Source organism: Lynx rufus, unplaced genomic scaffold (assembly GCF_022079265.1).
Source record: "Lynx rufus isolate CCGP_SWC_20201006 ecotype Redwood Valley unplaced genomic scaffold, mLynRuf1.p SCAF_3, whole genome shotgun sequence".
NCBI lineage: Eukaryota > Metazoa > Chordata > Mammalia > Carnivora > Felidae > Lynx > Lynx rufus.
This window is the reverse complement of record NW_025814845.1, coordinates 38,994,726-39,138,580: the sequence shown is the minus strand read 5'-3', so window position 1 is coordinate 39,138,580 and position 143,855 is coordinate 38,994,726. Positions and strand designations below refer to the sequence as shown.

The window sequence follows — 143,855 nt, the reverse complement described above, 5'->3', positions numbered from 1 at the left end:
TATCTTCCCTTGAAGCCTCTCTCCCGGACTTGGGAAGTTCTCTGACCTAGAAATTAAAAACAAAAACAAACCTCTTTTATTTATAAAAAGATTGGGTGGAGCTTGCTTGTCTTAATCTTGTCTCCCTCTGTCCCTCCACTAGGGGCTCCCTTTCAAACTGTGTCTTGCTTCAGCTAACCGTTATTGCTTTTTCAACAATTCTAGCACAATCCCAGTACCCACTCCCACCCCTCTTCCAAACCCTGGCCACCTTAGCTAATTTATCTGACTGCTGGTTATGTCAACACCTAGATAACGCACAAGAACCTGAATTAGTTTTTGTTCCTGCCCATGCAAGCACCTGGTGGACCCATTCTGGACAGTTGGATGCATAAAAGGGAATGGTATCCACAAACAAGAGGACACAATCACTTTACTTCCTCCGATGGTAGAGTACTTTGGCATTGGGAAACTTCTGCGGAAGCTCAAGGTCTGTCATTAACTCAGGTGAGACTTTTGGAGGGAAGTTTTTCTGTTTGCATTGAAAACAAAAATGGCACTGGACCCTTCCTAGGTGACGTACCAAAACAATACTGTAATTAAACAGTATGGTTTCATTCCACAGATGGCACCTTCAGACCTTCTGTAGATGTTGCAAATGAGTCCAAGACTGATTATGATGATGCAAATGTTTGCCTAGTCACTGGACAATATTCCTGGTTTGCAGGCCACACGACTGGGACCTGGAACAGCTCACCTTTTCCCCTAGTCGGTCTGCCCAATACCCAAGACTACATATGGGTGGACCAAAATTCTGGAATGACCTGGTTAGGTAATGACACCTATCTCTATAGCTGCCAGAATCAAACCAAAGGTCTTCTATACCAGATATTTCGCAACTTGTTTTGTTCTTATAGGCTGACAGAGGCACATGGTAAATGGAGATGTGCAGATGCCAACATAACTAATGACAAAGGTCATGGTGGACACCCGATGCCAGCCTGGTGGGTCACACGTTCCACTCTGACCTTGTCCGTGAACAACTCTGGTCTTTTTATCTTATGTGGTAATAAAGTATATAAGGAGTTCCCACCTAACTGGTCAGGGTGATGTGGACTCGGCTACCTGGCACCTTCCGTCAGCCAGTATCCCGCTTTCAATGGTAGCCAAATTACAGGTGTGGGCTCCTTAATACATAAAGTAGCACCACACAGACGTACCCAACGAGACGTCATATCACAACCCCAATTCGTTAAGGGCCCTTTTTTCAAGATTGGGAACTTCTGATCTAGAAGAAGCAATTCTAAACATTTCCAAAGCCACCGAACAAGGATTGGCTGCCACGGTGCAGACCTCGGAGGCGCGCCAGTCAAGAGTTAGCAGCTTACTCTCTGCACTCCAAAATCACCATCTGGATCTATCGGCTGCTCAACAAGGAAGAACGTGTACGATCGTTGGCAACCAGTGCTGCCCCTATGTAAACAAGTCAAAAGAAGTGAGGTTTCTTTTGAACAGTGTGAAGGAACGGATCGACAGTCGACGTCGAATGAGGGAATTAGCCTTTAATTGGACTGACCTCGTCTCAGGAGTGAGAGACTGGTTCAATGGACATTGGGGCCACATGTTTGGATTTGTTCTGCTCGGCTTCATCATTGTTCTCATCTGTGTTGCCGTTCGCAGATCTCTCACCTCCCGAGTTCCTGCCCAAGTGTCCTCTTCACAGCACTACACGGGGCTCCTTGCCTGTGGAACTTCATGTGAGGTTTCAAACAAGGAAACCAGGGGACCAGCCCCACCAGACGGGCACAAAGACTCCTTTGCACTGACAGCATCTGAACAAACAGCAGCTGCAGAAGGAGGCCTACTTCAGACTTCTCTTTGATGAGTAAAGCAGGCCTTTCTGAGAATTCAGCTGTCCTAACCCTCTCTCCAGGGAGCCTTTTGTAAGGGAGGAGCCTGACTTGGTATCTGGGCATCCGAAGAATTGTGTAAATAAGTCCTAACTGCACCTTCCATACTTTCCACTGAAGCCTTAATACCCACTCCCCATCCCATTAAGCTGGTATATAAAACCTTATCCCTGGCTGTTCAGTGGCTGCCCTTTACATGCTTCCACATACATATATGATAAATGTTGCTCCTATCAATCTGTTAATTCGTAGGCCCTCAACCATTGGAACCTGTATGTTTAATAACTGAAGACTTTCCCTTCAGGAGGAAGCTGTAAACCATTTAATAGCTGGGAGGATTTGATGTGCTCTCCTGATTGCCCGTGTACGTTTAATCTCCAGTCTAAAGGGGAGGTTTGTCTGGGGTGAATGGTAGCCGTCTGATTTCCCATGGGCAGAGGCAGGGGATAGGATTGTAGAGACGGGGCAGCATTTACTGTATTGAACGCGTCATCTGCCCAGTCCTGTGGTGAGGTCCTTACATTTTTCTGTAGAATCCTCTCCAGTTTGTAGGTGAATAAACTCCAAGGGTAGATGACATGTTAAAGATTACATTATTCCTAAAAACAAGAGCAAGGTGCACAACAGGGTATCTGGTGCACTGCCGTTCATAAAGCAGAGGAAATAAAGTATACGTGTGTATATATGTAGATTTACTCAGTTTTGCAAATAGACCACTCAGAACGGATAAGTCAGAAGCTAATGAAGGTGATTACATATAAGAGGCATGGGCAGTGAGAGTCTCACCCCCTTCTTTAAAAGTTGAATATATATGGGGCGCCTGGGTGGCGCAGTCGGTTGAGCGTCCGACTTCAGCCAGGTCACGATCTCGCGGTCCGGGAGTTCAAGCCCCGCGTCGGGCTCTGGGCTGATGGCTCAGAGCCTGGAGCCTGTTTCCGATTCTGTGTCTCCCTCTCTCTCTGCCCCTCGCCCGTTCATGCTCTGTCTCTCTCTGTCCCAAAAATAAATAAACGTTGAAAAAAAAAATTTAAAAAAAAAAATAAATAAAAAAAAATAAAAGTTGAATATATATGGGGCGCCTGGGTGGCGCAGTCGGTTAAGCGTCCGACTTCAGCCAGGTCACGATCTCGCGGTCCGTGAGTTCGAGCCCCACGTCAGGCTCTGGGCTGATGGCTCGGAGCCTGGAGCCTGTTTCCGATTCTGTGTCTCCCTCTTTCTCTGCCCCTCCCCCGTTCATGCTCTGTCTCTCTCTGTCCCAAAAATAAATAAACGTTGAAAAAAAATTTTTTTTTAAGTTGAATATAAACAAACTGATGAACATTTTAGCAAATTGACAACTTTTTCATAGAAAATAATTCTTACAAGTTATGCAACATAAACCCAGTAATTCTGGGTACATCTTAGAAGTGGGTTTATTGTTCATAGTAGTGTTGTCAAAAGATTGAAGAAACAGCCTAGTCCAGTGAGACAGAGCGTAATAACAGTTCCTTCCCTGTGTGTGTTAAGCAAAATGTGGCTGAACTCTTGGCATTGAAATGAGAGAAGCCACTGGAAGATGAGCATGCAGGGCTCAGCATCCGGTGTGGTGTGTGGATCATAAGGCAGATGACGGATGCAGGGTGCTGTGTTAGAGTGGCACAAGTGTTAAGCCGTCAAGGGGAAATATGAGGAAAAGAAATCTAGATTCATAGTAACCTCAATTTTCTTCTGTAAAATGGAATTAAACAGTAAGGGTGGGTAGGGCCAGTACTGCTTACTTACCTTTTTTGGCCGTAAAAATGAGTCTGTTACTAATTTCATAATAGAAGGTTGATAGCCACTGGCCCTTGGATTCAGTGTTCATAGTCAGTGTTAAAGAGGTTTAAGACAAAGCTAGAGTATTTGTTTGCTTGTGTGCCTGCTGTCTGCTCCCTGCCAGAATGTCAGCTTCACAAAGACAGGTGTATTTGTGGAATCACATGAAAGAATGCGTGCAAAGCCCTCACAGTTGACCATGGGCATTGCTTAACTAAATGTAAGATTGAGTTCACCTGTAGCCAATATGAGTCTCTGGCAGATTTGAACTTTTGCATTGACTTTTGTCAGGTGTAAATTTGAAAACTTTTGAATAAAGTTGATTATAAAAGTTGGAGTTCTTGTTCTGGCTTGCTTTGTTCCCTTCAAGTAGTCAGGTACATCCGAAACCTCATACGTACATACAAACGTATTTATTAAACGCGTATTCCACAATGCCAATGACTAAGTGAAAGGAGAGTGCGGTCATTGGCATGATAGAAAATGTCTGTTGGAAAGATAGTCTTATCAAATAGCATGAATGGTTCTGAAATATGTTAAGCCCCACATTATTGGGTTAGAAGATAGGCTTTCCTGCTTCCATATTTAAAGTTTGTAGGGGATGGACAGTCCTAGAAAATAGTTTCAAGTTTACTAATGATGGACCCAAAGACATTTTTGATATGTGAAACTGACAGGGAAAATATCCATTATTCAGCCGAACACAATACATTGGTTGGGAAAAGAGTTCATTATTTATTAGCCAACTCAGAAGGCTCACCAGATGTTTTAGCAATTCACTGAATTATTTATCAACATTTACTGAGACTCAAAGATGCCACAAATCAAGAGCCATTGTAATCAATTCTTTTAGTATTAACACTAATCCTCCAAATGATTGTTACAGTGGTGAATGATTTCAATGTCTTAAATCTACAAATAGGACTAAGGTGGCTCTCCAAAAGACCTTGTTCTTAAGTGTTTTGTTTGCAAATTGATAGCATTTTAGAAGTTTTGGTAGCCTGAATTGAAAACATCAAAATCGAAGTATTGTGCAAATGCCCTGTTTCTTTTTAAAGTTGAACTGTCAAAATTGTAGCATTAACAGTAGATCATGCCACTGCAATTATCATTGTGGCCTTTACGTGGTGGTTTTCTACTTCTCTGTTTACTAATTGAAATTCTACTGCCAGTAAGATTCATTTCAGTCATTTTTATCACTAGGGACTCTTGGATATATACATTGTTCTTTGGTTGTAATGCAGCACTGTCATTTTTACTATTGCTCAAATTGCCCCAGCTATGTCCTCTGAGAGCTCTTTCAAGTTGGCTCCCACATCCTTTTGACATACTCCCGTCCTTTGTTTTGTTTTATGTTCCGCACGTCCTTCCTGGAGCATCAAGATGCTCCAGCCTCACCTTATGGTTTTCCTGCCCAGCCTCAGGACCCATCATATTCCAAGGAACCATGGTTCCTTTTCCTGATAATGTTATTGAGAAACCAAAAGCAGGGTACAAGGTATGCTCATTGCCACTGCTCTTAGGGTGCCCACCCTTGATGGACAAAGCTAGAAAATCTGTGTCCATGAATCCATGTATATGCGTTGGTACCTATATTTCTATGTCTAGACATAGTAAAATAAATTAGTTCATACTGATTTCTTCAGCTCCTCTGTGATGTGGAGAACAAAGGCAAAGGAAATACAGAAAAAATTAAACTTCCTTATAACTTGCAGCCCATTGACAAGTACTTGGGACAGGCAGAGTGACCTTCCTCAAGGGGCTAAACTGCCTCGATGTTAATACTTTGCTAGAGGAAAAAGGCAACTTTAGCTTGACATTAGCCCAACCTCCAGGATCATGTAAAAAAAAATCCCTTTAGAAACTTCCTTTAACTCTACCCACCCCACCAAGATATATGTTAGCAATCATCCTCCATGTACATGTATATGTATATGGCCCACTGATACACATCTGAAGGGTCTCATGACTGAGGTTTTGCTACAGTAATAAATTACCTTTTCCCAACCACACCCAGCCCCTCAAGGTCCTGGAAACCTTGCTTCCAAATTCCTTAGAGACTTATGCGATCCCTAACCCCCTCCTGACTTAAAAGTGTGTAATCAGCCACTCCTCACATCCCCAGTGCAGCTCTTTCTGCCCACAGGTCCTGTCCCCTTTAGGAAGACCAACTTTTTGCACCAAAGATGTCTCAAGAATTCTTTCTTGACCACTCACTCCTGAACCCCAGCTTTTCACGTCAGTCTATTTCTTTTTTCCGGTAACAATGAACTATTTTATCATATATGAACAGGTATACACACACACATACATATATATATCATAAATGAATAGGTATATAGATAACCTCTTTAAAAGTTGATCCATCATTGGGATCTAGATAATCTAAGTACAAAATGAAAGTGATCAAGAAAACCACTTAAATTACTTAAAGGAAATGAAGTCAGTTCCTCACTCAATTCTGTGTTATACAGATGGAAGACTGGGGAACAAATACTTTTTATTGTGATGATTACATTGTGACTTTATAGAAGATAGAGTATTTAAATGTAGCAGTCTTAACCAGCACTCCTGCAGAGGAATATTTCAGGAGGAACAGTTGCATTATTACCTTGCAACAATTTTGTAGAATGTAACTTTCAAACCAAGAGATCTGCAAAAATCAAAGATTAAGAGGATGTCCATTGAGCATTAAAAAAAATTATAGCACAAAGTAATAACAACTGTGGGAAAACATGTATAATAAAAATAATTGTTGGGGCGCCTGGGTGGCTCAGTCAGTTGGGCGGCCGACCACAGCTCAGGTAATGATCTTGCAGTCTGAGTTTGAGCCCCGCGTCAGGCTCTGTCCTGAGTGCTCAGAGCCTGGAGCCTGCTCCGGATTCTGTGTCTCCCTCTCTCTCTGCCCCTTCCCTGCTTGCTCTCTGTCTCTCTCTCCCTCAAAAATAATAAACAATGAAAAAATTTAAAAAAATTTGTTAAGGAAAATGTGGATTTTCTCAATTTTCCAAAATTTCCAAATTTTTCCAAATATTATTATATTTTCAAAATAATCTATGTTTGAAGAAGATCCTTGTGGTGACATAATTCCGTGTCTTGCTTGTGACGGTGGTTACATGAATCTACACATGACAAAACACACAAAACCATGGAACACTGTCATGCATATACCAATGTTAATTTTCTTTTTTCTAAATTTTTTTTAATATTTATTTTTAAGAGAGTGAGCATGCAAGCCACAAGGCAGAGAGAGGCATGCAAGGCATGCAAGCGGAGAGGCAGAGAGAAAGGGAGACACAGAACCTGAGGCAGGCTCCAGGCTCTGAGCTGTCAGCACAGAGTCTGACTTGGGGCTCCAACACACGAGCTGTGAGATCATGACCTGAGCAGAAGTCAGACACTCAACAGACTGAGCCACCCAGGCGCCCCCCAATGTTAATTTCCTGGTTTTGATATTCTAGTTTTGCTACTGAGGGAATGTGGGGGAATATTTTTGCAACTTTCTGTGAATCTATAATTCAGAGTAAAAAGGTGGGCTTTTTTTTTTTTCAGAGTAAACGTTTGAACGAGAATTTTAAAACGATCCTTTTGTCCTTTCGTAATCCTGTATGTTTTCTTCATCAAGTTCAGCAATTTCCTAATTATCTGCTTATTTACTCATCCATTCATTCAACAAACGGTAGTTGAGTATGTGCTAGCCATTGTTTTAGGTCCAGAACACACGGCAGTGAACAAAACAGAATTAAGGCTCACATTCGATCAAGAGAAGAAAAACAAACAAACAAATCACACTTCAAAAAAGTAAAAATAAAAACAGAGTGATGTGATTATAAGTAGTTGGCAGGCCACCTTATACCCAGCAGAGCAATTAAGTGAAATCTGCGACAAGCTAGTCTTTCAGTTATATCGGGATCTTTGCATACCTTTGCTGGGGATTCAGTTTCCTTACTATAAGATGGGAATGATAATAAAAATAAAATCCAGCTTCTCGCCGAATGCCGCCAGCACAGCGTTTCATGGAGATTGGCCAGGGTGGCCCACGTCTCCCTCGGGCCTCACGCTGGGAAGCTGTTCATGATCGTAGATGGTATTGACCAGAACAGGGCTTTGGCTGATGGACCTTTGTGTCAGGTGAGGAGACAGGCTGTGCCTTTCAAGTGCATGCCGCTCACTGACTGTGTCGTCAAGTTCCCTCACAGTGCCTGCCAGAAGTATGTCTGACAAGCCTGGCAGAAGGCAGATACCAAACAGGGGCAGCCACGAGATGGGCCAAGAAAATTGAAACCAGAGAAAGGAAAGCCAAGATGACAGATTCTGATCATTACAAAGTCATGAAGGCAAAGAAAATGAGGAACAGAATAACCAAGCTGGAAGTTAGGAAGCTACAAAAAGCAACTCTCCTGAAAGCTTCTCCCCAAAAAAGCAGTTGCTGCTAAGGGTGCGGCTTCAGCAGCTGCTGCAAGGGTGCCAGCAAAAAAGATGGCTGCTGTGGGCAAGAAGCTTCCAGCCTAGAATGTTCCTGTCCTGAACACTGCAGGCCAGAAGGCAGTGCCTCCAAAGGCTCTGAAGGGTCAGAAAGCACCTGTTCCGAAGGCATCTGGCAAGAAAGCATAAAAGCATAAGAGGCTATTATAAATAAGTAATAATAAACGCTCTTTTTGACAAATAATAAACTATCTCACTGGGTTTTTGTGAGATAGTATGAGCTTTGCACACAAAGTGTCAGAAAATGCCTGACATATAGAAGAATAATTTATAAATGTTAGTTTCATTATTACTTTAAGCTGGGGTCTCAGATAAGGTTTTGTGGAGAAAGAAAAATTTAAGCTGAGGTCCAAAGGACAAAAAGGATCCAGCCTTATGGAGATGGGGGCCAGGAAGAGTATTCCAGGCAGAGGAAACAGCTGGTATAAAGATTCAAGTGGGACAGTTCAGCCACTGAAACTAGGTAGGAGAAGGTAGAGTGGTCATGTGCCGTGTCTGACTAGGGGTTGTGACTTTCATTTAAGTGCTTCAGAAAAGCAATGATCCTTTAAAAAGCATCGCTCAGGGGGCACCTGGGTGGCCCAGTCAGTTGAGCACCCGACTTCAGCTCAGGTCATGATCTCAGGGTTTGTGAGTTCGAGCCCCGCATCAGGCTCTCTGCTGTCGGCGCAGAGCCGGCTTCGGATCCTCTGTCTCCCTCTCTCTCTCCGCCTCTCCCCCACTGGTGCATGCACTCTGTCTCAAAAATAAATAGACATTTAAAAAGTAACAAAATAGGGGCGCCTGGGTGGCGCAGTCGGTTAAGCGTCCGACTTCAGCCAGGTCACGATCTCGCGGTCCGTGAGTTCGAGCCCCGCGTCGGGCTCTGGGCTGATGGCTCGGAGCCTGGAGCCTGTTTCCGATTCTGTGTCTCCGTCTCTCTCTGCCCCTCCCCCGTTCATGCTCTGTCTCGCTCTGTCCCAAAAATAAATAAAAAACGTTTAAAAAAAAAAAAGTAACAAAATAAAAAAAAAAATTATAAGCATCACCCAGCCTGTCTTGCCAAGAAAGGAGGCAGCAGAGACACCAGCTGGAGGAAGGGTTATTTCAGAGGCCGAGGTAAGAGATTCTATAGCCAGGATTGTAGAAGTGGAGATAAAGAGAAGTGAGGGATTAACTTTGTGACAAACTTGATTTTCAAACCTCCCGTTCTGCTATTGTGCTTTTCTTTTTCCATTTTATAGACATTTAAAGTTGTAATAGATATTCAGATATCCCAGCCCTTTCTGTTGAGTTCTTCAAAGCAGAGAGAAATGGACTTTTCTTCCACAGATGTGTTTCAAAAATTGCCTACTAAGAAGTCTCCATAAATTTAAGCTTTTATATTTAATTTCTTACCTATAGGCTATTTGTTTTCAAATTTTGAATCAGTTATCAAAATATATTCATTAGTTTTCCTTACCTTTGTGATTTTGAAAAATCTTATACACCCAGGTTTTCTGTTTCTCTCTTAAATTGGAGCTGTGAAGGGGCACCTGGGTGGCTCAGTCCATTAAGCGTCCGACTTCAGCTCAGGTCATGATCTCGTGGTCCATGGGTTTGAGCCCAGCGTCGGGCTCTGTGCTGAGCGCTCAGAGCCTTGAACCTGCTTCGGATTCTGGGTCTCCTTCTCTCTCTGCCCCTCCTCCATTTGCTCTCTCTCTCTCTCTCAAAAGTAAATAAACATTAAAAATAATGTTACAAAAATAAATAAGTAAATAAATAAATAAATAAATAAACTTTAAAAAAGTTTAAATTGGAGTTGCATCTCTTTCTGGATTCTTTTTCACTGAAGCAGACTTCTGCTATACCACTGCTATTCTGAAATGGCTCCATAATAGGTTGTAAAAGCTGATAATAGCCCTCCGCTCCTCTGGGCATTCTTTTATATTCTAATCCATGTGAATTAAAAAATAAATTTTCAGGGCACCTGGGTGGCTCAGTCGGTTGGGCGGCCGACTTCGGCTCAGGTCATGATCTCGCAGTCCGTGAGTTCGAGCCCCACATCAGGCTCTGTGCTGACAGCTCACAGCCTGGAACCTGTTTCAGATTCTGTGTCTCCCTCTCTCTCTGACCCTCCCCCATTCATGCTCTGTCTCTCTCTGTCTCAAAAATAAATAAACGTTAAAAAAAATTAATAAAAAAATAAATAAATTTTTAAAAAAATAAAAAAATAAACAAAATAAATTTTCTCTTTATATTTAGCATTCTCTATATATTCAATTGGGCTTGCAGGAAAATAAAAATTGCATAATTTTTTTTCAACTTTTTTTTTTATTTATTTTTTTTTTTTTTATTTTTGGGACAGAGAGAGACAGAGCATGAACGGGGAGGGGCAGAGAGAGAGGGAGACACAGAATCGGAAACAGGCTCCAGGCTCCGAGCCATCAGCCCAGAGCCCGACGCGGGGCTCGAACTCACAGACCGCGAGATCGTGACCTGGCTGAAGTGGGACGCTTAACCGACTGCGCCACCCAGGCGCCCCAAAAATTGCATAATTTATACACATTATGCAGTGATAAATTCAAGAGGGAAAACAGACAAAAATATTTAGCATCAAGTTTCAGAACCTATTTCTTACATACCTGGTCATCCGATGTTTATTTATTTTCTGTCTCCCTCCATCCTTTATTCTGTAAACTCACTCTAAGAATATGCTGTGCGGAGCACCTGGCGGCTCAGCTGGTTAAGCATCGGACTTGATCTCCACTCAGGTCATGATCTCATGGCTCATGGGAACAATTCTGCCTCCCTCAAGCTCTGTGCTGACAGCACGCTGCCTGCTTGGGATTCTCCCTCTCCCTTTCTCTCTGCCCCTCCCCTGCTTGTGCTCCTGTTCAGGCTCTCGCTCTCTCTCAAAAAAAAAAAAAAAAAAAAAAAAAAAAAAAAAGTTACAGGTCTCCATCTATTTAATTCCTTTTTCAAAAGACTCCCAGTAATAAAGTTAAAAGCTAACATTGAAAGGATACTTAGTATGTAGCAGGGACTGTTTTAAGCACTCTACATTTTCAACTTGTAATTTTCCCAGCTCTGTGAGGGAGGCACTATTGTTATCTCAATGTTACAGATAGATAAACTAAATCACAGAGAGGTTAAATAAATTCCCAGTTTCTACAGCCACTAAGGGTGGCAGCCTGGTTTACAGGCCAATCTCTGAGGCACTCCCCAATATGGTTTATAACTACACGAATATATACTACATCTTTTGTTGTTTGAAGTATTTTATATTTTTGTGACTGTTATAGATTAGATCTCTTATTGGTCTCTTACTGGTCATACAAGGATCCTATTGACTTTTATCTTTTTTTTATTGCCATTTACCTATTTTTATATCTCCAGGATATTTTCCAGCTGATTCCTTTGGATTTTCTAGGAATATCACCTACATCACATATGAATAATGGTGCTTTTCTCTTTTCATGTTTCATTATATTAACACGGAATTTCCAAAGCAATATTGACTCATTGCGTCAGTGGGAATACACCTTGAGTCCTGAAGTTAAAGAGGATGTGTCTAGGGTTTCATTATTGGATCAAATTGCGTAAGTGTTTTTAAAACATATTTGAATATATTCATTTTGTCTCCGATAGGAGCAAACATTCCTTTAATAATGATAGGTAGATCTGAGATTTCCCTCCCATTCAGACTTAAATTATATTGTTAATTAATGAATTAATTAATTATTAATTGAAAGTAGGCTCCACGCCCAACGTGGGGGTTGAACTCATAACCCTGAGATCAAGAGTTGCGTGCTCTACTGACTGAGCCAGCCAGGCGCCCTTCACACTTAAATTACAAAGTGAAATGCTTTGGCTTAGCAGATCTTGAAAATACAAAAATGAAGTTAATTCAGCTAAATTGGATTTGAAGGTCTAGGAAAGCCTAAGTATGATTTAGAGATTATAGGGAAGGGAAACGAGCTTGAGGTGAAGCTATGTTTACCAATATACTGTTCAGGGCACTGGTTCTCAAGCTTGGCTGCACATTAGAATCAACTGGTAAGATTTACACAAGATACTGATTCCTGGGTCCCATTTCCAGGCAATCTGATATCAGTCTGGAGTGCAGTATGGGCATTGGGAATTTTGTTTTTTAATTTTTTTTTTTTTACATTTATTCATTTTTGAGAGACAGAGAGAGACAGAGCACAAGCAGGGGAGGGGCAGAGAGAGAGGGAGACACAGAATCCGAAGCGGGCTCCAGGCTCCGAGCTGTCCGCACAGAGCCCGACGCGGGGCTCAAACTCACAAACTGCGAGATCATGACCTGAGCCGAAGTCGGATGCACAACCGACTGAGAATGGGGAATTTTTTAAAACATCCCAGGTGCTTCTAATGGGTGGCCAAGTTTATAACCACGAATTTAGGGGAGACTTTAAACCTGTTTCTCCCACTGTGCAATTTCTGGTTATTGGGGTTTTGTAGGCTCCTACTAAAACACACCAGTGTGTACAGCAATTTTCATAGCAGTGTTATTCACAATAGTGAGAAGATGGAAACAACCCAGTGTCCACTGATGGATGTGAATGGATGAAGAAAATGTGGTGTGTACATCCTGCGGGAGATCATTCAACATTAAAAAGGAATAAAAGTCTGCTAGATACTACCGCATGTATGGACCCGCAAGACATCATGCTGAGTGAAATAAGTCAGAGGACGAGTACCGTAGGATTCCACTTGTATGAAGTTCCTAGAATAGATTCATAGAGATGGAAAGTAGAACAGAGATTACCAGGGGCTGGGAGGAGAGTGGATGGGGAGTTATTCTTTAACGGGTTCAGCTGGGGAAGATGAAAAATTTCTGGGAGCAGATAGTAATGATGGTTGGACAACATTGTGAAAGTTCCTAATGCCACTGAATGATACGCTGAAAATGGTAAAAAGTGGTAAACTTTTGTGTTATGTATATTTTCCAACAATGAAATAATTCAAGCAAAAAGAGTTGCCAGTGGTGGGATATAAGCCACCTTTTCCAGCTAGGTTTAGACTGTTAATGTTAAGGAGTATAACTCAAGGTGGTTTAGTAATTGGCTTAATAGAGTTTGTCTGGTGGTACTTCCCCACCCCACCCCCACCCTCCACGCACACCATTTTCAAAGAAGTTTGCCCCTTACTTTCTTAACAGTTGGCTGTCATAAAACCTTCCCACGCGTGCAGACAGGTGGAGGCATGATGCTGAAACCGGCAGCACAGCACTGGGTGGCCTATCGTGTGGGACCTTTTGAAGCAAAGATCAGAGGCTCCCGCCTGGACTGCACATGGACCAAACAAAACCGAGACATCAAAATCACCATTTTTATTAAGTGAGACGTTTATCAAGAGGGGTATCATTTGTATCTGACTCGATAATGCTTTTAGTGTTCCAAAGAGAAAGATGAATTGAATGGAAGCATCTCTGATTGCGGTCAATTTTCATGAGGTAAACGAGGCCATTTAGAAATGGCCTCGACTGAAGGAAACGGATCACAATATCAGAGACAGGCTTTGATTGACAGTAGTTGTGATGATGTGCTTCAACAGAAGATACGTGAGCTTTCTTGGCTTGGTTTTCCTATGCAAAAGAATCGCATCCCAAACCCATGTTGGATACAAGTAGCAAATCACTAATATTTAGAATTTCTAAATTTTGAAAGATGCAGTGTCTAGATCTATCATAGATACTTCCTCACCAAGCAGAGGATTCTAGAACTGCACTGTCCAGCAGCGTGCGCCTGAAATGTGGCTAGTGCCACTGTGTGTATGAATTTCCTACAACTGCTGTAAGAAAATATCACGCACGCAAGGGCTTAAAACAATGCATGTTTATTGTCTTACAGTTTGAAATCAGTTTCACGGGCTAACACTAAGCTGTCTGCAGGGCACACGTCTTTTTTTTTTTTTTTTTTTTCAACGTTTATTTTTGGGACAGAGAGAGACAGAGCATGAACGGGGGAGGGGCAGAGAGAGAGGGAGACACAGAATCGGAAACAGGCTCCAGGCTCTGAGCCGTCAGCCCAGAGCCCGACGCGGGGCTCGAACTCACGGACCGCGAGATCGTTGACCTGGCTGAAGTCGGACGCTTAACCGACTGCGCCACCCAGGCGCCCCAGGGCACACGTCTTTTGTTGGCTCTAGGGAAAAACCCATTTCTTGGCCTTTTCCAGCTTCCAAAGCTTCCTTCCCTGCAGTGCTTCCTCCATCTTCAAAGCCAGCAGCATAGCCTCAGCTGGAGCGCTATTTTCTTCTGTTCGGCTGTCCAGTCGCTCTGTGTCTCCTTCTTATAAAGACACCTGTAATTACATTTAGGGTCCACTCAGATCAGCCAGGATCATTTCTCCATCTCAAGATTTTTAGTTTAGCCACATCTGCAAAGTCCCTTTTACCACACAAAGTTCACAGGTTCTGGAGATTAGGAGGTGGATATGTTTGGAAGCCATTATCCAACCTACCATATTGAGAAACTGCACTTTGAATGGAATGAAATTTGATTTTATTGGCCACGTGGATAGTGGCTACCATATTGGACAGTACATTTCCAAACTCACAATAAGTTCTATAGACCCCACTGCTTTACAAGTCATCTGAAAGCCAATATCAGTTATAAAATAAATAAGTCACAGAGATGAAAAGTACAGCATAGGGAATATAGTCAATAATATTGTGATCGGGGCGCCTGGGTGGCGCAGTCGGTTAAGCGTCCGACTTCAGCCAGGTCACGATCTCGCGGTCCGTGAGTTCGAGCCCCGCGTCGGGCTCTGGGCTGACGGCTCAGAGCCTGGAGCCTGTTTCCGATTCTGTGTCTCCCTCTCTCTCTGCCCCTCCCCCGTTCATGCTCTGTCTCTCTCTGTCCCAAAAATAAATAAACGTTGAAAAAAAATTAAAAAAAAAATAATATTGTGATAATGTGTGGTGACAGATGGTACATACACTTGCCACGGTGAGCACCGTAGAATGTATAGAATTGTTGAACCACTATGTTGTGCACCCCAAACTAATACAACATTGCATGTCAACTATACTTAAATATTTAAAAAAAAAATGTTTCAAGCTACTCATGACTAAAATGGAAAAAAAAAAAAAAAAAAGGGCCAATCCCAGATGCTTCATTTCATAGCCATCTTGAGTTTATTGTTGGTCTGCTCTTCAAAAAAAAAAAAAAATCTACATAAGTTTGTTTTTTAGAGATTTGGAACACATCATCCCATCGATAGAATGAGGAAAACTCTTAGTGATCCTTCACCATTGAACAAAATTTAATGAGTATTTATGATGGGCCAGGCACCGAACTCCAAAAGTAGTTCACAGTCTACAGCATAACGGATCCACATTGTGATAACAGGAAGCACTGGGAGCATGAGATCAGAAACTGACCCCAGGGAGGTCCAGGAAGGAATTCCGGAGGCTGTGAAACCTAAGTAAAGAGATGGCCAAGCCAAGAAGGATAAGAAAGAACACAGGCAGAGAGAAAGGGGTGAGAAAGCTACTACGAGGAGAGGAGGAAGCACGCACAGAGGAAAGAGGTTAAGAGGGGGATCTGGGAGGACAGTAGTGCTATATGACTGAATGTGTGGGGTCAGAAGGGGCAAGGCAGGAGAGAAGGAGGGGGCCAAACCTTGATGGGCCTGGTAGGTCATGATAAGGAGTTTGGACTTTATCCTGAATGTCAATTAGTATTGGCTTTAATGCAGATAAGACACAGCCAGTACGTGCCTAAAACAAGGCAGATGATTATAGACACCGAGGCTGGTGGGGATTGTGCTCCCTAAAGCACCTCGGGGGCTCAGATTCCTTCCACCTCATTTCTTTGCCATCCCTAGTGTATTTATTTGTTAGGGCTGTCATAAAAAAGTACCACAAACTGGGTGGCTTAAACAACAGAAATTTCTTGTCTCACAGTTCTGGTGGCCAGACACCCAGGATGAAGGGGCTGACAGGGTCGGTTTCTTCCGAGGACTATAAGGACGAATCTGTTCTAGGCCTCTCCCACAGCTTCCGGTGGATCTGGTGGCGTTCCTTGGTTTGTAGAGGCACCTCTGCCTTCATCTTCGTGTTCATATAGTGTTCTCCCTGTGTGTGTATGTCTCTGTGTCCAAATTTCCCTTTTATATAAGTACACCAGTCATATTAGATTAGGATGATACTTCAGTACGACCTCATCTTAACCAATTTACATCTGCAATGACCCTGTAAGATCACATTCCAAATAAGGTCACATTCTAAGATACTGGAGGTTGGGACTTCAACATATAAATATGGGGAGCAGGGGATGGACAGAATTCAACCCATAACACCTAGGATGTGGTCCTTATCCTTATGGTCCAAGATAGCACTAGAGACCCAGCCACTACGTTCAGAGGCAGAATCTCCTTTAAGGGCCCATCCTTGCGGGTCCTTTTTCCACATTGACTCAGAGGTTTGCTCTGGAGGTGCTAACAGATTCTGGTTCTGAGCGATCATTGGAGTGTTGTACTCCTAAAGAGGGCACTGACCATTTGTTAGCAGTGCCTCTTCCTCAGACGTAGGCTCAGAGAATAGCTTGGCTGCAGAATGAAGACAGGGAGAGGAAATGTTACTTCTCAGATCATTCTAGAAGGAGGTCAGGAAGAAGAAGAGATTTCAGGACACATTCACAAGACCAAGTTGCTGGGCAATGTGGCTCATTTCCCACAGGTTGACTACATGTACATCCCCCTGCCTTTTGTAATGTCTGTTCTCCTGTGGGTTGTGGTTATCATGTTTGTCTCCTTTACAAGACAAGGTGTTCCTTGAGAGGAAACAAATCTCCTTTGAAGTCGGAAGGGTCTCACAGAGGTGGGAGAGAGGTTAGGGATTCAAAGCTTAAATCTCAGCTCTAGCACCTACTGGCTGCAGAAATTTGACCTCCCAAAACCTTAGCTTTATCGCCTGAAAAATGAGGTAACAGTATTTACCTTATAGTATTGTTATAATCATTAAAAATAACAAATGCAAGTGTGAGAGCTCTCATAGATGCTCAGTGGTAACTATTATCTATTATTCATCGTAGTGTCTCTCCAGGGCCTCTCTCAGGGCACCTCGCAGAGTAGGTGCTCCATAAATACTCATTGCCCCAGTGGAAATGTAGACTGCCAGTAAAGCCCTGTGCTATACTCAAGTCTGGAAATTGAAGACAAATTAAAATAACCATCACAGGAGGCACCTGGGTGGCTCAGTCAGTTCAGGGTCCAACTCTTGATTTCAGCTCAGGTCATGATCTCATGGGTCGTGAGTTTGAGCCCTGCATTGAACTATCAGCACAGAGCCTGCTTGGGATTCTCTCTCTCTCTCTCTCTCTCTCTCTCTGTCCCTCACCTGCTCACACACACATTCTCTCTCTCTCTCTCTCTCTCTCTCAATAAATAAATAAACATTAAAAAAATAAAATAAAATAGCCATCACAGTACTATAAAACAAAAGACATTAAAAAAGAAAGTTTTCAAATTTAAGCATTGTAGGGAGAAAAAATACATCTACTGTAAAAAGTAACACCTGAAGTACATAATAAGTACATGTGCATCATTTTATGTCACAAGACTGGTGGAATAAACAGGACAAAATGGTTTGAGGAATTCCTTACACACAGGAGCCCCATCTGAGTCAGCCTTCTGATGGCAGGTGTAAGGGCAAACTCTCTCAAACACAGCTGTGACGGCCCAGAAAAGACCTCCAAAAGAGAATTAAGTGTGACCTTGGACCAGAACAGATAGTAAACCACATGTAATGGTACTACAGCAGGCATCTTTTCATATGATTTGGGGCTACATATTTTACGGTGTCTCATCATAGGAAATGTCTCCCAAAGCATATTTTCATCGCGGAAAGTGCAAGGTCAAAAGAGCTGGGTGTCTTACCTACATGTGGGAAGATGTGTTTTGAATTTCTCAAATGCGATTATACACAGATATTTTTGAAGAGCAGTTCAGCAATAAACTCAAAATCGCCTGTCTGATACGAAGGATCTGGTATTGGGCTCTAGATGTCTTCCAAAGCAGTACTATCAACAGGACCTCCCATGGGGATGGAAGTGTTCTGTATCTGTGCTGTCCAATTTGGTGGTCACTAGCCTCATGGCTATTTAGATCAAATTTAATTAAATCGAAATTTCAGTTCAGTGATGTACTATAAAGGGTCATTATACAGCAAATAGTAATGAAGACTGGGTGGTCTTGATGCAAAGATAGACAAAGCAAATGGATCAAACACAATAGCAGTGCAAAATAGGTCTACACATGGCTACCTGATTTATGACACTGCAAGTGGGGAAAATGATCTTTTATTTTTTTTTAATTTTTTTTAACGTTTATTTATTTTTGAGACAGAGAGAGACAGAGCATGAACGGGGGAGGGGCAGAGAGAGAGGGAGACACAGAATCCGAAACAGGCTCCAGGCTCTGAGCGGTCAGCCCAGAGCCGACGCGGGGCTCGAACTCACGGACCGCGAGATCATGACCTGGGCCGAAGTCGGACGCCCAACCGACTGAGCCACCCAGGCGCCCCGAAAATGATCTTTTAAATTAACACGTTGGATTAATTGGATATCCACATGGAAGAAAAAGCATCTGGATCTACTTCTAAATCCCACCACTTACAACAGTCAATTCCAAATAGTTTACTGTTCTTAATGGGCAAATTAAAATAGTAAAATTTTTAGAAGAAAACACAGGAGAAATCTTAATGACCTGGAGTAAGCAAAGACTTCTTAACATCAGAAACAGTCAACATAGAAATCAACAAACTGGAAGATTACAATGAAGAACTTGTTTATTTCTCAAAAGACTTCATTTACTAAAAGAATGAAAAGAAACCCAGAATTGAAGAAGAGATTTGCAACACATATACCTGACAAAGGATGCATACAAGAAAACCGCTTACATATCAACAGACTGTGGTATATGTGCCCAGTGGAATACCACTCAGCAATTAAATAGATTACTGACGTATGCAACAACATGGAATGAGAAATACAGTATGCTGAGTGAAAGCAGGCTTACACAGGAGTACACACTGTTCAATTCCAGGATTATGAAATTTTGAAACACATAAAGCTATATAGTGGAGAATAAATCAGAATGGAAGTTGTGCCCAGGAAAGTGGAAATGAAGATTGACTGGGAGGAGGCATAGAACTCAAGACTCACTTGCTCAAAACTCAGCAAATATACAATAAAGATTTGTGAATTTAATTTCACCTAAGTGATATACAGGCTAAAGTATTTAGAGGACATGTATTGGTATCTGCAATTTACTTTGAAATGCAACAACATTCAGATGGATAAAGGATAGAAATGTAATAAAGCATGTTTCATAAAAAATGTAATAAAGCATATTCATAGAATCTATATGGCAGATTTATGTATGTTCACTGTAAAATTCTTTAAACTTTGCTAAGTATTTGAAATTTTTTGTAAGCAAATGTTAGGAAAAATACAAATAAAAAAGACACTCAGCTGACAAAAATGAGTAAAATTTTAACAGACACTTCATAAAATTATAAACAACTAATAAACATATGTAAAGGTGCTCAACCTCCTTAATCACCAGGGAGATGCACATTAAACTCGCATGAGACATGATTATCATCCACCAAAATTGCCAAAATGAAAAAAGATGAAAAATACCAAGTGTTGATGAGAATGTGGAAAAGATGGAACTGTCATATTTTGCTGATAGGAATGTAATTGGTGTACTTTGGAAAAGTTTAAAAATATCTAAATTTGAACACGGCACAACCTATGGCCCAACATTTCCATTTCTAGGTATATATCCAAGAGTAATGCATTCATCATGTTCATCAAAAGATTTCAATTACAATGTCCATAGCAGCAATATTTTTAATAGCGCCAAAATATACACTATTCCAATGTCTATCAACAATTGATTGGGCAAATTGTGGGGTATTCATACAGTGAAATGCAATACAACATCCTCATGAACAAACTATAAATGTAGTTAACGTATGGATGAACCTGATGAACATAAAAGTGAGTTAAAGAAACTAGACATAAAAGATTACATGCTGTAATGGACCCCTTTGTATAATGTACAAACACAAGGATGCTACTCTACTGACCACTTAAACAATTCTAAGGATAGTGGATAACTCTGAGCAGGGAAGGAAGTGGTTAGTGATTAGAAACACTTCTGGGATGCTGGTTACGTTGTTTCTTGAGCTGGCTGCTAGTGTGATCTATTTGTGAAATTTTAGCAGGCTGCACATTTATGATTTGTGTACTTACCATAGATATGTCATATTTTGATAAAAAGCAGCTTCTGCCAGAACCTGTGGACAACACAGGGCCACAGAAGGATTGACATTTGAGAGACCTGAGAAGGATTTGAGACATGATTAGATTTGCATTAGAAAGTTTAATCCTCGGCTTTGTAGAGGATAGCAAGGAGAGGAGCTAAGGGGCTGTTTGTAGAAGTAATCCAGGCAAGCAATTATGAAGGCGTGAATTAAAGTAGGGCAATAGGGCTGACAAGGACAGTAATAGCACCTACTTCACTGGGGCTCTTCTGATGAGTTAATGGGAAGGCACAATGGGTTTAATTATTGTTCCAAATCAAACAAACAAATCAATGCTCCTTGCATACCATGCAGAGCAAGATATAAGGTATTCGGATTAGAAAGCTTTAAGGGAAACATCTTAATTAGTCCATGCAACCTTGCCTTCTTTCAAGCACAGGTAAAATCACCTCCCTGCCTAAAACCGGATAGTGTGGAATACAGAGTAAATGCCGAGGTAAGGAATACCACGGAACATGTCAGAACCTGAGCGTGACCTGCTCCTATGGTGCCACAGGTAAAGGGTTAGGACCATTAGGGCGCCTGAGCTCCAGCACCTAGAACCCAGCGCTACTGTAGGCGTTTCCCCTCCTCCCTACCCACTCAGCTCAGAGGTGGGGCCATTGAAGGGGGCGGGCATTCAGGTCGAGGGGTGGAGTTGGGGCCAGAAAAGATGCCAATGGGAAGCGAGCTTTCCCATGGTTAGCCAATTGAACGCGCTCTGGGACCGCCCCCATCCGCTGATTGGCACGACGAACCTCCCAGTAGTCTTGTGTCTCGCGAGAGTTCCGGTTTTCGGCGGTGCTTTGTCAATTGGTCTGGTTCCTCCGACACTTGGAGCCTTTTGCCGGGTCGAGGCTGAGTGGGGGGCTGTCTGGTGTCGTGGGTACGGCCAGGGACCTTGACGAGGCGCAGGCTGGGAGCTGCGTCTCCTCCCACCCTGGAGCCCGAGGCCCAGGTGAGGCGCGGCCCGGGCATTGGGTTCTCGGGCTGGACCTTTACCTGCCTTCTCCTCCGCAGGAGCGGAGATGGGCTGGCAGAGACGCTCTGCTGCCACTTGGCAGAAGGACCCCGTGGTAGGAAAGCGAGACCCGGTTAAGCCCTGCCAGGTACTGACTCACTCCACCTATGTGGAAGGGTGTGCAACCTTGAAAGGAACATTTGGATTAAAAATAGTGGGTGAACTTGTGGTTCTAATGCTAACGCCCTTTTTAGTTCATGGAGTACAGTACAGTATACTATGCTTCTAGGGTTTAACCGTCTTACTTAAGTGTCCCAGCCCGTTTTTAACACGTGCTTTTTCTGCTAATTTACAGAGTTCAAGTGGAGTCACACTTACATTTTGAACTTCATTTCTAATGCAGACACTTAAAACAGTTCTATTCACCTCCCAAAAAGGTAATGCGGATTCCTCCAGTAAAGGAGCATATCAGTATTTATTGAATTCTTGTGCTTGTCAAAAACCACAACATTATCTGTGTTTTCACTGAAGGAAAAGCACTGCCAAAAAGCGGGGGGCCTGGGGAGATGGGGAGGCAAAGGAGGATTGGGAAGCAAATACTTAACCCTGTAGATACCGGAATTTTCATCCACCGGTGTGAAAGTTTGTAGAAAATAAGTGTTGGTGAGGATATGGAGGAACTGGAACCCTTGTGCATTGCTTGTGGGCATGCAAAATGGTGTAGTTGCTTTGAAAAAGTTTGATGATTTCTCAGAAAATGAAACACAGAGTTACCATATGATCCACTGAAAGCAGACACTCAGTTACTGGTACATCCATGTTCACAGTAACATTGTTTCCAATAGCCAAAGGGTAGAAACAACCCAAGTAAATGTAAAAAGGAATGGATAAACAAAATGTGGTATGTACATGCAATGGAGTATGTAGTCAACCTTAAGGAGTCAGTAATACCTGCTACAACATAGGAGAATCTTGAAAACATGTTAAGTGAAATAAGCCAGACACAAAGACAAATACTGTATGATTCCACCGATATGAGGAACTTAGTCAAGTTCATAGAGACAAAAAGTGAAACAGAGTTTACCAGGGTCCAGGGAGAGGAGAGAATGGGGAGTTACTATTTAATAGGTACAGAATTTGTTTGGGATGATGGAAACGTCCTGGAAATGTGATGGTTGTACAACATTATGAATGTAAGTAACGCCTCTGAATTACACACTTAAAAATGGTGTATGGACTGTATATTTCACCATACACACACACACACACACAGAACTCATCAAATACAATCTATATTTGCAACCAATCATTGGATAACTTTAATTCCAGCATTTGGGTTGTACAAACATAATTTGTGAAAACCTTTTCAAGTTTTGATTTGAGAACTAAATGAGAGAAATTCATGTTCAAAGCTTACAAGATGCTGTTTTTCAGTGTATGTGTGTTTGTTTTAAATTCTGAATACACTAGATAGTATGTGCAGGATGAATATAGGTAACGATGTTTAAATGTTAGAATTCCTAAACACTCAACTACATACATTGTATTATACACACTGGAGACAACCAAATCTATTCTCGTTATGTAGTTGGAAATAAACTATTTTGATATCTTACACTTGACCTATCAATCAACATCATTAGAAAAACCATAATTTCAGGGCACCTGGGTGGCTCAGTTGGTTAAGTGTCTGACTCTTGGTTTCAGCTCAGGTCATGATCCCATGGTCATGAGATCAAGCCCCACATCAGGCCCTGGGCTGAGTGTGGAGCCTGCTTAAGATCCTCTCTTTCCCTCTGCCCTTCTTCCCTGCTCACACTCAAAATAAATAAACTTAAAAAAATAAAGTGTTAAAAACAAACAAAAAAGCCCCACAATTTCAAACTGGCTCTTTCTAAACATACAGCCAAGACAAATGGCATCTTCCATACTGTTATTCGGATGGATTTTACCTTAGGGGTTTTTTTGGGAGGTGGGGAGGCTAAATGCTCCCTGCGCATAGTTCATATATTTCAAATACCATTTTCTTAGCCATTCGACAAGTAAGAAAATGCTGATTTATTTTCTCCCCTTTTGTATATGGGAAAATACAAGGTGTTCAAGCTGAGATGGTATGTATACGATGCCGAAACCTTCATCAACTCCTCCAAAGCTTGTTTGCACTCTTCTGTTTGGACTGTTTTTCCATGTGTGGCTTGTGAAATCACAGGAGGAGTGACTGTTGCCCAGGTACGTGTTTAGCTGGCACAGCAGTGCTTTCCAGGTTGCCCACTAACCTTGTGAGTACATGTGAATAGAATTATCCTTTTTTCCACCGTCAAAATGAGTGACCGTTATTTAGAGCAACGAATTCATGTTAAGTTTTGTGTAAAGTTAAATAAATCTGCAAGTGAGACACTTGAGATGTTAAAAGTAGTTTATGGTGAAGAAGTAATGTCGAGAGCAAGAGTTTTTGACTGGCACAAAAGGTTTAAAGAAGGCAGAGATGATATCCATGGTGATGTGAAAAGTGGCTGTCCAGTTATCCACAGAACACAGGAAAACATTGAGAAGGTCAGAAATCGGGTTGGCTCAGATAGCTGAAAAGTGAAATGTAGACTAAGAAACAAACTCATGCTGAAAGAAAACTTGCACATGAGGAAAGTTTCTAGGAGGATTATATCTCATTCTGTTGTGGTTCAGGACCCTGCTGAGGCCAAACGATAACAGAGCTGCACATGAACCTGACACTTGGGTATATATTCAGGGCACAATCCTACATACAGTTTAGTTTCACTGGTCTTGGAGTAACTTGTATCTGAATCTCAAGTGAGCTGAGCTTTTTCAAACGTGTTCCGTTGGCTTTGTAGGTACATGATTTGAGCAGAGTCAAACCTGTGGAGTTGAGTGTGACAAAGGAGAGAGCGTGGAGCCTAGAGGTTTATTGGGAACCTGGCCCTCTGTTACCGCAGTACCTAAATTTCTACCTTGTCTTTTCAGGGTGAGCTCATTTGAATAATCAGTAGGTTACCTACAGTCTGGGCAGTTAAACTTTCAACAGGGAGCTGGACATCAGTGTTACTCTGTATGGAAATACTTCATGTTATTTTTTTAATGTTTATTTATTTTTGAGGGAGAGAGTGTGAGCGGGACAAAGAGACAATGGGGGGACAGAGGATGCAAAGCAGGCTCTGCACTGACAGCAGTGAGCCCAATGCGGGACTTGAATTCACGAACCATGAGATCATAATCTTAGTTGAAGTCGGATGCTCAACCACCTGAGCCTCCCAGGTGCCCCTTTGTGGTACTATTTCAACAACGATAAGAAAAGAATGGCCATCTTTAGGCAGAAATATTCAGACTTGTAATAATGGAATTTTTGTGGTGGGAGATTGAGGTCAGATGTTGGAAACTGGAATTCAAATCTGTCAGCAAGAATGAAACAGAAGAGGCTGTAGGAATAGTGGGCAGTTTTAGTAAAAATATACTCTTCCCTTCCACTCCCCCCACCCCCAAATCAGGACCTGATTTTGGTCAAAAGCCCACAAAACTTCCTATTCTTTATGTAATCTAAATTTTAGTTTCAAATGGATTCTTATATATAAACTGTTTGGGTCTGGAATTTGGCATGAAGGGGAGACAAATAGAGTTCAATTTTGTTCCTAACTTCTTTCACCAGGAGAACGAGATTCCATGCTTCGAGTTTTGAAAGGCATGACTGCAATTAGCAACGTGTGAATAACAACATACACAATCTCTTCATCAACAACAAGGAACTGCATTCTGACCTTCACATTGTCTACGTGTGCTACTGAGTGTGGGGTCATATCCTAAGCTTCAGCTCTAATAAGCATTCATCACAGGGAAGGTACGATCTTGGATATTCAGTTGGCCACAAATAGCTTTAAGTACATTTATGGTCAAGTCAAATGGTAGCTTTGCTGACACATTAATAGAAAAGCATTGGTAATTCATTGTCAGAATGAGATACAAAATAATAGGTGAAAAATGATTTCACATAAAAGAAATTTTGATAAACCTAGAAAACAATTTCAGTTATTTTTGTCCATTAACATTAGCATTTTAAATTTTTTTTTTTTCAACATTTATTTATTTTGGGGACAGAGAGAGACAGAGCATGAACGGGGGAGGGGCAGAGAGAGAGGGAGACACAGAATCGGAAACAGGCTCCAGGCTCCGAGCCATCAGCCCAGAGCCCGACGCGGGGCTCGAACTCCCAGACCGCGAGATCGTGACCTGGCTGAAGTCGGACGCTTAACCGACTGCGCCACCCAGGCGCCCCGACATTAGCATTTTAAAGAGCTACTTGAATCACATGTTGTTCCTTCCCATAAGAAGAGATTTTGAGTACAACAGGATGAATTTCTCATTGAGAAACTTGTTTTTGCCCCAGTTTCCTTTCTAGTCTCCAGTAGGACACGGTCATCATTCAGTATTGGTATTGTAGCAACTTAGATGTACCAAATGGCAACATATAGGACTTAAGTCAGAGCCCCATGGCAGTGACTCTGAAAAGACTAGTTTTATTAGTTATACTATTAAGGGTTTTTTGTTGCTGTTTTAAAAGACTCCCAGAAATCCAAATTTACATTTTGTGGAACATGAGCCAAAACTAATTGAGGTTGTTATGGAAAAATGGTCTCATTTTAATGGTCTATATTACGTCTGGGACCCTGCTGGTCAAAGCTGTGTGGCCCACAAGGCAAAAATTAGAATGATCTTTTTCATATTGTCTTAATTTTTTATTACTGACTTTGTTACAGCTTGATCTTTGGAGGTGCTTTGTACTGTGTAAATGAAATTTACTGAAAATGTACATAAGTAACTGACGTCCCAATAAACCATAAACTGATTTTTTTATATTAGTGTTGATCATCGGTGTTGTTTTATGAGGCATTTGCTAATCCTCCATACTTTAGCCACCTGCTCATGTCTCTAATGCTTTTAATCTAAATAAAGTTTAACTTCATTGCCATACCTCAAATTTTTAAAAAATCGACTAATGGATAGATAAGATCTAACCCCCCTGACCCGCAGACCCATAACCCATAATAAAAACACAGCATAGGAGGCAATGTGGTGAGGTTCCAGCTCCAGCTACACTTGTGATCTGAAGCTTTCAGTCTAAAGTATTAGTTACCAGAGGCTAGCTACTGCAAGCAATTACAAGCTCAGTGGCTTAGAACAACAGAAGTTTATTCTGTCAGTTTTTGAGCCCCAGAAATCAAGTATATGCTCTGGGGAGGAGGGGGTCAGTTCCTTGAGTCTCCCAGTTTCTGGCGGCTGCCAGCCTTACCTAGCCTGAAGTTGTATCTACATCATCTTCAAGGCCAAAATCAGATCTTTTTAAAAAAATTTTTTTAAAATATTTATGTTTTGAGAGAGAGTGAGCAGGGAAGGGGCAGAGAGAGGGAGACACAGAATCCGAAGCAGGCTCCAGGCTCTGAGCTGTCAGCACAGAGCCGAGGTGGGGCTTAAACCCACAAACCGTGAGATCATGACCTGAGCCAGTCAGTTGCTTAACCAACTGAGCCACCCAGGCGTCCCTTATCTCTTTCTACTTGTCTTCACACAGCCTCCTCCTTTGAGCATGGAATCTTCTGCCTCCCTCTTACAAAGGCCATTTGTGATTAGATTTAGGGCTCACAGATGATCTAGGATAATCTTCCCATCTCCAGATTCCTAATCTAATCACATCTGCAAATCACCTTTTCCAAATACAGTAACATTTACAGGTTTGAGATTAGGACTCGATTATCTTTGGGAGTCATTCTTCAGTCCACTATCCCATAGATTTTTCTCTTCTGTAAAACACCCTATAACCTCTAGAACAGTACTGCCAATGAAACTTTCTGTAGTGATGGGTATATTCTGTATCTGTTGCTAGTACAGTAGCTTCTAGCCACTTGTGACTACTGAGCATTTGAAATGTGGCTGACACAACTGAGGAGCCACATTTTTCATTTTATTGTTTTGATTTAAATTTAAATAGCCCCAAGTGACTAATGGCTATCACACCGGACAGTGTCTATAGTTCTAAATCCTGGTCTCTGTGGCACCTTAAAAAAAATGAGTTCCCTATTTTTCCGCACTGTTTCACTGCCTGGCTTAAGACAGCTTACATTTTTCACCCAACTACACACACACACACACCCACATCATCTCCTTCAGGTTTTTTATCATCAGCACTCCCTGGCCAGCCCTGTCTGAACTTATAAATGTCCTCCAGTCAGTGCAAATACATGTACTTCCTATCCCCCCTCCCACTTTTTCCCCTCTAGCAATTTTGGCCTTCTAACACATTTGTTGTGTAAATTACCTAAAAATCACAAGGCTGGGTTTTACAATGTAATAGGTAATATTAAAAAATGCAATTTAGATACAAAGGCTTCAACAGTGTTATGAAATAAGCATTAAGAGGGATTCCAAGGTGGGGATGCCGGGGTGGCTCAGTGGGTTCAGCATCCAACTCTTGATTTCGGCCCAGGGCTGCGGGATCAAGCCCCGCGTGGAGATCCGAGCTAAGCATGGAAAGTGCTTGAGAATCTCTCCCCATCTGCCCCTCAAAAAAAAAAAAAAATACTCCAAGGTGAATATTAATTATCTTTATTTAAAATTACTGGAAAACGAGGTATTTACAGACAATCAGGGCAGGTCAGAAGGAAGAACTAGCTGATACTAGGCTCTGTTCATCTTGCTACAGTTACATTTCTCCCCATACAAAACCTTCCCCCATCACTCCAGTCCAATACTTTCACGTTCTAACAATCTAGCACCGTCCTGCCCTTTAAATCCCCCCTTCATAGCCGTTCTGCTCATTCATCAAAACCACCTAACATGCTGACAGATGCTCCCTTTGTGCCAAATTGCAACTTCTGTAGGTTCAATGTAACTAAATACTATGAAGAGCTTATATTCTTAATACCTCTGTGCTCTCCCCTGACCAAACTGGCCTCATCTGTTTCAGCATTTCTACGGTGACACTACAACATGAAATGCCAAGAGAGGGAAGTAACTTTCCAAGAGGTCACATAGCCAGAAAGTTACATGAGGATCCGCGTTCAGGGCTACACATGTGACAGGAGCTTGAGTCTGTACCTAACCTGTGGTTGCTTCATCTGTAAAATGAGAGCACAGCGTCACCTTCACAAAGTTGTAAGAACTAAATGACAAGATGAGAAATCGAACACCTGCTGTGCTGCCCTCACTGCCAGCGCTGTCCTGCACTGGATGCATGGTTGCTACAAGTGAAAGAATATCTGACCTCATTAGAGGCATGTGTATGTTGTAAACTGCAGAGTTGGGATAAATCAGTTAAAATACCAGCATTAGAGTATTCCAGCTTCCATGGCTTGTGCCTGTAGTTTTCAACCTACAAAAAAGAAAAAATTTCAAATGACCTTTTACATTTTAAACAGAAAGCAAATTTTGAGGTACATTCTTTTCAGTTTGTCTCAAAGGAGGCGCAGAAAAAAGCCTTGTATGCACTGTTCCGATACCTGGGTTTTTCACCTTTAAAAATAAGGCTGCCCTTGGGGCACCTGGGCGGCTCAGTTGGTTAAGCATGGGGGGGGGGGGTCAAGATTTTGGCTCAGATCATGATCTCACCATTTGTGAGCTTGAGCCCCACTTCCGGCTCTGCGCTGGCAGCGGAGAGCCTGCTTGGGATGTTCTCTCTCTCTCAAAATAAATAATCGTCAAAAAAATAAAATAAAAATAAAAATAAATAAATAAATAAATAAATGGCATCTCTGAAGGTATTGTCAAAACTAAGGTTAAGGTTAAATTTATCACTGTGCTATTATTAACCGTATAAAAATATCACAAAGGTGCTGAAACTTCAAGAAAAATTTCCTCTGGTTCCCCTGTGACTCCAGACAGGATCCAGAGAGGAGTTTTAGTCTCATCCCTGGGTTTTATGGAGACTTACTTTACCCTTCTGTGTTAGCCTCTTAAGGCACTGCGTCAACCTTAAAAGGGCACAGGAAAGGGCGGTCTGGGGTTTTACAGGCTTCTCTACGACCCCTGCTCTCCTCTCCCGACAACACCCCCTGCACCTCAGTGGTTTCCAGGGCCAATTCCGAAAACCCACCGGAACCAGTTGTCCTGCGGGGGTGGGGGAGCCGGAGCCGGGAACTTACATGCCCTCTATCCGGAGGGGCAGCCAATTGGGGGGCCTTGGAACCAAGCACGTGGGAACCCCCGGTCGCCATTGGCCACGTGCTCCGGGCCGAGCGCCTCGTTTTTCCCTCCAGAACGGGGACATACCTGAGCCTGGAAGTCAGGCCGCTGCAGCCCCGCACACGTCGGAGACCGACTCCGCAGGCCCCGGGTCGGGCTCCCACATTCGCAGGCCGGGGCCGGGCCCCGAACCCGCCGCCAAGCAGCCGCCACTGCGGCCGCGCCCTGGGGGAGCAAAGCGCAAGATGGTTAGGGCGCCCGGGCCTGCCCGCGGGGAAGCCTCCCGGCGGCTCCGCGCGGCGTCTGTGCCTCGCGCGGCCCCGGGACGGGCTGGACCGCCCGCCCCCCGGGCCGCCGAGGGCTGCTCTACCCCTCTGTTCTGGCCGCCGGGAGCAGCGGAGCTCCGGGCGGGCAAAGCTCGAGGGGACGCGGGGCGAGCGCAGCCCCACCCGGGCCCGGAGGCCTGGCACCCTCCCCCATGCCCACCGACACTTACGGGTCAGCTCCGCGGGACTGAAGCCGACGACTCGCGTGCGGCACAGAGAACCCGGCGGTGGCGCGGCGACGAGGTCGGCGGCGCAGCGGGAGGCGGGCAGCCAATCCCCTCAAGTCTCCGACCAGGGGGCGGGGCGGGCTCTGCCATTGGCGCCCGCGGTTCTCGGCCCGCCCCGGTCTTTCGGGCTCCTTCGGGCTCCTTCGGGCTCCTTCGGGCTCCTCCGGGCTCCTTCGGGCACCTCCGCGCACCTCCGCGCTCCTTCGGGCACCTTCGCGCTCCTCCGCGCTCTTCCGCGGGCGGAGGATGCGCTAGGCCTGCCGGAGCATCTTTCTCGGAAGCTCCGGAGCCCTAGCGCCTCCCCTTGGCCCTGAAGGACGTGGTTCTCGCAGGCGCTGTGCCTTCCTAGGGGCCCCTCCTAGGGAGAGTTCGTGGTTACTTTAGGGCTGTGCCAGGATCCAGATTCCCTTTCGTACAACTACACCAGTCCAGTATGTGTCTTGAGTCTGTCCTGCTAATCTGGAAGCTTAAAGAGAAGCCGGACCTTGTCTCTTTGACCAGGCTCACCCAGCGGCTCCTCCTAAACCTGAAAGGACCACTGTTCCTTCATTAGTTAACCGCGTTCAAAGAGCGGACTTCAATCAGCAAGCGGTTGGGGAGCACCATAAACCTTTCCTAGGTGACAGACTCACACTTGACAAACAAGCGGAATAAAATCGGAGTATGTGCTAAAGTAACTTGTATTACAGTCCTGAGTTTACCATCCGTTGTCAAATTTAGTCCTCAAAATATCAGCCCCACATTTTAAGTGGATAAACAGACACACTGAGTAACTTTCCAAGGCGACAAATTAGCTAGTAAGTGGTGGATCGGGGATTTCAACTCAAAAAGTCTGGAAGCATAGCCCCTTAAAACACCACACTGGGGGCACCTGGGTGGCTCAGTCGGTTGGGCGTCCTACTTCGGCTCAGGTCATGATCTCGCGGTTCGTGAGTTCAAGCCCCGCGTTGGGCTCTGTGTTGATGGCTCAGGGCCTGGAGCCTGTTTCGGATTCTGTGTCTCCCTCTCTCTGACCCTCCCCGTTCATGCTCTGTCTCTCTCTGTCTCAAAAATAAATAAATGTTAAAAACAAAAAAACAAAAAAAACACCACACTGCCTTTCCACAGGTGTGTAAGGTGGGGCGGGAAGGGAAACGTAGCATCTACATTTGATGGGCTGATCAAGATAGGCCATCTATGTGGTTCGGGTCCAAGAGGCACGAAGAACAGCTTGTGGAAGAACAGGAAAGCACTTGACCCGTTTAAGGAGCCCAGAATGTAAATGGAACTTAAGGATGTAGGAGCAGAGCGGTCTGAGATGAGGGTGGCTCCGGGCCAGATGAAGCTTGAGGCCCTGGTGGAAGGCATATGACATGCTAAGAACAATGGAAAGCTGTTCTAGCAGTTTTTAGGAGTGGAAATGATAGGATCTGATGGAGGGTGTGGTTTGAGAGTCAGTAAGTTGCTTTTGCTGAGAAGAAAAGGAGTAAATTTTATTAATCGTGGCAGCCAGCCGCTACTTTGCAGATATTCATAAGATCAACGTAAAATGGGTTAAAGTGGCAGAGGGAACACCAGTTTGCTCGTGCGTTTACCTTTCTTATCTCAGATTCTTCTAAACATGTCTCTGGTTTCAAACCTGTTCTTGTTTTAGTCCTTTTGGATGTCTGAGAGGCAATAACCTCTCCTTCGATTATGTCAGTGAATGTGGACAAGTTGCATGGCAAGAATCTTGGGACAGAGAAAGAAAATCTCAATAAAGAGACTAATGTAGGAATCCGGTGGCGATCTAGTGGGGTTGGCAGTAGTTGTGCAGAATGTCTTCCTCCCCAACCAGGTGATAAAAACTGAAAGAGGTTATGAAATCAGTACAAAGAGTGTTTAACTTGAACTCAGGGAGAAACCCACCTCAGTCCAAAGGCTTCACACAACTCTGGCCAAATGACAACTGCAGCTCATTGGAAAAGGCAAAACTATTCATTGTGTGTAGAGGAAAAATGGCTTCTCAACTATTAAAAAAATTAATTAAAATTAATACAGAGATGATGGAGTGAAATTAACTCATTGTATACATTCAGGGTAATCTGTACGTGGTATTAAAAATGCTTCTAATTCGGTTTAAAGAAAATGGAACCAATTGGCTTTATTACCAGATCTGATTGAGAGAAATCTGTCCCATCTGAGAGAACTTAGCTTGACCCAGAGGACCAGGGATCCAGGTGGAAAGGCACAGGAGACCTGATGGGCTTCTGCTGTCTTCCTAGTTCCCCAAACTCCCTCCTCGATAAATAGGTCCATCTTCCCTAGACCACCCTGAAGTCCCTGCCCCTGAGCTCCAGGCTCTATTCTTGCCAGCCTGCCACAGCCTCACAAGCTATCCATTATTTGGGGTTTTTTCCCCTTCCTGTCTCTTCTCTCACTTCTGCCTGGCTCTTAGCTTCTCTGTGTATATATACTCTCTCTCTCTCTCCCAACCTTGAAGAAACCTTCCCTCCATCAAATGTCCCCCAGTCCCCCAAACCACACTCTCCTCCCCTTCCTAAGAGACCTTCAGAAAGACCACACCAACACAGGTCTCTAGCCTTATTCGGCCTCAGCCTCATGCAGCCCTCAGGTCAGTATAGTCTGACTTTCCTCTTCCCAATTTCCCTGACACTACTCTCCAAGGTCACCAGTGACCTCTCAGCGACCAAATCCAATGCTCCTGATCTCCTCTAGCTTCTCTGTGGCATTGGACATAGCCGACCACTCCTTCCTTGATTCCTTCTTCCCTCTGGTTTCTAAGTCTCCACTCTTCCCTGCTTTTCCTCCTACACCTTCCTCCTCCCTCTTTTGTCCTACCCTTTCCGGCGACATTCTCTCTCAACTCTCTTGCCTTTTCGCTGTTTGCTCTTGCTGACCCACCTCCCAGGAATGATAGTGATACGACTCATTAATTGAGTCTCAGACACTTTATACATGCCATCTCTAATTCATAAGACAATTCTGCAAGGGAGATAATGAGAATATTATTAGTATCACTGAATGGGCTTATGAACCAGTCATAGTGTTTAGTCTTTTACATAAAAATATCATTATCATCACTGTAGAGATCATAAACTGAGACCAAGAAAGCTTGAGTGATTTTCCTAGACTGCACAACTTTGGCAGAGCTAGGATCCCCATGCCGGGCTCCCAGCCTGCCTGCTTTCCCCACCCCCCCACCCCCCCCCCCATGCAGAGGTGATCCCTCAGCCAAGACTGCTCTCCCCAGCTTCAGGTACCAAATACCCACAAGCCCTGCACACATCCTCATCCGGTGGACCCAGAGACACCACAGATCAGCTTGTCTCAAGCAGTTCATTCTCTTCTTCCAACCCCACACTTTTGCGTCCTCTTGATGAATAACACTTCCTTAGCCCCCCGCGGTCCAGGATTCAGCCCAGATGACTTCCTCTTTCTGCCTCCTCTCCAATTCTCAGCACCCTGCTTCCTCACCTCCTTTCATTCGGTCAATTCTCTCTATGGATCATCCCTTGAGTCTCCCCTCTTGTACCCACTCCCTGTTAAACTTTAGTTCTAGCTTACATCATCTGCTTTCTGGCCCACTGCGGCAGCCTCCATTCAGCCTCCCTCCCTCCGGTCTTCCCTCCCCCAGTACAACCCCCACACTGCTATCATCCCCATTGGAAATCCTTAAATGGCTCCACACTGCCACCAGGATCAAGACCAATGAATGCCCTGTCTATCTTTCTACCTCCCCCCATCCCACACACCTGCTATGATCCAGCCATACTGAACTATCTGTATTTCCCTGGATGTTCTGTCCAGCACTGCTCCATACAACTCTCTGTGATAATGGAAATGTTCTATCACTGTGCTGTCCATTATGGCAGCCACAAGTGGCTAGTCAGTCCTTGAGATGTGACTAGTACAACAAAGGAAGGATTTTAAATTTTTATTTACTTTTAACTAATTTATTTTTAAATGTTTTTGTTTATGTTTCAAGAGAGAGAAAGCATGCAACTGTGTGAGCGGGCCAGGCGCAGAGAGAGAGGCGGCCAGAGGATGTGAATCAGGCTCTGCACTGTCAGCAGAGAGCCCAATGCGGGCCTCGAACTCACAAACCATGAGATCGTGACCTGGGCCAAAGTCAGATGCTTAACGGACCACCCAGGCGCCCCTACTTTTAACTAATTTGAATTTTTTTTTAACGTTTATTTATTTTTGAGAGACAGAGACAGAGAGCCGGGGGGGGGGGGGGAGGGGCAGAGAGAGAGGGAGACAGAATCTGAAGGCTTCACGCTGTCAGCACAGAGCCCAACGCAAGGCTGGAGCCCACGAACCTTGAGATCGTGACCTGAGCTGAAGTCGGATGCTTAACCGACTGAGCCGCCCAGGCGCCCCTGATTTAAATTTAAATAGTCATGTGTGACTGGTAGATACCGTATTGCATAGCACAGCAATTTGTATCTCAAAGATGTCCAGCAGCGTGGACATCACCTGAAATCTTGTCAGCAGTAAAGGCTCTCAAAAACAAACAAACAAACAAAAAAAAGGATCTCAGGCTTGATCCCTCATCTGCCGATTCATAATCTGCATTTCAACCAATGTACTTTATATGCACGTTGAAGTTTCAGGAAGCACTGCTCTGAGAGCTCTTGCTTCCTTGCCTTTGCACATGCCGTTTTGTCTGGACTGCCCATCACGTCTCCTCCTTTGTTCCTTAATTCCTATTTGTCCCTCAAGACTCATCATCTGCAAGCACAACCTATTCTTAGTATGGTTATCTGGAGGACAGAGAGTGGTGGGGAGGAGTGAGAAGGAGAGAGAAAATGTCAATGATAAAACTACATGTGTCTTGTAAACCCAAGTATCTATGTATCTGTATCTATGCTCATATATACACATATTATATATAGTCCGTGTGTCTACATGAAAAGATGGTTACTGTTGGTAGTGTTTCTCTCAAGATGGTGGGATTTCACGTAATTTTTTTCTTTCAAATATTTCTGAGGTGTCATTCAAATTCTTTACAATGAGTATATATTATTTGTAATCAGAAAATAGAATAATAATCATGGGGTGCCTGGGTGGCTCAGTCGGTTGAGCATCTGACTCTTGGTTTTGGCTCAGGTCGTGATCTCATGGTTCTTGAGTCCGAGTCCTGGGCTCTGTGCTGGCAGAGTGAAGCCTGCTTGGGATTCTCTCTCTCTCTCTCTCTCTCTCTCTCTCTCTCTCTTTCTGCCCCTCCCCCACTCGTTCTCCCTCTCTCTCTCTCTCTCCTTCTCTCTCAAAAATAAATATTAAAAAATTGTTTAAAAATAAAATAATAATCATTTTCATTACAGAAAATAAAAGAAAGCCTATTTTGCCCTTCTGTAGATACCTGTATGAACATGATATCAGAATACAGTACAGTGGAACCTTGAACGATGTGGGGGTTAGACGCACTGACCCCAGCATGGTCAAAAATCTGCATATAACTTTTGACTCTTCCAAAACTTAGCTACTAATAGCCTACTGTTGACTGGAAGTCTTCCGGATAACATAGTCAATTAACACAATCCTGTATACTATAAGTTTAAATATACTGTATTCTTAAAATAAAGCTAGAGAAAAATGGTACTAAGAAAATCGTAAGGAAGAGAAATACGTTAACAGTATCACACTGTATTTATTTCAAAAGTCCACACAGAGGCAGCCCTGGGCAGGCCAAACCTGTGTTGGTGAAGGGACACCTGTATAGTGCTTTTCAAAAGGACAGCTGACACCTTCCACAGTTAGAGACGCTCATTTGATTAATGGCTGGGAGCAGCAGGGCAACCGCTCACTGAAATCAGATGAAGAAAACATCATGGTCTCCCTTGCGACGCATTTGCTGTTCTCTCTCATGTCTACCCTTGTGCCCCAATAGACATGATCCTAACAGGGTAGAGACAATCACTGCATCCCCTGCCTGGGTTCCTCTCTATGGCTGCAGCTTCAAAGCGGGGTCAAGTGTCCCAAGATGGTCACCTAGACTCATTACGGGTATCTGCGGAGGCATTTGGGCACCTTGGGTGGCATCTTAGCTGGCCCGAAGCATCATGGATTTGCTCTATTAAGAACCGGTGTTTTCGTATATTGCATTCCATTCTTTTCTAAGTTTTGGCGATGTTTTCTTCACTGGAAACAGTGTGACAGTTACCTATAGAGGTTATTTTATTTATTTATTTTTTTTAATTTTTTTTTTCAACGTTTATTTATTTTTGGGACAGAGAGAGACAGAGCATGAACGGGGGAGGGGCAGAGAGAGAGGGAGACACAGAATCGGAAACAGGCTCCAGGCTCTGAGCCATCAGCCCAGAGCCTGACGCGGGGCTCGAACTCCCGGACCGCGAGATCGTGACCTGGCTGAAGTCGGACGCTTAACCGACTGCGCCACCCAGGCGCCCCTAGAGGTTATTTTAAATTCGTGGCAAAATGTGTTTGCTGAGCAGTGGGAGGCAATTTCTGCAAGGCTTAGTGGGATCAGCTGTGGAAATCAATGGGGTCCAGTTATAGAGTAGGGCCACAAAAAGCCATCAGTGCAAACAGAGGAGGCAACATAGCCTGGGGCCAAAACACTCTGCACAGCAATTAATCTGCAAAGTCAGAGAGTATTGTGAAATTTGATTAAGCAGCAAGATGAAGGTGGCATTTTTTAGACTAGAGAGCTACCTATTTAGGGTATGATGCAAACATTCATTCAATTCTAAAGACAGATTAGAAGAAAATTTATAGTCTTTATTTTGGAGCAAAGGTGTCTCATCTAAGCGAATGACACCATTTAAAGTCAGCCTTTTTAACGTGTACGATCATATTTATAAGTCTATACCCGTTTATCAATTTCCCTGCTGTCAGCACCCATCTGGCCATATCGTGGTGGCTCCAGAGATATAATATGACTTGGGTACCAGATGGAGCCAGACTTTAGGAGGCCTGACAATGAGACAATCTGAGTGGTCCTTCTTATGGAAAAGAAGGCAAAAACACCCTACTCTTATGCATTGAACAAAAATACTCAAACATGTGAACACATTGTAGGGCCCCTCCCAAGCCTGGAACCTAAACTTTAGCAGCTTCATTCTAAACCGGCCTGTGTTGCTCGGACGCATGAGAAAAGGTAAGCTTTGGCTCTCCTTCAACAACATCCCTAGCACGGCACAGCTAGGAAGAAAATTCCGTGTTCGTACCGCAAGGCCTTCTTGCTGAATCATCAGAATAATGGCCAGCTTTTATTGCACACTTATTATTATGTGTCGGGCACTGTTCTAGGTTTTTGACACATGTTGTCTCCTTGAATCCTCACGCTAACACTGAGAAATAGGTAATGTGATGGTTTCATTTTATACGTGTAGAAACTGCGACCCAGACAGGTGATCACTTGCCCCAGAAGATGAACCAACTGTGTGTTGAAACGCAAGTAGAGGCGGGAACTGGTTTCTAGCTTTGGAATTCCTGCTGCAGCGCTCTCTCTGCCGGACTCCAGAACTGGTGGGAGAGAGCACACTGGGTCACCACGCTGAGACTGACCACGTGACCCTGGCTCTAGGAAGAATTTGGTAAGAACGGGCAGGTCTCCAAGTGACCAGATAGGTCACTAGAAGGTGGACCCAGTTACCGGAACTGGGCAGAAGGTCTCAGCCAAGTTTGGAGGGCAGGTGTGGAGAAGCTTGGTTTTGAGCTCCAGGAATCTCTCCTACACAAAATGAGATTGGTTTTAGAGGCTCCGAAAAGATGAGCCAACCTGCAGAAAGGTTCCCTGACAGCCACAACCTCGAGCATAAAAATGGTCAACTGCCTATACTCTCTGAACAGCCACCAAGCCCTCTGGATAAAAAAGCTGCTCGGAATGACTGGGGAACAGTCTGACACTGCTTTTCTCCGCCGTTTGGGATGGAACATACCTCACACGCTCGTCTTGCACGTGCATGCGCACACACACACACACACACACACACACACACACATTACTCTCAGACCATCTCTGTAAGGCATGCTTTCGGTTTCCCAATGTAGGAAAGTCCTAATAATATATCGAAAGCCCTCTGAGTCTTGCTCTCTCTCCATTCTTTTTTTTTTTTATGCTTATTTATTTTTGAGAGAGAGAGGGAGAGGGACAGAGTGAGTGAGGGAGGGGCAGAGAGAGACACACACACACAGAATCTTGAAGCAGGCTCCAGGCTCTGAGCTGTCAGCACAGAGTCTGACGTGGGGCTCGAACTCAGGAACCTGGAGATCACGACCTGAGCTGAAGTCAGATGCTTAACCAACTGCGCCACCCAGGTGCCCCTACATTCGTGACATTTGTGGTAAACCCCAGCTCTGTTCACAGGTGATAAATGTCAGAAGGGAGCCAGACATCCATATATAAAGGAAGAAGGCAGTAGTACATGTTAAAAGTGAAATGGTGTTGACCAAGTACTTGAAAACAACTTGTAGTTATTTGTAATATTTTTTTGTATTTGTTTTTGTATTTGCTTATTTGTAATTTATTCTTTCTTTCTTTCTTGTTTATACCCCTATGTTAGTCCAAAGAGGACTTGGCTGTAGTTTACAAGAATACATTGCAATGAGATTTAAAAAGGAAAAAAAAAGTGAGGAAATTGGAGTGCGGGGTCTAGCACACAAAATATACCCATGAGGCTCTGTACATGGAGGCTTCCTTTGCTGGAAGAAGGCCAAAAATTTTGCTCTGCACTGCCTGGCGGTTGATGCAAAAATCAGAAAATAGAAACCATTCACTCAAGAGAAACACAAATATTCCTGAAACAACTTCCTCCACGGCTCTTCATAAAGAGGGCACTGGAACCAGCCTCCTCAGTATCAATAACCTGAAAAGAATGTTTATGATCTCTCAAACTTACACATGTCCAAGATTTCTGGTGTCCAGGTAGAGTATTTCCTAGTCGATGTTTTTTTCCAAAGCCTAATTAACACGTGGCAAGAGGGTTATCAGTCAGGCCAGATGACATTGGAGAAGAATCTGGGATTTTGATTACGAAGCACATAGGCCACCCTCCCCTGGCACACTGAAATCTGGGGCTGAAGACACATGGTATGCTCCCATACGAAAGATATGATAATCTGGGTGAATTCCCTGGTCAAAAGCCAGCCTTAAGTTATATATATACACATATATAATTTTATATAATATTAAGTTATATATGCGTGTGTGTGTGTGTATACAGTGGCAGGCAGATCTCTGGGGCATGTAAATGTCTCTAGTAAGATTGTAAGAGTAAAATTCAGTTCTGAAGCAATCGATCACCACAGGAAGTCTTACACAATAAAATGTGGAGCCCAACCAATTAGACACAAATTGATTTTCATGTGAAATTAACTCGTTGCTTAAAGTATCAACTGAATAGTTAACAATAATTTCATCCTCTTAGAACTTCAAGAGGCTTGGGAGGAATGTGAATAGGTGTTTTCTTTTTTAAAATGACCAGAGAACTTTGAGCCCAGTGCCTTTCTATTTTGTCCATTCATTTCTCTGAATTCAAGGAGGTATTCAAATTCTCCCTTTGGCCTTTCCTTGCTGGAAAGTTCAAAACTAAAGACCTACCTCTAATATTTTCCCTTTAATCTCATCCTGACACTGTAGTGTGTAATCCTACAACTGAAAGTTTTGGAATCAAAAAAAGTGAAGATAATCAAGAAACCCCAAGTTCCTTTATTCTTAACTTTTTATCGTGAAAATATCCAGGGGTGCCTGGGTGGCTCAGTCAGTTGAGCGTCCCACTTTGGCTCAGGTCATGATCTCACAGCTCGTGGGTTTGAGCCCCGAGACGGGTTCTGTGCTGACAGCTTAGAGCCGGAGCCTGTTTCAGATTCTGTGTCTCCTTCTCCCTCTGCCCCTCCCCCCCTTGTGTGCTCTCTCTCTCTCTCAAAAATAAACATTAAAAAAATTTAAAAAAAAGAAAATATCCAACTATGCACAAAAATAAAATTCAACACACCCCTGTGTATTTATTTTTCAGCCAACAACTATCAACTAAAACCATTCATTTTGCAGGCTAATTTGCGAAATTATTTTAAAGAAAACCCAGATATCATGTTATTTCACCCCTAACTATTTCAGTATTCATCTCAAAAGAAAAGACATAATCATACCTAACAATGCCAGTATGATTGCTAAGAAAATAAACAATAATTCCAAACTATATTCAACTTTACCCATTGCCTAAAATTGTCTATTTTACAATTTGTTTGGATCAAGATCCAAACAAGGTCCACTCACTGTATTTGGTTATATTTCGTTTCTTTTAAGCCTCCTTTAGTCAAGAAAAAAAAATGCCCTTTTTTTCCACAACACCTTTGTCAAATAACAAAATCAAAACAATTTATTTTTTTTCTAATTTTGTTTTAACATTTAATCATTTTTGAAAGGCAGAGAGAGACAGAGTGCAAATGGGGGAGGGGCAGAGAGAGAGGGAGACACAGAAATAGAAGCAGGCTCCAGGCTCCAGGCTCCGAGCTGTCAGCACAGAGCCCGATGCGGGGCTTGAACTCACGGACTGTGAGATCATGACCTGAGCCAAAGTCGGCCGCTCAACCAATGGAGCCACCCAGGTGCCCCAAAATCAAAACAATTTAGTAACAAGTTTGATGTCCTTTGTTCAAGGGAACACAGTCCATGGTTTGGGGGAGTACAAGAGTGGGGCACTCTTCCTGAAGGATTTTGGGCAAAAGTGAGTTTTATAGAGCCTTAGAAGGGGCAACAGAAACAGGGCATGAGTGGCTAGGAAGTCAGAGATTTTAAATAAGACTAGCAGGTCCTATTTTGTAGGATAAGGTAAGCTCACTGAGACTGAGTTGGAGGGTGATGACTAGAGTGGCCGTTTACGTTAGGTTTCTTTGACAGGTGCTTCCTGTAAGTGCAGGTTGACCTAGGTTTTGATTCATGAGGAGGGCTAGGCCCCTGGGGTGGCTTCCGTTCTGTGGGTCCTGATACAGGAACCAACGTTATCAACTTCAGCTTTTCTATTGAACGGTTTTTGAGACATAACTCAGATAGAATAAAATGTGTCCCTTTAAGGTGCGCAATTCAGTGGGTTTTGGTATATTCATAGACGTGGGCGATCATCAGCATTATTTGATTCCAGGACATTTTTAGCACTCCAAAAAAGAGACTGATCCATTAGCAGCCACTCCCCACTCTCCCTCCCCGTATCTTCTGGCAACCACTAATCTACTTTCTGTCTCCATGGATCTGTGTCGGACATCTCATATAAATGGAATTACACAACATGTGGTCTTTGGTGTCTAGCTTTTTTTTACTTAGCCTGACGTTTTCAAGGCCCGACAGACAAGAGTACCGCTAGGCAGTGCTGGACTCCTTCATCCCTACTGATGGCTGCGTTGATTGGATATACGGCATTTTAAAATGTATTTACCGGGGCGCCTGGGTGGCGCAGTCGGTTGAATGTCCGACCTCAGCCAGGTCACGATCTCGCGGTCCGTGAGTTCGAGCCCCGCGTCAGGCTCTGGGCTGATGGCTCGGAGCCTGGAGCCTGCTTCCGATTCTGTGTCTCCCTCTCTCTCTGCCCCTCCCCCGTTCATGCTCTGTCTCTGTCCCAAAAATAAAAATAAATAAATAAATAAATAAAATGTATTTACCATGTTGTATGGAAACCAATTTGACAATACATTTCATATATTAAAAAATAAATAAATAAATAAATAAATAAATAAATAAATAAATAAAAGGTATTTACCAGCCGGTGGCTACGCCTTTGGCTTTTTCTAGAAACCAGGCCAGTTGTCTCGCAGAGTGTTCGGCCAGCTGGCTGACTGCCTCCTCTTGATACCGGTTCACTTGTTTCCCTACCCTCTGTTCTTCTCATAAACTTGAAGAGCCACCTCCATTCTGGAAAGTCTCGTTGTCAAATTGTGTGTGGAAGAACCAACCACCGGGCACTCTTGCTTTAAGGAGCAGAAATCTAGGCCCCAGCAGCAACAGAAAGTCTCACTTAGTCGACTTGAGAGGGGGCCCAGATTCTGCAGATTTGAACACACTGGTTGATCCCGATGAGGGTGTTACCAGAACACATTCTGCGAAACTCTGCTCATGTCCTTAGAACTTGGCTTTAATGGCACTAGATGCCATAAAAGCCACCGGTAGGTCATTGGCTGAGATTTAAAAAAAAAAAAAGGTGGAGGTATTATGGGATTGCTCAAAAGAGCCTAGGTTAACATCCTAGCTGATGTCTGGTGGCTTGGAGATAGGCATTTGAAGGAATCCTGGCCAAGAGAATTGTGCTGTGGGTGTTAATTAGCCGCCCCGAGTGAGCGAAGCTGCCAAATGTGGCTGTAAAGGCAATGAGTGCCAGAGAACCTTTCAGAATTAAAGGACTGCACGCATCTTTACAGTATTGAGCTCAAAATTTACGGGGCACCTGGGTGGCACAGTCAGTTAAGCGTCCGACTTCAGCCAGGTCACGATCTCGCGGTCCGTGAGTTCGAGCCCCGCGTCGGGCTCTGGGCTGATGGCTCAGAGCCTGGAGCCTGTTTCCGATTCTGTGTCTCCCTCTCCCTCTCTGCCCCTCGCCTGTTCATGCTCTGTCTCTCTCTCTGTCCCAAAAATAAATCAACGTTGAGAAAAAAAAATTTACAAGTGTGCCCAGATAATTAGAGTACTTTTTGGTTCAGGGATTTTTAATTCTTAATCTGAAGCTATCGTCTTTTTGGTGACCAAGAGGAAAGTCCGTTGTGTATATTCTAAGGCGGCTCTCCGTGTGCTCTAGAAAAAGAGCTACAACAAAGCACGAACACCTTTGCTTCACTCTTTTCATTATCTAGTGCATTTTACACCCAAAACTCCTGAGTGGGAAGAGTTGTTTTCCCTTAACTTAATGATGAGTTTTCTTTCACTTAACAGATGAGTGATGCTTTTAAAGGTCTTTTAATGGTTCTCTAGCAGTCAAAGCAGCAAATGAATTTCCATTTATGCTCTTTGTCTCATCAAGCTATCACAGAAGAGGGTAATGTGGCCGAGGAAACACCGCTGTGCTTTTCTGGGCCGTGAGAGGGGGAAAAAAATGGACTTCTGGATATGAAAACTGAGTTTTGACTTTCAAATGCCCTTCTAGGAGCGTTTACAGGGGAGTTATCCTTAGAAAGGAATGTTAATTCCTAAATAATAATCACCCCTGCTTCTTGACTTAGTAGCCTGACTTATAGGGGGTGAGTGCCGACAGCAAAAGTATGTGTTTTTTTTAACGTTTATTCATTTTTTTGAGAGATAGAGACAGAACATGAGCGGGGAAGGGGCAGAGAGAGAGAGAGAGGGAGACACAGAATCCGAAGCAGACTCCAGGCTCTGAGCTGTCAGCACAGAGCCCAACATGGGGCTTGAACCCACCAACCACGAGATCATGACCCGAGCTGAAGTTCTATGTTTAGCTGACTGAGCCACCCAGGCATCCCAGCAAAAGTATGTTTTTAAAAAACTTTTTATGGTGGAAAATTTCAAGTATTCCCAATAAGGAGAATATTGTAAAGCTTCACACACCCAGCATCAGGCTTCCGCAATTAGCCATGTTTTGCCAGTCTCGTTTCATCCACCCAAGATTTAGCTTTGCTCAAGCATTTTCAGGAAAATCCCACACATTGTGTCATTTCACTTGTAAAAACTTTAGTATGCATTTCTAATCTATAAAAACATTCTTTTTTTTTTTTTTGAGGGAGAGAGAGACCGAGTGTGAACAGGAGAGGGTCAGAGAGAGAGGGAGACACAGAATATGAAGCAGGTTTCAGGCTCTGAGCTGTCAGCACAGAGCCCGATGCGGGCCTCGAACTCACGAACCATGAGATCATGACCTGAGCCGAAGTTGGATGCTCCACCGACTGAGCCACCCAGGCGCCCCTTGATAAAAACATTCTTGAATGTAATTATATGTTACTTCCACACCTAACCATACTCATTTTTATCATCGAATGCCAGGTCCATACTTAGATTTCCCCCATCGTCTCTGAGCAGTCTTTTTACAGTTAGCTTCTTCTAATCAGAATTCAAACACGACCTATTTGGTTATGTCTTTAAGTCTCTTTTATTCTATAACAATCCTCCTTCCTCACCTGACCGCTGATTTGTCACAGAAATTGAGTAATTTGTCCTGTAAAACGATGGCACTTTCCGGATTTGTCTTCTTTCTTCCCTTTGGTGTCACTTAACTTGTTTCTTTATTTGCTATAAACCGGCTTGATGAGATTTGAGTTGAATGTTGGGGCAAGAAAACTTCACACTTCCTAGTGAATCACATCATGAGGCACATAATGGCACAGTTGTGCCATTTTTCTAGGCTTCCTTTGTGGGTCCGGATGGTGTCCATGTGATTCCTCTGTTACAAAGTCAACAATCACCCTTTACTTCATGTCTTAAGCTCCCACTTATGTTCATTCCTTAAACTCTCTATCCCATTAGTTATAAAATAGTGATTAGAAATTGCTAAAAAATAATTTCTTCTGCATTTTATTAGCTGGACTATAAAGAACAACTTTCTCTCAAACACTATTTGGTTACCGCCCCCGCCCCCCCCCCCCCCGCAAAAAAAACCAGTTTATACAGGAAAGGCAGAATACGATCTTTTTCTTTTCCTTTATTTTTCAAATTTCAAAGTAATACAGCCTCTAATAAGAACAAGGAGGTTTCATACTGTTATGAATTCAGGATTTTTATGTTTTACGCTTCTTCAAAAGTAAGTTTTTAAATTGTTGCTGGGGATGGAATCCTGAAATGTGGGCATCAGCCTTCTACGATAGCATTTCTTAAGGTATGGCCACAGACCATACATACATCAGAGTCCCCTGGGACATTATGTAAATACCTGGTCCCCACCAAGACCTCCTGGGTTTGAGTCTTTGGGAATAAACCCTGGAATCTGCATTCCTAAAAAAACTCCTCTAGGGATTTCTAAAATAGCTATGGAATGGATAGCCTTTTGGGAGCACCTCATCAGAGTTTGGGGACAAAGCATCAAAGTGGGTACACACCTAAGCAGTTACTCCAAAATGAGAGCATGAGATTAACCATTGATAATTCAGGAGAAGGGAGGGCGGGGTAAATTAAGTCCTTGAAGAAGGGCTCGGCAAACACGAGGAGTGCTATGCAGTGCTGGCCTCCCTACACAGCTTTATCTTGGTTGAGACAGTCTGGGTTCAGACTACACCTTATAATTAGGACTCTGGGAAACTTTCATAACCCTAAATCCTGTATAGTGTGGTTCTACATGGCATTGAACTAATTCCTCCTGTGGATTCCCGTGGACCTCTGTTGTTCACACCCACAGCCTCAGATCCTACACAGCTGCTGTCCGCTGGGCCCCCGGGATTCCCCCTGTGTGATTTGTGTCATCTCATCAGGGAACACAATTCCTCATCCATTAGGACATGGAGTGCCATTCATATTTGAAGTATCAATTAGCACTGTCCTCATATGTTCTATTTTTGAATTGCTCATCTCCTCCAGGGAACTCACTTTTAATATTTTATTAAAGTCCCCTAGTGCCTGACATTTTAAGCAAAACATTTGTTTAGTTGGTTTTCCATAAAAGTGATGATCCATTTTTGTAATTTCATTTGCCTCGATTTATTGAATATTAAATAGCGTTGTGGAATGCACTGACCCACGGGGCGGAAAATACAGATGTTTGAAAGAAGAAGCAAACTTGTCGGTCAATTGAATTTTTCTGCAGATTTGGAGACCATTAAAACACATCACTCAGCACTTTTCTGCCCTTGTATTTGGAAAGAGAGAATGGGAATCAGGGTCCTAGAGCACAGTGGAAGTCCCAGATCTCCCTCTGAATGAAATCCCACCGTATGCCGGTGAAGCTCTGTGTTGTGCCAGTATCCTGCCAATAGAAAGGGTGTGGCAAAGGACAGGGTTGAGCGATCCTGCCCGGAACCAGAATTATTATATGCAGCCTGTATGGAGATTCTTCCAGCTGCTGCCCACGTCTAGCATTGTTGCCTCCAGGCAGAATCCTGGGCTTCGGAGGCTATTTGATGAGGGCAGGCTTCGTAAACCCAAATGCCTGTGGGGGCCAGGAATAATGTAAAGGAGTGAAGAGACTTGGATAGGAGACTGGTGAGTTATGGAGACTTGTCTCTGCTGAAGCGGGTTACTCCATTCAATTTCTTCTGGCTGTGGCCCGGAATGTGGACCCCGAATGGCTAGGGCTTTTGACATTTTGAGAGAAGCCAATAATCTGAATTTTTATGAGAACTGTCTAGATTCCAAATGTTGGCATTAATTCAAACAGGTTTTAAACATAGCGATGATTAAAGTAAATATACCCATGGGCCACTATTTTTGGGCTTGTGATTTAGGGGATACAGTACTTTAAATTAATACCACGGTGAAATAGAAGAGAACTTATGTTTCCCAGATCAAGACGAGTAAAAGTTAAGAGTCTAAAGCCAGTTTGCTGATGCCATTAGCAGAGACTTAAACCATAAATCTTATAGGGATAAATTAGCTCTATTCTGGTCAGTGGCCAGAGGCTTGAATTTTGCAGTTGTGTGCCATTTGTCACCTAGAAGCTCTGGATGAATGCTTATGGATCAGGGCAGAGCCATGACTCAAAGTTCACACTCTAATGATTGTGGGTCAGGGGTGACCTCTTCCTACAAGAAAGCGATCATTACAGAGCTGGCCCCCCTTTTTGAATCCTCGCAGGAAAACAGAGCTGAGCATGTAGGCTGCTTTCTTAAAACCCAAAGGTCTGACTTGCAGGAAAAGAAGGTAGTGGGAATTTAGACGGAGTGCTTTCCTCTTTCGGAAGAGTGATAGCCAGATAGCGTGTTCTGCTGGGAGTAGATTTCGGTGTCAAGTTGTCTTCTACTTAGTCAGAAAGAGAAAGCATGACTATATAATTACTGCATATGGACTGTTCAAAAGAAAAAACAGGTCCAAAATGGAGTCGCTAACATTAAGCCCCACCAAGACTTAATACCTTAATACTTAGTGCAGTTTTGGCCTCTCCTTGGAGTAGAATTTAAAACTCATCAGTCTGGAATTTCCTGATCAGCATTAGTGAGGTAATCTGCCTAAGACCCCCTGTTCTTCTCCCTAAGGGAAGGTGACCTTGCCTGAAACAATCCTTTTTTCTTTTTTTTTCTTTTGCAGATAACTTTCTTGTCCTGCCCTATTTGTGTGTATGAAAATGAAAGCCTTCCATTTTCTATAGCTCCTTGGAGCACCCGTCTAAGGGATGCTGCCTGATTCACGAAACATTGAATAAATCCAATTAGATCTTTTAATTTCCTAGGTTGAATTTTTATTCTTTAACCGATTTGGTGGCAGGGGTGGGACTGAAGAGAACTGGCAGATTTGGGAACAAGAAACACAGGCGTGGCACTTGCAAACCCTTTGAGTTCTCCTCCTGTTTCCAAGGGCTGTTGCTAAGTTCTCTGTTCTGATCTCTTTTCTCTTTGCATTGAGCTCCTGATCTAATTGACTTTCTACAGTTCTCTATTTGATTGGAAACCCCAGTCCTTGGTTCTAGCCCTTGACCCCACACTGAGACCTGTTGGTGGCAGCTGTCTGGAATCAGTCCACAGTCCTGTTCTTTGGGATCTGCTGGTTCAAATCTTTCCCCAGTTCCTAGGTTCCATACACAAAACTGTTACTGGTTACCAACCAAAGTTGGACTGGGTCCAGGATCAGACTGGGTCCAATTTTGGCTAGACTGGGTCCAGTGGGAGGCCTTAAGTGAATATTACACAAGGGCTAGTTGCTAATGGGAATTTCAGAAGTCAATAAAGTTGGTGGGCAGAGATCCAGCATGTAAAGGTGGTTAGAGGATGTGCCACCTCAAGGACTCCTATGATAGACCCTCTTCGGTATTAGTTTGGCTCCAGGAAATACAAAGACCTAGCTAAGTTAAGAAATGGGATCCTTGGGATGCTTGGGTGGCTCGATGGGTTAAGCATCCAACTTCGGCTCAGGTCACGATCTCATGCTTTGTCAGTTTGAGCCCTGCATCCAGCTCTGTGCTGACAGCTCAGAGCCGGGAGCCTGCTTCAGATTCTCCCTCTCTCTGCCCCTTCCCTGCTTGCACTCTGTCTCTCTGTCTCTCTCTCTCTCAAAAATAAATAAACATTAAAAAAAAAAAGAAGAAGAATACTTAAACAAAGGAAAAAGGAAATTGGATCCTTTAGGGGCACCTAGGTGGCTCTGTTGGTTAAGCATCTGGCTCTTGATCTCAGCTCAGATCATGATCTCAGAGTCCATGAGAGAGAGCCTTGCGTCAGACTCTGTGCTGACAGCATAGGGTCTGCTTGGGATTCTCCCTCTCTCTCTCTCTCTCTCTCTCTCTCTGCCACGCCCCCCCTCCCAATAAATAAAGTTGAAAGAAAATAAAAGAAAGAAATGGGATCCTTTATATCCAAAGAGTTGAGGGCACCAGCTTATGGCACACCTGCTGACTTTATGTTTAAGAGCTATAATCCTAGAAGCTGCACATATCTAGCAAAATGGCAAAACTTTACTAACAATAACCTAGAATTACAATGGTCACTACAGGGATCATCCCAATGAGACAAGATAGCTCATTTAAGAAACACACTTGAGAGCAAGGGATCCCAAGTTGAACAAACAGAATGGGATGCCTAATTTAATTGGTGAGCAGAAGCTTTCAAAAGGCTTTAAGATTCCAAAGTAGCTTCATTAAAAGACTTTTTACAAGGGCTAATAAAAAATTGAAGACACAAGAGGCACCTTAAACAAAAAGATAAAAAGACTGATGTGACCCCCCTCATCCTTTTTTCTCTGAGAACCCACATTTCACTAATTGTCTGATCCACCCTTCCATTCTGAAGAGATTATCTGACAGTTACCTTTTAAAATAAAACTTTGCGGTTGTAGGTGAACCTCCTCAGGTACCTTTCACCCCTTGGCCAAAGACTGAACCAACGGCCATAGTTAAAGAATGTCCTTAACCTGGGGAGGAGCCCCAAAAGTTGTTTGAAGAATTTAGAGTCATTATCAGGGTCTATGACCCCAGGTGTATACAGCTCATATACATGTTGGTAGGACCTGGTAAAGGCCAAATATGGATGCAGGAAGCAAGATGGCAAGACGCCAAAGATGATATTTGAGATCTTTGGTCTACAGTGTCTCAGGGCCCAGCAAAAGCTCACAAAATAGCAGCTGAACTTTTACAAGCCACTCCTAGAGTCTTTCCTGCCCGTCCTCATTGGTCTATTATACAAACTTGCAAACAAAAAAAAAAAACCCAATGAATCTCTGGCAGACTTTGAAGGCTGTTTGTAGCTCTTTCTCTATGGCATTTGGGGTTCCATGCAATAAATAGGGTCACCCAACCTGTTTTGGCTGCCCTCTTTGTACATGGATTATCTCTTGAGATTAGTGGATCAATAAAGAGGCAGAAAATAGGATGGGAAGCCACTACTCTACCTGAACTCATGACTATAGCTGAGTATTTTGAAAGCACCCTGGAGCAAGATCATAAACAGAAATCCGCCAAGCTATTAGCTTTACAGCTCCAAGGCCAGAGACCCAAACAACACCTGGGCGTCTAGCACTGCACCTTCCCAGGGGTCCATTATCAAAACTCTGGTCCAAAGATTGATGTCTCAGCTGTAATCAACTGGGGCACTGGAAAAGAGATTGTCCTCAAAGGTCCCATGCAAATTCTTCTCAAATGCCCTCATACTTACCTTCAAAGGGGGGCCCCTCACAGAGTTGAAGGGACTCAGAGGGGTTCTCTGCTAAACTATTACCAGAAATTCCCTTAAATAGCCAAGGGAAAACTAATGTTAAAATTAATAGGAAACCTTGCCAAATTTTAATAGATACCGGAGTTACACGTTATACCTTAAACCCTACCCTCAAAGCAAAGAGGTTTCCATAGTTGGAGGAGAGGGTGTCTAATAAAGTTCAGAGAGAATTTTTATCTCAACCAGTACAAATGATTCTGGGACCTTTTATTGACAAACATTCCTTTTTACTGTGCCAGTCAGTTCCAGATAATCTATTAGGTAGGGCTCTCCTTTCTAAACTAAAAGGGCTAATATATTTTGCCTCCAATGGAGACTTTGTCTTAGAATTTCCTGACCCACCAGAACCTGATCTTTTATGCTCCTTATAGTCTGTCCTTGACACAGGAAAGGAAGAATTCCAGCAAAAGTCCCCGAATTTAATGGAGGAGCCCGAAAATCTGTGGACTGCTTCTGATACTGACACTGGAAGAATAAGAAGTACGGAACCCATAATGATTCAGACAGATATAAATAAAACTCTCCCTATGTTGTCTCAATGTCCCTTCAAGCGTGAGGCCATCCAAGGCCTCACCCCACCTAATAGAAGGCCTAACTGCCCAGGGGCTAATCATTCCCTGTACCAGTTACTATAGATCTCGTCTGTTCTGAAACCCCCAACGGACAGAGAGGGCAATTCGTTCAGGATTTGAGAGCTATGAATACGATGGTCATTCCTGGTTTCCCAGTTGTTCCAAACCCGAACACCCTCATGTCCCAAGTTCCACGTGACTCTGTTCATTGCTGCTTTTGGGGCATCTCTGGAGACATCATCAGCCAGTTATCTATTTGCCTTTACTGGAAACTATCAACACTGGACCCGGGTAGTTATGCCTGAAAGGCTCACCCAGGCCCCTTATTTCTCTCAACTAGCTTCACTGAGCTCTAAGTACCCTCCAGTTCCCTGGGAAACCGAGCCTTTTATGGTATGTAGACAAACTTTTTGCTGTGCGTGGTTACCAAAGAGGGATCCTCTATCTATTTGCTGCAACAGTTAGCTGAAAAGGGACAGCAAGTCTCTAAGGAAAAATTACAACGATCTCTAGACATTGTTCAGTACCTAGGTCATGATCTAAGCTCTGAAGGAATTCAGCTGTCTCCAAAAAGAACTAGGCCAATTCGGGAATCTTTTAGACTTACAAGTTAAGTGACAGCTTTGTGGATTTATTGCAGACTATGGGTTCCTAATTATCCTCTTTTAACTTCTCCAACTCCGTAAGCTCCCTAAAATTTCAGTCCCTGAACCCTTTGCTTGGAAAGACAAATGTGAGAAGATTTTTATAAGACTAAAACAAGCTCTGTAGGAACCGCCTGCCTCAGGGTCACCTAACTATTCAAAACACTTCACCTTATTTGTACAAGGAGGGGATAATGAAGTCCTGGGAATGCTCAGGCACGGACGTAGTGATAACGTAGGCCTGCCGCCTATGACAGCATACAGTGTGGCTCAGTTGCTCGCCCCTGTCCCAGCTGATGTGAAGCCAGAGCCACAGCTGCTAGGGGAGTGGAAGCCTGCGTGGGCCTGACCCAGGGGAACGACATCTACTTGGAAACTTCACATTTTGTCCAAAGTCTTCCTCGCTCTGCACTGACTCAACGTTTCTCTGCAAGCCGACTGACTTCCTGAGGTCCTTCTGCTTTGACCACCTAAACTACATCTTCTACGTTGCGACACCCTTAATTTGGCTCCGTTACTACCTCTATCCGATGAAGGTGAGCCCCCGGACTGAGGTCTTAGCTCCCATTTTGTGACGCCTCATCCTGACTTACGAGATGCCCCTTTAATCCTGATCTAATCTCGCTTAATTGATGGGTCATCCCGTAGAGGCAAAAAAGGAAATTTTCAGGCAGGTCGTGCTGTTATTCCTCAATACGACCAACCAGAAAGCAGAAACCTGTCACAAGCCAAATCCACAGAGCTCCACGCCTCACCTGAGCTCGCCAGTTATCTGAAGGACAAACTGTTAATATTGATATGGAGAGCTGGTGTGCCTTTGGAGTCATCCATGATTTTAGAACATTCTGGAGACAAAGGGATTTTTCTTGCGTCCTCCGGGACTCCGGTCAAAAATGGGCAGCCAGTAAATGATGTTCTTAGTGCTTGCTATTCTGCCATTCTCTTACCTTCTGGAATTGCTGTTATATCAAAACTGAGGCTCACTCTGAAGGCATGGAGTATCGGAGCATGCCCTGGCTGGCTCTCGTGCAAAGGCAGAAGCAGCTGAGTGTACAGATTGTGGCACATGTGGAGGAAGTCCATTCTGCTTCTGTGAAAAATGGCCCGGCGTTGCCATAGTTTTGCCATCCCGATGTCCTTGTAACATGGCAGCGGTCTGCTCCTGAATCAGAGAAATGGAGATGGGTAAATGATGGCTGTAGATTAAACAAACAGTTGGAGCTAAATAAACCAAACCCCGTTTTTCGGTTTCTGTATTCCTTCGCCCACCTTAGCGCATTTAGGATGACTCAAGTTATAAATTGATATTGGTAGGGACGCTTCTGCAAGATTGCAAAAAACAGTCTACCAGCAACGCCTGGCCTGCCACGGCCATAATCCTGGCAGGATATTTTTGTCCCCGGAAGCCTCAGCCCTCCTTCCTCTGGACTCTGAACACCCGCAGCTGCTCTCCATTCAACTGCTACTTGGTACGGGTTGTCGATACGTTGTTATCGTAAGTGTGTTTTCCAGGTGTGCGGAAGCCATCCCCTGACATCGGTTGGTGACCTCACAGCGGCAAAGAAATTGCTGGAAAATGTGTTTCCCACTTGGGTTATACCTTCTATAACTCCAGTGATCAAGGCACCCACTTCACTGGGTAAACCATATGAGCCTTAATGAATACCTTGCAGACCTCTTCGGATACCACTGTCTCTATCCCCCTCGATCGTCGGGCAAGGTTGAGAGAACCAGTGGATCCTCAAATGTAAAATGTCTAAACTTGCAGAAACCACTGGATTTCCATAGCCTACAGTATTGTCTTTGGTCTTGCTGACTGTTCACAGCACTCCCTTCGGGAAAATCCGTCTACACAAGATAGTCATCGGCAGACTATCGGCAGTGTCTATTGGTATACAATCTTCTGCTGAAGATACACAACTTTCAGGCTAGTATGACTAGCCACAGTAAGTCTTAGGTTTGTCTTATGTTTAAGTATATCGTCAACAGACTAAAGAAGCTTTCCCGGATCCCATTTCAAGGGATCCTGTAGTTCACAGTCTAGACCCTGTTGATTATTCTGGAAATGTCATCAGAGGAAGACAACCCCATTGTTCCTCATTGGAAAGGACCTTAGCAGGTGCTCCCAATCACACACTACTGCAAAACTAGAACACACTGAGCCTTGGGTACATGTCTCACCGATAAAGAAGGCTCCGCCTGACATGTGGGCAGATGATGCAGACCTACAAGTTGACCTGACAAGGAAGAGAGGTAGCTGACATGGAGGTAGACTGCCTTCACTTCACCCAAGACGCTGGATCAAGATTTTATACTTTAAACATGAAACCCTTTCTCCTTTTTCTTTTCTTTACTCTGGCATTGGCATGGAGAGACAATGCTCTCATTCGTACCCCCCAGGCCATTGCTAAGGGGGGTAAACTCTCAGACTGCAACATTTGTCAGGATGCAAGAGATCCTCCCTGTGACCAATTTCTCTTCAATTCCCAATGCCAATGCAAACTATGTCTGAGACACCCCCCCCCCCCACCACCACTTAGAAGTATGTACCAATTAGACATGTTTACCTATGTGAATCTTAGCACATTTGGACCCTATGTTCCCATGATTATCTAGACCAGATCTGCCCCGGGTCACCGAGAGATCTCACCAGCAGCACCCATCTTTCTAAGGCACTTAGGATGACTGTTTCAGGGTTGGAGATTCTCTTCCTACACAGGCTAAAAACCTGACTGACCCCTAGTTTAGGAGTAAATACAAGAAAATGGTTTGAGCCCTCTCCTTAACTCTTGGACACACTGTAGATTATGTTGCTAAGATGCTAGCTGCCCAGCAAAGACCCTTATACTCTCTGGCCAAAGCTCTTCTGAGCAAGGAGGTGTCAGTGCTGTAGCCAACACAACGTGCTGTACCTGGATTAACACTCCTGTGGAGGCTGCAACTCTGTTATGTAAGATCAGTGGGCAAGCCACATGGCTTAAAAGGGGGACTTCTTCAATGGGGTCATTCTTTGATTGGTTTGGTCTTGGGGACCATGGCTCTGAAGTGCACTCCAAATGTTGGGACTTATCTTGCTTAGAGTTATAATGATCTCCCTGTATGCTTCATCCTCCTGAAAGCCTTACATGTGTGTTTGCAGCCACTAGCCACCAAGGAAACGATATCCCTAAGATTGGGATAACAAAAAAGGAACAAAGAAAATGAGCAACAGAAATATTGTGAGCCTGAAGTCATGACCTGTGAGTACCACAGAGTCAGCAAAATCCAGGATGAATGAACGCTTCGAGAACTAGAGCGGCCACTGAGAGAAGCGCTAATGCCTTAAATTTTGATCACCTCTCTCAGTGAGGCTGAGAGTTTGATCAAAAGGGGGGAATGGTTAAAAAGAAGCAACGGGCCCCAAATGGAGTCATTGGTGTTAAGCTGCACCAAGACTTCATGTCTAACCTGCCGTTTCAGCCTCTCTTGGTTTTAAACTCAGTCTGGAATTTCCTGATCAGCACTAGGGAGGTGATCCGCCTAAGATCCCCCTGCCCTTCCCCCTAAGGGAAGGTGACCTTGCCAGAAACAACCCTTCCTTTTCTTTTGGTGGGAACTTCCTTGTCCAACCCCGGTTCTGCCTATCAAAGCCTTCCATTTTATACAAGTCCTTGGAATACCCTTCTGTTAGTTAGATGGGATGTGAATCTTAGATAAAGCCACGTAGATGTTTCAACTTACTCCACTGAATTCTGTTCTTTAACAAGATGTGGTGGTCTTTTTCATGGTTAACTTAGCGCACCTAAGAAATAAATCTGAAGTTGGGGAAATCAAATTTAATTTAAAGAGAAAGTTTAGATTTCAGAAAGTACATTAAATAAAATTCTAGGTATCCTATAAAAGGCTAAGGGTGTACGGACCAGAATTTTACTTCTGGCTCTGTCTGCAACTGAACCAGAATAGTAACAAAACAGCATACAGCATCTTTAACTATTTAAGTAGGACTCTTGAAAGTTTTGAATTCATTTGCTTGGTTCATGCAGATTTTGAAAGGTCTATTCGATGAATACAGCATTCTAAGCCAAGCAGTTGCTCACGGCCTATCTCTTTTAGCCATCCTGATGGTAAGTGATAGGTAGGATGTGGACAGGTGTTTTACGAGGTAACAGCATCACATCCACTTCCATGCTGCTCAGGTGGCTTTGTCAGTGGCACCCTGAATCTGGCCCCCTGACTCTGTTCTCTAAAAAGGAATGGAAGAGTAGAGCCTCTTTGTCCCTGAATGGGGACCAAGCTGTACAGTAAGCGAGTTCAGGATGGTCGTGTCTTGTTTTCAGTGGCTGCCAACTCTCTAGAAGGACAGGACCAAAGAGGAGAATTATAGGTACTGCCCCTTGAAAGAAAACTCATTTCGGGTGTCACATGTGAATCCCTGCCCTCCCACCAGGTGGTGGTGGCAGTGGGGTTTGTTAAAGCTATGGAAGTGATCACCTATGGGCTGCTAGGGCAGGAAGGTATAATTTGGCAAAAAGACCTATGTTCCCTTTATTGAAAATAGTGTTTATGAATGGAAGGGATGTAAATGCCCCCAACAAAAGCCTGTTCTAAGTCTGATCAGACTATAGAACAAATCACCTGACTTCAAGAGTCCATACTTGGACTTCTTCCAGTCTTCTTTCGAACACATTCAATCCTATCCCCATTCAACACTTTATTGATCACCTACTATGTCCGTTACTGTTCTGGGGGATATGGCAGTGAACAAAGCAGTCAAAACCTCTTAAAAGTGATGGAGCTTATATTACTCCCTACTTTACTAAGAAGATGGGGGTTATTTCATGTTAATTTCCGCAACCTAATAGATGGATTTTCCAAAGCCCTAAGGCTTCTGATCTGTCCCTCTACCCTTCTAATAACTACCTTCATCAAGCTGCACTGCTGGGTTCACTAGCCCCTCATTTTTTGATGACAAACATACACAGGGTCTCCCCAGACTAATAGTCATGAAAAAAGGGACAAATAATATGATTGAAACTTTCCACTGTTCTCTTGCCTCCCTTAAGCTGCTGAGATCTCTCCTTATTTTATCACCAAATCTCTCTAGAAAATCTCATTTCTAAGGGAGGCTCATTTGCTTCAACTTCTTTACGCCCACTTACCTTCCAAACTCTGTCTTCCCCACACCCAGTGAAGGCTGTTGGTTCTATAGAGTTCAGATCAGAACCTGGAGAAAAGAGAAAACCACCAGGAACACAGGATGGTGAGGAAACAGTTCTGACCAAGTGAGCCAAGGGTTTCAGGTAAAATAATTACCTGCTAATTATCTGAGAGCCTCCTGTTGTATGCCAGGCATTGTGCCAGGAATGTTAGGTTTCTAGCGAAATACAAAAAGTGACCTTTGATGAAAAGTTACAAGGAAGACGCGGCTGAGAAGACTTCCTCTGGAAGTAAGGTTTGAGCTGAGTTTTTGGGAATGGGTGGACTTGAAACCGAAAGAAGAATAATTGGCTGAGGGAGGGTAGAGGGGAGCCATGAGCCTGAGGACCTGGAAGCAGGAAATGGGAATGATGTGCTAGTTTGGTTTAAAAATTTGGCAGAGGTGGGGCAGAGCCACATTAGGAAAGTCCTTGCGAACCAGGCAGAGCCACTCATTAAAGGTACCTTTGAGCGCTTCAATCTTCTACTCCCCCATCTCTCTTTCCCTTCAAAGCCAAACGTCTTTATCTTCTCACTTCCCTTTCACTCACCACCCGGTTCCAGTATGTGTTCTCTCCTAATCATTCCCTGCAAACTGCCCTTGAGACAATTCAAAGGACTCCTGAGTAACAGGTCCTGCTGAGAGAATACGTACATGAATCAGGGCACATTACTTAACACTCTCTGAGCCTCAGTTTGCTCTAAAATGGGGATTATAATATTGCCTTCCTCAAAGGGTTGTCGGAAGGATTAAATATATCTTAAAGCCTTGCTCAAGAATTGACCATTGCTACTATTTTTATCTTCCTTGATCCCTTAGCTCTCTCTGATGCATTTGACTGCTCCCTCCATCTTGAAACACTCTTTGGCTTTTGCAATGTTGCACATTTGTTTGCTTTCCCTCTACCGCTTTAGTTTAGTTTAGTTTGTGTTAGTTTTCTTTGGGTCCTCTTCCTCCACCTGGTCCTTCCATGGTGGAGCCCTTCCTGACTTTCCCCTTGTCTATTCTCACTCTAGACACTCTACCTACACAATTTCACCCATAAATGCATGTCCTGCATTATCTTCTATGTATTAATTACTTTTAGATGTATCTCCTCCAGTACAGACATTTCTTCTGAGCCCCAGATTTGTACTTGATATAACTATTCAGGTTTTTCATGGTTATCTGAAACTCAACACCTGTGAAACCAATGTCACTTCTTCCCAACCATCTACCCCTGAACCTTCTCCATCAGCATTCCCTACCGTTAAAAAAAAAAAAAAAGAAAAGAAATTCTTATTTATCCTGGTCGGAAACTTGGGACCCATCTTTGACTCATTCTCATCTCTCATTCCAGTCCATCACCAAATTCAGCCGACTACCTCCCAAAAGCATCTGCAATCTGTCCACTTTTCTGTTTTTCCACTGCTGCTACTTACGTGGACTCAGGCTACCAACAACTTTCTTGCCACAGATTTCTTTTCTTTCTATCTTTCTTTTAAAGTTTATTTATTTTGAGAGAGAGAAAGAGAGAGAGAGCGCACATGAGCAGGGGAGGGGCAAAGAGAGAGAGGGAGAGAGAGACCCAAGTAGGCTGTGGGCTGTCGGCACAGAGCCCAATGCTGGGCTTGGTCTCATGAACCCTGAGATCATGACCTGAGCCAAAATCAAGAGTCAGATGCTTAACCAACTGAGCCACCCAGGTGCCCCTTGCCACAAATTTCTAAATAGCCTCACAAAGAGAGAGCTTTTGCTCTCCTTCGACCCTTTCTCCAGATGGTAGCCAGCTTTCTTTCAGTCAATCAAAATGTATAAGCAAATAGCAATCTAATCATGTTCCAACCTAGTTTAAAAATCCATCCGTGGAGTTTTCATTTGGCACTTCAAAATAAGCCAGTTGTTCCAAAGGCTTAGGGAATCTTAACCACCCATAGATACACTCATGATCTTTGATGCACTTTCCCTCTTGTAGGAACTCTAAATTGATCTTCACTCCAAAGTTAGCGTGTCCTTATGTTATACTAATTGCATGCAAAAAGTAGCAAAGACATCCATAAACAGTGCCAATGAACACTGCATTAGAAATCAAACAGTGCAAACACTGTGACTGGCTTCTTTTATCCTAGGATCACCAGTGGCTCACAAAGCCTCTGGCACAAGGTATGTGTTTAGTAAACAGGTGTCTGATACATGGTGAAAAAGGAAAAAGGCTGCCATAAAGTTCCTCACAGAACTGAAATATAATCCACAGAAACCACTTTGGTTGCAAACTCTACAGGCAGCAAAATATTTTCCCCGTGGACAGCCAAATGTTTACTAGCATTTGCATAGCAAATGAGCTGCAATAACCTATTTGGCAATGAGGAAAAAAAGAAAGGAAAGAAAGCACCAGGCACAGTGCCTGAGGCCGGATGAGAGTTTTACAAACTTGCAGACGAGCCTCCTCCCCTCCAGGAGCTTCCAGACCACTTAGAGAGAGGCAATCGCCCCAAAATTTAATATTCACTCTCTTGACTCTCCCTATGGATAAGGCATTGTGTCTTTCTTTGGGTGTAAACGGTGAATGAAAACAGGTCTGTCTCTCAGTCTCTTTGTGTCTGATAAGGACTGGGAATTGGACATCAATCAAATAATCACATGTGCAATAATAGCAGCTATTCTATACGGTGGTGAGTATGTGCCAGGCATATTTTTAGTAGTCTACATAAATTAATGCAGTCACAGTCTATGAGGGGTACTCTTACCACCTTCATTTTATAGAGACAGAAATTGCGGCAAAGAGAGGTGAAGAAACTTACCCAATGTCATACAGCCAATGCCATACAATGTCCAGGCAGTCTGGATTCAGGGGTCATTTTTTTTTTTAACGTTTATTTATTTTTGAGACAGAGAGAGACAAAGCATGAACGGGGGAGGGTCAGAGAGAGGGAGACACAGAATCTGGAACAGGTTCCAGGCTCTGAGCTGTCAGCACAGAGCCCGATGCGGGGCTCGAACTCACGGACTGCGAGATCATGACCTGAGCCGAAGTTGGCCGCTTAGCCGACTGAGCCACCCAGGTGCCCCAAGGGGTCATTTTTTTAGCCACCCATTCTACTGCCTCCATGCTGTGTGCTATACAGCAAAGACATATTTACAAATATGAGGTCCACGAAGGGAAGATGGATGGTGCTATAAGGACATGTAACAGGGCATCTCAATTTTTCTTGGCTTATCTGAAGGCTGAGTAGTGGTTGTTTTTTAAAATTTTTAAATTTTATTTTTAGATAAAGAGAGTGAGAGAGCACGAGAGGGGATAGAGGGGGAGAGGGAGAGAGAATTCCAAGCAGGCTCCAAGCTCAGTGGCGGAGCCCCATTTGGGGCTCCATCCCATGGACCTGGGATCATGACCTGAGCCAAAATCAAGAGTGGGAGGCTCAACTGAGTGAGTTGCCCAGGCACCCCTGAGGGCTCAGTAGTGTTAACCAAGCAAAAAGGGGGAAGTGGGAGAGGAAAAGACATGAAACTGGTCACAACGGAGGAGAGACTATGGAACCACCTGGATATAGTGTGGTTCATTGGTAGTGGTAGTGGGTGGGAGGAAGGGATCGGGAAGGCCTCATGGAGGAGGCAGATCTGAAGGAAGACCTTGAAATATTGGTTTAGTTTGTAGGGCAGGGAAGAAAAGGAAACATGAATTCAGATCGAACCTAATTAATTTGGGGGACAGGAAGACACTGGTTTTTAGGATTCTTTCCTAAAAGTGTCTTGCGACTCTTTTCGCAAGAGTGTCTTGCGAATAGCAGACACTCAATTTAAACTGGCCAAAGAAAGCAATGGCTTTACTAGCCTAAGTTCCTGAATAGTCCAGATTATAGATCTAGCAGCAGGTAGATAAAGATGTTGTTAGGATCTCTCTTACATTCCTCAGTTCCATTTTTCTACGTTGGCTTCAGTCTCAGGCATGGAAATATGGAAGCTCTAGACTTTATCCTATCAGTTCAGCAAACTCAGGAAGGGGAGTACTTATTTTTCCAAAGGCCCGGGTAGACTCTCATTGGCTCCGCATATATTACATTCTCCTTGTTGAACCAATCACTGTGGCTGGGCCATGAGGTGCTCTCATTGGCCAGCCCTGGATCATGTGCTTTCCTCTGGAACCAGAGGGCAGGGGCAGCCACACTTGAACCTTAGGTTCTGAAAATGAGAAAGTTTCCCGAAGTAGAATCTAGAAGCTGGACAGGTAAACACTGGGAATGGCACCACAAGTGATTGGCTGGAGCAGTGCTCCTCACACTTCATTTATTTAAAAAAAAAAAAATTTTTTTTTAATGTTTATTTATTTTTGAGAGAGAGGGAGACACAGAATCTGAAGCAGGTTGCATGCTCCGAGCTGTCAGCACAGAGCCTATCGCGGGGCTCGAACTCACCAACCGGGAGATCATGACTTGAGCAGAAGTTGGACACTTAACTGACTGAGTCACCCAGGTGCCCCATCTCCTCGCACTTTATATGAAGAGTCTCATTTAGTAGGTCTGGGATGGGAACTTAGAGTCTACACTTCTTTCTAACAGCCTCCCAGGTGAGACTAGTGTTATTGGTTTATGGACCACACTTTGTGGAGCAGGGCCATACGATCTGGAGTGACTGCCTCCCTCAAATTTACTTAGACTGTTTAGGACTAGCCTGTATCCCATCCTTCCATTTGCCCACTCTCCTGTTTTAACTCCATACCTTCATATTGGCTGGCCTATATGTGAAATGCTTTTCCTCAAATTTCTCTCATTAATTTGTCAACATTTTTATGACTTTACCTCTATCACCTCCAAATGTCTCCTCGATGAGTGACGCTGAGGTTAGGATTCTTCTTCAACTGATGCCTTTTCCAATTTAGACCTGTGAACACTAACCTTGTGGCAGTATAAAAATACATTTAATTATTCATGAGTTTGACAAGATCTGCGGTGTTCATTGATCTGTTGTGTATGTAATTCACTGCCTGAGTTTCAATCTGGGTGTTTGTATCGAACACTTCAGTTTTAGGCTATAGGCTGTTAAAAGGCATGCAAAAGATCCTTGGAACTTGCTGATATAGCACTCAGTAACCGGATGATGTTCAATTCTCATTATGTCATTGGTGTTTTCAGTCCTCTGGCCTTTGCAATCCACTGTGCCGATGTTGGCAGAAATAATGCCTCTAGTATGGTATAAAATTTCCATATCATTTAAGGCTTTGGATTAATGCCTTTAGAATGGAATGTCTGTGAAATTGAGTCCTGAGGCCTGAGTTTTAGCCTCAAGTCTGCTTCTTGCACTTATTTTGTGACTTCCTCCAAGCCTTCAAACCTCTTTGGGCCTTTTACCCAACTGGCCATATTGGGTGTCTTGTGGTCCTCTTCTCTCCCATGGTGCTCTGCCAGCTTTTCAGACCTGCTTCATTTGTAACGCGTGGGTGACACCATGGCGGTAGGATACTTGACCCTCTGAGTCTTATTTTACCCACCTGCAAGAGGCAATAATCATCATCTGATAGCTATGGTGGTGACTGACGGCCATGACTGCATAGAAGATCATGGCTGACGATGGTACGACGTCATGGTCGGCTATTGCCATCATCAGGATCCGTTTGGAAACAAGATGCTGCCTGGACGACTTAACATAAGCAGGAATATTATTCCTTAAATCCATTGAAATATACAGAGCGTGGGGGGGGGGCGCCTGGGTGGCTCAGCTGGTTAAGCATCTGACTTCATCTCAGCTCAGGTCATGATGTCACCACTTCTGAATCCAACCCCAATGTCCGGCTCTGCCCTGACAGCCTGGAACCTGCTTGGGATTCTGTCTCTCCCTCTTTTTCTCTCAAAATAAATAAATAAATAAATAAACTTAAAAGAAAAAAAAAAAAGAACTAAACAGAGCCAACAGGATCCCACAGAACTTCAGGCAGCAGTTGTCCGTGTTCTATTTCCACCTCAGGTCCTCGAGATCCCAGCCCTCAATGCTCTCATCCCGGGCAGCGTAACACTACGGAAATAATGGAGGTTTGGAGGCATGATATTTTGCCAGTATGTCAGCCTTGGTTAGTAAAAAGCTACCTTCAGTTGTATTCGTTTCTAATTCGATCTGTCATTAAATACATCGGTTTCAGAATTATCACGGGTTCCACTTCTGTAACTTCTCTGTTGAAAGCACTGAACTGCAACTTTGTAGAATTGTTTCACTCCTTCGGAAAGCGGCTCCCCCACTATAGGCGAACAAATCGGCTAAGCGGTGTAGATCCGCATTTTGAGCCACAAGCCACGACCTTTTATGCCGGAAACGAGGCAGCACCCTCACCAAAGCCTAAAGAGGCTGCGTGCCCGAGAGGTCTGTGTTTCCTGAAGATGCGTAAAAGTTTGGTTCCCATTCTATCCGTATTCAAATCGCTCCTTGGGCAGTCTCTAGTCCTCAGCCAGAACCCAGACTTCTCTTTTGTACCTGCTAATGTCACAAATTGCCCGAGCGCGCCGTGGCTGGCCTCCGCCCAGCCCCAGATTCTTGTCCCCTCCCGGCGCCTTTTACCAGGCGGCCGGCCCGCTGCCGGCCAGGGCTTTCCAACAACCCCATGACCTGACCCCATTTACTTCTTGGGTCCCCGCCGGTGCCATCTGGCTGGAACCATGGGGAGAAACCAACAGTTGGACGTGGTCACCCCTGCCCCTGGCTTTCTCCACTCGCCCCAAATGAAAAACCCGGGGCTGTTGGGGGGGGCGGGGGGGGGGGACGAGCGGCAGGAAGGAAAAAGCGAAGACGGGAAACGGCCCCGGGTCCCCGCCGGCCCTCTAGGCAGCCCCCGCCTCCCCGGCCCTCGGACCGCTGGAGGCGCGGCCCCTCCAGGCGCCCAGCGCCCAAGGCGGCCCCCGGTTCCCCGCGGGCCCCGGACGGCCGCCCCTGCGCCGGAGTCAGTCCGGGGGACCCGCGCGGTGTGGTTGCTGCAGCCACGCGAGCCAGGGCCTGGCCGTGCGCTCCAGCCCAGAGAGGGGGAAGCAGGAAATAAAGAGGCCACGAGAAAGGCCGGGCCGGGTGGCCGGGGGCGCGGGCGGGCGGGGGAGCGGCGCGGGCGCGGCGGGGGCCGGTGCCGGGCGCGCGGCGGGAGCGCTCGGAGCGCGGGCTGCACGCGGCGCGCTCGGGCCGCCCCTCCTCCCCGCGCCGCCGGCCGCGGCCCAGGCTCCCTCGCTCCGCCACTCCCCGCCCCTCCGCTCTCCCTCCCGCCTCCCCGCCTTCCCCGCCCTCCCCGCCTCCTCCTCCTCCTCCCCCTCCTCCTCCTCCTCCTCCTCCCTCCCGGCCTCCCTCTCCCAGCCAAACTGCTAGCCGGACCCCAGGCCGCCTCCCCGCAGCCGCCGCCGCCCCGCCGCCCGGCCTCCCCGCGAGCGCTCCACCATGGACAGTCCTGTTTTCACCTTATAAAGATGGCGGTGCGGGATCGCTGCAACCTTTAGACTAATGACTGTCCGAAACATCGCCTCCATCTGTAATATGGTGAGTGGCGGCCAGCGCCGCCTCGGGGGTCGCGCCCGAGGCGCGACGAGGCGAAGAAAGGGAAGCCCGAGCCGCACACCCGCGGGGCGCCGGGGTGGGGGCGGGGGCGGGGGGGGGCGCGCCGGGGTCCGTGCGGCGCGGCCAGAAGTTCCCGGCCCCTGCTCTCGGCGGGCGGGCCGCAGCCCCCGGGGCGGCCGCTGGGGAGGGGCCCGATCCCCCGCCCCCCTCCCAGCCCGGGGACCCGGGAGCTCGCCCGCGGGTGCCCGGCCGCGCCGCCGTGCCTCCGCCCTCGGGCTGCGGTGGAGGCGTCTGGGGGGGGGGTTGGGGGTTGGGGGGATATGCCGGGGATCGGAGGCACCCATCCTGCCCTTGCGGTAGATAAAGCCCTGCCGGTCTCTCCCTGACCGCCCTCACCTCATTTTGAGTTCACTCCTTCAACTGTATTTAAAATTCACTTTGCAAAGGCAGCCGGTTGTATCTGGAGAAATTTGAAATGCAATAAAGCTGTAAAGAAGTGCAGAATTGTAGGTGCAGAAGTGAACTTCTACCTGGTTGGGAAAGCACGGTAATTTGTGGTGGATGCCTCAATTTCCCCACCTGTGAAGGAGGGTCAAGGTTATTGGCGGTAACGCGTGGAGGCCCAGAGGGTGGGGCGGTCTTTGGGCCTGGAGGAGGTCTCCAGGGTCATCCTGCCAGATGCACTGCCAGACCCAGTAGAGGCTGGTGAGCAGGGGCGCAGGGCAGCAAGGGGACGCCATTGGGCTCTGGTGGGGCTGGGTCCATGATGTGGTGCTCACTTTAATTTGGGTTTCTCCCTTGGCTCTCCCTACCTTTTCAGTTTCTGTGGGAACAGCCTCCAGCCCTTTGGGTGCCCAGGGTGTGTCCTGCTGGCACCCCCCACTTGTTAGAGCTTTGCAAAGCCTCAGCTTGACCCCTGGCATAAGGCATTGCCCTCCTGTGCAGGGTGAGAGACTGTGCTTTGCTTTCATTCTCCAGGGTCCCCTTCCCTTCCATCAAAGCGTCTCCCCCCCACCCCCCCCCAAGCTGGAACATGTGTTCTTTTAATGCCAGTTGGGGGAGAACCTCCCTTGAAGCTAATAATACAGGCCCCCAAAAGGAATCTGAGAAGGCTTGATTGAGAAGCCTTGGGGTAAGGTGATCTGGCTACCCTGCCCCCGTCACACAGCTTTTTAAATCTTCTGTCCCACATTCTCCTACAAGATTAACACATGTTCAAGGAGCATTACGGAGCCCTGGGTTGTTAGCTCAGGGGTGGAATCAGGACCCACTGGCCCTGGCTTCGGTTTTCAGCACCGTTGGACGTCGCTGCTGCCTTGGCCAGCAGAGCAAAGGCTGGGGCTTCCCAGAGTGATAGCTGCAAAGGTATTGGCGCAGGACCAGTTAGATGTGGTGGGTGGCCCCTGGAGCCGTTCCAGTTCCTCCCTTTTCCTTACTTCTCCACGCAGAGATGGGTCTCCTGCTCCTTCCTGTCGAGTGGCATTAACGTTGCTTGGTGCAGTGAAAGGTGATGCCTTTCTTCTCGGTTTCTCTCTCTGCGAAGACCAGCTCCTGAGGGGAACTGTGAAACCAGAGCAGCTCTAATACTCTCCCGTGCTTGCTGTGTGGCCTCGGGCTTACAGGGCAGTGAGGCATGGTCCCAGCCCTTGGTGGCGTTCCTCTCCTGCTTGGATGTGGTGACACCTCTCTGTATTGAAGTAGGCTGGGAACTTGAGAGCTTACATGTCCCAAGAGGAAGCCAGCCTCCAGCTTTCCTCCCTCCCCCCGCCCCTCCGTGCTGCTGGGGCTTCTTGGCACACCTGGGTGGAATGTCACAATCAGTTTCCAGTAAAACTCAGGGAGGCGGACTGCAGGGAGGACGTGAGAGGTGCAGGCCAGTACTGTGTCTGGAGAGTCGACACCGTAAGTGCAAAGGCATCAGGGTTATTTTATTAGCATCATCACCCGGGTGAAATGAGGATCCGGTAATTCCTAAAAAAAGGATTTTTCCGCTCCTGTTTAGACACTGTCTTGAGCGAGTGCACGTCCTGGCTCTAACATGTGCCCGCTTTTTGTCCTTGAACGAGTTGCTGTCTTCCTTATCTAGCAAAAGGGGATGACAGTGGCTCCTACCTCATCAGGCGTTGTATTAAATGAGCTCCTGCACTACACGGCCTGGTACCTGGCAAGTCCTCAGTGAGGGGCAGCTGCTATTATTAAGCTCTTTTTCGCTATTATGGCACCTTCCAATGGTTTAAAAGACCAATGAAGATGATGCGTTCTTGGACCTGGTGGAAGCAGCCACTGCTGTAAACGAGCCCCAGGATCATTTATGCAAACCAAGCCGAGAGACTGTATGGGAAGGCTGGGATGGGAGTCCTTTACCCCGCCCCTTGTAAAAGGCTGCTCAGATCACCCCTGTCCCTCCCAGCCTTCCTTCCCACGCGAAAAGGCTTGCTGATGAGGCGACTGCTGTCTTTTCACCTGGCCGCACGTACCTTTGCACCGGATCCCCCTTTAAATTCTTCACGATTATGAATTGTTTCCAGGTAGGTGTTGTCTGAATCTCTCTTCACTATTTAGCTTCTCTCTGGGGCTCTGACTGGTCTTTTCCACTCCGAACGTGGGTAGGTCCTCGCTGGTTTGAGTAGTTGTAGTAAGAGCAAGTGGCAGCTTCATTTTTTTTTTTTTTTTAAGCAGGTCGTTTGGCATATTTTAAACAGGCTGATGTGTCTAGAAAGGGTGTTAAAAGATACCATCTATCCAGGTAAGACTTGAACAAACCAAAACCTAGCACTGAAAAGTAGATTTGTTTCCTCTACCAGACAAGAAAGGACCCAACAGAGCAGAAACTAAACTTGGAGCAAATCCTTTATGTGATTGAGAAATGATCACCTTCTCTTTCCCCCGCACTTCTCATGCCGGTTTTAGATACGGGCGTTTTGGAGAATATCCACACCCCTCTGCCTGTGTCCTTGCCCGCTGAAATTTTATTGTCTCTTGGAAGTTTCATGCTAGTTCCTATTTGTTTTCATTTTACTTCCATGTGAACTCCTGCCGTAGTGATTCTTGATCAGCTTGCTTGTGTCAGGTTCACCACACTGCGCATCTGGTTCAGAGAGAGTAAAGCTTGTTTGGCTGGTGTGTTGTAATTTTTAAAATGTACTAGCTGCTGCCAAGCATGAGGAAATGTCCCTCATTGATAATCCTCTGATTTTTATCCAGATCAATGGATTTAACTTCCTGTGTATTTTTATGGCTCTACGAATGAAAAGGTTTGGTGTGGGTTTTTTTTTTTTTTTTTCCTGTTTTCAGTTTGAAGAGCTTGAGAAATTTTCTAAAGAGGAAGCATTTGTTAGGAGAAACCAAATGTGCCCTCTAGAAATGGGACTTTACCGATGCAAATTGGTCTGAATCATTGAATCTTCATTTGTTGGGAGCGCTCTAAGATGTACCATAGAGAAAATGCTGTGTGTCAAATAGACTACAGTTTCGTTCGCATAAGCAGCCATTTGTTGAGGACCTGCTATGTTTGGGTTGGCATAAACTATGTGTTGGTGCTTCATGAATGAGGGGAGTCCCTATCCCCACAGAGCTCAGCAATTTCGTATTTTGTGGGCATAACATTGGTAAAGATGAAACAATTTGCGTACGGTGTGGTATCTGCACAGATGAACGTTGAACAGAATCTCAGAAGCAATACAAAGAAAAGGCTGATGAACACAGCAGGATGTTTCTTTAACGTAATTTGCATTTGACCAAAGTTGGGTTATTTTTTATTTTATAGTAGCGTAGCTTAGACCTGGCATCTGTTCCATGGCTGTCTCTTTTTTTAGGCATGAGTCTAAGGGTGCCTTTGGACAAGTTGTCGTATTTCTTGGGACCTTAGTCTTTCTCACCTTTTAAAACTCATACACTTTTTGGGGTTGTCCAAAGCTTCTTAGTGAATGGTATTTCTTAGAGTCTTTATAAAAAATCTCCATCTCCTAATTGGTTAGCAACCATTTGAGGACCGAACCAGTTTATTTAAAACTGTGTGGAATTTACCACGTATTAGCATTTTTGTATTCATTGAACAGTCCCAGGATATTATTGGATACCATAGTGAGTGCCGTATTTGAATTGTCTTAAATAAATGAAGTCACCTTGTTATGAAGGGAAAGTAAATTGAGTAGCAATTTGGAACAGAGCTAGAGAATTTTATAGGGATCATTTTATCTTGCTAGGTCAATTGCCTGAGGCAGTATTTTGAGACTAGTTGGAAAAAATTTTTTAAACTATTCAAAAAGTATGTACATCTTATAATATGGGAGAAGACATAACTTATCTCTTCCTCTAGTACTGTTACTGTTGTTTCCCCTTCCCAAAGAGAATTGGAGACTCAGTTTAATGTATCAGCTAGGGGTCTTTAAAGTCATGTGTGAGGGTCTACTCCGATAGTGGTCAGAGTTTAGAAATTGCAGCCTGGGGTGGGGTGGGGTGGGGTGGGATGGGCTGAGGTTTAAAAAAAATTCTCATCTTCTGGCCTCTTGGTCTAGTATGTAGATGTTTGTGTTGGATCAGGACCTGACAATTAGGCCTATAGATTTTTCTCTGTTTTTTCTTGGATTCCTATATGAAAACAAACTTGAATGCCAATATTTAGTTAGTGTTATAGATTATAATATTATTTTCTAGATATCAACTTTGTGTTCCAGTTCACCCACAGAATAAAACCTGTTTTTTTCTTTTAATGTTTATTTTGAGAGAGAGAGCATGAGTGGGAGAGGGGCAGGGAGAGGGGGAGAGAGAGAGAGAATCCCAAGCAGGCTCTGCGCTATCAGCAAAGAGCCCAATGTGGGGCCTGAACCCGCAAACTCGAGATCATGACCTGAGCCGAAGTCAAGAGTCGGTCGTATAACTGACTAAGCCACCCAGCTGCCTAACTGACTAAGCCACCCAGCCGCCTCCAAACCTATTTATTTTTTAACTAATGTGGAATTTGGGTATTTGGGGTTGTAATTGAAAGTATTTTTCGATTTTGATTCTCTTAGCAATTAAGAGAAATCTATAGTCACATGTTTCCTTTTTCCCCAGCTTATTTGTTTGAATGACTTCAGGCTTTATAATCGTGTTCAATTCTGTGGTATCATCAAAAGGTGTCTCTGGGTGGTTTTATCTCTAGCCTTCTCATGGAGCTAGCCCAAAGCAAACAGACTGGAAGAGTTTGGTGTATTTTAGTCTAGTTAGTGCTCTGGACCAAATATTTTAATGCAGATTAAATTGCAATTGTGGTGAAACCAATGCTAATCTAAGGGTTTGAAAGGCCTTGCTGATCTTTTAAGAGAAAAAGCCACTCCAACATGAACAAGCAGATACTTTTTTGAGACAAATAAATTCTGTATCAACAATCAAACCTGGCATTAAAGGCTTTTGGAATGTTTGTGTTCGGAGATTGTTGCCAAGAATTTTGGGTATGTCATAAGTCCTCTACATGAGATGTTACTACAGTTTTAAGTGTGGTTATTTGTGCTGGATATTTTTAAGAGCGTGTGGATGAAAACCTTGTTGGTTCCCAAAGCTTCACGTTTCACCTGTCGGTCCATTCTTCTCCCGCCCGTCCAGTTTTCATGCCGCTTGCAGAGCCTGAAAATGCTTTAAAGTTGTTCAGACTTGGGACTCTTCTTCTGGGTGCTTACCTGGGTGGTAAATTTCAGGCACACAGAAAAATACGGAGAATACTAGAGTGAATGCCCGTGTGTTTCCATCCACCACCCAGTGAAGAAATAAAATATAAATACAGGCGAACCCTTCCTCATCTCACTCCCCCCTCCTCCAGATGGTGATCGCTATTCTGCATTTGGTGTTTATCCCGTTTGTATACTTTTACTAGATACGTGTATGTTCATCAACCACATGTAGAGTCACTTCCTCATGTTTTAAACATGCTCCCTGATAGTGAGATTGCTTTTGTTTTAAACACTGATTTCGAGGGGCGCCTGGGTGGCTCAGTCGGTTAAGCGTCCGAGTTCTGCTCAGGTCGTGATCTCGCGGTTTGTGAGTTCAAGCCCCGTGTCGGGCTCCGTGCTGACAGAGCAGAGCCTGGAGCCTGCTTCAGATTCTGTGTCTCCCTCTCTCTCTGCCCTTCCCTAACTCGTGCTCTTTCTCTCAAAAATAAATAAACATTAAAAAAAAAATAAACTCTGATTTCGAGATTCATCCATTAAAGTCTACGTGATTCTAGGTTATTAACTGCTCTCCATGCGTATGCTACAATATACTCACTTTATTGTTGATAAGCACTTGGCTTTACACTTTTCTGTGTTTGTCATGACATTTTGAACTTGTCTCCCTGTGCATATGTTTGAAGTTTCTCTGTGGCATATACGTAGAAGAGAGATTGCTGGGTCAAAGGAAATGGGCATCTTCAACTCTTAATATATTGCCTGGTTGCTCTCCAAAGCAGTCGTGCCGATTTGCATTCCAACCAGCAGCGCTGGGGAGCGCCAGCGGCCGCACGTGCTTTCAGACGCCCGACATTGTCAGACTTGATGTTTTGCCAGTCTGAAGTGGGATCTCTGTGGTTTAAAATGTGCACTTTCCTGTTTACTAATGAGGCTGGACATCTTTTCGTGTGTTTATTGTGCTGGGTTGTTTTTCATCCAGCGACTCCGGGGCAGTTTTCCAGGGCTTGAAAGTCAGGATTGCATTGGTTTTGTCTGAAAATAGGGAAAGGGAGGATGCAGGGGGAAAGTGGGGAGACCAGAGAACAAGTTGAGAACGGTGGGGGTGGAATGGAAGATACAGGTTGACGGAGTGATAGAAAGGGGCTGAAGACTTGCAGCGACAAGACTACAGACTAGAAGGGAGAAGATACATTGAGTGTTGAGAGTAAATTCGTGATACGTCGTCGGGCGGGCCAGGCCTCCCAGTTCAAGTTATGTGGTTCATGCTTCGTTTCATTGAAATTGGCTTTGGCGTCTGGGGTCTCTTCCGGTGGGAACGACAGCGAGGCTGGACTTACAGAGTTTTCCTGTTTACCCAGTTGCTTTCGGAAGTTCTTTTGGAAAGGCGGTGTATTTCTCTGGAAACAGTGCTGCCGTGAACGTGCTCACGCCTGTCTTCTTTGCGCACGTGCCTTCATTTCTCCAGGATGTAGGCCTCGAAAGGAAAGTGCTGCTCTCCGAGTGTGCCCACCTGGGGCTTTACTAGGTGTCGCCAGATTGCTCCTCAAGGTGGTTGCATGAAATGGAGCTTTTTGGATGTGTAGCTTCTGGGGCCCTAGTCTCAGAGTTTGTGACTGTCCAGAGGTGTAGGTAGGTCTGCGGTGGGTTTTAATCACCTGCGAGTTTTTTAAGTGCCACAGCTGATTCTGAGGAACATCCCAAGCTTAGACACCAGGGTGTTAGATTGGCGGCTCCTCAAGGTTATCTTCTTCACCGGCATTCAGCGCGGTGCCTGGCACATACGTGCCAGAGGCTCAACCAGTGATTCCTGGCTGATCGAATGAAGAGCTGGAGCCTGGGAGAATGGGAGAATTGCCTAGGAGGGAGGTAGTGCTCCTCGGATCTCGGATTCCGTCGTCCACCGGAATTCCCTGGTGAGCTTGTTAAAATGCAGATTCTGATTCAGGAGGCCTCTGGTGGGCCTAGATTTTGCATTTCTAGCGTGGCCAGATTGTCCTGGTTTGGGAAGCACACGTAGAACAGCAAGTCCCCAGGGAAAAAAAAGGAAAAAAAATTTTTTTTTTTTCCCAAAGTGGAGGAGTTTGGGATTTGGAATCCTGCTTGGTAAATTTCAAAGCCTGTCTCCTCATCTCCTGATAACACAAAAAGGCAGGTGATAAAGTACCTTTCTCACAGCATTCTGGGGAAGAATCAAAGACGATCTTGCTGCCTGTGGAAGCATTTTGTGAACTGCGATGCCCTCACACATTCTACTTTTCGTAATTATTCTCGTTCTTTTAGGGAATTAATGTTTTCCCTCAGGTTACCCAAAGCACAAAGCTGTTGTTAAAAGAAGTTGAACGGCTTTAGGGAAAGCAGCTAATAAGTTCAGGTAGTTTATAGATACACTGAAAACCACAAAGGATAGCACACTGACATCTGAGAATCACTGGTTTGATGGAATTCTGCTCTCTTTTGACCTGCTGTCTACGTTTAGTGGGCATTTTGGGAGGAGTGGAGTTGGGGGAAGGAGGTCAGGCAAAGAGCAGAGGCAAAATTCACCTTGTGTGGTTCTGACTGCGGTGCTGGGATGTGGGGTTCCCTCTTCACTGGTTGGTGGTAGGGGGAGGAACGGGACTAGAGAGAGGCCCAGAACTCTCTCCCGCTCATCTCTGCACTGTAGCAGGTGATAGGACAGTAGGGAGGCTCTCTAGTTTATTTCCCCAACTCAGACACTTCTTACAGTGAGAGGGGGATGCTCTAAATAGCTATTAGGCATTAATTGATTTACTGTAGGTGTAATCAAAGCTATTCAGGGCAAACCAGGCCTTGTGGTCAACCCAAGGTTAAGCCACCGAAGGACACTGTCATTTAAATTCAACATTTCAGGGTGCTTTATTTATTGGGGATACTGCCTCATCCACCTGAGAAGAGGCAGTGTGGTGTAGAGAGAGGAGGGCAAATACAAATAAAATAAAAGGGACATTCAGAACTAGTGTGTATTGTATGCTGCAGTTTTTTTTTGTTTTTATTCCCAGTCTTCACTGTATCTTTTTTTTTTTTAATGTTTGTTTATTTTTGAGAGAGAAAGAGAGAGCGAGAGAGCCGGTGGGGAGGGGCAGAGAGAGAGGGAGAAACAGAATCCAAAGCAGGCTCCAGGCTCTGAGCTGTCAGCACAGAGCCCGACGCGGGGCTTGAACTCACGAACTGCAAGATCATGACCAGAGCTGAAGACAGACGCTTACCAATTGAGCCACCTGGGCACCCCTTCACTGTATCTTTGAACCACTTGAATTTAGTAGTAGTTTTCCTTAAATCTGTCCAACTTCTTTTAATTTGGTCTCATTCTGTGCTAAGACATCTGTGAAGTAATGGGTTTGGTGAGCTAGTTATATGCTTTTGTAATGCATATCAGAAACATAATCGCTATAGATACAAATATCAGATCATTATGTTGTACACCTGAAACTAATTTAATGCTGTATGTCGATTATACCTCAATAAAAAATGCATAATTGCTAGAGTTAAAAGTGTTCATAGTTGTGCCACCTAAGATTATCTAACCTCCCACTGGGATTCATGGTTCCTAGTTTGGGAGGCATTGGCTCAGATAAGAGGTTCTTTATGGTGGTTCAAATAACCGACTATTGGAGGAACACTTGTGGTTTTGTTGTTGTTGTTTGTTTGTTTTTTAAGTAATCGCCATGCCCAATGTGGGTCTCCAACTTATGACCCCAAGATCAAGAGTCCCATGCCCTACCGACTGAGCCAGCCAGGCGCCTCTGGAGGAATACTGTTACAGTGGTTTGTAGGTTACAGGTTGGCGAGCTTCCTTGAGGGGCAGGTTAACAAGTGGAGGAGATCTGGTTGGGGTTTCCACACTGTTGTTGGTTGAGTGTGAGAGTTGCCAATGCTCCCCTTTCAGAGACCCTGCTTGTCACCTGTAATGTCGGTGGCAAGAGAACATCCCTCCCTGTGGTATTGTGGGGCTGAAATGGACTCATTAATGTCTGGTGCTTAGCCCAGAACCTGACCATTTTACTACTATTGCCTTCTAGTGCCCCTGTTTTTCCCACTAGCACTGCAGTCCAAAGGATGGAGTGGAGACTGCCTTGGGATCTGAGGTCTCAGGTTCCAGTCTTGATCCTGCCACTTTGTAGCTTTCCTAACACGGGCAGGTGACTTAGACCTCTTTGGGTTTGCACACTGCAATCTAGCACGGCTTCCAGTCAGAGACTGGACTTGTGGGGAAAGCCGGGAGGGGACAAAAGGAGGAAGAAGCTGTGATTTCCCACTGAAAGGTCCTGGGGAGGCACAGTGCAGGCAAAGCTTTTGTAATCATCGGTCAGGATACAATGTTTTTCCCTTTCCTGATAATGAGAGCACGTCATCTAGTCAAAGACTTTTCATCACCTAATAAGCGTCTCACATACCCTCTTGTACTACCTGGCATCTGCAGTTAGGTGTTCCTACCTGAGAAATACGTAAGTAACTGAGCTCAGTTTCTTTTTAAAAAAAAAAAAATTTTTTAAAGTTTTTAAAAAGGTAATATGAGTTCCTATGGTAGAAATTTCAAATTGTACAAAAGGATATATCTTGAAAATATAGCCAGCACCCAGTTGTTATAACTGGCCTGATTAATATTTTCAGTTTCTTCTGCTTCCATTCAGACGTATCCTATGCATATACAAACAAATATGTTTATATTTCTCTCATAGTTTTTATTTTTATTTAAAAAATTTTTTTCAATGTTTATTTGTTTTTGAGACCGAGAGAGACAGAGCATGGATGGGGGAGGGTCAGAGAGAGAGGGAGACACAGAATCTGAAGCAGGCTCCAGGCTCTGAGCTGTCAGCCCAAAGCCCGACACGAGGCTCAAACTCACGGACCGTGAGATCATGACCCGAGCTGAAGTCGGACGCTTAACCGCATGAGTGACCCAGGCCCCCCCCCCTTTTTTTTTTTATTTTTTTATTTTTTTACTTTTATTTATTTTTGAGACAGAGACAGAGCATGAACGGGGGAGGGTCAGAGAGAGAGAGTATTTTTGTTTTTTAAAAAATGTTTATTCAGAGAAAGAGAGAAGGGGCAGGGGAGGGACAGAGAGGAAGAGAGAGAATCCCAAGGGGACTGACTGTGCTAAGCGCGGAGCTGATGCGGGGCTCAGCCCCACGACCTGGAGTTCATGACCTGAGCCGAAATCAAGAGTTGGGCGGTCAACCGACTGAGCCACCCAGGCGCCTCTATATTTCTCTCATAGTTTTTAAAAACACAGGTAGTACCTCCGGCATATACTGATCTATCCTGATCTGCCCCTTGCTTTTATGCCTTGAAGGTGGGTCTGTGTTAGTAGTAAGTGAAGAGCATCCTCATTCTTTTTTAATGGCTACAGAGTATTCAGTTGCTTGAATGTATTGGATTCACTTAAGCACTAATGGGCATAAAGGTAGTTTTCCACCCTTTGGTTTTTACAAACAAGGCTATAGGGAACGTATATCCTTATGTCCATATATCATTTTACATGTGTGGAAATATAGCTGTCGGCTTACTTCTCAGAAATGGATTTGCATTTGTAACTTTGACGGATTCTGCCAAATTGCCCTCCACCAGCAATATGTGCGACTCTCGTTACACACAGCCTTGCCCAAGCAGCGTGCTATCCAGAAACCTTTTGATCCTTGCCAGTCAGGGGAAAAATGGAGTCTTAGTATATTTTTAGTTTGCGTCTCTCTCGTTAGAAGTGAGCTTGAGCAGCTATTCACACGTTCAAGAAAACCAGCTCAATTTCATTTAACTGTTTTGTTGTTGCCAATTACTTTCGAAGTCTGTAGAGAAGGACCAGTTTTATTTTTATTTTCAATCTGTGGCAGACTGATATTTTTATAAAATACAATAAAAAAGAATTATTAGCAAAATAGAGTTAAAAACTCCAAAGATACGTAAGCACACAAACCCCTATTTTTTTCATGTTTATTTATTTTTGAGAGACAGAGCACGAGTAGGGGAGGAGCAGAGAGAGAGGGAGACACAGAATCTGAAGTGGGCTCCAGGCTCTGAGCTGTCAGCCCAGAGCCCGATGCAGGGCTCGAATTCACGAACCGTGCGATCATGACCTGAGCCGAAGTTGGGACACTTAACTGACTGAGCCACCCAGGCACCCTCAAAACCCCTATTTTTTATGATTAACTTGACAGATACAGAATTACTCTGTCCATTCATTATACCTGTTTTTACTTTCTGAACTTAGCTCATGGCACTATCAACACTTTGGGTGATACTGCTGTAAAGAACTCCTGTCGTTTCTTTTTTTCCATTGCATCCCTGTTTGGGGATGAGAGAACACAGAATTCTATATTTTATGTTTCACAGTCAGTACTAGATGTTTTTGATCCATTAGAGTAGAATATCTCTGGTGGTGCAGTACTGATCCAGAAGGGCAGGGTGCCATGCAAACCCATCCAGGTACCTTAACCCCTTCAGTTCTCCCAGGCTGTAACATGGAATACTGGTGCCCTGGTTTCTCACTGGATGAAGATCTTGAACTTGAACTACTAGACAGGGTTGGGTGGAGCTCAAAATCACCCATTTAGTCCAATTTGTAGAGTTGACCTCTATGACCTGGGACTTTGCCAGTATCCCATGCCATTCATGCTGCTTTTCTAGGAAGTGATGGGAGGGGTTCCTGGGTAAAGTAAGAGCTTAAGAGACTTCATAATCAAGGTGGCACGTTGGTGGCTTTGCAGAACGTTGGATTGGGGATGAGTTTCTCTTCTAGCACACTGAGTTCAGTGACTGTGGGTGAAATTTCCTTTTTCTCCCCCTTCAGCCAGAATATAGACACAGACCAGTATCTTTTGTTCTGCTTTTGAGTTGAAATTTTATCTTTGCATGAGGACTTTGTTACGCTGTCTCTAGGCATGCGGAGAGCTATTTTACAAACCAGAGTCTCTAGCTGCTCTTTAATGTCCCTTCCTGTGATGACTTGGGATCATTATGTATCCCAGGGTCATCTTTATTCAGTAGCAGACGTTTTTGTTTTGTTGTGTCATGATCATTAAATTAAATCCTGTTGAGATGTTTTTCCGCGTGTTTCCCCCTACCCAATATCATAGAAGGCATGGAAATGTCATGCTATCGTGGTGCAGAATGAAGATGTGTTTTCACTGCCTTCCGTGGATGATGGCTCCCGGGGAAAGCCGGCAGAGGTCCGGGAGGCGGGTGAGTGCTCGTGCCAGGAGTTGGGGCTGCAGTGTGTCAGGATTTAGGTCGTCGGTTCACAGCAGACCTCTGCTACATACTAACACCTGACCTTGGCAAGTTCCTTAACCCCCCACTAACCACATTTCCCTCACCTATGAAATGTGGTCCCCGGGAGTGGTTTACCTAGAAGGAGAGTTTTGTTCAGTGTTGCTCACTGGGCCTGGGTGACCTGTCTGCCCTCTAAGCAGGACGGGCACCGATAGCCATACTGGGGTGTTGCGTAGTCGGTGGTTAGCGTTCGATGGTTAGGTGATGAGGTGATGTGTGACCAAGGGCCAGAGAGCACGTGCTCAGGAACACCTCTGGCTCCCTGCCTAGTCCCTATAATCTGCAGCTATGGAATTATGAAAAATACAAATGAAAAGATCATCTCCCTTGTTTGGGGGTCAGGAGTTCGGGCTCTGAATCTGAACGGCCTGTGTTCAAGTTCTGTCTCCTTTACAGACTGAGTGAAGGTGGGCAAGTTCCCTCCATTTCTTCGTAAGTAGAACAGGGGTAATAAACATAATCTGGCTTGGGCTAGTGGACAAAATTAAGTGAATATATAGACATGAAGTTTCTGAATGAGTGGCACGTAGCACTTACTCTTCCCCATTTGCCAAATTTATTCAGTTAGCAAATTTATTTAAGTGCCTTTTATATGCCAGGTGCTCTGCTAGGTGCTGGCAAACGAATCAGATGTATAAGAGTCTGTTCTTGTCGAGTTTATGGTCTAGTGTAGAGATTAGCAAGCTTTTCGGTAAAAGGCTCCATGGTAAATATCTTGGGCTTTCTGGGCCATAATGTCTTTGTCACAACTACTCTACTATCATATTGTGAAAGTAGCTACAATAAGTAAATGGATGACTGTGTCTGTGTTCCAATAAAACTTTATTTACAAAAGCAGTTGTGCCAGATTTGGTCCATAGATCATCACTTGTCAACCTGTGGTTCAGTGGGAAAACATGTTAAGTAAGCACAAATATGTTATCAGAAGTCGTGGTAGGTTTTATAAAACGGAAATCTCACAGGATTACATAAGAAAAAGGTCAAGAAAGGTAGCTTTGAAGAAGTGACATTGAAGCAAAATGGTAGGAAGGTAGCCAAAGGAAGAAAGGGCAGCGGCAGCAGGCATAGCTCTAGTGGCCAGTTTTAAACTTGCCACACCAGTTGTTAGCTAAGAGGCTCAGAATTACAGCCTGCATTTCTGTCTTTTGGAGCACATTGGATATTTTGAAGTTTTCTTTGAATTAAAACAGAAATGGGTGTCTGACTTCGGCTCAGGTCACGATCTCATGGTTTGTGAGTTTGAACTCTATATCGGGCTCTGTGCTGACAGCTCAGAGCCTGGAGCCTGCTTTGGATTCAGTGTCTCCCTCTCTGTCTGCCCCTCCCCCACTCATGCTCTGTCTCTTTCTCAAAAACAGGTAAACATTAAAAAAAAAATTTAAACAGAAATGGGAAATTTCCCCTGAAATATAATTCATGCCAGTTGTCTTCCCCTTCTCACCTCCCTAACTCCTGTTATAATCTTAACACTGAGAGATGAACTGTATTAATATATTAACACATTTTGGGGCACCTGGAGCATGTGACTCTTGATGTCAGGCTTGTGAGTTTGAGCCCTACATTGGGTGTAGAGATTACTTTAAAAAACTCTAAAAAAAAAAGGTGTGTGTGTGTGTGTATATATACACGTATATAAGAGATATATATAAGGTATATATATATATGTAGATAAGGTATATATACACATATAAAAGATATATATGTATATATAAACAAACACATTTTGTTATGCATTCTTCTGGTAGGTTATTTTCTCTATGCAGGTGTTTTCATTATATTGTCAGTATCTAAAAATTCAGAAGTTAGAGTAGTAAGATTGCACATTATTTCATTATTAGGTATAAAACGTTTTACCCCTTAGAACTCATTTTTACTTTTTTTAAAAAATTTTTTTTTTTTCAACGTTTATTTATTTTTGGGACAGAGAGAGACAGAGCATGAACGGGCGAGGGGCAGAGAGAGAGGGAGACACAGAATCGGAAACAGGCTCCAGGCTCTGAGCCATCAGCCCAGAGCCTGACGCGGGGCTCGAACTCACGGAGCGCGAGATCGTGACCTGGCTGAAGTCGGACGCTTAACCGACTGCGCCACCCAGGCGCCCCTCATTTTTACTTTTTGATGTTTTTCTCTTTTTGCCTGGTTAAACTTAAGATTCTCTTCTTTTCCTATTTGGCTAAAGATTCACAGACCTTAAAACCATTTTGGGAAAAAAAAATCTGTTTTCTTATTGACTACATCCTGAGTTTTTCCCAATTTCCAACCTCAATTGTACATTTCCTTTAATTTTTTTTTAACGTTTATTTATTTTTGAGACAGAGAGAGACAGAGAGAGACAGAGCATGAACGGGGGAGGGCCAGAGAGAGAGGGAGACGCAGAATCTGAAGCAGGCTCCAGGCTCTGAGCTGTCAGCACAGAGCCCGACATGGGGCTGGAACTCACAGAGCGGGAGATCATGACCTGAGCCGAAGTAGGACGCTTAACCGACTGAGCCACCCAGGCGCCCCTGTACATTTCCTTTACACAGGTTGTAGCATCTTACAGTATTCCGTAGAGATTTTATGGAAAAGTATGTTGCTCACTGTGGACTATTTGAAGGGGTGCCTCGGAGTTAGGGGTTTCTCTGTACAACTTTGTGACCCCGTCAAGTTTTCTCTTTCTGCCATTCTGGGATTCCGAGGGGACTCTGCCTGCATGAGAGTCATTGCGGTGCAGTGGTTAGGAGCATACTGGTGTGAGTTAAACCCAGTTTTGTTCCTTGGCTGTGTGAACTTGGATCAAGTTACTTACCTTCTCTGGGTCCCAGTTTTCTTCTCTTTAAAATGGGAACAATCGTGGCATTAACCCCATAGAGTTAAATTTAGAGGATTAGAGGAGTAAAATGAATAAAATACACATCAGGTCCTTGGAGCAGTGACTGCAGTAGGGAGGATGATTTGGGTTATCCATTGTTATTATTACTGGTTACAGCTGGGGAACCAGTGGCCCTATTCCTCCTTTACCATCCTTGAATTCTGGCAAGTGGCTCCTGACTCATCCTGAGATCTTGGGCTGTATCACTTCATTTTTGTTTCACCCTCTGTGTAAGGCTGTAGGAGTGACTTTAATCAACAGAAGTCAGGGAAACCTAGTTTTTTTGAAATCTAGTTCTTTATGTACTTTTGTACGTGGAAAACTTACTTGATAAGTAGAATAGCCTATTGAACATAGACCTAAAAGTATGTCTTTGGCAACAACATTATCTTCTTCTGTCACATATTTTATTTTATTTTTAAAAATTTTTTAACATTTACTTATTATTGAGAGACAGAGAGAGACAGAGCACAGCTGGGGGAGGGACAGAGAGAGGGAGACAGAATCTGAAGCAGGCTTCAGGCTCTGAGCTGTCAGCACAGAGCCCAACGCGGGGCTCGAACTCACAAACTGGGAGATCACGACCTGAGCCAAGTCGGGTGCTTAACCGACTGAGCCACCCAGGAGCCCCTCCTGTCACATACTTTAATTCCGGGTTTATAACTGATGACTTATTCTGTGTATACTTGGAGATTTTCACATGTTCTCTTTGGCCTTTTTTGTGTGTGGCCCTTCTTTACTTTGTAAAAACTTGAAAGAGAGGTTGCCTAACTTAGGATGCCGACAAATGGGCTGTCCTGGGGTTATCTTGGCCAAGTAGGCTTACTTCTCTGGGCCTTGAGTTTTTTCATCTGTGAAATGGGTCTAGATGATCTCCAAGGGCTCTTCCTGGTCTCTATGGCTTTTGTTCAGGTGCTCCCATAGTCTGGCAATATTCTCATTAGCTTTTATAGACCTTGCAGTGCTGCTGTTCTGATTATACCATCCTCCTGAGCAAGATTCTATCTCCTTTTTGTCCCCCACTGGAAGAAATCCTAATATGCTTTCCTTATAAACTGCCTTTAAAATCTCTTTAAAAAGAAATGCCTTTCTATATCCATCTATGCATTTACGATTCATCCTTCCCGGTGGCGGTGGTTGTTTATTTGGTGGTTCTGTAGCCCCCCCTCGGCAGGCACAGGATTGCTCTCAGAAGTGCTCTGAAGAGCTAACATTACAGTCTTCTTGTTGGAACTTGTCCCAGCTCAGATTCTATTTTTAATAAAGTGTGGTGCATTGTTTTTCAAAGGTTACCAAATTTTTTACTGATGGAAATAAGATCTTTATGTTTCTATACCTCCAGACCCTGTGATTTACCACCATTGATAAGTTCTTTTGTTCAGCATCTGGTCATGGAGTAATTATTCTCAGTGCCTCCCACTTGCCTTTTGTGCCTGTGGGCTGGGTGCTAGCAGTGGGAGTGTAGGCGCTGGGATTTGTAGTGTACCTTGCAATTTGCATGGTGCTGATGACATTCCCAGTTTTGCTTGATTCTCCCTGTTACCCTGAGTAGTGGGTTGGCCCGATTCCAGCTCCTCCCCCACCCACACCCTCCCAGCCAGGAAACCAAGGCCAAGAGAGAAGAGTGACCAAAACCAAAGGCAAATTCACACTGGGAGGAAAAAATGGCCAAATACAGTCTGAATTGTGTGCTGTGGCCTCGAGATAACTGGTCTGCAGGATATTAGTTTGCTAATTTTCATTAACTTTTTTTTTTTATAGTTTTTTTTCAATGTTTATTTTTGAGAGAAAGAGAGGGTGAGTGGGGGAGAGTCAGAGAGAGAAGGAGACACAGAATCTGAAGCAGGATCCAGGCTCTGAGCTGTCAGCACAGAGCCTGATGTGGGGCTTGAACTCACAAACCATGAGATCATGACCTGAGCCTAAGTCGGACACTTAACTGACTGAGCCACCCAGGCGCCCCCATTAACTTTCTTTAATGACAAAAATAACAATGCCCAGTGTAAAAAGGGTGAATAGTTGGGAAGAGAACACGAAAAGCCCCTTGGTGGCCTCCTCAGTTCCCAGCCCTGCTCCTAGACCCTGGTGACTAGTGTTCATAATTTCCCAAGTATTCTTCAAGGGGTTTCCATTAGAATGTAGGCACGGAGGGGTGCCTGGGTGGCTCCGTTGAGCATCTGACTTTTGATTTCATGATCGTGAAATCAAATCAGGTCAAATCGGGACATGATCTCTCAGTTTGTGGGTTTGAGCTTCACGTCGGGCTCTGCACTGACACCGCGAGCCTGCTTCGGATCCTCTCTGTGCCTCCCTCGCTCAGGCACGTACACGTGTTCTCTGCTTCTTTCTCTCATTAACAACAACAAAAAAAATGTAGGCATTAAACACGGGCCTGGTCTGCGTGTGCCTCAGATAGAAGTGCTGGGCACAAAGCAGGGCTCGGTGTCCGTTGATTAAATTGAGTGGCATCTCCAGCATCATCCTGCACATTGTCACTCGCCAGCACGTTTCTACTTATTGCTCTATCTTGGACCGATTTTCATAGCGGGACTTGTATGGCAGCTTTACTTCTTTAAATAGCTGCATGGTATTCCATTGTATGGATCACTATAACTTTTTAACCAGTTCAAGCTGTTTCTAACTTTTTCTGTCACAAACCTTGCTCTGAGAGCCCTCTGAGACATTGACTGAGGACCCTCTGGGAACAACATTGGTTGTTCCCCCTGATATCCATTTTCCAGTTCTTTTTTTGTTTTTTTGTTTTTTAATGTTTATTTATTTTTGAGAGAGAGGAAGAGAAAGAGAGAGAGAGAGAGACCGGGCAGAGGAGGGACAGAGAGAGAGAAGGGGACAGAGGATCCAAAGTAGCCTCTGCCCTGACACCAGACGGCCTGATGCAGGGCTTGAACTCACAAGCCGTGAGATCATGGCCTGAGCCGAAGTCAGACGCTCAAACAACTGAGCCACCCAGGCACCCATTTTCCATTTCTGATGTTAGCTGGTCATGGCCGCTCACACCTGCCAAGTCCCCTTGTAGTAGGTATGGATACCATACAGGGTCCCCGGGTGGGGGGTGGAGGTTGTGTGGGTGAAGTTTCCTATTGCTGCTGTAAAAAATTACCACAGACTTCAGAGCTTCATTTGAAGCTCCAGAGGTCAAAAATCCTAAAGTCAAGGTTCTGGCTAGCCCCACACCTTCTAGAAGCTCTAGGAGAGAATGCGTTTCCTTGCCTTTTCCAGTTTCTAGAGGCTGCCTACATTCCGTCGCCCAGGAACTCTCAGAACTCTGCTTCTGTTGTCATGTCTTCTCACTGACTCTTGCCTCTCACCTCCCTCTCCTGAGGACCCTCCCTTGTGGTTACACTGGGCCCACCCAGATAATCCAGTGTGATGTCCCCATCTCAAGATCCTTAAATTAACTGTACCTGCACAGTCCCTTTTGCCATGTAAGGTAACAGATTCACAGATTCCAGGGATTAGGGTGTGGAGGGGCCATTATTCTTTCTGTCACAGGGACTACCAGAGCCTGGGGGTAGTCAGTGAAGAATGCCCTGAGAAGGATGATGGGGTACAGCCAGGTGAAGAAGCTGAGGAAGAACCTTCAGGTGGTGAGTGGGATGGAATTTGAGGTGTCCTGATCTGTATGAGGAATGGAACGAAAGGCTGTTGTGACAGCCAAGTGTACAAGGGAGTGGGTGGTGAGAGGTGACGCTGGAGACAGCAGGGGAAGTCACTGGAGGGTTTTAGAGTAGCTTTGAATTTACAAAGAACACTTGTGCTGCCATGATGACAGTGGGGTTAGAGGTGGGTACGGAGGGTGTTGGAGGCCACATAGGAGGCTGTCGTAATTCAGGTGAGAGATGCTGGGGGCCTTGCCTTGCTCGTGGCAGAAGATGAAAGAGAAGCGGATGGCTCTGAGAGATTGAAACCACAGACATGGTAGTGGGTGGGTCGGGCAAGACCCCCAGGCTAGACCAAGCGTCGGCCAAGAAGGTGGCAGCATTGTCATTTGTGGCGAAATACCAGGAAAGGGTTGGAATTAGGGGGAAGGAGAAGGGAATGCTCTAATTTGGAGTAGATTGATTTTGAGGGCCTATGAGACAAACCAGTGGAAATGTCAATATTCGTCCAGTCTGAATGAGCTCAGAAGTTTTCTGGAATGAAGATGAAATTGGAAATGGTAGCTGCTGATTGATGCCACATGAGTGGTTATTGCCTGGACCCTACAGAGAGGCATGGAGAAGAGGGAAGAGGGCCTCAGTGCTTGTAGAAAGCCCAGGGTAGCTAAAAGCGCCCTCTGTAGTTGGCAATGTTTCGAGCTCATCAGGGGTGAAGTGGAGATAGAATCCAGATGAAGAAATGTGGAGGTGAAGAAACAGAAGAATCTTAAAGAGTATTATGGAAAACTTCCCAAAATTGTATTAGCTTCCTATTGCTGCTGTAAGAAATTAGGATTGACTTAGTGCCTTAAACAACACAAATTTCTTGTCTTATAGTTCCGGAGGTCAAAGACCTGAAATTGGCCTCCCGGAGCTAACATATAGGATGTATAAGTTTGAGTTCTTCCTGGAGGTTCCAGCAGAGACTGTTCCTTGCCTTTTCCAGCTTCTGGAGGTTGCGTGTGCTCCTTGGCTCCTGGCCCCCTTCCTTCGTCTTCAGAACTAGCAAGGGCCAGTTGAGTCCTTCACACATGGCGTCACTCTGATCTGTCGGTCTGCGTGTTTCCCACTTTTAAGGATGCTTGTGATAACATTGGGCCCGCCAAGATAATCTGGGACAGTCCTCCTATTTTAAGGTCAACTCATAAGCAAATTAATCCCATCTACAAGCTGAATTTTCCTTAGCCATGTGAGGTAATGTATTCACAAGTTCTGGGGATTAGGACATAGACCTCTTTGGGGCACCATTACTCTGCCAGTACACATATATGTTAACGTATAAACAGAATAGTATAACGAGCCCCACGTACCCAGCACTCAGCTTCAACAACACAGCGTGTCCTCACTTCTCCCCACCTCACCACTGGTTATTTAAAATAAATCTTAGAAGTTATCTGACTCATCTGTAGATGTTTCAGAATAGAGTTCTTTAAAGAAGTTGAGCTCTCATGGGACAGTGATGAGGGGGAGGTCACTGGGGAGATGTGTGGGAGAGTGTGCACGTGTGCATTTTTAGTGGGGGAGGCAGTTAGGCATGCTAAATTCTTCACTTTGACATTTGCAGCACTGGGCAGAAATCACATCATGTTAACACCCTCTACAGGGCCCTGCAGTAGGCATGTTAAATTCTGACGGGAAGGATCTAACTGTGGAGGAGAGACAGGCTTGGACGAGAGACGTGTCCATCATTAACAGAGGGAGGCATGTAGGTTTGAAGGTTTGGGAACGAGAGTTCCTCTCTGCTGGTTTAATTTAATCCAATTAAAAAAATGTTCCCCTATTGAGTAGGAGGAAGCCAGTGAGCGGGGCAGAGGGGAACTAGGGGATGTTGAAGATTTGAGGAGCTCCAGGAAAGTTGGAAACAGTCACTGTGGAGAGAATGAGTGCACTGAAGAGACATTATTGGAGGCGGGACATGTTCGGGGCCTGCTTGGTGAATTCAAGCGAGTCCAGCCGGCATCGTTGTGGGACTTCTTCCATTAGCATTGCACGTCTCTATGGGTGTATGTTCAGAGATGGCGGACCATTTGGCTCCTGCTGGCTTAGTTTTTTGCCAGGTGGTGTGACCAGAGGACAGGGTTTTTAAGAGCAATTGAAGTCATGCTCCCTGGGCTCTACGCTGAATAAGAAAGAAGAGGCGTGACAGATCAGGTGAGGTGAATGTAGCCATGGTGCTGGGATGCTTAAGGAAGCTGGCAGGCAGAGCGGAGCCTGGATCGATTGTAGGGTGGTGACCAGGTCCAGAGGAGCTGGAGTGGAGTGGAATAAAAGCCAGCTGGTAAAGAGGACATCACGTGGGTATTGAGATGACCCCGGATGACAGCAGGAGGCAGAGGGGAGGGTGAGGTCAGCTGTGAATGGAGGTCAGCCAAGAAAAGGAGATGGGAAGGGCCTTGCACAGACCTGGGAGGTGTGGACCTCAGGAGGGCAGGTGTTTAGCACAGGTTATTCCTCTTAAACATTGCCCTCTGTTTGGGTAATCACCTCCCCAACTCTCCCTCCAGTGGGAAAATATTAAGCTAGGTAGAGAAAAGCAGACTCGATCCAAGAATTCCTAAATAGCGAAAATCATGGATTCACTTGAATCTATGGCTACCCCATAAAGAGAGATTTAATGAGCTCTGTCTCCATGCGCTATCCTTTTATATCTGAAATTCCTCCTGGGCTCTAAGCCATATATTCTAATGTTGCTTCAGATATGGCCATGGGTGTATTTAATATGCATTATTTATATTGATTTATGATTGGGATGTGGCTTTTTTGAAAAATTTTAGTGGTTTTTGTCTATACCATAAAATCCTGCTGTAATATTATAACTGCTGTTTAAAAGACTCAGCCTTGTATATGGCGTCGCTTATTGTGAAAGGTGATGGAAACCGCACGCGCGTGCGCACGAGAAGACAGTGAAACTATCAAATATGCACAAATGACCACTGAGCTCAAAGTCTCAGCTGACAGGAAAGGGAATTTAGATTGGTGGGCTGTATAATGGACCTAGAAAACACATGAAAACAGGATGTTATGATAAGGGAATAGAATTGGCCATTTCTGCTGCAGTCCTGTTTGCTCAAAATTGGGTTATTTTACATTTAACATTTTCTTGCTGACAAGTGACCATTTTGTCTGGTTCTCAGTCCACCTTTTGGCCATTTCTTCCCATGACAGGAGATGCCAATTATATGGATCAAGAATAGATATTAGCAGCAGATTCATTTTTTTTTAGAAAACACAACGGTGTCTCTTCCTGTCTCCCAGATGTTTGAGATTCTCTGAACGGAGTCCTTCTCTGATAGCCTGAGAATGAGAGAAGGCTGTAGAATGATGATAGAGCCACAGGTATATGTGGAGCCTGATCCTCGCACCCCAAACGGCTTACCTTGTTGGACTGGACTTCGGTCACTTTTCCTAATTGCAGCGGGCTCGTCTGGGCCTTCTGGGAGAAATGAGTGTCGTGTCTCTAGTGGCCACTTTGCCCTTAGCGGTGCGTTCGATTGCCCTGCATAGCATTTGGTTGAGCTCAGGGGCTCCCAAGCCTGACTCCTGGGTTCAAGTCCTAGCTCTGCCACTTACTGCCTGTGGTTCTTGGGCAGATTTTTAATCATTGTAAACTTCATGCTCCTGTCCGTTAAGTAGGCGTTGTAATAGTACTTCCCTCTAGGATTGTTGTGAGAATGAATAGTGCAGTCCCTGGCACTTAATAGGAGTACCCAGTAACTTCTCATCATCACGTTGGAGCTTTCAACTTGGGTTCACATGGCTTACCAATCTGATGCATTTGGGAAGGGTTTTAAAGTATATCGTTCCATTATTCACAGTATTCCTTGGACGTTTCACTTTCCCAGTTAAGGCATTTCTCTGAGCGCCATATTTAAAGCTTCAACTATGTACACTCCCCCCACCCCCCACCTTCATTTCTCTCCTCCCTGAGGTCCACACCCTCATTTCCTGATTTGTTGTTCATCACTGCGCTTACCACCTTCCTGTATACTGTCCATTGTATTTGCTTTTTCTTTTTGGCTGTCTTCACTAAAATGTGAGCTCCGTGAGTGTGGGCTTCCTTGTCTGTTTTGTTCACTGTTACATCGTCACTGCCTGGAATAGTACCTGGCACATAGTGGGCGTGCAGTAAATCGTTATCAGAATGAAGACGTTGACTTTGAGAGTGGTGATATGATTCTCTACACCACCAAGTATTATAAAAGCTGCTGGGCTTGCAATGTTTTATTCACAAGCTCTTAATGATAATTTGCTTATTTGCCTATCCCAAACCAACTTTACTAATAGAAGATCATCGAAGTCAGGTAGAATGGGTTTGAAGGGATGATTACATTGGATGAAGAGAAGAATAAGGCTGACATTATTAATTCCTTTACCGACTTACTTCTGACACTTTTTCTCCCCAGCACAAACAGCACTAACCACCACGAGGGCGAGAGAGATGCTGATCTCAATAGTGGACTCTCTTAAGAGTCTATTGTCCATTTTATGTACAATAGAAACTTTGTTATTTTTCTCTTTCAGGGCACCAATGCCTCTGCTCTGGAAAAAGACATTGGTCCAGAGCAGTTTCCAATCAATGAACACTATTTTGGATTGGTCAATGTAAGTATATAAAGATGTCTTATTTTTATCAAATGTTTTAGAGTACTTGAAGCAACTCCATGGCAGTTTCTCTTATTACCAATTTTTAAATAATTGTTCATGCGCCTTAGTTCCTAGAAATGGCAGGTGTTGGGGAGGAGAAATTTAGTTCAGTTTTTCAAAGTGTCAGTTGTCCCAGAAAAAAGGGTTTAATTACTGCATTGTTGGGTCACATTCTCACTTTTTTCCCCGGTGCTCATGAGATTTCCTTTGTAACTTTTGGAATAATTTTATTAGCCTTTATGGCCAAATCTGCTTGTATCATGTGGGTGAACTGGTCTTTGGCCAGTCTCTGTTTCAGTATGCATGAGTACAGAGTTTTAAAAGTGTTACCAGCTCATCACCAGGAACTGTTTAACAATCAAACTTGATGCTGCTACTGAAAGCAGGGGTGGATTGTGGGGGGGAAGACTGGGACCAACTTATCTCCCAATTCCTGGGCCTCGTCTTATCTGTGCTCAGCAAAGCTGCCTTGCATGTGACCACACTTAGGCTCTGCTTCCTTGATGAGTTGGTTATGACTAAGTCGTTAGGCGATGTTACCCAATACCCTTGTGAGCTTTCTTCCTCACCTGATCCGTTCCCTCCGGGGTAAAGGCTTTCCACCTCATAAGCACCTCACAAGCACCTGGTTTTCTGGTACAACCGCTCTGAGCAGAATCTGTCAGTACCCAGGTGTAACAGCTAGTAATTTCCACTGGGGAAGCTAGAAGTATTCTCAGTGAACAAATGCCCCTTGTGGCATAATGGAAAGAACATTGGCTTTGAAGTAATATAGCCCTGAATTCTGCCTGTGCTGCTCACTAGCTGTGTGATCTAGAGCAAGTCACTGGGCCTCTTTGAGCCTCCATTTCTCCATCTGTAAATTGGACACCATAACGATATCTTTCTCTTGGGTTATAATGAAGGATCAGTGAGCGAGCTCCTACTGAAGACCCTGACACAAGGCTGAGGCACATTGTGGACACTCCGTAAACATTAATTCCTTTTCCTTCCCAGAGTCATCCACTGGATCGGGGCCAAGCATTACTAAAGGGTGTCTAGGCAAAGGCGGATACACTGAGTCAAAGAGAAAAGGATGGAAGAAGGAAGGCTAAAGTACTAGAATATAGGGCATTCTGTTGGTGAAATACGGACTTCCAATTTAAAATGTTTTTGTTTTTTTTTTTAACATTTATTTATTTTTGAGAGACAGAGAGAGACAGGGCGTGAGCAGGGGAGGGGCAGAGAGAGAGGGAGACACAGAATCTGAAGTAGGCTCCAGACACTGAGTTGGCAGCACAGAGCCCGACGCGGGGCCCAAACCCACGAGCCGTGAGATCATGACCTGAGCCGAAGTTGGACACTCAACCGACTGAGCCGCCCAGGCGCCCCTGGACTTCTAATTTTAATACAGTTTTTTTAGCCATTATGCACAGGCCTCTGCTGAGCTCTATGAAGATAGTTGTTCAAGTTGTGGAAAATTCTTCCCTAGCTAGGGAAAATACAAACGAGGAAAAAAAGAATTAAGTCCATTTCCTAGTTTGTGGAAGCATTGTGAGATTACATTTATTAATAGCTTCATTTATGTTCACTTCAAATGGTAATTCATGAAAGTTCCAGCTTCTCTTTAAAAAGAGGTTTGTCTCCTATTACATAATTATGTCAAAGTAGATTAAAATATGTAAAAATAGGAAATGTTCTCTCTTAGCATACGTAGAAATGTCACATTAAGTATGGCGGAGCATCTGTCTCACCCTTGGGAAAATGACACACAAGCCAACAACCAATCTTGAGAAGATGTTCATGTTCTATTTTAATCTTACAAAGGATTTTGAAATCTATGTTATTAATCTTGTGGTTTCTTTAGATTTTTCCCTTTTTATTTTCCTCGCTGTGAAGATTCCTAAAGTGATAGTCTGGGCTGTGTTCTTCCACAGAGTTGGTGTCACAGTCTGTTGAAAACCACTGAGATGATGACTTTTTCCTTCTTTAATCATAATCTGAGTATCCGTGGTTTTTGAGAGGAACAGAATATTAGGGTGTGAGTCCTAATGTGATTGTAGGAGACCAGGAACTGAGTGCCGTTGTATTGGGACACTTACCATCATGGCAGAAAAAAGACTGAGGGTGACTCAGGAGTTGGAGGGGAAGAAGCTGGTGGGATGACCTAGGGAGGCACCTCTTTGCCCCATTGCTCTGGAGTAAGTGAGGACATGGGGTCTGAAGCAATGCGCAGGGGCGCCAGAATCTTGGAAGAGTAAGACTAAAACAAGTCCCCATGTAGATGAGGCTGCTTCAGCTGACCAACTGGTTCTTTTTCTTGGATTCTTTCTGATTTGGATTTTTATTTTCCACCGTAGGAGTTTAGATATGTCGTAATGTGTCCTCTCTTATTTATTTAATTATTGTTACTTTTCAATGTTTATTTATTTGGAGAGAGAGAGAGAGAGAGAGACATACAAGTGTGAGTGGGGTACGGGTAGCAAGAGAGGGAGACACAGAATCCGGAGCAGGCTCCAGGATCTGAGCTGTTAGCCCAGCGCCTGATGCAGGGCTCGAACTTACGAACCATGAGATTATGACCTGAGCCGAGGCTGGTCGCTCTACTGACTGAGCCACCCAGGCACCCCCCTACAACATGGCCTCTCTTATTTAGCCAGCTACTTTCCTTCGTCACCATATTATGTCGAGTTTTCTTCTTTTCTTTTTAAGCACCAGAAGCTCTCCTTAGATTTTTTTTTTTAATTAAGGCTGAGAGCTTCTTCTCTATTTTGGGGACTTTCATGGGCTAGAGAGGCACCAGGCTGATATAAACCTGTATTCGTTTCCCTGTTGCTCAGATAGTCACTGGTGTGTGTTTAGAGTGGTTTGCTGGTTTTCTAACATGGCGAGCAAGGCCTCCGATACTGGGAAATCTGGGCTGGCTCCCGGAGGGTGGGCTTCTCCCTCTTCCCACCGGAGGTGGCGCGTCTCCAGACCATGAACTTGAACCATCCCTGTTGTCCTTTGTCAGTTCGGAAACACGTGCTACTGTAACTCCGTGCTTCAGGCATTATACTTCTGTCGGCCGTTCCGGGAGAATGTGTTGGCATACAAGGCCCAGCAAAAAAAGAAGGAAAACTTACTGACATGCCTGGCAGACCTTTTCCACAGCATTGCCACGCAGAAGAAGAAGGTTGGCGTGATCCCACCAAAGAAGTTCATTTCGAGGCTGAGAAAAGAGAATGGTGAGTAATGTGTTTGAAGGTCCGAAAAAAGGAGTATTCATAGTTCTGTGTATCCTCAAAATGTACCTCCCCTCTTGCTTTTTTTCATGGGAAAATGGTCTGGCCAACTACTCATAAAGGCAGATATAATTATCCTTTTCCACCACGGATATGTAAAATAAGACTGGATAAAAAATATGCTTACATATTCGGATTTATCATTTCGTTTTGGAATGGTCTTTTTATTTGCCGTGCATCAGGAGGGGATTTTTTCTGGATAGGACCCATGTAAGAGAAAACTTGCCCAAGGCAGCCTTCTAGGCCGGTACACTGATTGGAATAAATAAGTTGATGCAGTAATTGAATAAAATGGTACTCTTATAAAGTTGTCATAAGTGATTAAAATAAATGTATATTCTCTAATTGGAGACTCTGCTCTTTTAAAAATAATACCTCTGATTTAAAAAAAAAAAAAATTTCTTTTAACGTTTATTTTTGGGACAGAGAGAGACAGAGCATGAACGGGGGAGGGGCAGAGAGAGAGGGAGATACAGAATCAGAAGCAGGCTCCAGGCTCTGAGCCATCAGCCCAGAGCCCGACGTGGGGCTCGAACTCACGAACCGTGAGATCGTGACCTGAGCCGAAGTCGGACGCTCAACCGACTGAGCCACCCAGGCGCCCCATAATACCTCTGATTTTTATGCCTGAGACAATTGAAGGATATTAAGTTGATATCTTTATACTATAAAAATGCCTGGCTATCACCTGATTTTTTTTTTCTTCTGATTTTTTTTGTTTTGTTTTGTTTTTTGGGCTTTTTTGTTTTGTTTTGTTTTTTGTTTTTTTTGGGGGGGTGGGGAGTGGTGGTGGGGACTAGGTTATTCCAGAAGATTTGCATTGGTAATTTCTATGACTAGAAATAGTTGGTATGGCAACTTGTGTTTATCCTAGATTTCAGCCTTACTCCAACAGACTTGCACAGTTAATCAGATGTTTGTTTTATAAAGTCTCATTTAATTTGATTGCTGTCTCTTAACGTTGTTGTAGTTTATACGTGCCAGAATAAAAATAATGTGAGCAGGAGGCAGAGCGCCCCCGAGTCTTGTCGCGAACGTGATTAATAACGAAGTTTCACAGCTGCATTCGTTTCTTGATTGTCCCTACGGCAGGGAACAGCAGTAGGCTTCTGGAATCACTCGTATTTGGTTTCAGAACACTATCAGATAGACACATGTATCCCTCATCTCCCATATGTGTTTCGTTTAAGCTGCTTCCAGTCTGGTCCAGGGCTTAATATGATCTTTGGGAAGAGACCCCTTTTGCTCTAGATAAATTGCAAAATGAATAATTGATCATTGGTGGTCACGTCATATTAAATATTGATATTTTATCAGGGAGCTTATCAAATAATTTCTTGGGTTTTTTTTTTTTTTTTTTTTTGTAGAACAAGTAAAAATTTTGGTAGCTTTTTATATACATGATGACTTTTAGGAGACATGGGAAATTTAGTTCTTGGTGGGTGGTGAGAAAAATGAACAAAATTCTTTTTTTTTTTTCAACGTTTATTTATTTTTGGGACAGAGAGAGACAGAGCATGAACGGGGGAGGGGCAGAGAGAGAGGGAGACACAGAATCGGAAACAGACTCCAGGCTCCGAGCCATTAGCCCAGAGCCCGACGCGGGGCTCGAACTCACGGACCGCGAGATCGTGACCTGGCTGAAGTCGGACGCTTAACCGACTGCGCCACCCAGGCGCCCCAACAAAATTCTTTTAAAATGTACCCATTAAAGTTGGAAAATAGAGATGAATATATGTGATACCTGTCCACTGGACATTTCAGCATAGAAACTGAAGCGTGGTGTGTGAAATGGAGCATCGTGTTTGCTTTTCAAGAACCAGAGACTGAAACGATGACCTTCTCTTTTCCAGATCTCTTTGATAACTACATGCAGCAGGATGCTCACGAGTTTCTAAATTATTTGCTGAACACTATTGCGGACATCCTGCAGGAAGAGAAGAAACAGGAAAAACAAAATGGAAAATTAAAAAATGGCAACATGAATGAACCTGCAGAGAATAATAAACCAGAACTCACCTGGGTCCATGAGATTTTTCAGGGAACGCTCACCAATGAAACTCGATGCTTAAACTGTGAAACTGTGAGCATTACGAGGGCTTTCATGTAATTCGCTTGTGCGTATTTGTACAGGCCGTGGTGTGTGTGAGTGCATTGTCTGTGAGTGCAAGCACCTGGCACTTGTCTTCAGGATATGCAGACAGTTCTATTTCTGTATATGAGCAAACTTGTGGAAGCGTGTCTCCATCCAAGATGTCTCAGCTGTGGCTAAAGTAGACCGATGAGGGAAAATCTCAAAACTTGGATGTCTTTGGATCATGGGCAGGTTAAGGGTGCACATACTGAACAAATTAAGGGTGCAGATTAAGGGTTAAACTAGATCTCCACCAGTTACCTTGAAAAGATTTTGCTCATGCGGAGGTCATGTGAGGCTTAGAACAGACCGTCCCTCCAACTTGAAAGGAATCAGCTATGGGATGGTGAACTTGAAGTTGGAAGTCGGACTCGGCTTCTGATCCTGCTGCAGTTAGCTGGGTGTCTTTGGGGCGGGTCCCTCACAGCACTGTTGCAAGGGCTGGGTGGGTTCATCTGTCTGGAGGAGTCTGGCACATGGTGGGCACTTACTGTTAGTTGAATTTGAAGTCATGGTCTCCGGAGTGCGACTCAGGACGTCACATTTGCTTGGTATATTTGACTTAACTCTATGAATGGTCTCGTAATTGGGAAGTGAAAAGCTCAGCTCTAGAGCCGGGCTGCTGAGTTTGTATGCTGGTTCTGCCATTCCTTAGTTATGGGACCCCGGGCGTATTATTCAGCCTGTCTATCTTCACTCTCCTCATCTGTAAATTGGGGACGATGAGAGCAGCTATGTCATAGGGTTGCGTGGGAGGGTGAAATGAGTTAACAGTTGGAAAGCACATAGGGCCATGCTTGGCATGTAGCAAGTATACAATAAATGTCAGCTGTTATTATTTACTATAACTGCTAACAACGTAGAAAGCCTCCGAGTTCGTTAGGAATCTCAGAGTTTCTTCACATCATATGAAAAATTCTGTAGGATTGTGCATTTTTCTGGGGGGAGAGAGAGGGTCACTCATTAGTTTTTGCTAAGGGGCTAGGACCCAGAAATGGTTAAAAAGTGTGGATTTAAGTGGGAGGTTCTTTGGGGTTTTTTTTTGGCAGTCTTTCTTCTGTCCTTTTAAATAATTTTTGAATCAACACTCTGATCTGTTCATTGTAGAAACAACTAGAAAGCATAGCTAAGCAAAAAGAGAAAAGAGACTAAAAGTTACCAGTGATCTCCCTACCCAGAGATGATAAATTTGTAACATTTTCTAAAAATTGTGATCACATTTGCCCAGAGAGAACCACTTGAACATTTTGAGATACATCCTGCCAAAACATTTTCTACACATACTTTTCTATCTAGAGATCTTTCCTCCCTCCCTTTCTCCTTCTGTCCCTTTATATTTTATATTCCAGTACAATCCAAATGAATACGGAAGTAGAATAGTAGAGTAAATCCCATATGAGTATTACTATGATTAACACGTCGGCCTGTCTTGATCATTTCTTGTTTCATGCCTCCCCTACTTCCCCCCCCCCCCCCCCGACCCTTGCCAAACTGGTCATTTTAAAGCAAATCTCAGATAACATATCACTTCCTTTGTAGTTCCTTTACTACTTTGTTACAGATCTCTAGAAGGTAAGAAAAAACATTTTTTTTTTAATTTATTTTTTTAACATTTTTTTTTATTTTTTTATTTTTGAGACAGAGAGAGACACAGCATGAATGGGGGAGGGGCAGAGAGAGAGGGAGACACAGAATCGGAAGCAGGCTCCAGGCTCTGAGCTGTCAGCACAGAACCCGACGCGGGGCTCGAACTCGTGGACCGCAAGATCGTGACCTGAGCCGAAGTCGGACGCTTAACCGACTGAGCCACCCAGGCGCCCCAAGAAAAAACATTTTAAACAAAAGTACAATATTGTTATCACACCTAAAAAGAATTCCTTTAAATCATTATTAACTTAGTGTTTAAGTTTCTCAGTTTATGTCTCTTTTTTTCTTTCCTTTTTTTTTTTTTAAGCAGTTGGTTAATTCACATCAGGATCCAAATGTCCACACACTGCATTTAGCCAGTATGTGTCTCAATCTATAAATTACCACCCACTGTTCCCCTTCCTTCCTTCTTTCCTTGCAATTTAGTTGTTGAAGAAATCAGGTTTGTCTTGTAGAATTTCCCACATTCTGGAAGCATCCTGGGGTGTTAACAGGTACAGGAAAATGGCAGTGTGTTTCTACCATCCTATTCTTTGTTCTTATTTAACCCTCCTATTTTATATTCCTTTTTCTTCCTTCTTTTATATCAATGAATTCTTCTCCCCCACCCAACCCCCCTTCTGCATCTATTGTATTGTTAGGTTTAAATTCTCTTAGAGGTTACTCTGGACTCCATGATATACATCTTTGCCTTAATTTTTTACCACTTTCCCAACATGGCTAGAACCTGTGGCATACTTCATCCCCTTTTCCTTATTTTGTGTTACTGTTTTCTGATGACCTCATGAATTCTAGCATTTTACGTGTTTTAATCCATTGCAGTTTTTTATTCTTCTTGGTAATGTATTTTTAGAATACCTTCATGTCTTTTAAACATCAAAATTAGAGCTATATTGTAAATATTATAATCTGGAGATGTATAGTCTGTTCTTTCCTTCTTCCCTCTTTTTAATAAGGGAGGATTCCTTGGTACCATTGCCACCTTACCTCTCGTATCTGTTCTGTCATCAGGTTCTGTCTGTTGTATCTCTTTTTTTCTTTTTTTTTTTTTAAAGTTTGAGAGAGAGAGAGAGAGTGGGTGAGCAGGGGAGGGGCAGAGAGAGGGGGGGAGAGAGAATCCCAAGCATGCTCCGTACTGTCAGCACAGAGCGTTGTATTTTTATTATTTAATTTTGATTTTATCTTATTTATGTAAGTAAATGTATTTATTTATTTATTTATTTATTTATTTATTTATTTATTATTTTTTAATGTTTATTTTTGAGAGACATCGGGGGGTGGGGTGCACAGAGGCAGGGGGACAGAGGACCTGAAGCAGAGCTCTGTGCTGACAGTGGAGAGCCCGGTGTGGTGCTCGAACTCACGAACCATGAGATCATGACCTGAGTCGAAGTCAGATGCTCATCTGACTGACCAGCTAGGAGCACCAAAATGTTTATTTATTTTTGAGAGAGAGAGAGAGAGACAGAGCATGAGCAGGGGATGGGTAGAGAGAGAGGGAGACACAGAATCTGAAGCAGGCTCCAGGCTCTGAGCTGTCAGCACAGATCCCGACTCAGGGCTCAAACCCACGAACTGTGAGATCATGACCTGAGCCAAAGTCAGACATACAACCAGCTGAGCCACCCAGGCACTGCTCTTTTTAATCCTCTACTTCTCTCAGCCCCCACTATCGCACCCTGGCTCAGGCCCCCTCAGCTCTTGGCAGGCGGTCTCAGTTAAATTGCAGTAACTTCCTATTGGGATTTTCTGCCTTTTCTCTTGCCTCCTGCATGTTACTGTCCTACTAACCTATAACAGTCTATGGGTGCTTTGAGTGTTTGGTAGAACTTGGAACTTACTTTTGCATCCCTAAAATGTATCATTCCATTTGGCTTGTTTTTTTTTTTTTTTTTTTTTTTTTATCTTGATATGAATGAAATCATACAATATGTATTCTTTTGTGTACTGTTTTTTGGTTTTGCTTTGTTGTATCCCTGGTAAGATTCTTTTGTGTTGTTGCAGGATTCTTTAGTTCATTCATTTTCATCACCATATAGTATTCATTCCATTGTATGAATATACCACACAAACACTTTACTAATTCATTTCACTCTTGGTGGATATTTGGTTGTTTCCAATTTGGGGCAACTCTGAGCAATGCTGCTGTGAACCTTACAGTACATATAATCTAGTGGACGTAAATCTTTCTCTCTCTCTCTCTCTCTCTCTCTCTCTCTCTCCCCCCCTCTCTCCCCCTCTCTCTCTCCCTCCACACACACACACACACACACACACACACACACGTATATGTATGTATATATCTATGTATTAATCATATGGTATGCTACTCAGAAAATGTTAAATCCCCAAAATGGTTGTACCATTTTACACATCCAGTATATGACCATTCTCCTTTCTCCACACTCTTGTCTATATCTATATCTACTATCCTTTGAGAGAGCCATCCTTAGATGGCTTCACTTTGGATAATACAGTGACTATGTAGCTGAATACTCTTTTATTACCCTCCCCCCCCCAACCCACCTCACATCTGCTATGCAAAGGCACAGATATTGAGGATATAATGAGAGCCTTGCCTTTCTGGAACTTTCAACATGGAAGACAGGCATTAATAACAAAATAAATAATTAGTTTTGCAATTAAGATTATAAAATGCTGTGAAGGAGAAGTACCAGATACTCTGCGAACTTATGCTGCATGAACCAGAACAGTGGGGCATCACATGTCTTCATTTAGCCAGGAAGCCTTCAGCAGACGGTGTGGCTGGTCTGGTCCTTTTGGTTATCTTTGAAATTTTTTTTTTTTTTTTCAACGTTTATTTATTTTGGGACAGAGAGAGACAGAGCATGAACGGGGGAGGGGCAGAGAGAGAGGGAGACACAGAATCGGAAACAGGCTCCAGGCTCTGAGCCATCAGCCCAGAGCCCGACGCGGGGCTCGAACTCCCGGACCGCGAGATCGTGACCTGGCTGAAGTCGGACGCTTAACCGACTGCGCCACCCAGGCGCCCCGGTTATCTTTGAAATTAACACGGTTACTAAATCTATCTTGTGGAAAACTAAGTGAGAGTTTTCAGGAAGGCTCAGATAATAGGCTTAGTCACATTTGTAGTTTCTTTTTTTTTTTTCTTTTTGTCTGTGAACAGTTATTTGAGCCCAACAAATGCAAACACTGCACTCTCAGACATTTGTGTGTCAGTAACTATCACTTAGCCTGTTATTTCCTAAAGGGTTACCATCGATGTGATGCCTATGCCCAAAGATACCCTTCAGAACTTTTGGGTGATGGGTGCCTGGGTGGCTCAGTCGGTTGGGCGTCTGACTTTGGCTCAGGTCATGATCTCACGGTTTGTGGCTTCAAGCCCTTTGACGGGCTCTGTGATGACAGCTCAGAGCCTGGAGCCTGCTTTGGATTCTGTGCCTCCCTCTCTTTCACTGTTCCTCCCCTGCTCGCACTGTGTCTCTCTCTCTCTCTCAAAGGTAAATAAAGATTAAAAAACAAACTAAAACTAAAAAAAAATTTGGGGTGAGACCAAATTTGTTTGGGATAATGGGATTCTAATTATACAACCATTATACTTGGTGGAAGTGAATGTGAATGTGTGAGTGTATCGTTTTGTTTTGTGTTGTTTTTGTGTGAGTGTATCTTTATGGAGGATGGCACACTCTGAAAAACCTGTGTTTTTTAAAAAGGGATTCGATTTGTGGCAGGAGTTTTCTGTGAAGTTCCTTAGGTGGTCACCTTCATTTCATAGGTCCTTTAACTGGATGGGATCCTAGGAGTCATCTAATCCTTCCCTACCAGTGCCCGAGTCCCTTCTGTGACATCCTAGCCATTGGTCACCAGCATCTGCTTGGACTCTGTCCAGAGATGGGGAACTCAATCTTCCCAGCAGTGCATTCCATTTTTAGAAAGCTTTAATTGTTAGAAAAGCCCTCTACTTTCTAAGAAAATACAAAGCCTGCAGGCTTTTTTTTTTTTTTTTGTCGTGGTCATCGTGTCGTAGTCGTCGTCGTTGTAAAATGTCGAGGACTTAGTGTAAAAGAAGACCTAACATTTAAGTTTTCCTTCACTGGCTGAGAAATAGGGGGCAGCCTTTGAGTAAGGTCCTCTGCCCAAGGCAAGCAGCCTTTAGATGGTGCTTGAGTCACATTTGTGAAATCTCACAGTGGGATTCAACTGCACTAGATCCTAAGCGGCAAATGAGCCCCTTGGGGGAGCAGGGAGGGAGCCTTGCCATTGTAGCCACCTCAGCCAATTGTGCAAAAAACTCTGTGCAGGCTTTCATGCTTTTAGAAAACAATGATTGTTTTTTTTTTCTTGGTCTTACCCTTTGTGAATGTTGCTTGTGATTGCAGTGCAAAATGTCAACTGTGAGATTTATGGAGACAAATAGTTTCCCTCTTCAATAGACTTGGAGAAACTGTTTTAAGGGGGGTAATTCAATGCAGACTTTCCCAGATAACCTTGATCTAGGCACTTCAGAATTGCAGCATGGGGATTTTCCAGCCTAGTCTCAGTGCTCCTTTGGTTGTCCTTTGCTTGGTTTATAAGATTTGCTGGGCCATTTGGAGCTTAATTTTGTTGGTGTTAATTTCCCCCCTTTCCATTTAAGCTGAGGTTTTGCTTTGCAAACTGGTGGTTTTTAGTGCTTCTCGGGGGCTTTAAGGCACATTTATATCTGTCGCTGGAGCCAAAAGGGTGTCTAAAGAACTGCTTTATTAAGTACCAATCGTACGGCTCCTTCTTGCTTATTTGCAGAGGTTAACACTGATTCAGTAGAGCTTCTGAGCTCTTCCGTAAGAGGAGGAGTTGGGGTGGATGGTGCGGCCAGGTGACATCACTCACTGGTGCTTCTGAGTCCCTCAGGTGGGCTTTTGTTACCACTTTTCCTAAGGCCACTGCTTTGGCACTGCTCTAAGGTAGCACATCTTCAGTTCCTGGCCGATGGGCATCGAATAGCCCCCTGGCCTTTTCCAACAGGCCAAGGAGAGGCATCTGGGGACTCGAAGCGCATTTGAATATGATGTTAATTATTAGAGCCCTTGGAAAGCTCCTAATTTATATGTATACCTTATATATTAATTTGTTTTATGAATTGATTTGTGATTTGTTACAACGAAGAGCAGGTAGGGTCACTTAATTTTCCTAGATACCTTTTCAACTAGTTTTTGGGGAACTCCATGCCCAGAACTAGGGGAGAAGAAAGGAGAAGAAGATGTAGCCTGTGCTTGCTGAGAGTATTGGAGCCTTAGTGACATATATGTTTCCTTGGAGACAAGCTGTATTTTCACTTAGACCAGAATGAGATCCTTGTGTGTGGGAAGAAAATGGTTTCATTATCTGGCAGCTTTCTGGGAAGATAGAAAGGGGAAAAAAAAAAAAATTGCTTGATCACCCATTGCTTTTGAGTATGTCAGTCTGAGTCAGAGGGAAGAAGAATCCTGATGGAAGTGGTTCAGAGCCATTTTTTCATATCCCCCACGGGGGTGATCTACCTGAGCAGTGCTTTCTCACACTGTAAATTCTGGAAACAGTTTACACTGGGAATTGGGAAAGTTACAGTAAGCTTCTTACTTTCGTTAATTAGGCTTGTACCTTTCTCCCCTCCCTAAAATAATTAAGTAGAGAAAAGATTGGCATCCAGCAGGAAACCATGTTTCTTTGTTTTTGCCCCCTTCAAATAAAAGCTTTCTTAGAACCTGATCCTCCCTCTCTAAATGATGTATGATTTCAGTTAGCCGTAAATCCGTTTATTTTCTCCCAGACAAGGACCATTTAGGTTTAAAAAGTTTTACTAATTTAAAAAAAAATGCAATACCTGTGGATTATTATTATTATTATTATTTATTTATTTTTTGCAAATCATACACAGGCATGTTTAAAATGAAAATCATTTATAATTCTGTTTTCCAGATGCCACTATTGGCATTTAGATATCTTTCCACTTGTTCAGTTATGTATTCATTCACTTAGTGAATATTTATTGGGTACCTACTAAATGCTGGAAATTATTTTAAGTACTAGGGATATAGCATTTAAAACAAGCAGAAAAGATAGTCCTTGCTCTTTTGTTTACTAAGATGCACATTTAAACCTATACATTTCCCTTTACTGCTTTAGCTAGATCCCACAAATTCTGATTTTTCTTTGTCATTAGTTGAGAATATTTTCTAATTTCTCTTGTGCTTTTTTCCCTTTGATCCATATATTACTTAGAAATGTGCTGTTTAACTTGCAATTATTTAGGATTTTCCTGGACACCTTCATTTTATTGATTCAAAATTCAATTCCCTGTGGTTAACGGGAAGATAGCCTGTATCATTTCAGTGTTTTAAAATTAATGTGACATGTTTTGTATCCTAACACATGGTCTATCCTGGTAAATGTACCTGAAAACGAGTCTCTCAACCTTGGAACTATTCATATTTAAAGTCAGATAACTCTTTGGGTGCTACCCTGTGTATCATGGGATGTTTAACAGTATCCCTGGCTTCTACCTGCCAGATGCCAGTAGCATTCCCCAAGATGTGACAGCAGAAATGTGTCCAGATGTTGCCAGATGTTCCCGGGAAGGAAAAGTTTCCCTTGCTGAGAACTACTGGGTTGAACAGAATATAGATATTGCAGTTATTGGATACATTATTCACCTAACAGAGTCCTTCACATTTTCTATGATTTTTCTTGATTTTCCCACCTAACCTTTCTATCAGCTGCTGAGAAAAGGGGTTTAAAATATCTATGATTATAGGGTTATTTTATTTCTTCCTCTAATTCTGTCAGCTTTTGCTTCATAAGTCTTTTACTTTTTAAAAAACTTTATTGAGGTATAACTTATGTGCCATAAAGTTCATCCATTGAGTAATTTTTAAAGTAATTTGGTGAGTTGCGGTGCCTGGGTGGCTCAGTCGGCTGAGCGTCCGACTTCAGCTCAGGTCATGATCTCGCGGTCTGTGAGTTCGAGCCCTGCGTCGGGCTCTGTGCTGACAGCTCAGAGCCTGGAGCCTGCTTCCGATTCTGTGTCTCCCTCTCTCTCTGCCCCTCCCCCACTCATGCTCTGTCTGTCTCTGTCAAAAATAAACAAACATTAAAAAAAATTTTTTTTAAGTAATTTGGTGAGTTGTACAGCAATCATCATAATCTGGTTTTAAAGCATTTCTGTCACACTAGTAAGATCCCTTGTGTACCCAGCAATTAATCTCTGTTGCAAGCCCCAGGCCACCACTGATGTTTAATGTAATTATTGGTGTGGTTGAGTTTGGGGCTCCCATTTTATTATTTGTTTTCCATTTATCTCCCCTCAGTTTTTTATTCTTCTGTTCCTCCTCTGCTTTAAAGAAAAAAAAAGTATTTTAATACATGTATATGTTGAGTATATGTACATATACTCATATGTTGAGTATATGTACATATGCTCATATGTTCATATATGCTTATATGAACAATTCCATTTTAATCTTCCTCTTAGTGTGCACTTGTGTGTGTATTGTGGTTTGGTTGTTTCTCTAGAGATTACAATATATAATCTTTACTTTTCACAGTCTACTTGCGATTAATAATGTCACTGTGCACATAAAACATAGCTTGTTACTGTACAGGCATACTCCTTCCGCCTACCCCCACCATACCTTGTCCTTATGCTGTAGTTGTTATATGTTTTACATTTATGCACATTATAAACCCCATAGGGCAATGTCAAAATTACTATATTTTTTTTAATGTTTATTTTTGAGAGAGAGAGGGAGCGGGCGAGGGACAGAGAGAAGGAGACAGAAAATCTGAAGCGGGCTCTACGCTGAGAGCAGAGAGCCCGACGTGGGGCTTGAACTCATGAACTGCGAGGTCACGACCTGAGCTGAGGTCGGATGCTTAACTGAATGAGCCCCCCAGGCGCCCCCAAAATTATTATTGATGCTCTTCACTCTGTCTTGAGGCTCTGGATTTCCATCTGGTATCATCTCCCTTCGGCCTGAAGAACTTCCTTTAGCCTTTGTTGCAGTGCAGGTCTGTAAATAATGAATTCTCTTTATTTTACCTTCATTCTTGAAGGATCTGTTTTTGGACTCTAAGAGTTCTGCGTTGACAGTTTTTTCTTTTAGCACGTTAAAGATGTTGTTCCACTGTCTCTGGCCTCTGTAATATCTGATGAGAGAGCAGCTTCCAATTGAATCATTCTTTTGTAATGTGTCATCTTTCTCTAGATGTTTTTAAGATTTGCTTTTTACCTTTGGCTTGTAATGGTTTGACTGTGATGTGCCTTGGCTGGCCTTCTCTGTATTTATCCTACATGGTCTTTGTTGAGCATCTTGAATCTATAAATGTATATCTTTTACCCAATCAGGAAATATTTAGCCATTATTTTTTAAGTAGCTTTTCTGCCCTATTCTCTCTCCTTCCTTCTGGGACTCCAGTTATATGTATGATATTTTCTAACAGTTCTCTGAGTATCTGTTAATTTTTTATTCCAATCTTCTTTTTCTTTATTCTTCTCATTGGGTAATTTTCATTGATTTGTCTTCAAATCCACTTTTTCTTCTGTCATCTCCAGTTCGTTGGTAGGTCCATCTGGCATATTAATTTTTCAGTTCTGGAATTTCCATTTGATTCCTTTTTTTTCTTATTTCTCTGCTGAGATGTCTTGGTTTTTTTCGTTCATTGTGAGTATATTTGACTTTACTGAGGATAGTTAGAAGAGCTTCTTAAAAATTCTTATCTGCTAAAAAAAAATTCTTGTCTGCTAATTTTAACATCTGCGTCATCTAAGGATCGGTGTTAGTTGTCTTAAGAATGTCTCCCATTTTCCTGGTTCTTCACACACATTGTAAGTTTGAGTGATATCTAGGACACTAAGGATGTAAAATTTAAGAGTCCTTGGGTTCTATTATTTTTTCTTCAGTGATTATCGTGTTTCTTGAACTTCAGCAAGCAGTTTTTCCTGGTTGGACTCCAACTACCGATCCAACTACAGCCACTTGAATCTTGGGTCAGCCCTTTTGTCTGTAGCCGAGTTGCTGAGAGTGTATCCTGTGCATAATGTGCTCAGGAGTCAGGCAGAGATGAGGACAGACAGAGTCGGGGATACCTTCCCAGACTCATTCCCTTCTTGCCAGTAGACATGGCTTCCCAGATTCAGTTTTCTGGTTCCAAAACCAAACAGACTGCATTTGTTTCCCAGATAAAGGCTGTGAAACCATAAGGTTATTGTATACAACTGTCTTCCTTCAGGTACGGACTTCCCTGTGTTTATTCTCTTAACACTTTCAGGTAGCTTCTTTTATTTATAGTTCTCTGAGCTTTATATAGTTTTCTGGAGGAGTGTTGAAATCATAAGATTTTAGTCATTACTAGAGCCAGTCTTGAACTTTCATTTTAGTGAGGGAGAGTCAGACAATTAAAAAAAATACAAATAAAACACTTATACTTTGATGAAACAGTTGTATCAGTTATCTATTGCTTTGTTACAAACCACCCCAAAACTGAGACTTAAATCAACTCTTGTTCATTGTAATTCATTCAACTGTGGGTTGGCTGAGGGTCACCGGATCTAGGCTGGACCTGGCTGAACTCAGGTGTTTCTGTTTCAGCTGACTCACTTGTATGTCTACAGGCTAGCTACATGTTTTGTTCTAGCCTGGTCTTGTCTGGGGCACCTTAGTGAGAACAGCTCTCTTCCATGGGTCAGTCTCTCATCTTCTTCCTGGGGATGGTGGGCTACCCTGGGCTTATCTTTCTTATGGCGCTGACAGAAACGAAGTGAGCGATTTCATAAGTCCTTGTTCAAGCTTCTGCTCATAACGTGTCCTCTAATATCGCACTGGCCAAAGCATTCAGATGGCTGAACTCAGAATCAAGGATAGGGAAGCTTGTCTCTTGATGGGAGGATCTGTAAAGTCATATGGCGAAGAAGCCAGTATAGGCAGTGGTGAAGATCTGGGGCTTTTTTTTTTTTTTTTTTTTTTAATTTTTTTTTCAACCTTTATTTATTTTTGGGACAGAGAGAGACAGAGCATGAACGGGGGAGGGGCAGAGAGAGAGGGAGACACAGAATCGGAAACAGGCTCCAGGCTCTGAGCCATCAGCCCAGAGCCCGACGCGGGGCTCGAACTCACGGACCGTGAGATCGTGACCTGGCTGAAATCGGACGCTTAACCGACTGCGCCACCCAGGCGCCCCGATCTGGGGCTTTTTATGCATCCTACCATAGCAGTAACAAGTGCCATTAAAAAAAAAAAAAAAAAAAAAAAAAAGGGCAGAATGACGTAGTGTGTGTATATGTAGAAGGGCATGTATATGTGTGTAGATGTATATGTGCCTTTTTTATACAAAATTGGAATTAGCCTATAGATGGTAGTATAGCCTACTTATTCATTTAATGTGGTACGCACCATGCAGTAAACATTTCCCAGCTCTTAGACCATGTTAGGCCATTTATAATTTTTATACCCCTCTCTGACTTAGTGACTGTTTCCTTTTTTTGTTTTTTTTTGTAAGTTTATTTATTTATTTTGAGAGAGAAGGAGCACAAGCACGGGAGGGGCAGAGATAGAGAGGGAGACAGCCTCCCAAACAGGTTCCGTGCTGTCAGCGTAGAGCCTGACGTGGGGCTTGAACTCCTGAACCGTGAGATCATGACCTGAGCCGAAATCAAGAGTTGGACACTTAACCAACTAAGCCACTCAGGTGCCCCGACTTTTACTTCTGAAAGCACTTTATGTGTGTTGTTTTATCCTTACGACAGCCCTATGAAATTGATGTTCTTACTGTCCCCACTTTACAGATGAGGAAACTGAGCTACACCGAGGCTAAGTGGCCTTAAGTCGTCCACTGCATGGTGGCAGAGACAGGATATGGAACTGGAAAGTTCATATCCTGCCTCAATACCCTTCCTTGTGTATACTAATGGAAATATAAAAGATTGTGCCCACCCTCTGAATATTTCTGTAGAGAACGGCCTAGCAGTAGAGTGTTGGGTCATAGGATAAATGTCACACTTAAAGGAGTGTTTTCTCATTTGGTTGCCAATTGGCAGAACACTTCAAGGTTGTTGCTGAGCTAGTTTGCTCCTCCCACTGCCAGAGAGTAAAACACCAGGCTGCCAGTGAACTTCTGGCAAGTGCAAGCACTTACTCAGTGAGCTTGGATAGGTACGAGAGCCAGGATTGGTGTGGTGTGAACTGTAGGGGCTGACAAACAGCTGGGCCAGGGAGCCAGCCCCCGAGAGCAGGCCGCATCATGGGGCCCGTGTGAGCCAGGGCCCCCGGCCAGCTCCGGGCCCAGCTGTTACCACAGACAGCATAGGGCTCTGCAAATGATGGCCACTTCCCAAGCTGAGAGACAGGTGCACGTGCCGTTAGTGTGACTGTCCAGCCCGGCTCACACTAGGCTCCCTGGCCCCAGACACAGTTTGGATGACGAGGCGCAGGAGCGAGTGATTTCAAGGGATTGGCAGTTAAGTGCAGACAGCCTCACGAAGAGGTGACCGTCTGAGCCGGGGGCTTTCAAAGTCTCTTGTCCTTTCTCCATTTCCGTTTTTATCATTGTGCCAGTCTTGGCCATGCGGGTGTTTGTTTGATAACTTCCTACTTTGAAATGATGGGGAAAATGAATAGAGAGGAAGAGACATCTGGTTGAGTGTTCACCGCTAAAAGTTCTAGATCAAGGCTGGAATGGGACTGTGGGTAAATTGAGAATTTGCGATTTTCTCCAGGTCGTCTTCAGCGTAGCTGGTTGCCAGCGAGTGTACAAAACCGTATGTGGCTGTTTCTGCAGTCGTGGGGTTTGGTTGCCTAGGAGCATTCAAAATTTTATCTATGTCTATTATGTATTTTGTACCTAATACTTTTTTTTTTTTTTTCTTATTTTGCTTCAGGTTAGTAGCAAAGATGAAGATTTTCTTGACCTCTCTGTCGATGTGGAGCAGAATACATCTATTACCCACTGTCTGAGGTAACCTCATGAATTCTGACTGTGATCTGAGATTTGGATCAGACCGGTAAATAAGTGGGGGGGAGGGGGGGAGCGGGGAATCCTGTATTTCCTCAGGAGGTAATCTTCCTTTCTGTTAAACCCATATAATCCTATTATTTTCTGTTTCTTCTTTCCCAAGAGAGATTAAAAATAAATATATGTGGTCTAGAGAAGGATCCTGCTGAGAAGAAAGAGGATCAAGTGGAAGTCATTAGTCATTAAGTTTAAAAATAAGTTTTAGTCTTTAACACAGATGTGGGCTTTCGGCTTTCATCAGTTTCTCTCTCTCTCCTCTTTGTCTCCTTGACACAATCACACAATTAGTAAATGCTGCACATACCTACCATTACCCCTTTTTTGGTTTTTTTTTTTTTTTTGTAAGCTAATGTTAAAAATTATGTACTTTTGAGCAGAGACCCGGTGAGGGGAACTGCCTCTCCTCCACCTTGCGGCATTCTGTGGAGATCATTAATAGAAGGAATTCTTCCTTGTTAGGGTTGAGAGAAGGTACGAGCCTGGAATGCAGGAACAGCTCATGTCCAGGGTTCCATGCGTGTCGTGTATTGACTTGAACATTGGAAATGTGCCCAGAGTTGACACGGAGACACGATTCCCTTTTCCCTACTCCATCCCTTCTTTCCTGTCCTGTTTTCAGTAGGTCGGGAGGGCTTAGCAGCAGCCCAGCCCTGCTATAGCCACTAGGCATGGAGGAGTGAGTGGCAGACACATTCCGGGCCCTCACAGCACTTGCATCCTGGGGGGGATCCACAGGCAACGATTGGTGCCTCGAAGAAATTTAACAGGTCCACAGAGTGCGTGGTCATGGGGGAGCCAGTGTAGATAGACCTCGTGGTCAGGGCAGGCTTCCCCGTTGCTCAGGAGCCCAGAGCTCTGAGACATTTATAGTGTCTAACAAGGCACTGTTGATTTTTACCAATGGTGATTGGGTGACAGAGGTGTTAGTCCAGGTTACTTGGAACCTGTTCGAAGGATAGGTTAAGGGGACTCGCTGTGGTGGTTGGCTGTTAGAAAGTCATCTTGCAGGGCAAAGGCACCAACGTCAACATGGGAGAGTTTCTTGCTTCATCTGGGTTTCATGTTTTGTGTGAGCAGGTGGGGAGCTGATTGCTTTCTGGTTTCCCAGGGCCCCAGGTTCCCCTCCACTCCCCCATGAGTGACCAGTTACCCAGCACTTCCTGTTGGTGTGGCCCACCGGCCCTTGTGTCCAAGTGCCTTAGGCCCAGATGTCTAGGACAGGTGTGTTAACTCTTTATTTGCAAAGTGTTTTGTAGGCCAGGGTGGCCTCTTTCTTCTGAATGGTTCTGTTTATAGCATGGGTTCCTAATATTCCTGTGACAAGAAGCCATTTTTTATTTCCCCAAGGTCTTATGATCACAGGGAGTGGGGAAAGTTATGATTTTGCCAACGTCAGTTGCAGACAAAGGACTGGGAGGAAAGGTATCACTTGCCCATCCCGCCCCTTTTTATTTTGTTTTTTTACGTTTATTTATTTTTGAGAGGGAGAGAGACCACAAGCAGGGAAGGTGCAGAGAGAGAGGGAAACACAGAAACCGAAGAAGGTTCCAGCCTCTGGGCTGTCACCACAGAATCAGGGCTGTCAAACCTACAAACCCTGAGATCATGACTTGAGCCCAAGTCAGACGCTTAACCACCTGAGCCACCCAGGCGCCCCTCATTCCCTGCCTCTTTTTTTTTTTTTTTTTTTTTTTTAAACAAGTGGGCGTTAGGGAGCATTTGGAGTTAGATTGACTGCTTCCCCTTCCTTCTTAGAAATTCCTGGGCTGCTCGAAAGGGCAGATGGCAGTGGCTGTAGCTTTGAGATCTCAGTCAACCAGCTAGAGGAGGGCTAACTTGTTAGTTATAATTTTAATCTTTGGGGAACCTTGTTATAAAGAAATGTAACCCAGATTTCCGTTTCTATTATTATCATTATTATTTTGAGAAATGTATATGTTAGTCATGCATACCTGATGTAGAGGTGTTTGGAGACGTTAAAGCTGGGATGGATGAGCATGAAATAGCTTCAGAATGCCTTTTTAAACATTAGATTCCCATCCGATTGGGCTTTCCGGGCTGATATTCCCGAATTGCCTGCCCTGCCGCCATTTTACATCATCCCTAAACTAGACCTTGACTGACTTCCCCACACCTGCCCTCACACAGGCAGGCCTGACATCACCCCCACAACAGGAAGACAGGCCCTGCCAGGCTCACCCACCCCCACCCTCCCCTCCCTGAGAGTATTGTGCTGGGAGTGGCGGCTTTCTCACCTGCCCCAGAGGAGTGAAGGGGGGAGCCAAGGCCCCAGGGGAATAAATGATATCAGCTGATCATTAGCATTTTCTATCTGAGACAAGGGAGAAGGAATGATTACAGATCTTGATCTTTTGGGCCCCATTCATGGTTTAATTTCGTTTACATTCTTAAAGGTTTGTTTTTAAAATTAGAACTATGAGTTTTCTTTTTATGTTTGCACCTCTTCTGATATTTTATCTTTCCTTCATTTTGACGGCCAAAAAAAAAAAAGTTAAAAGTCAAGCTAAAATTGTAGGACGTTTTTTTAATGTTTGTTTATTTTTGAGAGAGAGAGAGCATGAGTGGGGGAGGGGCAGAGAGCGAAGGGGACCGAGGATCTGAAGTGGGCTCTGTGCTGACAGCTGGGAGCTCCACTTGGGGGAGGGGGGGCTTGAACCCAGGAGCTGTGAGATCATGACCTGATCCGAAGTAAGACCCCTAAAATTGTAGGATTTGAATGTAGGGCCTTTGCCACCTCCTTTCAAGGGACTTTAGATGACCTATAACAGTGTGTTTTCACTGCTTTTGTTGCAGAGAAATGATGAAATAAATAGTGGTTCTATTCAGGGTACAGGCCTACAGAAGCCATTAAATCTATAGTGTAACTGACCTATATTCCAAATATTTCATATGTCAGTGCCTTGTCTTAGGCCTGGGGAGCCTTCAGTATCAGAAGTGAATACCAAGATAGTTTTTTCTTTTGAAAAGTTCAGGGATGGCCTCAGGCAAAAACTTCAAATACGTGAAGTTTATCTTAATTACCCTTCTATGGCCTTTTGGGTAGTTTTTGTCTTTCACTTCAGTGCCTTAGTCTCCCCTGTGGCTCCTTTACAGAAACCTTCTCTTGAAACATTCCACTCTCTGAAGCACCTTTTTTCCCTTCCCCTGTCCTCCTCTCATATTAAATGTCCGTTCTTCCAGCGCTGCCGAGGTCAGCTGGGAGGAAAGTAGCTTTTCATTCTCCCGTAGCTGTTTTAAAAATGTATCCTCTCTAAAACGAATTATTTTTCTACTTCTTTTGGAAAATTTCTTTTAAGTACTAAGTTCATATATCTCCTGTCCCCACCACACATCCATTGCTGCATGCTTGTTTATTGGTTTCTCTGTTTTGTTTTTCTGACCTGTATTGGGTTATTACTGATATAAAGTATTTTCTAATAGTTGACATCTAAGTGTTTCTTGTGGATTTCTTTTTTCAGTCTTCTTTAATACTCTGTTCATTGGTTCTCAAACTTTGGTGTGTATGAAAATCACCTTGGGGAAGTTTATAAAAATAGGGGCCTAGCCAGTATTCAACTTCAGTGAACCCAGGCCTCTCTCTCCCTCTTTTTTTTTTTTTTTTTTTTTCCTTTTCAGAGCCAGGGCCCAACAATGATTTATTTGTTTTGGGCATCATATTCTTTTTTTTTTTTTTTTTTTTTAAGTTTTTAATTTTAATTCCAGTATAGTTCACATCTAGTATTATGTTAGTTTCGGGTGTACAATATAGTGACTAAGCAATTACACAACACCCAGTGCTCATCACAACACTTGCACTCCTTAACCCCCATCACCTATTTCACCCAGCCCCCCACCAACCTCCCATTAGTAACCATCAGTTTGTTCTCTGTAGTTGTGTCTTTTTTTCCTTCCTTTGTTTTGTTTGAGTGAAATCATATGGTATTTGTCTTTTTTGACTTATTTCGCTTAGCATAATACACTCTAGCTCCATCCATGTTGTTGCAAATGCCAAGATTTCACTCTTTTTTATGGCTGAATAATATTTATGGCAGAAATACACACACACACACACACACACCACATCTTCTTTATCCTTCATCAATTGTTGGACCCTTAGGCTGCTCCCATAATTTGGTCCTGGCCATATTCAACTTCAGTGAGCCTTGGCCACTATTTTTAATTAATTTTCTTGGTGATCCTAATACCACCAAAGTTTGAGATCTGCTGCTCTAAATCTTTGCTACTCAAACAGTGGTCTGTGGGCTAGCACCATTGACATCACCTGGGATCTCATTAGAACAGCATCTCAGGTCTCCCCCAAGAATGAATGAATGAATGAACCAGAATCCGCATTTTGACAGGATCTCCATGTGATTCAAGTGCATGTTAAGGTATACAAAGCACAGAGCACAGTGGCTCTCAGACTTCGAAGCATATTCTTAAAGGGAAACTTTAAGAACAATAATGCCTGGATTCTACCTGTAGAGATTCTGGTGTAATCAAGTGGGGGCCAGGGGGAGGAATTAGGCATTGAGTGTGTTTCAAAAGCTCCCCGGGTAACTCTAATGGGCAGCCCGGAGAACCGCTGATGTTGCCGATGTCAACCCCAGAACAAAGTTTCCCAGCTGGTGTGCACCAGGAAATAGGTTATAGGTGTGGATTGATCCCCTTGGCTCCTGGGAGGTCAGGCACAGCCTGGAGCTGCTCTGGGCTAACTCTTCTACAGGGTAATCTTTTCTGTGGGGATCATGACAGGACACTTATCGGGAAGTGTTGTTTGAGAATTAAAAAAAAAAAAAAATCAATTTCTGAACTATTGCATTGAGTGGAAAAGTTAAGACTGTACTAAAAAACGTGTCAAACATGGACATAACCTTGGACACAATGGCTGTCTTTACAACAGTCTTTCCACCCAGAAACATAGTCTTTCTTCAGGTTTTCAAGTTTTCTTTCATACATTTTTCTAGAATTTCATAGTTTTCTTTATAAAGACTTCTATTTCTTACTAGATTCATTTCCAAAGTGTATTTCTGGACGATGTTTTATTGCTATTGTAACTCTTTGTAAAGAAATACAGAGTTTTGTGCTTTCCCCTAACCTTACCTCTGTGCTTTGGTCATTTATCCTGAGCATCAGAAAGGCCTCTCTCCTCTCTCCCTCCTCTTTGACTTTCTCCTTGAAAGGTTTCCTCACCCCTTGTTGCCTGCTTTGATTCCAACAACTGTACAGCCTCTATTGACAGACCTGCTCTGCCTCCGAGTCTCCTGCCGGGGTCAGCCCTTTTCCCTGATGTAGCCTCATTTTCCACTTCTCAACTCACAGATGCCCCGGAAGCATTGCCCTGTGTCTCGTGGCAGTAAGCCCCCAGCCAGCCGGGGTGTGGCAGGATGGAGGTGAATTTTAAATCAGGTCTTTATATTAAGTACTAACTTTTGCTAGATTTCCACTCGTGTGGGTCTGCAATCACCTCAGAAAACTTTCTTTGAAAAGTAAGAGTAGAAAGTATTTAATTCCTTATTCACTGCTGTGCTTGCCTTGGTTATTCTGGCTCTTGAGCTGGATAAAGAGCTGTATCTGTGGTAGAAATCCCATGGATGTGAACCTCCACCATCACCTACCCATATTCTCTTCCCCCCTTCCCTTGTCTCCCCCGGCCCCATTCCACCCCAACCCTGTGCAGGCCAAGAAAGGATTTCACATCAGTTACTTCATTAAAGAGTTAGTCTGGGGGCACCTGAGTGGCTCCTTTGGTTGAGCATCAGACTCTTGACCTCGGCTCAAGTCATGACCTCACGGTTCGTGAGTTTGAGCCCCACGCTGGGCTTTGCGCTGACAGTGCGGAGCCTGCTTGGGATTCTCTCTCCCTCTCTCTGCCCCTCCCCTCCTTATGCTCGCTCTCACACTCTCTCCAAATAAATACATAAACTTAAAAAAAATAAAAAGGAGTTAGCCTGTGTTCATTCAGTTAAGTGTGAGTCTGTATTACACACCGAGCAGCTGAGATCTGAGATTTGAGTATAATTGTCTTCTAAATCATTTTCTTGCCTCTCAGCACCTCCTGTCCTTCCTCTGTAGTGCTGCCAGAAATGGTTACTCTAGAAAGCACTGTCTGGTTACATCTTTTCCTTGCTGAGCCCCATCAATGGATTTCCAGAGTCACAGGGTCCACACCAGCTTCTAAGACACACCCACACCTTGCTTGCGTCTCCCTATGCTGGAGCGTTCCCTCTGTCTGGAATGCTTGCCTCTTACGCACCTGCACACTTTCCTTCTTCGAGAGCCTGACTTCCACATCACCACTTGGAAACAACTCACATTACCCCAAGTTCATTTCTCCCTCCTCTGTGCTTTCCCCTGGACTTTATACACGTGCTTCTGTCTTCACTCAGCCAACAAATATTATGGAATGCTGTGCTGCATTGGGCCTCTTCATGGTGCTGGGGCTGCGGCAGTGAGTGAGACAGAGTCATTGCCCACATAGAGGGAAGGCATGTAATCAAATAGGAGGATGGTTTCAGATAAGGGTAAGTGCTCAGAAGAAAACAAGACTGCAAACCAGATAGAGGCTGAGTGGGTTTGGAGAAGGTGGACAAAGAAGTCTCCCAGGAGGTGACATTTGTGCTGAGCTCTGAGCAATGAGCAGAGGCAGCCATGGAAGCATCTGGAAATGAGCTGTTAGTGCAGAGGAAGCAGCACCTGCAGAAGCCCTGAAGCAGAAAGGGTATGGCATTCTGGAGGGACAGGAGAAAGCTGCTGGTGTGGCCTAAGCCGGGTGAAGGAGGTGAGGCAGGGTAGGAGATGAGGTCAGAACAGCTAGGGGTATGGGACTGAGGGCCTACTGGCCATGGCAAAGAATTCGAGTTTCATTCTGAATTGCACTAAGGAACTGTTGAAGCATTTTAGGCAGGAGAATTGTATGAAATTATTATTTTTTCTTTTTTGAGAGAGAGATGGGGGGGGCAGAGAGAGAGAGAGAGATACCACAAGTGTGGAGCCTGACTTGGGGCTTGATCTCACAAACTGTGAGATCATGACGTGAGCCAAAATCAAGAGTCTGACACTTAACCAGGTGCCCCTGAAATGATTTTTCTTTTTTAATGTTTACTTATTTTTGAGAGAGAGAGAATGAGTGGGGGAGGGACAGAGAGAGAGGGAGAGAAAATCTGAAGCAGACTCTTTGATGACTGCAGAGAGCCTGACACGGAGCTTGAACTCACAAACCTTGGGATCATGACCCGAGCTGAAGTCGGACACTTACCCGACTGAGCCACCCAGGCGCCCCTGAAATGACTTGTTGACCTGCACTGAACACTTAGGTGGCTCGCTTGCATGTGTGCGTGTTAGACTGTGAGCAGTGTGAGGGCAGGTGCCTCTGTGAACCCCTAGCACCAAGCCCAGAGTGCTGTCAGTAAACATTTGAGTAGTGAATAAATGAGCAATCTATGTTTTCTTTTGGTAAGCTCTGTTTATGTGTGTGAGTCCATAACACCATGTAAATAACACTTTCTGTTTAATAAAATCTGATCATTCTGGTGCTAGGATACTCCCTATGAATAAAGAAACATCACAGGCTTTCTCAAGACTCTAGGGTATTATTATATTCTGGATGTTCTTCTCAGCCTTTGAAGCGGTACCACAGGAATGTTAAGTAGAATCTCAATGACCAGAAAAGAATGAAAAGCCATGACATTTAAAAAATGAAAACTTATAAGTAGTGCAGTAAGTCTCATGATAGGGGTGAATACAGATATAACATCACAATGACATTTGTTCTCAAAAGGAGCCGGGGGGGGGGGGGGGAGGGGTGGAGCTGGGGATTGTAGAAAGCTGGCATCTCCTGCTAACTTGGGATTTTCTTAGTTCAACATAAGGGCAGTTGTATGTGATTTAAATTTCATTATCTTTACTTTCGTGATCTTAGAAAATACAGACTCCTGAGATACCCTGTTTTTCATTAACTACACAATAATGTCACCTTGCATTTTATGTGATTGAGGTTTTTGGACCTGACTTACAGTGTAATGATGGACGTTTACAATAGTATTTTCTGTTATAATTTTTAATCTCCAATTTATAGGTAGTCTCGTTAAAACTTGGTATTTTTTTAATCAGTTGGAAACTCTATATCTATTTGTGTCCCACTTAATAAAGCTATCCTTGGAAATCTCCAAAGGTGAAACCATAACCCAGTCCAGCAGACATGCTGTAATGGCAATCATAGCCCCTACTCATAAGAAAAGTCTTTTCTCATTACTTCTTTCCCTGCATTCACTTAAAAATTACCCTGCAGGTGATAAAGGGTTTAAAACATGGTGTATGCTAAGTACATTTTGGACTGTTTTTTGAGTTGAAAATATTTTTCTCTGCAGAGACTTCAGCAACACAGAAACACTGTGTAGTGAACAGAAATATTATTGTGAAACGTGCTGCAGCAAACAGGAGGCCCAGAAAAGGTGTGTAAAAGGGTTTAGCCCAGAGGGTGGCTTGGTTTTGAGGGAAGGAACCATACCTGATTTTGAATCCCAGTTCTGTGGGCTCGTGGCCAAGTAGCTTTGAAGAAGTCAATTGCCTTCCTCCCTGGATAAACTAGGATAAGAGTGCCTGCCTTGGAAAGTTGTCCATTTGTCTAATCGTTTGATCATTTGTTCATTCATTCGTTCAGCAAATATTTATTGTGTGCTGTGTATCAGATACTATGCTGGGTTAATGAGTGGTGGTCAGATATAATTACTATTTTCTTGTGATTAAAGACAGATTATAAAAAGGATTTAGCATAGAGTATAACACATAGTAGATATCTAGTAGAATTGTTACTTCATATTGGAACTTCTTATTTAGAGGCACAAGAGGTTTAAAAAGTTAATGATTTAATGTGGAAACACGAGGAAATCAATAACACATCAGTTGCATGGATAGGTGATAAGAAGCATCACATTCTGAATTGATACAGGATCCATGGTTGCCTTTTTACCAGCACCGGCAAGTTAGAGCCCCTGGACAATGTGTGCGAATCAGTGATTCTCTGCTATCTGCCCCCGGAAGCCAAGAAACTTGACATTTTAATTATCGTGTGAAGCCTTACTGTGAATTGAATTTACCTTCCCCATGGTTGTGGAATATTCAGAATAGCTCACAGAAGCTCATTACCGCCATCTAAAACCTTCAGGGGTCTTGAGCTGAGGTTGAAATCATTTCTCTGCTCAGCCTTCCCTGCTCTTCCCCGCTAGACATGCACATCTTTCCTTGCCGCATCAAAACTTACAAAAGGTGACTCCTTGTGGCAGATGGGAGTGGAGTGATAGCTGGTTAACTTTTGTGAGTCATCAGGGGAGCTCACTTCTCCCTGTCCTTACAATCTCAGTCAACCCAAGGCCAGCCCAGGCCTTCCTATATGGCATGAAGGCATGTTCATTAAAATACTGTGTGTTCCTGTAAAATATCAGGCTTCCCATGATTCTTCTGTTTCTGCAGACGTTATTTTGCTTATTTTTACGAACAGGGTTTTACCTCAATAGATTCCTGAACAGCAGTCTCTTAAAATTTGTCCTTTTCAAATAATATGCATTGAAAATGTGTGCATGCTGAACAGCATTGACACTGACTCAGGGCATTCCTAGAATGGGGGTCCGGAAGGGGACCAAAGATCTCTAGGACCAAAGATCTCTATTCCAGCAGAGTTGTCTCCATAAACTATTGTTTTTATGAATTTTTTTTTTACCAAGGAATATTAATGGTCACCTAGTGAAAAAAGATTTCTGTGTTCATGTAAGTTTGGGAAATGCTACATCAGACAAAAGAGAACAGTTCCTTTACTGTAGGATTTCTCAGAACCTCTCTGCCAGTGCACAGGGAGGAACTTTGAAATAGAAAGTAGCTGTCCAAACTTGGCCCCAGGACCCCTGCCTCTGCTGATGTCTCCAGTGCTCCACAAGCCCAGTTTGGGAAGTGTGGCCCTTAAGCCAACCCCTACATTTTACGAGTGGGGAAACCAAGAGCTAGATGAGGGGAAGGACCGACACAAGAGTGAGTGAGCGTGAGCCCAGCGTGCTTGGTTTCCCCAAGCGCCCCCCGTGGTCCTCAGACCCCAGAAGTCCATACTGCAGCCTTCTTCTTGTCCTCTTCCCAAAAGTGGTCACCCCTCGTCTCCATTATCTCCAGGCGGGGTGGAGGGGGGGGTTTGGCCTCTTCCCAAAAGTGGTCACCCCTCCTCTCCATTATCTCCAGGCGGGGTGTGGCTGTCCAAATATTGTTCCTTTCTGGAAGGCAGGGGCAGTGATGGAGAGCAATTGCACACCATATTTGCATTGGTACAAAACTTCAGGACTGTCTCCTTTGGCCAGAGAGAAACAGAGCTGCTGTTGCCCTCCTCTCCTGCTGGCTGTGCCCGGTTAGCCGAGCAAGCAGGTTAACCAGCTGTATGTGTGCAAGCATCCTTTTATTCTTGCGGGCGGTGTGGTTACTTGCTGACCTGAAGTCTGTTAGACCCCTTCTGCTCTCCGTTTGTATGGCAGCAGTGTATTCTGCCCCCCAACAGCTCTTAGGGGGTACAACTTCTTTTCTATTTCGTGGTTTCTTAGGATGAGAGTAAAAAAGCTGCCCATGATTTTGGCCCTGCACCTAAAGCGGTTCAAGTACATGGAACAGCTGCACAGGTACACCAAGCTGTCTTACCGGGTGGTCTTCCCGCTGGAGCTCCGGCTCTTCAACACCTCCAGCGACGCCGTGAACCTGGACCGCATGTACGACCTGGTCGCTGTGGTGGTTCACTGTGGCAGGTGAGGGCAGGCGGAAAAGCGGGGCGCACGGCGGGGTGCACGCGAGAAGGGTGCCGAAACAGAGGCAGCTATGCCTTTCCTGGGCTGTGAGACTCTGTAGTAATGGGACTTCTGAGAATGTCTTCCAGGCTCTTATCTATCATCTCAAAATAAATCCAAAATGTACTCTTCAGGATATTCTTCATGCAGTTTTAAGCCCTTCCCCAACCAGAAAAAAAGACAGTAAGAGAGAAGGCTCCTAGATACAGAGAAGAAAAGTGTTTTGCTGAAAGTCCTTTGAGCAGATATTATTTTCTTCCATAGCTATAGATACAAGCATGGAAAAGTCCACTGAAAATACACCTGTTTGTTATCCTTTGCTCAGCTGGAAGAGATTTGTGTTGTCATTCCCCTGCCCTTCTGGGTTTTAGGTAGGGGTGTGTCACTGAGCAGGATTATTTTCCTCTCCATCTGCCTGGATTGGATTTTGGTGCACAGACCATAACAAGAGGATGCGTGGTTCCACGCAGAGGAGTAGACTGATTTCCTTTTCCCCCTGCACGGCGGCGGATGCTTCGCCTCTGAAGCACCTTATTTGTCCCATGCAGAGCGGACTTGAAGTCACAGGATCCTTTCTTACATTCCCAGTGTTCTGTGTTTTGGTCGGTTATAAGCCAGCTCCGTGGTTTTCCTGAAGAGGAATTCCACCAGTTATTTTTCTAAAGAACACACGAGGCTCGTGATCTGGAAACTAGCTGTGAATGCTGGGTGGGACCTCGTGGCAGGTCTTAGGGCTGGCAGAGCCCGGTACCTGGAGGGCATTGTGGCCGAGGCGGGCAGTGGGCTGATGTGGGCAGGTGATGGGGAGACAGAAGGTGCTCAGAAGTATATACACGTTTTCAGTACGGATCTCTGTGGGTGATGACTAATCCCTAGAGCATTGGTGAGGATAAGGCAGCGACCCCTATAGGGGACCTGGAGGACAAGTGAGGTTGGGTTGCAGAATAGTGACTTTCTGTAATGAGGGCTCAAGGTCAGAGCGGCCCTGGCAGCAAGGGCCAACTGGTGCCGAGTCACACGTGCTACTAACTAGCATTCATTAAATTCTTCCCCACTAGAGACAGGACTGTCCTCCTACACAGAGCAGGGCTGGCCTTGCACATGGGGATCAGGTGGCTCTGGGCCGTGGACGCTGGGGATCTCCGAGGCTGGGGAGCTGAGCGTTCCCTCATCCACGCCAGGACCTCCTGGCCCATGGATGCAGCTGGTGCGGTCTCATTCTCTGATTTCGACCGCAGTTATTCTTTGAACCCTTGTTTCTTGGGTTCATAGCAGAGTCTGAAGGTACAGCAGTGATGAAGATCCACGGGCCCTGTTCTCATGAAGCTGAGCCTCTGGCGAGAAAGATAGATAATTAGCAAGTAAGCACACCGCCTGTCAGCACCAAAACAAAAGCACTGGGAGATGACTTCGAGTTTGAGGAACGCTATGAGGAATGAACAGGGCGCTGAGAGAGAGCAGTTGAAGGTTCCTCTTCAGGGATGGGGACTGGTGAAGCATAGCTACCAAGGTGACATCGGGGCTGAGGCCTAAGGGCTAAAATGAGCCAGGAAGGCCCACATCGGAAGAGGATCATTTCGGGCAGAGTGTCTCCAGGGCAAAGGCCTGCCGTGTGAAGAACAGGAAACCAGGGGTCCAGAACCCAGGGAGGGGAGAGAGTGGCTGGATGGCGTCGGAGAAAGGCAGGAACAGTTCGTGTGGCTTGTCTTGTATTTAAAGAAAGTGGACAGGGTCACCTGGCTGGTTCAGTCAGTACAGCATGTGACTCTTGGTCTTTGGGTTGTGAGTCGAGCCCCACATTGGGCACAGAGGTTACTTAAAAAAATTTAAAAAAAAAAAAGAAAACAAAGGCAAATTTGGCTTTTGAACTTTAGTGGTACACTGAAAAAACAAAACGGAACTCTAGATTTGGGGTTAAATTCCCTCAGTCGTGCAGATCTAACTAATAGTAACAGCTGTGTAGTTCCACTTTTTCCCATATTATGTGATACATACCTTTTCCTTTGAGCACGTGTTATTCTATATTATAGTTTAACATATTTCTAAAACTTAGATGATGCCACTCCTCAGAGTTCCCCAGTGTCTTCCTGACTGACTCACCGTGGAGTCCAAAATCCGAACCACAATACCCCATGCCCCACCTCTGTGGCCTCCTTCCTCCCCTCCCCCTGGCTCACTGGGCTCAGGCTTCCTTGCTCTTCAGTGAACCCCGCAGGAACCCCCCCACCCCTGCCATGCCCAGTACCTTTGCACCTGCTGTAAACTTCCATCACATGGTCACATGGCTCGTCACCATCACCTCGTCTCTCCTACCTCGTCTCTCAGGGAAAGTTCCTTCTGCTCAGATCTTGGGTTAGCAGAGGACTGTCACCATTGTGTATCAAATAGTACTTCCCTCTGTCACTCACCATGCTTTACTCTGCTTTATGTTTCATGGCACTTTTTTTTAAGTTTATTTATTTATTTTGAGAGAGAGCAAGCGAGAGGGAGGAGGAGGTAGGGGCAGAGAGAGAAGGAGGGAGAGAATCCCAGACAGGCTCTGCGTTGACTGTCCGTGCAGAGCCCGACGTGGGGCTCAAACTCATGAACTGTGAGATGGTGACCTGAGTCAAAATCAAGAGGCAGACACTAGACTGACTGAGGCACCCGGGTGCCCCTTCATCACACTTAGTATACATTGAAATCTATTTTAGTTTGTTCAGTGCCTCTCCAGCCCTCATCCCAAGAAAGTGGGGACCCTGTTTTCTTCACTGCTTTTTTGTCTGATGGCCAGAAGAGAGTCTGGCACATAGTAGGTGTACGGTAATTATTCATTTATATTTGTTGAATTTGAATATCTGCTTTCCCCACTGGACCGTGGGTCTTTAGAAGCCTGACTTTTTTGCATCTTTGCAGAAGATTCCTTTATGCTCACCACAGCACCACCACGTGGGTCTTCCTCCATAAATTGTGGCCAAATAAATGTGGATATAGACGTGACCTATACCCATTCTCCTGCTGAGAGAGGTTGTTCAGGTAGATCACTGCCTAAAAAGAAGTACCTAGTTTTTGAAAGAAGTTAATGTTAACTTGATAACTTGTGTTTGTTCTTTTCCAGTGGTCCTAATCGTGGGCATTATATTACTATTGTGAAGAGTCATGGCTTCTGGCTTTTGTTTGATGATGACATTGTAGAGGTTGGTATGCAGATTACTCTATAATGGGGCTGCAGCGTAGACTGTATTTGGGGGAATGTGTATGTGCGGACATTTCCTAAAATAGGCCTGTTTTCCCATAACCTGGCTTAAAAACCATGTACATTTCTCTCAAGACTAAATTCTGCTGTTCTTTATTCTCTATAGAAAGGGAGAAAGGGGTGTGACTGGGGACTAATGAGTTAACTGCGTTCTTGTTAACTGATCAGCCATAGATGTGGGATCTCTTTGTCCCCTGAAACCGTATTCATATGTAAGTCTCATTTTCCACTGTGACTAAAGCCCTCTCTACTACAGACCAAATAATAAACTCTTTATTTTCATTTTTTAAATTTTTAATTTTTTTTAATGTTTATTTATTTTGGAGACAGAGGCAGACAGGGTGCGAGCAGGGGAGGGGCAGAGGGAGAGGGAAACACAGAATCCGGCTCCAGGCTCCAGGCTCCGAGCTGTCAGCACACAGCCCAATAATAAACTTAATAAAAAGCTCTGTAAGCACTCTTTCATTATGCCAGATTCTTCTTGTATGGATTGATATTTAAAAATATGTTTTCAGTCTGTTGGACCTGGAAATCTCTATATTACACTCAAGTGTTCCCATATATTGATTTTGTTGTAAAGGAATACTAGCCGGAGAGAATTCCACACTCAGACAAGGTCCGTTTAGCTCAGAGGGTGACACTAATGGGAATGAAGTCTGACGACCTGCAAGAATTAAGGTTATTCCCCAGACCCCCCAGTTTACCATTTGAAAGACGGGCATCCTGGCTGCTTCAAAGCATGCCCACATATGTTTGCCGATAGCCTGAAGGCTGGCCTCTCTCCTCCAGGATTTGCAATGTATGTAATCATGCCCCATTGCCAGGTCTGTGGAATTAGCTGTTTGCTGTTGAAAGTTCCCAGTTGTGATTTTGTAGCAAACAGTGTTTGCTTCAGTCTTCTTGTTCATTCCATTTGTTTTTCTTCCCTTCTCTCAGTCATCCCATTAAACAGTTGTATTGTTTTCTTTCTCTTATTGCAGAAAATAGATGCCCAAGCTATTGAAGAATTCTATGGCCTGACGTCAGATATATCAAAAAATTCAGAGTCCGGATATATTTTATTCTATCAGTCAAGAGAATAACTTGAAGAACTGTGGGACGAGTTCACATGGGGGGAACTGTTCACGGCACTATTCCCTGGTTTCTCTTCAGACTTTCCTCCCCAGTGGCCCCGCCAGTGGTACTACGCCAAGTGTAATGGTCTGGCTGGGTTAGACTTTCTCTCCCTTTGGTTTTTTACATGCAGCACTACTTGTGGTTTTATTTTAGTCTGAGGTAGAGTTAACTGCAATCAGATTGTAGTAAGATTTGTATGAGTAACAGTTGCTAATTTTAGGATTGGGGAAACGCTACGCCACCGGCTACGTCTGGCTCAATTAGAGTGACATTTCCTACGGGAAGGTCTACAGTCTGTTTTGGGTCCCTGCTAAACGTCCCAAGTGGCTTCCGGGATCTCATGTCAATGCATTCCTTTAACTTGTCCCGGGAAGCACTGCTACCCACTTGTAGCTTCTCTGCCTCTTTTCTGACGCAAGGACAGAATCGGGTAGAAGTTCACCTGTTAGGGCTGCAGCTATAGCTTTAAGTTTGTGCAAGTGAAAACGTTTAAAAGTGAGTAACCTCAATACTAAAATCATCCTCCAGGTGGAACAGGGTGGAGAGAAGCTGTTCACGGTGGCTAACGCCTGCCTGGGGCTGTGCTCCCCTCGCCGCCCGCCGCCGTTAGGACCCCAGAGGCTAAGAAGGCACGGAGCTCAGGGCAGGCAGAGCCCAGAGGAGGACGCTTTTGTGGACAGTGAAAACTTAACTTTTCTTACCTTTCTACCAAAACCACGTTTCAGGAAGATACCCCTACGCCATTTGTTTTTAGTGATGCTCTACTTCCGTAAGGTCCTGTGAGTTGTATCTGTCCTTTATCTGGCGCTGCTAAGCTTTCCAAGGCATCCGCCCGGGCCGGCTGGTGTTCTGCAGGCTGTGGCCGCAGGGCTGAGCTACCGTGGTGACTGCTTCCGGCACAGCTCTCCTTAGCCAGTCAGTACCCACCACCTTCTCGGTCAGGAAGGACCCAGACACTGCAGTGTCACCACCATTGGCCGCATTGTACAGCTGTTCACCTTTTAACATTTCAGTCTGTTGACTGAGGCGCTGGCGAGTCCCAGGACTAATCAGGAACCTTCCCTAGAGGGACCACTGGAGTCAGCTGGGGGTGAAGGTGGGTCAAAGGAAGTGGGAGCGGGTGGGCGGAGGAATGAACAAAATGGCAACTTTTCTTTGGCTCAGACTCCTAGAACGCTTGACAAGACCGTTTTTTGGAAGAACCTCATCTCACTGTAGTTACTTTTACTTTTTTCACTTTTGTTATGTATGTATTTATTAGATCACTTGAGTATTGGTACCTTTTATTAAAAGGGTCAATTTGGCGTTTTGCTGTTGAGCTGGTTTTTGGATTCTTACAAATACTATGAGGCATAGATCTTGGCTTCCTTTGGGAAGTCGGTTGACTTCCATACACTTCTAAGATACTGTGAACATACTATTTTGTTACCTAATAAATCAGCGAATGAACATGCAAATGTTTGGCATAATGTGAACTCAAATTGAAATTGGAAATGTTAGCAGCCATTTTGTAACAATTAAGAGCATAGCACTTTATCTAGATGAAAACTGGATTTCTTGTCTTTAAGATATCTTGAACTGTTTATTGCTCAGAACTTAAATAAGCATGCCAACACTTCATTTGTTCATGCTTGAAGTGAAATGTTTTACTTTTCACTGGAGAAGACAAAAACAGGGTGATCTTCACGTTATTTTATACAAGTGATGAAAATATACCTTGCCTTATTTAGAGGCAAATTCATATTTATAAATATTTTGTCTTTTTTTTTTTTTCCTCATGAAACATATGCAGTAATCACTTACCTGGAAGGTGAGTATTTATTCCGTTTTTAAGAGGAGACACTTTGCAATTGAAGGCAACTGATCCGAGGAACTGTTTGTACTATATATAACCCATATATTTGACTGTAGGTTGCAGAGTTTTTTTTTTAAAAATGATGGTTCATATCTAATATATTTGGAGCTGGTTCATAAGAAAAACTATTAAAATTATCTTTGGAATGACTCTTGAGGCTAATTTGTTAGAGAAAGAAAGTTTCAATTGGAAGCCTACAGAGGTAACATCTAAATGCTAAGTCGCAGATTCACTACTGTTTTTGTTTGTTGGTTTGTTTGTTTGTTTGGATTTTTTTTGTTTTGTTTGGTTTGGTTTTGGGTGTTTTGTTTTGTTTTGTTTTGTTTTTGGTCTGTATGTGTGAAGAGTTTTTCCCAGTGACTTAACAGAAGTAATTGAAAGGGTCAGTTAAAATTCTGAATTCGTGGATAGAGTTTAGGAATAAAAACAAGTACGGAAGATAAAATGCGAAGGCATTAAAATGGTTGTGTGATGCAGGAGAAGAAGCTTGGAGAAAGACCAAAACACACTTATCCACCAACACTCCATCACAGCTTTTAAACTTCGAGCTATCTGGTAATTTCTTTCCTCTTCAGTAAATGGAACAAACACTAGGCAGCTACGTTTCCCCAGAATCATTTCGCTTTATGTAAAGACAGTAGCATGCAAACACTTTCTCTTTCACCCTTGTTCATCGTGCAGGGCAGGGAATGGTGTGAGGTAGGTGAGACCATTCTGAGGTCAACGATAGCACAAAGGCTCAGCAATACTCCCTCAAATGGCAGGGTTTTTGTGGGTCCTTTTCTGGCAGGAGTGAGTAGGCCTGCTGTATTTCTTTTAACTGCTGCAGGGTTTTAAAATAAGTTACGGTGTTTTACACCTAGAGAAGAGAAGAGTATTTGCTTTATTGGTGACTTACTGGCCGAGCATCTAGATTATGGTACAGTTTGCTAAAAAGGCATTTGTTTAAAAGTCGCTTTTTGGCAAAATGAGCTGACATCCAGTCCTGTTACGTGGATGCATTTTTCCTTCCAAGGCAACATCGAATGGACTGGTTCTCAGAGAGCCAAGGAACACAATGCAGGACGGTGTTGGTTTGACTCGGAAGCCAGTCATATTTGGTTTTACCGCCTGGTATATTTTGGATTTCAGATGAAATGGGAAAAAAAAAAAATGACAGGAGTGGTCCCTATGCATTTATTTTCATGGATATGCTTAATTTCATGGGCATGCCTAACAATGAACTATGTTCTAACTGGAGCTTAGGGCTTATTTTAGATATTGGAGTGTAGCTTTATTACAGATGGGATTTTATCTTTAAACATTGCATTTTGATCAACTTTGTATAGTCACGTGTATTAAAATATTGTGCACTAAATGTTTTGCCCTCATTTGCTATTATATGGTCAAGGCATTTATCGGCACTATTGTGATTAACTCATGTAAATGGCATGGGTCAGGGAAAATTATTTCCTACTTTTCTGCCTAATTAAATTTCTGTTTTCCAGTATTACATTAATTTATTTTTGGCTTCCATTTCTTTGTAACCAAAATAGTTACTGTATTTGTGTGGCATTCATTTCATTTTGTTGCTAAAGAAAACAAGTTTAGTTTTTATTTAAAATGATCTGTACCTTAATCTTTTTTTTTTTTTTGTAACCAAGTCAAGCACTTTAAGCAATAATGTCAATCTTGTGAAATTTCAATCAGTTTAACACCCTGCCTCTAAAATTGTTTGCAAAAAAAATAAATAAATAAAATAGGAATTCCCTTCCTAGAGAATTATATCTTGGTAATGTTACACACATGGACTTAAAATCCTTTTTATAAAATGTGAGTTATTGGCAAGTCTCATGTCTGGCTAATCATTCCAAATGTAATTTTGAAGCGGTGGAAATGTATAGAACATTCTGGTCATTGTGACGTATAAAGGCAATGCTACTGTCAAGGTTCTGGAGGTAACTCATCCCTTGCGCCGAGTAAAAAAAGATCAACAGAAGTAATCCAGAAACCTGTATTTGGGGAATAGCAAATTGAGGGTATCAGTGGGTAGGGGGTGGGGTGAATTAGGGGCGGTATATTAGGCATCACAGTGAATTCCTTAGCTGGGACTCTGCATATCAACACGTCCTTTCCCAGTTAGGAAATAAAAGATCCGTTCCTTAAGTAAGAAAGTAGCTTCCTGCTTCTGGCTTCTAGGCAAGAGCGGGCAGTGTGGCCCTGGCCCTGTTGTATTGACAGCCAGCCCGGGACCTCTAGGTGGTTTCCAAGCTGAGGTGGGAGGGACCCCAGCGGGGTGCACACCACTGCCTACACTGGCCTGCCAGAGTAGGGGCAGTATGTGGCTTGCAGCCCCAGACTCAAGGTTGCTGTTAAAAAGCTCAAGGCTTCCCCACCGCACCCCAGGCCCCCGCCCCCAGCCAGTCACTTCAAGGGGCCATGTGTGGGCAGGAACTTGTCATCTGAATGCATCTGTCTGGGCCCAATTATGAGAAATGCAAACCCACAGGCCAAGAGTGGGACAGTGTGCCATTCAGTCTCTCAGCTTCTGTCCCTCTTCTCTCAGGTCAAGTCAGCTGAGTGACCAAGCTGGAACAACAGAGGCTTGTGGGAAAGTCATCTGTATCCTCCATGAAGGCTGTAGGAAGGAAAGACCTCGGGAAAGCCTTTTTCTTTTCTAGGCCTGGTGTTGGCCAACTGTTAAATGGGGTCTGTAGGATAGGTCTGTCACCGCCAGAGGAACCCAGTTCCTGGGGAATAAGGAGTGTTCTCCATTTATCCTCCATTTCTGTATTTTGATTCCTAAAACACCTTTAACAGAGAAAGAAGTCTCCCTTTGCCTTCTATTTACATGAAGATAATATCTGCTAAGTAGGGAGGGTTTTGATTGTGGGGATAGTACTAAAAACAAACCACTTAGACCTGTCCTAGAGATGCCCCCAGTGGAGAGATTTCTAATGAAGCCATCATTTAGCACCTGTTACATGCCAGGTGTGTTGGGAGTTGGGGGACAAAAGGAGGAAACAGAGGATCTCCTTTCTCATTTCTTAACCTCAGAAAGAAAAGATCTGTGGAAAAGAGATTTAAATTGTGGAAGTACTGTGTGTGAGGGGAATTCACAACTGAGCACAGTTTGGCTTTTGGCCTGGGTCTCCAGGAGCAGGGGGGCAGTTAGATAAGGCAGGCGGGTTCCTCCCTCCCCTGGGTCCCATTCTCGGAGTCCCATGTTCCTCTCTGCCTGCTCCGAGGGAGGGACGGCACATCTTTAATTTTTTTTTTAATGTTTATTTATTTTTGGGAGAGACAGAGACAGAATGCGAGTGGGCTAGGGGCAGAGAGAGAGGGAGACACAGAATCGGAAGCAGGCTCCAGGCTCTGAGCTGTCAGCACAGAGCCTGATGCGGGGCTCGAACTCAAGAGCCGTGAGATCATGACCTGAGCCAAAGTTGGACACTCAACCAACTGAGCCACCCAGGTGTCCCAGCACATCTTTAAAACCAGTGTATAAATCTGTTATGTTGCAGCAATGGACTTGAACGTTTTGCCTCTTAATTTCATGTCAAAAGAGCCAGAATTTTGAAAGTCTTAACAGAGGATTTTTGAATAAGATAAACAATCCCTTTACATTATTACCAAGTAATTGGAGCCTGTCTGAACTTAGCAAGACCGATCAGGGCAGGAGAGTTTCTAAGCTATGCGACTAATGACTTTATTGACTTAACAACTGTGTTCCCTTTTTTGAGTTCCTTTATGTTTTATTATTTTTTTAATGTTTATTTATTTTGAGAGCAAGGGAGCACAAGCGGGGGAGGGACAGAGAGCGAGGGAGAGAGAATTCCAAGCAGGGCTTCGTGTTCAGCGTGGAGCCCAACGTGGGGCTCGATCCCATGACTGCAAGATCATGACATGAGCCGACATCAAGAATTGGACGCTAAACCAACTGAGCCACCCACGCGTCCCAAGTTCCCTTCTGTTTTACAAGTGCTTTGAACAAAGCACATTAGGTAGGAGCTTACAAACAAATGAAAAGCTCCGTTTTGGTTGTGAGACACCAGAGTCAGAAACGACATTAAATGTTGTAAAAAGGATTCCTGATTTTGTGCTCATTCCCCACATGATCATTCATGATAAAGTTTTTATTGATGACCCTGGCGTCGAATATCCGCGTTGTAAGTTAACGTGGACGCATCTTCACAAGTGAGCACACAGGTTCTGCTAAGGCAGTGTGGGATTCCACAGAAACTCCGAGAAGGTTGGGCGCTTGTGTTGTGGGTTGAATTCTTATTTTGTTTTTACCTCCTCCTTCTCACAGGAGGGAGCTTGGAGAAGAAAACAGATGTAGATTTGACTTGGCAAGAGGCAATGTAATTTAATAGTTGAAGCCACCATTTCTGTGTATTTAACCAAGTCCTCCTGAGATCCAACTCAACTGTACTTGTATTCAAGAGGCTTTTAATCCACCTTACCTGAGAGAACATTCTGTACTGGGATAACTGAAAATAAACACACAATTAAAGAGTGAGCCTTCATCCTTCCTGTAGCAAGCTGAGTCTCTTCACTAAGGAGCTCTTTTCCAGGTGAAAATTCCCTGTTTCCCATGCTGAGGGGTAGGAAAATATCTTTTTTTTTAAGTTTATTTATTTATTTGGAGAGAGAGAATTCCAAGCTGGCTCCGCTCTGTCAGTGTGGAGCCGGACGCGAGACTGACCCACCCAGGCACACCGGAAAATATTTTTAATGGGTGATAAAAGCTGCGTGAAGACTCATTCACCCCCACCCCCAGAATAAATTGTTTGGGAAAACTCTGAAGAGAGGTTGCTTCTGCTCATTTTTCCATCTCTGCAACCCCAAAGCCCAGAGAACAAAAATAAGTATGAGCTGCCAACCTAAGTTGGTCCTCTATGCCAATCTGGACTTTGAACAGAAGGAGGGGTGAAGGCTGTGGAGACGATCCCTCTTCCTGGATGTTCATTGATTGACCTGGTCCCTCAATTATGTCCTCTGAGGAGTCTGGAAGTTTGTGAAACTTGCCTCAGAATCTGTCTTCGAGTGGGAATTTGTACAGAATGTAGAAGAATAAGGGGGTGTGGCTCTCTGGAGGGGAATAAGACCCATCTACCAGTCTTCTAGCCTGGGTCTCACTGCTGCACCTGCCCCAATCTGCATTTGCCCTGCAGGATTAGATGAGCCCCAGGGAACCCTAGAGGTGCCTCTGGCCCATGTACAGCCTACAGATGCTACGCCATTTTAGTTACTGTCCTGATCTCTGACGAGAGAATTTTAGGCTCAATTCAGTGGCAATGTGGAAAGTCCTCCCGGACTCGGAATCCGCTCCAGGTTCTCGTGCGGGTTGGTCACCAGTTGGTGCCCTCGGCAGAGCATGTGGGGAGAGCAAGGGATCAAAAGCCATAAAATCTTTTTTTTTAATTTTATTATTATTATTTTTTAATATATGAAATTTATTGTCAAATTGGTTTCCATACAACACCCGATGCTCATCCCAAAAGATGCCCTTTTCAATACCCATCACCTACCCTCCCCTCCCTCCCACCCCCATCAACCCTAAGTTTGTTCTGTTTTTTTTTCTGACAAATACCTTTTTTTTTCAATATATGAAATTTATTGTCAAATTGGTTTCCATACAACACCCAGTGCTCATCCCAAAAGGTGTCCTCCTCAATACCCATCACCCACCCTCCCCTCCCTCCCACCCCCCATCAACCCTCAGTTTGTTCTCAGTTTTTAAGAGTCTCTTATGCTTTGGCGCTCTTCCACTCTAACCTCTTTTTTTTTTTCCTTCCCCTCCCCCATGGTCTTCTGTGAAGTTTCTCAGGATCCACATAAGAGTGAAACCATATGGTATCTGTCTTTCTCTGTACGGCTTATTTCACTTAGCATCACACTCTCCAGTTCCATCCACGTTGCTACAAAGGGCCATATTTCATTCTTTCTCATTGCCCTGTAGTACTCCATTGTGTATATAAACCACAATTTCTTTATCCATTCATCAGTTGATGGACATTTAGGCTCTTTCCATAATTTGGCTATTGTTGAGAGTGCTGCTATAAACATTGGGGTACAAGTGCCCCTATGCGCTGTATGCCCTGTATCCCTTGGGTAAATTCTTAGCAGTGCTATTGCTGGGTCATAGGGTAGGTCTATTTTTAATTTTTTGAGGAACCTCCACACTGTTTTCCAGAGTAAAAGCCATAAAATCTGAGTTCAAGTCCTAACTGCCATCCTAGTTGGATGGTGCTAGAGATCTGTCACCTAAGTCAGACGTCGGACACAATGTTGGGGTTAGGGTGCTAATGAATGGTATTTGCAAAGGGGCCCTTCTGCACAGGCCTCTAAGGCAGATAAAAACACAACTGCTGACAACAATGGAAAACATGTAATTGCTAGTTTAAAATTTTTTTTTAATGTTTATTTATTTTTGAGAGAGACAGAGACAGAGCACAAGTGGGGGAGGAGCAGAGACCGAGGGAAACAGAATCCGAAACAGGCTCCGGTCTCTGAGCTGTCAGCACAGAGCCCAACGCGGGGCTTGAACCCACGAACTGTGAGATCATGACCTGAGCTGAAGTCAGATGCTTAACCGACTGAGCCACCCAGTTTCAATAATTAAGTTCTGGGATACCATGGTGTACTGCTTTTTTTTTTTTTTTTTTAATCTAACCACATCTTCCAGACGTGAAAGACAAGACTAAACAGAGCTGAGAACAAGAAAAACAGCCCGGACAGGCGGGAGCTAGCTTGCGACAGATAACATTTTAGATGTTGTTAGGAGCTGACCTGGCACTCCGGCTGGGCCACCGTGTTTTCTGGTTGGACACACCCAATGTCACAAAACACCAACCTCAAACAAGGTTATGCCGTGACCACGATGAAGTGACACAAAAAACAAGACCACGTCATAATTTTATCTAAGCCCAGGCAAAAACAAGGTCACTGCAAGCCACAAACTACCAAACATTCATTTCTCTCACCGAAGTCTGAGTCACTGCCGCTGCTCTACTGGTGACAGCATTAGCTTTGCTCTCATCTGTCCTAGGTGAGATTTATTGTGATACGCCATCAAAGAATATCCCCACTTCCCGACAGCACTCGTTCCAGAGCAAACCCCTGTTCCTTGGACCTTCCCCCAAATTACCAGACCAAAGCCCCAATCCCACTGGATCTTTCTACACGCTGTTCCCGAGGGCCCCACGCTTCCGCACCATGTGTGGTCTCGCTGCTGTGAACATTAAACACGATCCATTCAGCTTCAGTTGTGTTCCTGGTGGTCCGGCTGGAGAGCATCCACACAGGAGTGTCCTACACTGACAGATAAGCCACTTCCTGGGGTTGGCCTGGATCGGCTATCCTCCTGGCTGGGGAAAATGAGCCACACACATTCAAGGTTGTCATTACAGGAACTTAACAGTTCCTGTAGAGGCTTCTTACAAGTGACTTCGGATAAATCCAGACCTCAGTTTTTCCTAACCTGTAAAATGAAGTTAGAGCAGGACTGTGATGAGCAGAAAACCGCTGGAGAGTATGGTAGGCATACAACGTGAGGATTATGAGCAGGATAGGGTATCTATTGCTCATTGTTTATGGATCCCTGGTACCTGCATATTTACCCACACTTAGAATTTCTCAGGCTCAGGTATGACTCTCAAGAGCCCCCTTGAGTTCACCCAAGTGTCAGAACCCCTATTTTGAGGCAGGGTCTGAAAACTCGTGAGATGGGCCTGAGTTCCATCTGTAGGGAGGGTGCAAACTCTACTTGAGGAATTCCCATTCTCACCAACGAAGAAGGTCTCAGTTCTGTCTGGACCTTGTTATGTATGCTGAATAGCTTTTTAGAATTACAGAGGCAGTGAGGGGTGAGGGCCACTGAGAGGTGGGGAAGCCCAGGGTCCTAGAGGTGATTCAGAACATGGTGCAGGGTCCAGTGCCCTCTAATGGGAATGACCTAAACATACCCCTGAATTTTCTCAAAAGAATTACTGTTTGTCTGCTTTTATTTTATATACGTTATTTGTCCATGGGTTTTTTGTTCATTACAAACAAACCCTGAACCTGACAACAGTTATGTTGAATCCACATCGAGGCTTTAGTTAAACAGGCCCTCACTTTTCTGCAAGATGACGCAGTGGAGCAAGGTATGGGCGGGGTCACAGGAGAGAAGAAAACGATCTCTTTGAAGACAGAGGAGTGTTGCTTTCACATCCGAAGCTTCATGCCTGGAAAAGGCTGTAGAGTGAAAACAAGTGCTTGATATCAGGCAGGAGCTAGAGGAGAGGAACCTAAGACAGGAGAGCAGAGGGCAGTTGATTCCTGGTCCTATGTAGCTTGTTAATGTTACTAAGCAGGAAGGGAAGAATAGAAAAAGAAGAAAGGAAAAAATATGGCATCACTGAGGAACTGATATAAAGAGTTCAGTGAAACATCTGACGGCTACTTTCATGTTTGGAAGGTAAAAGGACGGAGTGCCCCACAGCAAGCCAGCTAAGGTGACAAGGCGTAATTTTAATCCTTACGGTTTTGCCCAAGGGAAAAGATACTGTTCTCTCTTTTTTCTGCTATTCACATTTTGGTGAACGTTCTTTGCAAGCTATTGATTTTTGTGCACAAACACCGTAAGACCTCTGCAAGGGTGATATGGGGGTAGGGATTCATTTATTGTTTTAGAGTTTCTGGAAAACTCTTTTGCATTTGGGGGCAGCCTTACATTATTTTTTCTGGAGGTGTGTATTTGTTTTTTTTTTTTTTTTTAATTTTTTTTTTCAGCGTTTATTTATTTTTGGGACAGAGAGAGACAGAGCATGAACGGGGGAGGGGCAGAGAGAGAGGGAGACACAGAACCGGAAACAGGCTCCAGGCTCTGAGCCATCAGCCCAGAGCCTGACGCGGGGCTCGAACTCACGGACCGCGAGATCGTGACCTGGCTGAAGTCGGACGCTTAACCGACTGCGCCACCCAGGCGCCCCTGGAGGTGTGTATTTGTAATCATGTCTGCTGACCCTCAACTGTAGGGTATAGACAACAGAACTTTAATTACAATTAGGCTCAGGGTTTTTCTCTTCTGCATTTAGACAAATGAGGGAGTGACGTATGGACAGAACGTCTATAGTGACATCTGGGGACAGGAGCTGTGAATAAGAGAATGAGGTGTGAGAAGAACATCCAGGAAGAAAAATTGCATCGCGGAGCCGAAGGGAACAGGGAGAGATAACGGTTATTCCTCTCAGGCATGGCTGGTCAGTGTGTGACTTCTGTCACACTGAGATTCAGATGAAGGTGACTGATAGGATCTATTCTAAAATAGATTTCAGGAAGGATCTATTCTAAAATAGATTTCAGATTTATTTCAGGGCAAATAAATACACACACTTATTTAAACTTTATTATAAGAAAACTTAAAGATGTATAAAAGTAGGATAGAATACTGAACCTCCATGAACCCACGACCGGTCTTCAGCAGTTAATTATGGCTGGTCTTGTGTTAGACTGATAGAATTTTCAGTTCGCACTGGAAAGTTACCCAAACTCACAAGCCTCCAACTCTTCTGGATATCTAATAAATATATGAGGCATTAGTACAGTTCAGATTAACAACTTGCTCTAAGGGATTACCTGTCTTTCTTGTCATTCCTCTAACGTCATTCCTTGAACCTGAAATGTTTCTGCATACAAGTGGAGACATTTTTGCAACACAGAGATTTATGGTGGAGGTAGGCTTAACTTGTATAATGGCTAAATAATATGAAATATAATGCTGAAGCTGCAGGGTTTGAGGGTGACCACATTTATTTGGAAAATAATGATGAAAATAATGGCCCTTCTATTAGTTATAAACTAATCTAGATTTTAGAAGACGGTCCTCCGTATGTTTACGCAAAAGTGAAAAGTTTTATGGCTCCGATCTCTCTCATACGCCTTCTCTTCTAGGTCTTCACTTTTCCATCTACCCCTTCTCTTTCTGGAATTTTCCAGAGAAATGGGGCCAGGCTCAACATTTCTATTTGCCTCCATCCTTTCCTGTTGGTATTTTCGCTCAAGAACAGATCTCGCCGATAAGTGGAGTAAACGGATGAACGCTAAAGTGGAAAGGAAGTTCCGGGTTAACAGGAACCGGATGCCCTGAGCTCTTAGCAAGACTTGCTCGATTTGCTTTCCAAGCTGGTGTGGCCTGGCGTCAGGCAGGAGGGCCTGGCCGCAGACAGGACCTCAGAGCTGCAGGGTCTGGGCAGGGAAAGAGAAACAGGTGGTCTTAGCAGTCGGGGTAGAGCAGAGACCTGAGGGTCTTGTGCATGAGATTTCTCCCTCCCCACCCCGTTGTCCAAGTGGGCTAGGGCTGAGGTTTTCAAACTTTTCACTTAGTAGCACGATCTTTTCTGAAAAATAAAATCTTATGTAGAACCTCACTGTGGGTGTATATAGTAGTTTATATCACATTTTATTAGTCTACATTCCTTTTATAAGTTTGCTTTATAAAGCTAATGAGAACAATGAGACTACTTGATGAACCTGGTATTTCGAAAGTGGCCGCGTTTTATTGGTCCCGGGACCCAGCTTTATGAATTTTGTTTTGCTTGCATAGGATTAAGAAAATCCAAGCTCAAACAGATATATGATTACAAATAATGTTTTGGGTTTTGTTTTTGTTTCTTTGTTTCTGTTGTTTTTTAAAAAGCTGTCTTGCAAATTCCAGTATTCTTTTCAGTAAAGAAAGTGGGGGAATTTTGTTTTTGAAATCTTCATAAAAATAAGTTAACCTCTGAAGTTATTTCAGCTGGAAGTCTCCAATGAATTTAAATATGATTTATAACACACTTGAGTATGTCTGTTGATTATTAAACCACATTATATTTAAAAAGTAAAATCCTAATGGGGTGCCTGGGTGGCTCAGTGGGTTAAGCATCTGACTTCAGCTTAGGTCATGATCTCGGGGTGAGCTCAGGCCCCCATCTGGTCTCACACACTCTCTCTCTCCCTCTCCCTCTCTCTCTGCAACTCATGGGATTCTCTCTGTCTTCCTCTCTCTGCCCCTTGCTCACTTGTGCCTTCTCTCTCTCTGTCTCTCAAAAAAAAAAAAAAAAAAAAAAGGAAAATCCTGATGAAAACATTTCTGGAACCCCTGAAAGCAGGGTTGTGTGGAACACAGTTTGAAAACTACCAATCTGGTCTTCAAAAAGTAAGGCTTCCTTTATTTCCTTACCCAAACATCTTTCAGCCCAAACATGGCTCGCACCCCCCCCCAAGATGAGCACATTGAGCTGATTTTCCCCCAAGCTTTATTGAAATGTAAATGACGCACAACACTGTATCCATTTAAAGTATACCAGGTAAGGGGCGCCTGGGTGACTCAGTCGGTTAAGTGTCAGACTTTGGCTCAGGTCATGATCTCACACTCTGTGAGTTTGAGTCCCACATCAGACTCAGTGCTGACAGCTCAGATTCTGTCTCCCTCTCTCTGCCCTCCCCCACTCACGCTTTGTCTATCTCTTAAAAATAAACATTTAAAGAAAAAAGTGTACCAGGTAATGATATAATACACATATATGTGGCAAAACGATTACCACCATTACCTTAGTTAATATCCATCACCTCAAATAGTTACAGTGTTTGTTTGTTGTTGTTGTGAGAACTTAAGATCTACTCTCTTAGCAACTTTCAGATAAGGTTGATTGAGCTCATTTTGACTGTTTCTCTAAGATAGCACTGTTGGTCGGAGGATGGAAAGGAGGATAAAGTAGTCAGCTTGTTCTGCCTGGGTGGGTTCCAGGGCCAAATAAATCAAGCAGGTGAACTTGATGCCCATGGCTTCTTCAGTCCTTCCATCAAGACTTCTCTCTGTTCAGTATTCCCTGACTCAGACCCCATTTCTGCACGGAGTTTGTTGGCTATCCTGGTAAATCCATTTGGCTGCTGTGTCTACCCTTTTGTACCCTTTTGTAAGTACTAGTTATTTGTATTACATATTTATTGAGCAACTGCTATGTGCAAGATACTAAGCCAAGCACATTACATGAGTTACCGCCTTGGGTTCCCACAACAACCCTGTGAGATGGGGTCTAGTATTATTCCCATCTACGGATGGGAAAACTGAGGCTGGCACTTCTGAAGCTTGCTGTTCTGCCACCAAAGCTACCTGGTTCGAATTCCAGGTACAAATAATGAGGTGGTTTAGAACCAAGCTTTTGTTCATCTGAAGAACAGATTTTCTTTCAGTAACAGAGCGGTTAAGAGCACAGGCGTTGAAATCAAATCACCATGAATTTGAATATAGGCTCTGCCACCTACCTGCAGTGTGTTCTTTGTCAATCTCAGTTTCCTTATCTGTAAAATGGGGATGAGGATAATAATAGTACTTATGTCTAAACATTATGCGGATTAAATGAGAGGAAATATGTCAGACAGGTAACACAACTCTTGCCTCTGAGTTCAGTGCATTCAATACATTCGATGCTATAAGTGTTCAGAAAGTATTAGTTATTATTTTGTCATTATTAATTCATTAATAGGTCTGGACTGGCTGAACACGATGGTACCAGTCAAATCTTCCACTTATGCACATATTTAAAATAGGAACAAACGAAGTTGCCTGGATTAATTTCAGAGAAGAAGTGAGACTATGCTAATACCATTTAGATGACTGGTTTTATTCTTTTAAGGTATGATGGCCTCTGAGAGGTGCTAGCTCATGTTTGGTGTCTTCTGTGGCCTAGTTCCTTTTTTTCCTTATAGTTTTTTTTTTTTTTTTAAACATTTATTTATTTTTGAGAGGGAGAGACAGAGCATGAGCAGGGAAGGGGCAGAGAGCAAGGGAGACACAGAATCAGAAGCAGGCTCCAGGCTCTGAGCTGTCAGCATAGATCCCAACGCGGGGCTCGAACCCATGAACTGCAAGATCATGAATGACCTGAGCCGAAGTCGGATGCTAACCGACTGAGCCACCCAGGTGTCCCTGCTGTGGCCTAATTCCAAGGTTACTGCTCCTCCTCCATACCTGCCATGTAAACCTTTTGTTTTAATAAATAAAACATATTCATAACTCAGATTTTATTTATTCATTTTTTAAGTATTTATTTTTTGAGACAGAGAGAGAGTGTGAGTAGGAGAGGAGCAGAGAGGGGCGCCTGGGTGGCGCAGTCGGTTAAGCGTCCGACTTCAGCCAGGTCACGATCTCGCGGTCCGTGAGTTCGAGCCCCGCGTCGGGCTCTGGGCTGATGGCTCAGAGTCTGGAGCCTGTTTCCAATTCTGTGTCTCCCTCTCTCTCTGCCCCTCCCCCGTTCATGCTCTGTCTCTCTCTGTCCCAAAAATAAATAAACGTTGAAAAAAAAAAAAAATTAAAAAAAAAAAAAAAAAAAAAAAAGGAGAGGAGCAGAGAGAGAGGAGAGGGAGACACAGAATCCGAAGCAGGCTCCAGGCTCTGCGCTGTCAACACAGAGCCCGACGCGGGACTCAAACTCACAAACCCACGAGATCATGACGTGAGCCAAAGTTGGACACTTAACTGACTGAGCCCCTCATAGCTCAGATTTTAAATCACATTTACAGATGAGGAACACTTCTGGGCCCAAACAGGTTAACAGTGAAGCGACTATTACTAGAAGGAACGCATGCCCCTACCCCCCACCCGGTGCAGTTTAAGCCTAAAGAGCAGAGACTTAATGTCAGAGAACATAAGGTTAGTGTTTTATGTCTTCTTTTCCTTTAGGGCAACAAAGTCAGCAGATCAGGGTCTGGGCATAGGTGTTTGCTGCTCTGGCCAATCCGTGGAAAGAAAGGGCAGAAGGAGCTGAGGTCATCAACTCATCATTCCTGTACTTGAAGTGAACTTGGCCTGGGAGCAGCTTTGGGACAAATTTTGCCCTCCTGAGAGCTGTTCGTGCTGCTGGTGTCTAAATAAGTCAGCATTTTCTCCATAAGCGCCGTTTCTGCACTTGGGAAAGGACAAGGGGCCTGCCGGTTGCTGGCCGCCCTCGTGCACGCAGCTGGGCCTCAGCCGGGCTTGCAGAGGCCCTGACTCACAGATACTGGGATCTCTCCCGGGCCTAAAGGGACAGTCACGGGGGCCCACGTGGAAGGGCTTCTCACTTCCTGTCCATCCACTGAAGACTGGCCCCGCTGCTCCAAATCTATAGCAATTTTGCAGCCCCTTTTCTGAGCCATTTAGGGATCTCCTACTGGGCTTTTTTTTTTTTTTTTTTTTTTTTTAAATTCAGAAACACCCTTGCTTTCCCTAGCTCCGGTCAGATGTGTTTATTGTTTTTTTAAAGAGATACTTTACCTTGGGGCACCTGGGTGGCTCAGTCAGTTAGTTCAGTGTCCAACTTTGTCTCCGGTCATGATCTTGTGGTTCGTGAGTGCGAGGCCCTCATCGGGCTCTGTGCTGACAGCTCGGAGCCTGGAGCCTGCTTCAAATTCTGTCTCCTCCTCTCTCTGCCCCTCCCATGCTCATGCAGTGTCTCTCTCTGTCTCTCAATAATAAATAAATGTTAAAAAATTTTTTTTAAAAAGTCATTTCCTATAATTCTACAACATGGATATATCATAACTTATTTAAAGAACAGTTATGTTCTTGCTATTATAAGCAACCTTGTAGTAAGTATCTTTGCAAGGGACTCATTAAACTTTTTTTTTTAAAGAGATCTCTATGCCCCACATGGGACTTGAACTCATGACCCCTGAGATCAAGTGTTGCATGGTCTACGGCCTGAGCCAGCCAGATGCCCCCTGTGAAACCTTTTGGACAAGAGCTAACACTGAACTTCAGAACTATTTGGGCTTACGAATGCCCAAAGAGATATTTTAGTTTCATGTTTATTTGACATACACAGACCCTGGAGCTATCATCTAAGGGTAGTAACCGCAGGCATAATTTTAAGATTACTGGAACACAGTATAAAATGGGCTTGATGTCTATTCTCATCTGGTGTTTTGGATTCTTTCAAGTGTCCTAGAGCCAAAAGAGGCTTGAAAGTTGATTATGTGTGTTTTTCCATTGTTACCCTTTCACCAGGGTCTAGAATTGCCAACTGGTTCAATTGTGAGACTTATCTTTTTGCTGAAATGTTTTTCCTTGATTTGGGAGTGGGTTTTAACAGTTGCCAAAGTCACACGATTTAAATTAAAAATGCCACAGAGTGTATTCTCATCCTGCTCTTCTTGAGATAAAACGTGGGGGATCTGAAATTTGAAGAGTAGGACTTGGAAAGGAGCAGGTAGGACTTCAGAAGCTACAGTTTCAAAGTCTTCATGAAAGTGATGCCATCACACGTTGCTTTGACTTTAGACTCTCTTGAATACTCTTGTTTGTCTGTCAGACCATCCCTGGGACAACGATTAATAAACCCCGTCCAGCCCGAGTGGAGGGTTACTCCCAAACCCTGAGGGAGGTGAATACAACAGGAGTCAGAGACTGAAGTCCAAAGCCAAGACTATGCCTGGAGCAGTGGCTCTCCAACTGACTGTGTCTCAGGGCCAGTGGGAAGCTTTCGGCAGCACCGTGTCCCGGGTCTCACCCTCACGTACCCCACGTCTAACTAATCACAGACTCCAGGAGTGGTTATGGCTCCTCCACGAACATGTGTTACATCAGTGGGAACAAGTTATGAGTATGTAGTCTGCAATAATTACATGAATGATAACACTACATTTATGTTTACGGTGGCTTTAAGGATTATCGTAATACATTGAAAGATAATATTAGGCTGATAGGTCAACTTGAAAGAAACTGACATGTAGACTTGCGTGACGATGACAAGTGTAAATCTGATACCTCTGTCTCCTCATGCCGCAGGCCTATTCCTTCACCTTCAAGAAAAATGTCAACCACATGGGCGTCCCTTCACGTCCATTGTCAAATGCCTAGACCAAGCCACGTTTCTGTTTGCCTGGACCAACCTTCTGGATTGCTCCCTCCAGTCTATTCATGGCACAGCAGCCTGAGGGATTGCCTTTACCTTTTTACTTTGAAAAATGGCAAACCTGCAGAAAACTTGCAAGAATAGAATAATAAGCACATATATACCTTTACCTAGATTTATTGGTTGTAATATTTTACCGTATTTGCTTTATCTCTTTATATATGTGTATCTTTTTTTTTTAAGTTTATTTATTTATTTTGAGAGAGAGAGAAAGAGACAGAGAGAGAATGAGCAGGGGAGGAGCAGAGAAAAGGGGAGAGAGAGAGAGAATCCCAGGCAGGCTCCGCGTTATCAGTACAGAGCCAGATGTGGGGCCTGAACTCACCAAGTGGGGAGATCATGACCTGAGCCGAAATTAAGAGTCAGATGCTTAACCGACTGGGCCACCCAGATGCCCCTATATATGTGTATCTTATTGCTATCACTATTACAATTATTTATTTATTTATTATTTATATATTTATTTCTTGCTGCTCTACTTCGAGTATGCAGGAGACATCGTGGCCCTTCACCTCTAAATATTTCAGTCTGTATCCTCCAAGGACAAGGGCATCCTCTTCATACCAACTACATACAGCCCAATGATCAAATTCGGGAAATTTGACATCGATTCAATACCATTATTAATAAACGGTCCACATTTAAATTTCACCGATTGTCCCCAAGATAGCCTTTATAATTTGTTTCTTCTAGGATCCAATCCCCAACGTACATTTAGTGGCCATGTCTTTAGGCTTTCTTAACCTCAGACTTTGTCTTTCATAAATTAGGATTTTTGAAGAGTGCAGGCCAGTCATTTATAGAGCACCCCTCCCTTTGGATTTGTCTGAGATTTCCTCACGAGTAAATGCAGGTGATTCATTTGGGTAGGCTCCTTCTCAGAGCATCACAGCAGGGATCCGACAGACCGTTGGACAGCTGGTGCTTCTGTGGGTTTGTCACCCTCCGGTGGCCTGTCCCTCAGGTAACCTTTCCACGCCCTGGCCACAGAGCCCCGCACCGCCTCATGGCCACTTCTCTTTACCTTCCCTCCTCCCATCCACTCCCTTCCTCTCCCTGTACTCCCGCCGCACTGGGCTTCTTCGAGTTCCTTGAGCCGGTCACCCCTGTCCCTGGGAAGCTCTTCCCACCCCATTCTACTTGCATTTGGTCAGTCTGTACATTCCAGGAGTTCAACTATAGCAGAGAGAGACAGAGAGAGAGAGTAAGGAATCACCATTATTTTGAAATGGAAGTCACAGCAAGATGATTTTTGTTAAAAACATTTTACCTCCCTAAGGCTACTTGTCTTTCGTTCTCTTTGCTTCAGTTTTTAATGCCAGATTGCCCAAAAGGCAGGCTGAGCTATAACTGGGACTTGGCACACGCTGATGTACAACCCCAACTCCATGTGACAGGCTTAGGTTTTGGTGGAGTGTTTTTTTTTTTTTTTTTTTTTTTTAACAACAAGAGAATCTAAAAGGCAGCGTTTTAAAAATCAACTTTTAATTGGATTTACAGCAAGGTTGCAAAGATTATCGAGAGTTCCTGTAAATCCCCTCACTCCTTCCCTCTGTTGTTAACATCTCACCTTCCCTTGGTACTTTGTCAAAACTAAGGAATCAAGATGGCCATGTTATTTTTCGTTTTTTCAACGTTTATTTATTTTTGGGACAGAGAGAGACAGAGCATGAACGGGGGAGGGGCAGAGAGAGAGGGAGACACAGAATCGGAAACAGGCTCCAGGCTCCGAGCCATCAGCCCAGAGCCTGACGCGGGGCTCGAACTCACGGACCGCGAGATCGTGACCTGGCTGAAGTGGGACGCTTAACCGACTGCGCCACCCAGGCGCCCCATTTTTCGTTTTTTTAATGTTCATTTATTCTTGACAGAGTGGGAGAACGCAAGTGGGGGAGGGGCAGAGAGAGAGAGAGAGAGAGAGAGAGAAAGGGAGACAGAGGATCTGAAGCGGGCTCTGCGAGGACAGCAGAGAGCCTGATGTGGGGTCGAATCCACAACCTTCGAGATCACGACCTGAGCAGAAGTCTGACACTCAACCGACTGAGCCACCCAGGGGCCCCTGGCCTATTATTAGTAACTAACTTCCTGACTTCATTCAGATTTCCCGACTTGTGCCACTAATGTTCTCGTCCTGTCCTAGGATCTAATCTAGGACAGGACAACACATTCAGTTGACATGTCTCCACAGCCTACTCTGATCTGGAGTAGTTTTGCGTTTATTCCTTGTTTTTCATGATTTTTTTAAAAAAAAAATCATTCAACAAACTTTTACTGATACTTTTTACAGAGTACAACATGAGGACTCAATATATGTATGCATTGTGAAATAATTACCACGATCAAGTTAATTACCATGTTTTTCATGATCTCGACAGTTTTGAGGAGTACTGATCAGATATTTTATACAATGTCTTTCGATTTCAGTTTTCTGATGTTTTTCTTTTTATTAAAAAAATTTTTTTTAACGTTTATTTATTTTTGAGAGACAGAGAGAGACAGAAAACAAGCAGGGGAGGGGCAGAGAGAGAGGGAGACACAGAATCGGAAGCAGGCTCCAGGTTCTGAGCTGTCAGTACAGAGCCTGATGCGGGGCTCGAACCCAGGAACCGTGAGATCCTGACCTGAGCCGAAGTCAGTTGCTTAACCGACTGAACCACCCAGGTGCCCCTGTCTGATGCTTTTCTCATCATGGGATCAACGATATGAATTTTAGGAAAGAAAACCTCAGAGGTGAGGGGTCTTCTCATTGTCTCCAGTCAATGGGTGTGTCCTACCAACTGGACTGACCACTGTCGTATTAATCTTGGTCCCTCGGCTAAGGTCATATCTGCACCCTTCACCACTATAACATTATTTTTCCCATTCCATACTCCATTCTTTGGAAACAAGTCACCAAATCCAGCTCACATTTGGGGGCGGGGGTGGGGACAAAGGCAGCTTCAAAATTGTGAGCGTACGTGCTAGTTTCGCCATTTAGAATTAATTTTTTTTTTTCAACTGCTTCTGGGGTCAGAGGGGCTATATTCTTTTGAAGTGTTGTGATCAGACCCTGCTCCAATACCTCCCTGATGCTAATTCCAAATGCTTTAATATGATTTGGCATTTCCAAGCTGGTTCATAACCAGAACTAACAAGGTTTGGCCGGGAAGTTTATATTGAAATAGTTTTAATTTTGTAAAGATACCTCTATATTCACATACTTATTTAATAAGTAGATATTTATTGAGTGCATCCCATGTGCCAGGCGGTGCTGGGGAGTCATGGACACATTTCTTCACCCTGCAATTTGGCATGGGGGAATGAATAGAATCACAACTACTTATGGGGGGCCTGGGACAACCTAGACATTGGCTTTGGGTGCCCTATATCCCTTATGAAATCTTTTAGCAGTCCTGCCAAAAGTAAGGTTTCACTATCCCTGGTTGATTTTAGTTTAAAAATTAATTTATTTTTTAATCAGAAAAGCTCAGCATCAAAGATTTATGGCGAAATATAGGAATTCATCACCCATAAGCCATGCAACCCCCAGAAGTAATCCACACTCACCTGTTCTAGCCATTTCTCTTGGTGTTTACCTCTGGATTTGTAAATAATACGCTTGCATCATCATTAAAATTTAAAAGATGCGTTTAAGGCAAAATAGAATACAGACACAGAGCACCACACAAAGTCAATGAATGGTTTAATGGGATATAGTGAGCCGAGCACCTTGTAACTACTAAGACGAAACAGAACTTTGAGACACATCCCTCCATGTGCCCCAGCCTTATCATTGTCCCTCTTTTTCAAGAAGTAACCACTCTGTTGACTTCTCTTGCTATCACTTTCTTGTGTTTTTAAAATAGTTTCATCACCTGGTGTGCATCCTTGGGCACTATGGTTTGTTTATTTTTCATCATTTAAAAAAATCGTTACGTCTTTTGAGTTTCTTTTAATCTAAAGTTTCTTCTTATCCTTTTTTTTCCTCCCCACCAAAACCCACAGTCAGGATTTTCTTGGTTTTAATCTTGGAGG

General features: G+C 44.1%; 1 protein-coding gene, 3 long non-coding RNA genes, 1 other non-coding gene and 1 pseudogene across 8 annotated transcripts; 3 read left to right on the top strand and 3 right to left on the bottom strand.

Moving 5' to 3' along the window:
* The first annotated feature begins 5,130 nt into the window (after window positions 1–5,130).
* LOC124521053 (60S ribosomal protein L14-like) lies at window positions 5,131–8,297 on the top strand (annotated as a pseudogene).
* A 12,998-nt stretch (window positions 8,298–21,295) lies between these two features.
* On the top strand, window positions 21,296–25,490 carry LOC124520433 (uncharacterized). Of its 3 annotated transcripts, XR_006964318.1 has the most exons (6): window positions 21,296–21,354; window positions 21,489–21,577; window positions 21,785–21,866; window positions 23,524–23,658; window positions 24,279–24,409; window positions 25,088–25,490. It is a non-coding gene; the product is annotated as an uncharacterized LOC124520433 (long non-coding RNA). The 3 variants fall into 3 exon arrangements; XR_006964316.1 differs by lacking the exon at window positions 21,296–21,354 and having other exon boundaries at window positions 21,361–21,577; XR_006964317.1 differs by lacking the exons at window positions 21,296–21,354; window positions 24,279–24,409 and having other exon boundaries at window positions 21,361–21,577.
* A 2,529-nt stretch (window positions 25,491–28,019) lies between these two features.
* LOC124520410 (uncharacterized) lies at window positions 28,020–30,186 on the bottom strand. Its single transcript, XR_006964315.1, has 3 exons — window positions 30,107–30,186; window positions 29,698–29,835; window positions 28,020–28,801 (listed from the first exon to the last, which is right to left on the bottom strand). It is a non-coding gene; the product is annotated as an uncharacterized LOC124520410 (long non-coding RNA).
* LOC124521472 (small nucleolar RNA SNORA26) lies at window positions 29,293–29,412 on the bottom strand. The gene has a single exon (XR_006964552.1). It is a non-coding gene; the product is annotated as a small nucleolar RNA SNORA26 (small nucleolar RNA).
* Window positions 30,187–44,802: 14,616 nt separating the features above from the next.
* LOC124520976 (uncharacterized) lies at window positions 44,803–56,315 on the bottom strand. The gene is made up of 3 exons (XR_006964435.1): window positions 56,249–56,315; window positions 51,866–52,272; window positions 44,803–46,991 (listed from the first exon to the last, which is right to left on the bottom strand). It is a non-coding gene; the product is annotated as an uncharacterized LOC124520976 (long non-coding RNA).
* A 7,235-nt stretch (window positions 56,316–63,550) lies between these two features.
* Window positions 63,551–125,700, top strand: USP46 (ubiquitin specific peptidase 46). Of its 2 annotated transcripts, XM_047091029.1 has the most exons (10): window positions 63,551–63,765; window positions 66,194–66,311; window positions 87,747–87,827; window positions 90,862–91,075; window positions 92,986–93,215; window positions 106,786–106,862; window positions 115,289–115,372; window positions 117,497–117,694; window positions 120,831–120,909; window positions 121,949–125,700. In XM_047091029.1, exons 2-10 carry the CDS (start codon window positions 66,297–66,299, stop codon window positions 122,048–122,050), a joined length of 1,080 nt encoding a protein of 359 aa, XP_046946985.1. In that variant the 5' UTR covers window positions 63,551–63,765; window positions 66,194–66,296; the 3' UTR covers window positions 122,051–125,700. The 2 variants fall into 2 exon arrangements, with proteins under 2 accessions (XP_046946985.1, XP_046946984.1); XM_047091028.1 differs by lacking the exon at window positions 66,194–66,311.
* Window positions 125,701–143,855: the final 18,155 nt, after the last annotated feature.

Bases quoted from the DNA above. Each gene is read 5' to 3' on its own strand.
- USP46 (XM_047091028.1), top strand. From the start codon at position 63,730: ATGACTGTCCGAAACATCGCCTCCATCTGTAATATG. The intron at 63,766-87,746 runs GTGAGTGGCGGC...TTTCTCTTTCAG, and splicing joins TCGCCTCCATCTGTAATATG to GGCACCAATGCCTCTGCTCT. The intron at 93,216-106,785 runs GTGAGCATTACG...ATTTTGCTTCAG, and splicing joins GATGCTTAAACTGTGAAACT to GTTAGTAGCAAAGATGAAGA.